The 141,748-nt window shown below is 52.7% G+C and overlaps 1 protein-coding gene across 2 annotated transcripts; it reads right to left on the bottom strand.

The window, feature by feature from the left end:
* Positions 1-37,842: 37,842 nt before the first annotated feature.
* RXRA (retinoid X receptor alpha) lies at positions 37,843-133,213 on the bottom strand. Of its 2 annotated transcripts, XM_026719188.2 has the most exons (11): positions 133,011-133,185; positions 71,456-71,703; positions 64,711-64,861; positions 64,038-64,217; positions 56,919-56,975; positions 53,777-53,946; positions 50,796-50,925; positions 46,600-46,732; positions 46,301-46,392; positions 43,376-43,481; positions 37,843-40,985 (listed from the first exon to the last, which is right to left on the bottom strand). In XM_026719188.2, exons 1-11 carry the CDS (start codon positions 133,036-133,038, stop codon positions 40,838-40,840), a joined length of 1,443 nt encoding a protein of 480 aa, XP_026574973.1. In that variant the 5' UTR covers positions 133,039-133,185; the 3' UTR covers positions 37,843-40,837. The 2 variants fall into 2 exon arrangements, with proteins under 2 accessions (XP_026574973.1, XP_026574974.1); XM_026719189.2 differs by lacking the exon at positions 56,919-56,975 and having other exon boundaries at positions 133,011-133,213.
* Positions 133,214-141,748: the final 8,535 nt, after the last annotated feature.

Here is a 141,748-nt window from a genome sequence, read left to right as displayed (position 1 = left end):
CTGACATATGGCATCCCGGTCTCTTCTTGAAAGCTTCCGGTGATGGAGCTCCCACAACTTCTGAAGGCAACTTCTGTTCCACGGGTGGATGGCTCTCATTGTCAGAGAATTTCTCCTTACTTCCAGGTTGAATCTCTCCTTATTCGGTTTCCATCCATTCTTCCTTGTCTGGCCTTTGGGTGCTTTAGAAAATAGCTTGACCCCCTCCTCCTCTCTGGGGCAGCCCCTCAAATACTGGAAGGCTGCTCTCCTGTCTCCCCTGGTCCTTCTCTTCCCTAGAATAGCTAGGCCCGGTTCCTGCAACCGTTCATCGTATGATACCCACGTTACTCTGTTTTCCTTTCCAGGCAGTTGAATATAATGGGGGAAATTGCGGTTCAATGGCCAAGGACGGAGCTGTCCCTCCAGCAGGCCATCCCAGCAGCAGCAGATGGGGAAAAGACACAGCTGGGCTGCAGTGGCCACTGGCCTTTGGATGAGACCTGAAGTGGCTCTTCTGCATGCAGCCACGAGGGCCTCGGGCGCCGCTCTGCAATGCCAAGTATGTTTCATTTCCCGGAGAGATGTTTTCATCCGGCCCAGGAGGCTTTGATCTTTACACAAGGCCTACCTGCGTCTTCTTCCAATAACTCAACTCTGGGACGGGCCAGGATGCTAATTCAGCAAAGAATCTGCCCTGAGTATCACCCCACTCAGACGCAAAAGCCAGAAGAGGCTCCGCTGCCTTTTGGCATGTCAGGAAATGATTCCAGCTTCAAGACCCAAATGGGGGGAAAGTGGCCGGAGAGCCCAGGCGAGTCCAGGACATGGAATCATTATTATTACCTTTTGTTGTCAGAGTACGACATGTGTACAATGAGACTGGCTGAGCCTCCCTTTCAACACAACTCACAGTGAGGACAGAAGTCCCTAACCCAGTCCCAGTCTTCTTACACTAGGTGACCTTGTTGCACAACGCGCCAGCCCTTCACATCTTTCATACGATGTTGACATGAAGTTATTTTCCGTCCGGGAGTCTGACAGCCCACAGGTAGAAACTGTTCTTCAGCCTGTTGGTGAGGCTGGCTATGTTTCTGTATCTCCTACCTGACGGAAGGAGAGTGAAGAAATGCTGCCCGGGGTGTGAGTCGTCCCTGAGAATTTTCCTCACTCTTCTAAGGCAGTGAGTCCCAGTGAGGTCATCTAGTGGTATCAGGGAACAGCCCACGATGTTTTGTGCTGTGCTCACCACCCTCTGTAGTGTCTTTCTATCCGTGGCTGTCAAGCCAGCGTACCACACCGTCATGCAATATATGAGGACGCTTTCTATTGTGTATGGGTAAAAGGAGACCATCAGCCGTTGTTCCACTTTATTCTTTCGCAAGACCCTGAGGAAATGGAGTCTCTGTTGGGCCCCACCGTTCCTGGCTTCCCTCTGAACGTCCCCAAATCAGCCATCTGCTGGCATTGCTCCTTGACTCCGTCCTCGGGGGAGGAGGTGGGGAGAAGGGCAGACCTAACCCTCAAGGCCCCTTCCCCCAATTGGGGGTGAGGATGAGGAGGGGGTGGGCATCTCAAAACAGAACTGAATCTGAGATTCAAGAGTCTGCACAGAGGAAGAAAATCCCTCCCCGCAGGCCCCACAATGAGTGAACTGGCAGGAAAGAGGAAGGCAGGGAAATCTCGGGCCGCCCACAAAGGTGCCCAGACAGATTGGCTCTTAGTTGTCTGTAACACCATCTGTAACGTGGCTACCTTTTAACAGAAGCTTTTAGCAACATAATTGGAAGGGACCTTGTAGGTCATCTAGTCTGACCCCGTTTCAGAGGCCTAAAGGTGGGGCTGCCGTCCCTCCTTCGGCTACTCCCAGGGACAGGGTGGACCAAAGTGAGTCTGTGGAAGCCAAGGAGGAGCCTGGCCACACCTTTTCCAGCTCACCCGTTTTAGGAAAAAGGTGTCCATTTTCATGAGCTGCCTGTCAACCCTGAAGCTGGCCAGACTGAGGCCATTTTGAGACTGACACCCTGGAGAAGAGTTGATTGCAGAGAGTCCGACTTCAGCAACAGAGCGGTCAATGCCTGGAATGCACTACCTGACTCTGTTGTTACATCCTCTAACCCCCCCCCCTTTACCCTTAAACTATCCACTATTGACCTCACCCCGATTCCAAAGGGGTCTGTAAGGGTGCATAAGAGCACCATCATGCCTACTATTCCTGTCCTATTGTTCCCATTTATTCGTACCTATTTCCTGTATTCTTACTCATGTTTATTCTTATACCTTTTATCTTGTAACAATTGACAAATCAAATCAAATCAATCAATAAATGGAACGGGGTGGGTGGGATAGAGAGAGTTGGGGTGTTGCAGTCAAAACAAAATACTTTTTCTTGGGAACCAAGGACATTCCTTCAGATGCTTGGGAGGAGGAGATTAGAGTCACCTAGCAACTGAACAGTATCCTGACTGGACCATGTGACTGATTGCTTTGAGAAAGAAACTTTCACTTTTAATTAGGTGAAAACCATGGGAATATTCAGAGTCGGTTTTCACCAGCCTGTGCCAATATGACATATCCAATAAACCCCTCTCTCTTTCTCTCCCTCTCTCTCTCTGTCATGTGATAAAACTCCAGTGTGTTTTTGAGACTGCATGAAACCTTTTGAAGTTCAGCAATCTCTCGCTCACTGGAGCTGTCAATCATAAATGGCCACTTTTTGAGGTCTGCAGCAAAACATCCTTGGCTGTCCTGTGAAATTTTTGTGCAAAGTTTGCCCCATTTCCCCTAGGTAGGTTCTTCATTGGCAGAAGAGCGAGTCCCACTGACTACCGATTAACAGAGTGGGAAGGGACCTTGTAGGTCATCTAGTCTAACACACACACCCAGCCAAGCAGGAGCCCCTAATGTGATGACCTGGAGTGTAACATAAACGTAACAAAATCCAAAATGTAAATAAATGTCCTTTTATGCCTCCAACTTGCCCTCACTGTTCAATAATTCTCAGCTGGAGATAAAACTAATTCAAAAATAGTCTTCAAAAGAAAGCAATACAGTCCAAACTTAATGAGCAGAAGAAGGTGAAGTAAAAAAACCAAACAAACTACGATGATGAAATTTCCACAACAGACCAGGATAAGTAATTACCAACTTCAAGGAGATAACAAGGCACAGTCTGTTTGGAAGGATGCCAACCAAGATAACTTCAGCCCAAAATAACATCCGCTTTGCTTCTGGCAAACTATTCTCCCCAGCTGCAACCAATAAGGGGTATCATGGCCGCTTCCTCTCTCATAAGCCAAGTTGTTGCCTTCTCCATTTCTCCCTGCGTGTCCTAGGATGCAGAGGGGATGGGCCTGGTTCTTCCTCTGACTGCCCAGCCAGCCTCCTCCACAACCTCCGAAGCCACACCTCCACTCCCTGTTGGCTGTTCCTCCTCTCCTTGGAGTCAGACTCTAACAAGGGCATGACACCTACCCCACTTCTGACAGATGGGAGGTGACAGTCTCTCCTTGAAATCTTCCAGGGATGAAGCATTGAAGGAAGAGGGGGTGAAAAGGTGCCTGAGCACCTGCCTCCCAGGGTCTGCTAGGGTGTCTTGGTGTCTTGCCAAGCGGGCATCAGGAGTTGTGTGGGCATAACGGCATGATTGTTTCGTTGCTCCTTCCTTGGGAGCAGCTGCTTCAGGTTGGGTGACTGTCTGAATGCAAACACCGACCTGCCCCCCAGGATCAGAGAAAGCCCAGTGTTATCATCCAGCCTGGGTTGTTCCTGGTGAATAATGCAGCAGCTACCCCAGCGAGATCAATAGCCAAATCAATATAGCTGGATCAATTCGCAGGGAAGACTGCAAGGCATGGGCTGTCGCTTAAATGCATTACTAACACGCTACGAGCCATGCAAGATAAATACACAGGAAACCCACAGATGGCCAGAACCCGTCCAGAACACACAAACACACGGAGAGTAATATCTACAGCCAGGGTCTTTGCTACAACCCGTAAAAATTCTGCTCTGAAGAGCATTGGGGCTTCTGAAGTGCGGTGTTGGAGAAGGTCCTGAGAATGCCACAGGCAACTAAGAAAACAAACATGGGGTCAGGGAAGGTGTCCACCCAGAGTTTTCACTTGGGATGCAAATGATCCGGCTCAAGTCATCCCGTGTTGGGCAGGCTTATGCCAAGGAGCCACTCAGGCTCTCGTTATTAATATCATATTAATATAGCAGCGATGGCAAACCTTTTTCTTGCTGTGTGCAAGCACGTGTGCCTGTATCCATAATGCAATGTGTGTGCACCCCACACACACATGCACCGACGCCTCTGTCCATGCACATGCAACCCCCCATGCGCCCCCTGGACATGTGTGCATGCCTCCCATGCGCATGTCTCCCCCCATGCATGCGCAGCAGATACCCAACAATCAGCTGGCTGGCAGGGGGCATGCACGCAGGCGCAGTGGGTCTGTTCCAGGCAACCTCTTGCGTGCCAGCAAAAATGGCTCTGTGTGCCACTTCCAGCACGCATGCCATAGGTTTGCCATCATGGATATACAGCATACCAATTCTCGAATACAGCTCATCTGTCTGGAATCCACATTGCATGTCGGACATTAACACAGTCGTGAGAGTCCAGAGATATTTCATGAGAAGAGTTCTCCACTCCTCTACTTGCAACACAATCCCTTATGCTCCAGACAACTTGAAATTTCATGTTTAGACAACTTAGAACTACGCCGCCTTCAGTCCGACCTAAGCGTAGTACATAAAATCATACATTGCAATGACTTACCTGTCAATGAATACTTCAGCTCCATCCATAACAACACAAGAGCACACAATAGATACAAAGTCAAGGTTAACCACACCAAACTTAATTGCAGGAAATACGACTTCAGCAACAGAGCGGTCAATGTCTGGAATACTCTACCTGACTCTGTGGTTTCTTCCCCAAACCCCCAAAACTTTAACCTTAGACTGTCTACTACTGACCTCACCCCTTTCCTAAGAGGTCTGTAGGGGGCCTGCATAAGCGCACCAACATGCCTACCGTCCCTGTCCTAATGTCTCCCTTTTATTTGTATCCATTTCATGTATTAATAATCATGTTTATACTTACATCTGTTATCTAATACATGCTCGACAAAATAAATAAAATAAATAAATGCTCAGAGGCGGGAGGGAGAAGAGCAGTGAGGTGGATGGATGGATGGGGCTCTGAATGGAAGACGCAAAGAGGGGGGGGGGACAGATGTTAGGGACAGATGTCCATGCAAAGTCTCCACCGCCTGGTTGCTAAGAGCAGGCGGCACACGATCCCTCAGTCCCCCGGCATTTCTCCTCTCCCACTTAACGGAGAGGCCCAACTGACCGATAAGAGCTAAACCAGGCGTGCAGAAAACCAGCATGGCGGCACAAAAAACTCTCAGACCAACGGGGGGGACGGGGGACAAAGGGACAAGTATCCAAAATGGAAATGGTACAGAGTTTCCTGCCGGAGCAGTGGGTTGGACTAGAAGACCTCGAAGGTCCCTTCCAACTCTGTTACTCTTTTAAGAAGGATTATGAGCGCCTCCCAGCCTGGGGTTTGGGCCTCTTTGAAAGATCAGCAGTTTGCTTGGGAAGGCATCGTCCACATTTCCGCTTTGGCTGCGTGGGCAGGAATAGACATTAATAACAGTATTGGTTTTATTTTATTTTATTTTATTTTTTTCTCCGCTTATTTTAACCCTGAAATTCTTCAACTTGGTCCATTTGGATTTCAGGACTGGGTATATTTGACCCAGCTCTTCCTTGCCTCCCTCTTCCTTTGGAACAAACGCCGTCCTTCAGCTGCTGTGTTCCAGCCGTGGGAGTCGTCCCACAAGACGTCTTTTATACCTATTAAGTCATATTTTCCCTTCTCGGCTAATAGCTCAGGCTCATATTGTTTATTCCAGACAGGCTGGTTGTCAGCGAATGAACAATGAAAGCAGTGAACTTTATGAGCCAACCTCCGTCCGTGAACCGTCCAAGCAGCAGCTTTCCCCCATGGCGGCCTTGATCCGGGGGTCCTTCGTTGGGGGTACAATTCCCACTTTCCTCAGGCGGCCATTTCAAGCCCTTCCAACGAAGCCCTCCTTTCCCCAGAGACATTTTTCTCCTCAGGCGGTGGCTCCAGAACCCAAATCTCTCCCACCAGGGTCCCTGGCAGTGCCAGCCAGCCAGACCCCCTTCTTTCTTTCTTTCTTTCTTTCTTTCTTTCTTTCTTTCTTTCTTTCTTTCTTTCTTTCTTTCTTTCTTTCTTTCTTTCTTCCTCACCTCCTCCTGTGGAATGGGGAAATGGGTGAATGAGAAGCCCCTCCAGATGCCTTGAATTCCTCTTTAAAGTCTGGGCTGCGGCTGCCTTTTCTGTATGTCCCCTCACGTTTTGTGTTGCAAACAGTCTGACATCCCTGACAAATGCCACACTTCACACCCCAACAGGCTGAGCTGAATAGGTGGGCTTGGATCCTCCTGTCCTCTTTGAGGGCAGGTTGCATTCTCCCTGCCCCTTTCTGGTCCACAGCCTTTTTCTCTCCAGCAACAGGCAAAGCGTGGTCCACCTGATGGGCCTGAAAACGGGAGCTTCGGCAATGTAGGATGTCTTTATGGGGTCTTCCACATAGCCCAAACATGCCCTACTCGGTGGCTTTAGAGGACGCATCCTGAGGACCCAGCCTTATCAAAGAGCCAGCCTACCTTCATCCTTAGCTGCTCCGTTTCCAGAGTGGCCCCTTCCATCTTCTTCCAAGTGAGAAGGACCGACAGTGCCTCATTCAGGATCCTGGGTGAAATGCCAGTGGAGGACCAACACCCAAGCTTCTCTTGGCCGGCTCAGGCTGCTGCAGACACCTCTCTCTGCTCACCTGGCCCTCCGCACCTGGCCCACCACCACCCTTGGCAGAGCCCTGTTCCGGCACTGCCCAGGTTGGAAGACCAGTGGGCCTCCTGCCCTTCGTGTCCAGCCGCCTTTGCAGCATTTATCCACGGGGGTGGGGGTGGGGCAGGTGTGGTGGCCTTGCCCCCCACCCGTGGAAGCCCAGTGGATCTGCAGCGGATCTTTATCTGGCTAGAAGGACCTGCTGAACCGCCTTGGGGACCACGGCAGCCCGGCCGCTCTCTCGCTGCCCCGGCTCTGCTCTGCCTCACCTGTGCCGAGGCCCCGCCTTCTTTCCACCTCCCTCCCCGCCCACCACACCTGGCCTCGCCGCAGAGCCCGCCGCCTCCCCCGCTTCAGCCCAGCTGGGAAAGGGGGTGGGGTGGGGGGGTGGGGTGGGAGCGCCGAGTCCCCAGATGACCTCATCGTTGCACATCTGGAAGCCTTCAGCCGGGCCTCTTGCACGGGCGCCTTCGGCAGCCCCGCGGCCGCCGGACCGGCCCTCGCCCGCCAAGCCGCGCCTTCTCCTGCGGGGGGCAGAGCGGGCGGCGGGCACCCGGCGCTGCCTCCCTTCCCTCCGGCCGGGCGGACGCTCCTGCCCGCCCAAGGCGTCCGCCGGCAAACGGGCCCCCGGGAGGCGAGCCAGGAGACGGGAAAGGCCTGGAGGCCTCCTGAGCTCCGCCCTGCCCCCTGGCGGCGCCCGGGCGCCCTGCACCCTCCTCCCCGGCGCCGCTGCTGCTCCGGGCTGAGCTTGGAAGGGGCCGAGGGGGGCGGGGGGGAACCTCCGGGACACGTTTCGCCTCCCGAATCATCAGCGGCGCTTTCGGTTCTGGTGGTGGGGATCCCGCCCAGGGTAGGAGCCGCTCCCGGAACCAGGCTGCACGAACCGCCAGGCCTCCTTCTCCCGGACCCCCCCGCCTTCCCCCCTCTCTGTGGGAAGCCTCCCCCACTCCCCCACAAGATGAAATATTTTGGGAAATATTTTAAAAAGGCAGAATATTATATTTCCCCAAAGGGAGACATGGAGACAGATGCTCTTAAAGACAGAAAGCAGGCTCGGCCTTTTCTAACAGCCCACCACCCCCACCCCCAAAAAGCAGGTATTTTGTGCCCCCATTAAGAAAGATTGAGTCAGCCTGTTCACAAGACCTTCAGCTTCAGGGTGATGGGATAAAGGACCAGACACTGAGAAAAATGGAAACAATTCCTGTCCATTAAGAAAGGGCAGGCGGATGGAATTTTTGAAGTGAGGAAATAAGAATATGCAATGAAATTGCAAACCCGACCGGATAAAAATGAATGAATCGATGAATCTGAAGATAGGAGAGTTATTTAAAGTTTAAGGAAATAGGTTAAGAAATGAATTGAAAATTGATAAAATAAGCTGGAGGAAAGTATTTCAGAAAAATGGTAGGAAATATGTAAGGTAATGATAAGATATGAAAAAGAAGAGATGGGGAAATGAAAGGCGGAAATGAACGTAGATATTTCAAAGTTGGATGAAAAAATTGGAACAATCCAGCAATCATTACAGAGAAACGAATCGACAATAAAGGAGGTAGAGAAAAGGACTGAACAAACTGGAAATGGTTGATGAACATCTAAGGAACGTGAGCAAAGAAATGGAAGACTCCCTGGTCTATTTGGAGATGGATAAGGCCGCAGCATCTTTGAGACTCCAGAACGTAGTGGAATCAAAAGAAGAGGATCCGGAACAAGTGATAGCAGAAATACTAGCAGAAGTGTTGGAAAAAGACAAAGATGATATTCTGAAAGATTTGGATGAAGTTTATAGAGTGAGTACAAATTACGCAAGACGCCACAAATGTCCAAAAGAAGTTCACATAAGATTTGCTAGAAGAAAAGTCCAGGATATTATATACAAAATATCCAGAGAAGAAACAATCGCATACAAAGGAAAAGAAATCTTGGTGCTTAAACAAATCCCAAGAAGAGTGAGAGAGCAAAGGCGAGACTATAAATTCTTAGCGGCCCGATTAAATCAAAAAGATATTGTATTTAGATGGCTAATCCCAGAAGGGATGTTAATCTTATGGGAAGAAAGGAAAATTAGAGTAGATTCTGTGGAAAAAGCCCAAGAATTTTATGAATGGCTGGTAGGCCCAAGAGAACTGAGTAGTAAAGATGAACTAGAATCAAATTTGCAAGACGACCAAGATTACCAAAAGAATAGAGACAGGAGTCCCAGTAATCCGAAAAATACACAACAACAACAAGAGAGAAGAACCGAAGACGCGTTATCAACCACAAAGAGAAAGAGGAGTAACTACAACACAAAGAGCAAGAATCAACTAGACAATGGATGAGGAAAAGAAAATATTATCAATTCACATAAAACGGCCTAAATTCCAGGATAAAAAGGAAAAGAATATTAACTAAGCTAATTAAACAAAATGCAGATATAGTATGTTTACAAGAAACCCATATAAGGGAGTCAGATGAAAAATATTTAGAATTTAGAACTATATACGACACCAGCAGACTCTGGGAAAAAGAAAGGGATAGCAGTATATGTGAAAGAGGATATGAAAGCAGACCTCATTTGGACAGATTCCAACGGAAGAATTCTGGTTTTACAAATCTGGATTAACTCAACCCCAATTCTATTAGTAGTGATTTGCGCCCCTAATGAAAACCAAAAAGAATTTTTCGAACATTTGCATGAAAAAATAGTAGGATTGTATCTTAGGGGACTTCAGTGCCATTGTGGACCATCAAAAAGATCACAGTAGTGGGGGAAAGAAGAGGAAAATGAGAGAGTTACCACAAACATGCGAGGAAATGATGACTGAATTGAATTTGATAGATGCGTGGAGAAAATTAAACCCGGAGAAAAAAACAATTTACATTTTACTCAAATCCACACCACTCATGGACACGAATTGATATGGTGTGGATGAACGGTGAAATAGCAAATGAGTTAAAAGAGACTGAAATTTTACCCAACAAATGGGCAGATCATAATCCAATTCAGATATTGTGGAAAGGTAGGAAAAAGCCAAGGAAGAGGTGGACGCTAAATACACAGCTAATTAAAGAAAAAGAATTTATGAATAGACTCAAGGAGGAATTAGATTACTTTTTAAAAGAAAACAATAATGAGGCAACTACGAAGCAGAATATTTGGGATACAATGAAGGCTGTAATAAGGGGCATATTTCGATATCATATACTGCCAGGAGGAATAAAGAAAATTATGCCCAACAAAATAAATTAAAACAAAGAATTAAAGAATTAGAAAGCCAGTTACAAAGTACTCCAAAGGATTGTAGATTGCAAAATCAGATGACAGTAACTAAACACAAATTGAACTTCATTGAACAGGAAGGAATGATTACAAAGCTGAATATAGCTAGACAGATATTCTTTGAACAGGCCAATAAACCAGGGAGATGGCTGTCCTACAAACTCAAAAAAGAAAAAGAAAAAAGATTAATTTATCAATTAATAGATGGAAATGGGGATGCCCAACAGGGAATAGAACAGAAAAAAGAAATTGCATATAAATATTTTGAAGACCTCTATAAAAAGGAGGAGGTAAAGGAGGATATGATAAGAAATTACTTGGGCGCAACAAAAGGCAAAGCAATTGGGGATGAGATGAAAAAAATCCTAATTAAAAATATTACGTGGTCTGAACTGAAAACAGCCATAGAAAATCAAAAAACAACAAAACTCCGGGACCTGATGGGATCCCAGGGGAACTCTACAAGGCAATAGAAGAACAAATAGGACCCCTTATGGTGGAAGTATATAATGAGGTTTTACTTGCAGCTAAAATGCCGAATTCATGGAGGGAGACATTGATTTCGCTGATTCCGAAGGAAGATTCAGCTCCCTGACTCATACAAAACTATAGACCAATTTATTTGTTAAATACTGACTATAAAATATTTGCTACTATTATAGCAAATAGACTAAAAAAGAATCTTGAATGAATATATACATAAAGACCAAAATGGATCCCCCCCCCCCCCAACAGACAAATTAGGAACAATTTAAGAATAGCGTTAAATGTTTTGGAATACTATGAAGCCCACCCGAAAAAACAAATAGCCCTTGTATTCTTGGATGCACAGAAGGCCTTCGACCATTTAAATTGGCCATTTTTAATTCAACAAATTTACAATGTGAATTTAGGCACTAAATTTGAAAACGTCGTAACCACAATTTACACCTCACAAAAGGCGAATATCATGGTTAATGGAGAATATATGCGCTCAATAAAAATAGAGAAATGAGTTAGGCAGGGATGCTGTCCACTATCTCCCCTGCTCTTCATACTATCTTTGGAAACGCTACTTACACAAATTAGGCAGAACCCAGGGGGGTTAAGGGGTTAACGATTAAGGAAGAAGAATATAAATTGCAGTCATTCGCAGATGATACGGTCTTTTTCATAGAAGATCCAATTGAAGTAGGTCAGGAACTGTTGAAAGAGATCAATTTGGGAAAGTCGCAGGACTCAAAATTAACAGGCAAAAAATGAAATTAATAACCAAAAAATTAATAGAAAAACAGAATTGGAAAAGGCAATGGGATTACAGGTGGTAAAGAAAATTAAATACTTAGGAATATGGTTGACGGCTCGTTGTACTCATTTACTGCAACCGGTAAAAAAGGACCTAGAGCTATGGGTCAAATTGCAACTCTCCGTATTAGGGACGATTGCCACTATTAAAATGACTATTTTTCCTAAATTTATTTATTTGTTCCAGACAATACCAATAAAAATACATTAAGAATATTTTGTGGAACTCAATAGGATAATAGCAAAATTTACTTGGCAAGGAAAAAAAATGAGAATAAATTTAAATGCAATGCAAGATATGAAGAGCAGCGGGGGGCGGGGTATGGCACTCCCAAGTTGGGAACTATGTCACAGCGCAGCCTCCTTACTATGGCTGAAAGAATGGGTAAGTTTATCGAATAAAAGGATATTATTCCTAGAAGGCCATGAGTTACAGAGGGGGTGGCATGGGTTCTTATGGGATACTGGAAAAACCAAACAGGATTACTTCCACAGACATGTAATTAAAGACTCTTTATTGGCTAATTGGAATAAAATAAAGAAAAAACACTAAAGATTCCGATTTGGATCTCAGCAATGGAGGCGATGATACATCCGAACAATCTGGATATTAACAAGATGATAAAATATAAAGACCTACTGGATGCACAAGGAATCTTAAAATCTTGGCAAGATCTCCAAGAACAAGGGCTATGAATTGACCGGTGGGCTTACCTCCAAATACAAAATAGATACAGACAGGATAAGAAAGTTTTTGGAATCTACAGTAAGCCACAACAATTAGATAAAATCTTACTAGAATCACCCCACGTGATTCTACCACTGAGTGTGGATTTTCTGACAAAATACTTTACTGGGCCCAACAGCTCTGAAACAAGTGGAACCCAGCATCGTGGCCCAGTTAGGGTTTGGGCCATGGAAAGCTCCAATTGGTGACACCACAACGTAGCATGTGTTGCGTTGCCCAGTTGGTGTCAAGCACCCCCCAAAAAGCAAGGAGGGAAGAGGGGTTCTTGGGAAACCCTGGGATTCCAAAATGTGGGATTTGCTCCAAGATTGGTCATCGCTTGTCACGTGATCAGAAAAGGGAAAAATTGGACAGATTGCTTTGTTTTTCGCTGAAACATTCAAGCATCTTCCCCCCTTCACCCCCTCCCGAGTCTTCTGCTCATTAGTGCCCATGTCTGTTCAACGGAAGCCCTGCCTCTTTTTCACATGCGTCATGCATCAAGACAGCCTTCAGCTGCACAGGCACAACTGCCACTTTGCACAACACTGCTCCCCCTTCACAAAGGAGGGTTTCCGGGGACTACTGCAGTACCTCCATTTCCAACGGCCCTTCCCCATCCAAGCTCTGAGAATGTTCATCAGGTACGGAGGTGGATGAAGCTTGTTTATAAGTTCATGAATTGGAATAGACATGGTAACAGGTCAGCCCATGGGGACTGTTTGTTGACCCAGACAGCTCGGAGCCTAGGCGTGGCTTAGCGTGACTGATTTGTATATAAAAGCTGCTTTGTCCTTGCAATATAGACTCTGTAATATATTGCTTCTATGCTTATATAGCTTCTGTGACTCTGAATTTTGGTGATTCTGATTGCTTCTGCTTCTTGTCCTTGTACTTGCTACCACATTGCTAGAGCTGCATGGGTATTGTATACATGCATCATGTTTTATATTATTGTATATAAAAAAGTTTTTTCTATAAATGAATTGTGCTGAATTAGTTACTTGTGTGCTGGTTGGATTGTTGCAAACTCTTGACAATTTCCTCCAGAAGCAGCAAATGGCAGCTGAACTGCTCTGGAGCTGCCATCCTAGGCTTTCAACTCTAATGGCTGTCCAGTGAGAGGTCAGGACCTGATCCCCTGTAGCTTTCATTCATGGTGTTCAGCACCTGAAGGTGCACACAGCTGGATGGAAGTCATCAGACAGGACCTGAGCTGTGGACCTCTGTGGGGCCATTTGTCACCCTCACTTGAAAGGATTTGGGGTGTCTCCAAGCTTCTGGATAAGGGTTGAGAGAAGCCACCTCAGATAAAATAAAAAATAAAAGAGGACATCAGCCTCCTGGAGCAGGATTTCTGTGCCAAGGGGGAGCTCTGGGGATCCTGCCAAGTCTAGGAATTCAGCTGCACCATTTACTTGAGTGGAAGCCACATTTATTCAGCCAGGAGCATCTCAGCTAAAGATCTACACCTCTGATTCTTTTCTATAACATCCACATGTTAAAAAGCAAACATTTGGTCCCATTTGCTCCCCGTTGATATTTTTTTAAAAAATAGCACACGAACACCAATGCATATTTGGAATTTGCGTGCCCTGTTTTTCCCTCGTACCTGCAGGTTTTTGCAAGCAAGTCTCCTTGCTGTATTTTTTTTTTAATCAGATAACATCTTCACAAGACTTGAAGACATGAGAAAAGCCAATTGAATTGTACTTCGCATATCTAAGTTTAATATAACTTAGAGGGTGCAAAATGCCATAGATAATTTTGTTTGCAAATGTACATCACTTGACTTCCCTTTGCTTCTCCTGCAAATTCCTGGGATCATGGAATACTCTGCAGATATTGCTTAATTCTCCAATGTGCATTTCTTTCACGGTGCCCTCTGGTGCCCCGACACAACCAGCAGTCTGGAACGTCTGAGTGTCGCAGGAGGCAGTGACCAAAATTAGTTTCTATGGAAAACCCTAGAAAACCATCTGGGGAGCTTTGGGCCAAGGAGCCTCCGTGATGAGAAGGTTTGCATCCAAGCGAAATTCGCAGGCTGACCGAATCAGTCGGATGGAGGAACTCTGGGCCTGCCAGATGGCTGCTCGCCACACGAGACGCTCCAAGAAACGTTAGTTGCAGCTGTGGAACATTTGGTGGAAGTCAGGAATTCTGGAGCAAGAGGCAAACGGCCTGTAGAATGCGAGGGAAGCGGGGCAGCTTCCCCCCCTCAAGCCTCCTTCGCAAGCAGTGCTGATGAATCCTTCACCAGCTGTTCTTCCAGATCCCCGTTTTTGCCTAACGTCCAGTGAGCGGCTGAGCTTGCTGAGCTTTCTTGCAGAGCCTCCCCTGGACTTTTGGACCCCTGAAACCTTAAGCCTGCAGGAAGCCTGTGAGTTGGAGAGCTTGACTCAAAAAACGCATTTCCATCCCTCTTGCACTTTTGGGATGGTTGTTTTCATTCATGGAGTTTGTTGTTGACTGACCGTTTGACACGTCCAGCCCAGCTCGGGAGAGCTGGACTGAGAGCCTGCATGGAAGTCAAGGAGAAAGCTGCACAAACAACTTTTGGGAATACTACCTGCAGCCATTCGGAGGCCTTATGGCTTCCTCAGGGCCGCTTGTGGTTTTCATGCCATGCTACAGCCGCCTTTCCCAGCCTGGTATTCTGTGAAATGATCCCCAGTTTAAATCTTGGTCTGTTGAGATGAGAGTACGGGAGGGGAGAGGAGAGGCAATGGGGAGGAGGGGAGGGGAGAAGGAAAAGGGGAGAGGAGAGGAGGAGGAGGGGAGGAGGAGGGGAGAGGGGGAGGGGAGGAGGAAAGGGGAGGAGAGAGGAGGAGGAAAAGAAGAGAGGAGGGGAGGAAGAAGAGGGGAGGGGAAGGAGAAGGAGGGGAGAAGGAAAAAGGAGTGGGGGGAAGGAGAGGAGGGGAGGAGAGGATTATTGATGGGTCTCAGATCTTCCTTAATAAGGGAAGCACCCCTCAGCCTGCTAATAACAATAAATGGTGAAGAACCACAATCCAGAATAAAGACTTAATGAGATCAGATCTTGAGAAAGGCACATCTAAGGCTCTTACATACACTGCTCAAAAAAATAAAGGGAACACTTAAACAACACAATGTAACTCCAAGTCAATCACACTTCTGTGAAATCAAACTGTCCACTTAGGTAGCAACACTGACTGACAATCAATTTCACATGCTATTGTGCAAATGGAATAGACAACAAGTGGAAAGCAGAGGCAGGTAGCAAGACATCCCCAAGAAAGGAGCGGTTCTGCAGGCGGTGACCCAGACCACTTCGCAGGTCCTATGCTTTCTGGCTGATGGTTTGGTCACTTTTGAATGCTGGCGGTGCTTTCATTCTAGTGGTAGCATGAGACGGAGTCTACAACCCACACAAGTGGCTCGGGTAGTGCAGCTCATCCAGGATGGCACATCAATGCGAGCTGTGGCAAGAAGGTTTGCTGTGTCTGTCGGCGTAGTGTCCAGAGCATGGAGGCGCTACCAGGAGACAGGCCAGTACACCAGGAGACGTGGAGGAGGCCGTAGGAGGGCAACAACCCAGCATCAGGACCGCTACCTCTGCCTTTGTGCAAGGAGGGACAGGAGGAGCACTGCCAGAGCTCAGCAAAATGACCTCCAGCAGGCCACAAATGGGCATGTGGCTGCTCAAACGGTCAGAAACAGACTTCATGAGGGGGGTTGTGCTTACAGCCCAACACCATGCAGGATGTTTGGCATTCGCCAGAGAACACCAAGATTGGCACATTCACCACTGGCACCCTGTGATCTTCACAGATGAAAGCAGGTTCACACTGAGCACATGTGACAGACGTGACAGGGTCTGGAGATGCTGTGGAGAACGTTCTGCTGCCTGCAACATCCTCCAGCATGACTGGTTTGGCAGTGGGTCAGTCATGGTGTGGGGTGGCATTTCTTTAGGGGGCCGCACAGTCCTCCATGTGCTCACCAGAAGTAGCCTGACTGCCATTAGGTACTGAGATGAGATCCTCAGACCCCTTGTGAGACCACATGCTGGTGCGGTTGGCCCTGGGTTCCTCCTAATGCAAGACAATGCTAGACCTCATGTGGCTGGAGTGTGTCAGCAGTTCCTGCAAGACGAAGGCATTGATGCTATGGACTGGCCCGCCCGTTTCCCAGACCTGAATCCAATTGAGCACATCTGGGACTTCATATCTCGCTCCATCCAAGGCCACGTTGCACCACAGACTGTCCAGGAGTTGGGGGATGCTTTAGTCCAGGTGTGGGAGGAGATCCCTCAGGAGACCATCCGCCACCTCATCAGGAACATGCCCAGGCCTTGTAGGGAGGTCATACAGGCACGTGGAGGCCACACACACAACTGAGCCTCATTTTGACTTGTTTTAAGGACATTGCATCGAAGTTGGATGAGCCTGTAGTGTTTTTTTCCACTTTAATTTTGAGTGTAACTCCAAATCCAGACCTCCATGGGTTGCTCAATTTGATTTCCATTGATACTTTTTGTGTGATTTTGTTGTCAGCACATTCAATTATGTAATGAACAAAGTCATTAATAAGAATATTCCATTCAGTCAGATCTAGGATGTCTTATTTTTGTGTTCCCTTTATTTTTTTGAGTTTCAGGCAATCTGGAATCATCATCATCATGTATGCTGCCTGACTTTTCAATGACTTTTGACTCTGAGTTCATACTTGTGGTAAACATGTATATGACATTTCCTTCCTTCCAGAGAGGGACCTCGGAGTCCTAATGGAGGATCACTTAAACATGAGCTAGTAGTATGTGGTGGCAACCCAAAAACCCAATTCTTGGTTGTATAAGCAGAGGCATAGGATCAAAATCACTTGAAGTTACTGCTTTATAAATCCTTATTAAGATGACACCTGGAATACTGCATGCAGTTTTGGTCCCCACATTATGAAAAAGACGTTGAGACTTTGGAAAAAGTGCAGAGAAGAGCAGCTAAGATGATGAAAAGCCTGGAGGCTAAAACACGTGAAGAACGGTTGCAGGATTTGGGTCTGGCCAGTTTAGAAGAAAAGAAGGGCTCGGGGGCGGGGGGCATTAGCAATATTCCAGTATTTGAGGGGCTGCCACAAGGAAGAGTTGGGGTAAAAATTATTCTCCAAAGCATCAGAGGGCAGGACAAGAAACAATGGGGGGAAACTAACCAAGGAGAGAAGCAACCTGGAATTGAGGAGAAACTTCCTCACAGTGAGGACAATTAACCAGTGGAACAGCTTGCCACCAGAAAGTGTGGGCACTCCATCATTGGACGTGTTTTTAAGAAGAGGCTGGACAGTCCCTTGTCTGAAATGGTATAGGTTCTTCTGCCTGGGCAGGGGGCTGGGCTAGAAGACCTCCGAGGTCCCTTCCAGCTCGCTTCTATTCATCAAGAGAGCCACTCAATGGGGGGGGTGCGGGATGGAGAGGAATTTCAGCCACAACCTCTGTGGCTCTTTTTCTGACCTTTGGTGTGTTTCTCCTCTGGAACCAAAGGGCTTTCTCTTGAGCTCAGCATGGAAGGTGAAGGGGTTTTGTCCTGGATGGCTGCTGGCACACCTCCCTCCCGTAGGGGGCAAACCAAGACTGCTCCTGAGGCCAGAACAGCCTGTCCGTGGCTAGTTCACTGGTCATGTGAGTCTTTCTTTCATGTTGTGGCCTGTCAGCCACCGGCCCCTCCAGCAGCCGAATCAGAGGAGGAGGAGGAGGAGAAGGAGGTGATGGGGGAGTCAGGGTCAGCATCAAGGCAACCTGAGAGCTCTGAGGCGGAAGAGGGAATGGAGCTGGCAGAGAGAGAGAGAGAGAGAGAGAGAGAGAGAGGCGGAGCCTGGGCCACCCTCAGATGGAGAGCCAACAGCCCCCAGGTCTGGAGGTGGCTGATGAGGATGAGGAGGAACCGCTGGCTCCAGTGCCTGAAGTGCAGATGTGCAGAAGGCAGCGGAGAGGAGAGCCGTGGAAATCTATGGGCCGGTCCTTGGGACGGAAGAGCCACCGCTGCTAGCAAAGCCCCACCCTAGCTCTGGGGATAAACGGCAGAGGGTGGAGATGAAAAGGTGTGGCAGACAACTATTCATCTTCTGGCTGGATGGACTTGCTAGTCTGCCATGTATGTCCGACAGAGACTTTTTGGTGGGGTTGCTGGTGCTCCTAATAAAGGAAACGAGTTTGTCGTTCTTGGGAGCTGGGTCCGAACCCTTGCAGGGTGCGAATTCTCCTCAGAATCCTCCTTGGCAGGTCCGAGGCCTTCTCACCTGCAGCAGCCATGCCTGAAATGCTGCCCAAGGGGGCTTCTGTTCATTCATTTGCCCCGGTTCTTAAACAATCCGTTTATTATTTGTGCTGTTCAATTTTTAAGAAAATGGTACATCTTACGCTGCTGAGAACCGATGGTTGACTTTCACCCTCTTCATGGAAACCATCTAAACTTCCTGAAAAAGATGGTTGTGTGCAAACTTAAAAAGGTACAAAAGAAACCAGCCCTGCAACCGCTGTATTCCTGGGGTAAGTGAGCTGGACAGTTTGTCTGGTTGCAAAGTTTCCTAAAACACCTCCCTTTTTCTCGCAAGTTCTGGTTGTTGTTTCACAGCCTTTCTGAACATCTGCAGCTTGCAAAGGTTGCCTGCAGAGCTGCCAGCTTGGTTTTGCAGTGCCGTTGAACCAAGATCGTGTGGTTGTCAAGCATCCATGTTAGAGGCCGAGCATGGGAGCCAAGCAGCCACACAGAGAGGCCTCCCTCTCTGCCAGATGGCACCGTTCTCCTGGTTCCTTGAAGTTTGCCACGCTTTGTTTTCTTTTAAAAGGGGGGCGGGAATATCTGAGAGAGGCAAGGAATGCAGTCAACCCTGACTTTGCTTCCTGAGATCATTTGGGGAAATGTTCCCACCCAACTCTCTTAGCTCTTTGTGGGAACTTAAAGGGCCGGAGGAAGCTGGCTTGCAGGTGGCAGGGCCCCAGGCCCCTTCTCCTTCCCAGGGTCCCTCCCACACAAGGCTTGGGCACCCAAGGGCGCCCGGGAAACAATTAGATCCTGCTTTGCTCTGAAACAGGGAGGAGAGGAGGCTGAGTCAGCCTGGAGCCTGGGGAGATTCAAACTGCCAAACTGCAGGCAGCCGGCAGGCAGCAGGAGGAGCCTGCAGCCCTGCACTCTGACTGTTAAGTTTGGGAAAAGAGAGGCTGAACCAGAGCATGAGTGCAACAATACTTTATTATAACAATAAAGGGCTGACCGTGCTTGCCACGCCTGGAACTGGCTCGCAGCGATCAGCAACTGGTCGGACCCCGCAGCCTGCTTTTATAGCTGGCTGCTGGGGAGAACCAACCAATGGGTAAAGGGGAGAACGCCCCCGCAAAGTGAACGGACCAAAGTGAGAACTCCTAGAGTCCTCAGGACATAACACCCCTTCCCCCCAGATGCTAACACGCATAGTCTTTGAGGTAGGCAGGAGGTTTATGTTGGCGCCCGGAACGGCGCAGCTCTGGAACGCTGACTGTCCGCTCAGAGTCTGTCTGGGAATGCAGAGCCGGGTGAGTGTCACCAACATGCCTCTCGGTTTGGGCAGGCCCGGGACTCGTAGGGTTGGTCACTGGGGACGTGCTCCCGTAGACTGGATCGGGCTGGTCCACCGTCTGGGCGCCGCTGTCCGTGCTCGGGTTTTCTGGACTGACGGTTGGTGTGTACTGGTCGCCGGGAAGGATGTGGATGTGGGGTTGATGCTGAGACCTCCTGTCGCTTTGTGATTCTGGGTCCCTGTTAGTGTGGGTGCTGAGGCGCCTACGCAGCTGGTCCAGGTGCCTTCTCCAGACCCGGCCGTCCTCCAGTCTGACCCAATACGACCTTGGTCCGGTGATAGCCACGATCTCGCCCGGGATCCACAGGGGGTCACCAGCGAAGTTCCTCGCGAATACTGGCTCCTGTAAGATAAAATGTCTAACCCCGATGTGGAAGCGAGGGAGAGTCAGGGCAGTATTGTGGATGAAGTCTGTCCAATACAGTCCTCAGACGCCTGCCCATCAGGAGCTCATCTGGGGGCTTGTTGGTGACTGAACAAGGAGTTGAATGCTGGCTCATCAGGAAACGCGAGAGTTTGTGGTGCCAGTCATGCTTACTGAACCTAGCCAGGGCTTCTTTAGTGGTCCTGACAGCCCTTTCAGCCAATCCGTTACTGGCAGGATGAAATGGGGCTGTGAAAATGTGGCGGATACCCAGGTTGGCAGCGAAACGGCTGAACTCGGTTGATGCGAACTGCAGGCCATTGTCGGAGACAATGGAGTCGGGTAGCCCGTGCGTAACAAACAGGCGTGTTAGTACGTTGGTGATTGCTTGTGTGGTGGTTGTGGATAGCTGTGCAACGTCAATCCATTTAGAATAGGCGTCCACAACCACTAGGAACATCTTCCCATGCAAGGGGCCGGCCAGGTCGATGTGAATTCTGGACCACGGAGCGCTGGCGCTCTCCCATTTAGTAGGGGTGGCAATAGGAGGAACTGGACGGGATTCCTGGCAGGGGTTGCAGGAGCTTACCCATCTAGCAATGTCCTCGTCGAGGCCCGGCCACCATACGTAGCTGCGTGTTAACGCCTTCATTCTCACGATGCCAGGGTGTCCCTCGTGCAACGCCTCCAGGACTCGGGTACGCAGTAAGGTCGGGATGACCACTCGAGTGCCCCACAGTAGACAGCCCTGCAAACTGGACAGTTCCTGCATGCGGGTCTTGAAGGGTGAGAATTTGTTTTCAACATTGCCACCCGGCCACCCCCTCCTCACCCAGTCGAGCACCTGGGCGAGCGTTTTGTCTGCCTTGGTTTTAGCAGCAATGTCAAGGGCAGTGATGGGGAGGTCCAATTGTGTTACCTCGAAAATAGCGTGGACAGGAGCAGGGTCTTCAGCCGGGGCCGGCAAGGGACAGCGGCTGAGAGCGTCAGCGTGGGACAATGTTTTACCTGGCCGGTGAATGAGTCTGTAGGAGTAGGCTGCTAGGAAGAGGGTCCATCTCGTCATCCTAGGGGAAAGGACTTGAGGGGTCTGTTTGTCCCCAGCTAGTAGACCCAGGAGGGGCTTGTGGTCTGCGACCAGCTCGAAAAAATGGCCAAAAAGAAATTTGTGAAATATTTTCACTGCTGCAACAGCTGCTAGAGCTTCCTTATCGATCTGGCTGTAATTACGCTCTGTTGCGGAGAGCGTTCTGGAGAAAAAGGCAATGGGAGCCTCGGCGCCATTGGGAAGCCTGTGGCTTAATACTGCCCCAATTCCAAAGGGGGATGCGTCTGCTGCCAGCACTAAAGGAAGGTTTGGGTCGAATTGAATAAGTACCGCCTCTGACATGAGTAGTGATTTCACGGCGTGAAAAGCATGGTCTTCTTTGTGCCCCCAGTGCCAAGGTGACTTTTTATCCAGTAATCTGTGTAGGGGTTCAGCTACTGATGCTTTATGGGGCAAGAAAGACGCGTAAAAGTTTAATAGCCCCAAGAAGGCCTGTAGTTCAGTTTTGGAGGTTGGAGTGGGTGCCTCGTGAATTGCCTTGACCTTGGACTCCAGGGGGTGAATGCCTGAGGCGTCAATTTTATAACCCAGAAAGTCCACCTGTCTAGTGGCAATGGCGCATTTTTCTCTTTTCAATTTGAGGCCATGCTGTCTGAACCTCTCTAACACTGCTCGAACTCTCTGGAAGAGTTGGGGTCTGTCCCTGGCCGAGACCAAGATGTCGTCGAAGTAGGGTACTACTCCAGGGAGGCCCTGTAAAATCCGCTCCATGAGGGATTGAAAGATACCTGGGGCAACACTTACGCCAAATTGGAGACGCTTGCATCTGAAAGCACCCCTGTGAGTGACAATGGTCTGGAGTTCCGCTGTTTGGTTGTCAACAGGGAACTGCTGATACGCTTGAGACATGTCCAATTTGGCAAAAATGCTGCCAGGTTCAAAAGTGTGTAATAAATGCTGAATGACGGGCACTGGGTAAGCGCTAACTTGTAGAAACTTATTGATTGTGGTCTTGTAGTCCGAGCAAATTCTCAGGCTACCGTCTTTTTGAGGGGTGTGACAATGGCGTCTCCCATTTGGCAAAATCTGTTGGCTCAATGACCCCTTGTTTTAATAGTTTATCCAATTCAGCATCTAGTTTTGGCGAATAGCGAATGGGACCCTCACGCGGTTTTAGCCTGATTGGGACTGCCTGGGGGTCGACTGAGAACGATATTGGGGTACCGTTATAACACCCCAAGCTCATCGCTGAATACATCTGAGTAATCAGCGAATAAGGAGTCAGTGTCTGAGGTTGAGACAGCATGGACTCCTGTTAGCCCTAGGCCGAGATGGGGAAACCAATCGAGCCCCAATAAGGTAGGGAGATTGCCGTTAACTACCACTAGAGGTAGGTGACCTTTAAAAGCTTTAAAACTGACAAGGAACTTGCCTCTGCCGATTACAGGAATGGTCCTCCCCTGGTAGTCCTTCAGGCTAAACTGGCACTTCTGGAGCCGGCTAGTTGATAGGCTGGGCTGGAGCCTCTTGAGGGTGTTCCATGAGATAATTGAGAGCGCTGACCCTGTGTCAACCTCCATGCGGCACGGTTTACCTTCTAAGTAAACGGAGAGAGAGATTTTACTAACAGTGTGGCAAGTGTGCTTGGCACGGTGATGTGTGCGACAGTTTAATACTTGCCTCTGCGGCCCCGAGTGTGAGACGGGGGGTGCCTTTGTGTTGAGCTTTGAGGGGCTTGGCAGACTCTCGCGATGTGCCCCCTTTATGGCAGTTATTGCAGGTGGCTCCTTTAAACTTGCAGGTGGCCCTCAGATGAGATCCACCACAGGCTAGGCACAGGGTGATGTGCTTGGGTGGACCAATGTTTTCTTGTTTGGCTCCTACCTGCGGCCGTCTGTCGTTGGAGAGGCGATGGACGTCGTTTTCATCACTCAGGGATTCCTCTGCTACCACCTCCTTGGAGTGGACTGGAATTGATGTCAGCTTGACCGTCGGGCCATGGATTTCGGTGGCTGAGTGTGCTGCCAATTCTGCTGCTAAGGCCTCCTCGACTGCTTGTGCGAGATTGAGGTCTTTTTTCGCGAGGAGGCGCCTTTGAAGGTGCAGGTCCTTGACCCCGCAGACTAGTTGATCGAGGAGCATGTCCTCCAGGTAGGTTCCAAACCCACAATGCAATGCTGCTGTTCTGAGAGCTGCCATATACTGGTTAATGGTTTCCTTGTCCGCTTGCTTCCTCACACGGAAGGTGAATCTCCTGGCAATCTGTGAGGGCCTGGGAGAATAGTGGTTAGTGAGGATTTCAAGTAGCTCTGACCACGGAACGTTTTTCAACTCACGTGGAGCCACGAGGGCTGTGGCAGTATCGAAGACGATGGCTCCACAGTAGATCAGGAAATACGATTTTTTCCGATGTTCTCCAGCATCAGCAAGCCCAATTGCATCGATATAATGGTTAAAACGGTTCTTGTATGATTCCCACTTCTCCTCATCCGGTTTGAACGCTGGGAAGACTGGATTGGAGTTCATGGTGATGGGGCCGGTAGAACAACCTGTGGAAAAATCTCTCTGGGGCAACAGAAAATGTTCTAGTGCCTGTGGCAGGCAAGTGATTTCAGCTCTGGAGAGGCTTTTCGCGATCCTCTCTCTCTCTCTGGGTCAACCACGTTTGGCCGTCAGCCGTTGGTGGCGTTTAAATTCGCGCCTGTGTGGGCGTCAGTGACTTGACTACAGCGCTGTGCTGTGCCTTTTAGGTTTGAAATTCAAATGACAGCCGTTTGAATTTCGCGCCTAAACAATGAGCGGCTGCGGCTCGCAGCGCTTCACTTTCCCTGTAGCTGGGCTAACAAGCGGCTACAGACGCTTCTAACTTTCGATCTGACCGCTCTCTCTGGCTGCGGATCAGTGTTCGCTTCTATTGCTTGCTGGCCGCTTTCTCTGTCGGCGGACCAGCGTTCGCTCTTTTTGTTTGCTCTTTTTGCTTGCTGACCGCTCTCTCTGGCTGTGGATCAGCGTTGCTCTTATCGCCAGCCGATCGCTCTCTCTGGCTGCGGATCGGCGGCTAGTGACTCAGCGGTTGCATGGTGCTTCTGGTAGCCATCCCATCCTCGTCGCCAGTGTTAAGTTTGGGAAAAGAGAGGCTGAACCAGAGCATGAGTGCAACAATACTTTATTATAACAATAAAGGGCTGACCGTGCTTGCCACGCCTGGAACTGGCTCGCAGCGATCAGCAACTGGTCGGACCCCGCAGCCTGCTTTTATAGCTGGCTGCTGGGGAGAACCAACCAATGGGTAAAGGGGAGAACGCCCCCGCAAAGTGAACGGACCAAAGTGAGAACTCCTAGAGTCCTCAGGACATAACACTGACCACTGCGCCACCGAGGCTCATAATAAAGACAGCATGCAAATAAATAAAAAAATATTATATAAGGCTTCTAAACCCCTTCACTGTTTTTTGCCTTCCCTACTTTTCCTTCTTGATTACGCTTTTAGATATTTCATTTTTAAAAAATCAAAAGGAGTTCATTTGTTTCCCAGTTCTTTTCTTAAAATCGTATTTGACTACACATTGCCTTTTTTAAAAAAAACTCCCCTCTGCCCTGATCGGTGTGGTTGTGTCGGTGAGCAGAGCCTGGCTGTGTGTTTACACTGTCTGGCAATGGAGGTGCCCACGTGGGTGACATACAATCCGGTCACGTTGCTGCGTTCACCTCCACCCCAACGGGAGCCCTGCGCAGCGACAAGGCAGGGGAGGCTCCCCAGAATCTCATGGGGGGGAATTGTATCCCCTTCTCCAGGACTGCCACCCTGCCCAGGGGCTCTGGCTCCTGGGTCACTGTGGAGGCCCAGCTGTGGCATGCCCAGAGGATCAGCAAGGCTGCTGAGGTGCTGACCATCCACCTGAGAATTTGTAAGAGGTGCTGCCCAGATATTTTGCATTGCTTCAGATCTTGTATAATGTCAGGTGAGGCTCCATTCAAACTCTAAGAAAGGAAACTTTAGACTCCATTGTTTTAGAGAAAAGGACTTTTACTGGAAATTGAAGTGGTAGCAGCAGAAGAAATACAAGATCTGAGGCAACAGGCGCAAAAATCACATAGAGAAAGTTATGCCTATGTTCCCACCCCCAATAGTTCAAACTGCCCATCCAATCTGCGATGTGCATAATGTCAAGTGGGATCTTCAGGTGGCGTTTCAGACACGGGGCATGCCAAGACGGTTGACCTTGGCCTGGGTAGATAAGATGCTGTGGCTGCGCAGTAAACAAGCCTCCAGCACTCCTCTCCCCCACCAAACCCAATTAATCTTCCCTCCCCGTTTCTATGGCAGCCAGAAAGACACGCAGAGGAAGGATTCTTGAAGGCTGACAGACAAAGGCGACCCTGCAATTGTCGGCCGGCCGGTCGGTCTCGTTCCCTTGGCCAGCTCAACTTCCATCTTGGATTTTCACATCCTGGAACGGTACCCTACAAATAAGCCTTTGTTTCCCATTTATGCAAGCCTAAAATGTGGCTCTTTAAAAGCTCCTCGCAGCTGGGATTAAGTGGCTGCAGATTTAACCAGGCCTTTTGGGTTAGCGGGCTGTGCCTTGGCACTGTGCGTGCAGTTCCAGAGCCTATCAGCCACCGGAGGTTGGGCAACTGCTCTTCGGGCAGGAGGGGTCCCCAAGTATTCAAACAGGATCGCCCAGATCCCGTCCAAGCCTCCGTCGCCCCTCCCCCGACAGAGAGCTCTCTTCGAGGCTCTGCTTCCCGGGTGGGTGCTGGGCGCTCAGCCTTTGCTGGCGTGGGCAGGGCAGATGCAGACGCCGAGGGGGGCACTGCCCAGGCGTTGCCCTGCCTCTCTCGGGAGGGTGGGGAGAAGCCCGGCTCCTTCCTGAAGAGAAGCGACTGCATTTGTGGCTCTGAGGCTCCTCAGCTTCGGCAGAGCCGGATGACTCAACCGGAAAACTATGAACAGCAGATTGTCTGAGGGAGGGAAGGGCAGATATTTAAAGGTTGGTTTCTGGCATCCGTGAATCGAGAGGAAAAAGGAATCCAGATGTGGACTTTCTCCCTCAGTTTTCTGACAGTGTCAAGCCAGCATTGAATCGCTGGGGGGGAGGAGGAGGAGGGGGTCCTGCACAGGGAGACGCTGCGTTGCACCGCGCTCTCTCCCAGGGCATTTGGAAGGGCTTGCTCTACTCCCGAGTAACTGGGCCAACAAGAGCAGGCCGGTCTCTGGGCATGCAGCTGGGGAGACTCCCCAGAGCCTCGTTGGGGGGCTGCATCCCCCTCCCCAGGGCTGCCTTTTCCAAGTTGCCCAGCTAGAAAAGAGAAGGCAGCCCACGGCGCATCTTGGCCCCCCCCCAAACGAAGAACATCAGCCCATCCCCCAATAGTAATGATAACATCGAACGTGACACTCCCAGGCGCCCTTCTGGCGCTCCTTCCGCTGACTGTGTGCAGAGTTGCTTGGGGGGGCAGGCACCGCCCACGCCTCCAACTGGAGCCCCCTTTGAGCCAGGATGCTCTCCAGGGGTCCCCCCCAGCTCAAGGGCCTCCTGAGTTCTTATTCCAGCCTGGTGTTCTTGCCCTTTTGATATATAAACGCGGCAAACCTACCTGATACTCCTTCCTCCTCCTCTTTTCCCAACAACGACAACCCTTCATGGCTGCGCGAAGAGAGCGTGACCAGCCTAAAGCTCCCCAGCTGCTTTCACGGCGAGGGCCGCACTAGAACTTACCGGCTGCTGCTGTCTTGCCCAGCACGTCCACCAGGACCCCTGACCGGCTCTTCCTTTAGGCCCACCCTTTTGCATTTCAACCTGGACAGAAGTTCCCGCACAGTCACTTGCCTGAGATGGTAGGGGTTCTCCTGCTTGAGCAGAGGGCTGGACTAGAAGACCTCCAAGGTCCCTTCCAGCTCTACTCCATTCTAAGGATTTCTAAGATATACGAGGAGGCAGAAAAGGTCTTCCAGTGTTGGAACTATACTAATATGGATGGTGCTTAGGTCCAAGAAATCCCAAGAACTGCATTTGCTGAGAACTTCACCTCGTGCAACCTCTCCTTCGCTCATGGTTTGGCTTCTTCTCTGGGTGGACGGACTTTTCCGTTTCCCTTTAAAGCTGCGGCAGAATAAAGGGATATATTTCTTGCTTGCTGGGCCCTCCCCTCCCTGGTTTGTATTCGCTCAATTTGTGGTTTGTGGAGAGTTTCGGCATTTGTTTCTTGGATTTATCAAACATTTTCGTTCCGTCTTTCAGTATTAAGATGCCCCAGAAAGCTCACCAGAAAAAATTGCATATGAAACACAAATAGAAAAGAATTTAATGAAACCTCAGATTAAAATAAGAAACTGAAAACAGACTCAAGCAAAGCGCTGCTTTTATTAGGCGCCTTTCCTGGGCAAATGTTGACCTGGCCACTGGTGACACTCTGCCAGGAACAAATCCCTGCAGCTTCAACTGAATTATATGTTCTTCAAGTTAATCCTTTAAAACAACCTTCCAATTCTGTCCAGCTAGATGAATTTCGCTAGAAGCTCCCACGTCTTGCAAAAGCCCTGCAGCCCTGCAGAGAGCCAACCTTCCCCACGTCAGAAACGTGGAGACCAAAGCAGCTTCCGTGATGCCATCTGGAGCCCACCAGGCCAGCTAGAGGGACGGGAACTGCTCCCACCGCCCTAGATTTGTACCATTGCACATTTGAAGGCATCTCCTTTGCAGTTTAGAGACAGAACTGTGACCACAGTGCAGAAAGACCCACATGACGAACACCAAAGAGGCAGCTACGTGTCACCAAAGGCTGGAGCATACCCAGCCCCAGAAGGAATCACCCACTCGGTTCCGGTGTCCTTCAGCCTGCAGTTGGGCTGGCTACTGCCCAGAGACCAGCAGATGACACCCCTTTCTCTTTGGGGAAGCTGCCCGGTGTGTCCCTAGAGGGCTTTAGCCCACCTCCCCCCTGCATGGATGGATCTGGGGTCCTCCCACAGAGGAACCGGCCCCAGTTGTTTCTTTGTGCCAAGTATGGCACCAATTTTCAGAAATTAGGAAGCTGAAGTCACAGAGAGGAAGGGGTCAAGCTATTCTCCAATGCACCTGAAGGCCAGACAAGGAACAATGGATGGAACCTGATCAAGGAGAAATTCAACCTGGAAATAAGGAGGAATTTCCTGACTGGGAGAACAATCCACCAGTGGAACCGAAGTTGCCTTTGGAAGTTTGTGGGAGCTTCACCACTGGAAGCTTTCAAGAAGAGACTGGGCTGCCATTTGTCAGAAACGGTGTAGGGTCTCCTGCTTGGGCTTGGGGGGTTGGACTGGATGACCTACAAGGTCCCTTCCAACTTTGTTAATATGTAGTCTGAGATACCTGAAATATAAGGACCCCTGAATGGGGGCGTCCCAGTTCCTCCCTCCTTCTTGGTGCAGCCTTCAAAAGGGGGCAGGTTCAGCTTATGTTAAGTGCTGGTGAAGGAGGACAGGGCTTCCTTAGGCAGGGAAGGCCGCCGCTCCAGGGCAGAGGCACAAGCAAACTTGGGAATGGGAGCCAGTGCTGGGCCTAGGAGCGCAGCGTCCTCTTCACACGTGGCAGAAGGGCTCCATCTGCTGCCCTTGCAAGACTGCAACATTCGCACACTTGCCAGAAGTCTGTAGAGCAGGCTTGTCCAACCTTTCACCTTAACCCTGGGCCACATTAGAAGATGAAAATTTGATTTGGGCCGCATATAAAATAAAATAACAGTAACGATACCTGATCATCCAAAAAAACCATAGAAAACATAAGTTAACATATTAAATTTATTTGGAAATGGAGTTAGTGAGATGTTTGACATTGTTTCTCAGCCACCAATGCATCCATATTTGCTTCGATGGAACTTGTTGCAATTCTCAGTGAGTGCTCAAGGTGCTCATCAGATATTTTGGCTCTGACGGCGCCTGCCTTTTCTGTTGCTGCTTGTCGTGGCGCTCGCCTCGCCCCGCCTCGCGCCTACCTCTCCTCCTCCTCCTCCTCGCTGGCTCGTCCTCTTGCACGAAGGTTGGGGTGGACACTGGGCCGCATTACGAGCTGACCTAGGCCGCATGCGGCCCATGGGCCGCGGGTTGGACAAGCCTGCTGTAGAGGTTTTCAGTCATCCACGGCTGTCCCAAAGGTGCTTTTTTAAAGAAACGTCTACAAAAGAAAAGAAAAAACCAGAAAGTCCAGTTGCCTCCAGAAAAAGCATCTTTGGGACAACCATGACATGGATGACGGAGAATCCCTACAGACATTTAGCTATGCAATTTGGGATGAAGACCCTTGGAATGGGAGTGGGAGTAGGACGGGATTTCCAGAGGGAAAAATAGTGCAGACTACAGGAACCATTTGCACCACTCAGGTGACCCTGAGGACACAGAGAAAACCCCAAGCGGCCTCAACAACCCTCTCAAAGGATGCAAATGACCAGCTGTCTGCAAGGAGTATCAATCCTTCCCTTCCCCACCATCTAGTCAGAGCTGAAGAAGCTTCTGGGATGAGAAGCGAAACGTCTTCAAAGGAAAAAAAATAAGAAAGTCCAGTTGCTTCCTGGAAAAAAAAGCACCTTTGGGACATCCTTGCTAAAGTTTATCTTGCAAACAAAGAAGCTGTCAGACCTGCCCCAAAACAATCATTTAGGGAAGCAGACTCTCAACTCCAATTGGTTGAAAAGAACCTTCGCTCTTCAATTCTTACAAACGGAGAAGAAGTGGTAGACGGAGTTGAAACTGCAGGAGCCTTGGGTGAGAGTGACCATGTCATACTAGAATACAACACAAAGACAAGCGATAGAACATAAGGACACCAGAGCCTTGGATTTTAAAAGAGCTGATTTTAATAAACTCAGAGTGTTAAATATGCATGATGCCACATTTCCATGAGCCTATGTTATATGCAAAGTGGAGTCTGATGTAAGACTCCACTTATTGGTTCAGTCCGTGGCGGGAAGAATGAGTTCCCGTCAGTGGCTGAAGTGTCGGACGCCCTGACCGCCTTTGCCTGCTTTTTGAATCTGGTTTGTAAAGAGTTTCTCGCATTCCTGAGTCCAACTCCTTCCTCATCCACACCCATTTAACACAGAAAGAACTTGGGAAAGATTCCATGGATGAAAATCCTAAAGGGGAAAACAACTCAAGAATCTTGGGAAACTCTGAAAAGTACAATCATAGAAGCCCAGACCAGCACAATATCACTGAGGAAGAAAGACTAGAAATCCAAGATGAAACCAGCATGGCTGCACAAAAATCTCTCTGGCAAATTGAAAGAAAAAAAAGGACAAGTACAAAAAATGGAAAGAAGGACATTCAACTAAGGCAGAATATCAGCAGATAGCCTGAATCTGCAAAGACGAAGTCAGGATAGCAAAGGCTCAGAACGAACAAAGACTTGCAACAAAAGTCAAAGATAATAAAAAAAAGTTTCTTCCAACATAAATAACAAGAAAGAAAAAATCAAGGAAACAGTCGGTCCACTAAAGAGAGAAGATGGCAAGGAAGTAACAGGCAACAGAGAGAAAGCAGAATTGCTTAACTCATTCTTTGCATTGGTCTTCACACAAAAAGAAATTATAGTTCAACCCACCAAAAATATAACTGTAAAAAACAGACCAGAAATAAATGTTAAAATAAGCAAAAAAATAATAAGAGAACACCTGTCTGATCTTGATGAACACAAATCACTGGGGCCTAATGGATTACATCCCAGAGTTTTAAAGGAGCTGGCAGAGGTCATCTCAGAACCACTGCACCATATCTTTCAAAAATCCTGGAGCACCGGAGAACAACCAGAGGACTGGAAAAGAGCTGATGTGGTTCCCATCTTCATAAAAGGAAAAAAGAAAAAAAAACAGACCCAGGAAACTATAGACTAATCAGCCTTAACATCAATACCAGGGAAGATACTGGAAAAGATAATAAAAAAACAGATCTGCCAACATCAAGAAACAAGTAAAGTAATAACTAGTAGTCAGCATGGGTTTGTTAAAAACAGATCATGCCAAACCAATCTCATTTAATTCTTCAACATAGTGACTAAACCAGCAAAATACTGTGGACATAATATATTTAGATTTCAGCAAGGCATTTGACAAAGTAGACCACAACCTACTTTTTAGTAAGCTAGAAAAAAGTGGAATAGATAGCACCACCACTAGATGGACTTGCAACTGGCTGGCAAACCGTACTCAACGAGTAGTCCTTAATGGGTCTAAGTCTAGATGGAGGGAAGGAAGCAGTGGGGTGCCACAAGGTTCCGTCTTAGGCCCAGGACTCTTCGATATCTTCATTAACGACTTGGATGAGGGAATAGAAAGGGAACTTACCAAATTTGCAGATGATACTAAGCTGGCAGGAATAGCTAACACCCTAGAAGATAGACTGAAGATCCAGGTGGATCTTGGCAGACTGGAACACTGGGCCCTCTCTGACAAAATGAAATTCAATGGAGAGAAAAGTAAAGTCCTACACTTAGGCAAGAAAAACCCAAAATACACATCTAGACTGGGTGAAACCAGGCTCAATACTGGGAGAGGGATCTTGGAGTCTTAGTGGACAACTAGCTAAATATAAGGCAGCCGTGTGCAGCAACAGCCAAAACGCCAATGCAATCCTAAGTTGCATTACCAGAGAGATACAATCAAGATCAAGGGAGGTACTAATACCACTCTATAAAGCCTTAGTAAGGGCCACACCTAGAGTACTGCATCCAGTTTTGTTCACTACATTATAAAAAAGATGTTGAGACCCTGGAAAGCGTGCAGAGAAGAGCAACCAGGATGATGAGGGGACTGGAGGCTCAAACATGCGATGAACAGTTGTAGGAACCGGGCATGGCTAGTCTGGTGAAGAGAAGGACCAGGGGAGACAGGAGAGCAGCCTTCCAGTATTTGAGGGGCTGCCACAGGGAGGTGGAGGAGGGGGTCAAGCTGTTTTCCATGGCACCCTAAGGCCAGAGAAGGACTAATGGATGGAAACTGAACAAGGAGAGATTCAACCTATAAATAAGGAGAAACTTCCTGACAGTGAGGACAGTCAACCCATGGAACAGAAGTTGCCCTCGGAAGTTGTGGGAGCGCCATCACTTGAGTCTTTCAAGAAGAGATTGGACTGCCATTTGTCAGAAATGGTGTCGGGTCTCCTGCTTGGGTGGGGGTTGGACTGGATGACCTACAAGGTCCCTTCCAACTCTGATTATCTGTTATCTTGCCTTCATCGATCCCAAGGGTGGGAGAGACGGGGGGCTCTCCTCCCTGCTGGAGCCAGAAACCTCTCAGACCTCCAACGATGGAATCCCTGCAGGGCATTCGCCTTCCGGCTGGACAGGAAGAACTTTATAAACCCTAGTTAAGGCCACACCTGGAATGCTGCAACCAGCTTTGATCCCCACATTACAAAAAAGATGTTGAGACTTTGGAAAAGGTGCAGAGAAGAGCAGCTAAGAGGATTAAAGGCCTGGAGACTCAAACGTAGGAAGAAAAGGTGCAGGATTTGGGTCTGGCCGGTCTAGAGAAAAGAAGGAACTGAGGGGGTGACGTGATAGCAGGATTCCAGGATTTGAGGGGCTGCCCCAAAGAAAAGGAAAGTCAAATTATTCTCCAAAGCACCAGAAGGCAGGACAAGAAACAACGGATGGAAACGAATCCAGGAGAGAAGCAACCTGGAATTAAGGAGAAACTTCCTCACAGGGGGGACAATGAACCAGGGGAACTGCCTGCCTTCAGACATTGTGGGCGCTCCATCCCTGGAGGCTCTTAAGAAGAAACTAGACAGATACTTCTCTGAAATAGGTTCTCTCGCTTGAGCAGGGGGCTGGACTAGACGACCTCCAAGGTCTCTCCCAGCTCATTCATTCTATACTTTCAGGGCGCCCCCACCGTGGGGAAAATACCGGGGGGGAGTGGGCGTCGGAGCGATTGGAGACTCAGCTGCCCAAAGCCTGCCCTGGAGGGGGAGCTGCAGGTGCCCCGCCCGGCATCGCTGGGAGAGGACGGGGGGAGAAAGGGGGCGCCGCGGAGGTCTCCCCTCCTCCCCAGGCGGAGCCCCTCCCGCTGCTGCCTCGCCCACAATGACGTCACAGGCGCTCAGCCCCGATTGGCTGCGTGCGGTGGCCCCGCCCTTCCCCTCCCTCCTGCCGGGTGCGGCGCAGGAGCGCCCGTCGGCCGCCCGGGGGCAGCAGAGGGCCGCCCTGGAAGTCGTCCTCCGTCCCCGCCCGCGCGCTGCCTCCCTCGGACCGAGGCGTTGTCCTCGCGGGGTCCCGGCGGGGCTTCTTCCCTTGCCCCCTCCCTCCCCCGAAAGGCCGTCGACCTCATCCCCGGCACGGACGGCTCAGCGCTTGCGACGCGGTCCTTCGCTCGCCCTGCCCGCTGCTCTCGGGCTTCGGCCGGGCCTTAATAGGTTAACAGAGTCGGAAGGGACCTTGAGGGTCATCTAGTCCAGCCCGCCCAACAGGAGACCCTACACCGTTTCTGACCGAGGGCAGCCCGGGCTCTTCTTGAAAGCTTCCAGGGAGGGAGCTGCCACAACTTTTGAAGGCCGGCTGTTGGCCGTCTTCTTCCCTCGCCCCCCACCGCCCCGCAAGGACCCTCACCCGGTTGTGGGGACGACGACGGCCCTCCGGAGCCCGGCTTAAGGGGCTGGAGCTCGCGCGGAGACACCCCCCGGTAGGGTCCAGTTCCCGCGGCCCCTCTTCGGGCTAGCCAAGGGGCAGCCGCGGTTCTGGGGCTCTTGGTGGGTACCCCCAGGACGGGCGGGACGGAGGGAGGGGGCCACGCTGCACCCCTGGGGCTCCCCGCTTTGGGAGACGCGCCCCCGCCGCCGCCGCCCTCCTCCTCTCTAATGTAATAGGGAGGCTGGTGGTGGGTCATTTCAGGGGGGTTGCTGAGAAAAATATGAAGTTATTGCTGCTTACAATGTATTTCCAGGGTTTGGGTGGAAGAAATGGAATTCTGAATTGCATTGCTGAGAACAGCAACGAGTGTCTAAAAGGGTGGCAGCACCTGGGGGCTGGGATGGGAGCCCAAACGGGCCAGCTGCAAGCAGCAGCAACAGCAGCAGCAGGCAGACCCTTAGAGTTGTGGGTTCAGGGTTAGCCCTGCTTAACCCAGCCAGTTTCTGCTCTTAATGCTGGATTGGGCAGCCCCCTGGCACGCCACGAGGCTGCCCTTGCCCAGGGGAGCGTGGCAAGGCTCCCTTGAGCAGCACCCCTTCCCAAAGCTGGCTGGGGAATTCTGGGAGTTGAAGTCTTCCAGGCTTAAAGGGGCCAAGGTTGGAGACCCCTGGTCTAGGGGACATTTTGTGGCGTTGGGGCTTCGTGAAACTGAGTATGTGGTGCAGATGTGTAAAAAGAGGAAAATGCCAGCTCTCGATCCAGGGGATCCTTTGTGCAGAACTTTTAAGGAAACGGCTGCCTCTTTGCTAAATGGCACTTTGAATTCCTTCGTGTTGCCATCTAATGTTTGGGTTCCAGTCCTAGACAAAGTTACCTGGTCATTAAATCCCACTTCTGGGCTCCTGGGCATATATTGTAAAGGCTTCCTAAATCTTCCTTATCATTTTAGAGTGTTTGTTTACACTGTCATGCTGTGAAATAGTATTTAAAAAATTAGGTATTTTAACTCAAGCACGTGGGGTGGAGGGTGGAGCTTGCTTGGGTGGCAGCAAGAATGATCCCTGCTCAGCTATTCTCCTGTGAGGACCAGCAACCTCGAGGTCCAGCAACAGCAAAAGGTGCCCAGCTGGTTCTCTTGCTGCAAGATGCCCAGGTCCTTAGCAGTCTGCTGGGGAGGAGGGGCCCCAATGGAGAAGCTCAGAGGCGGAACATGGCGGTTGCCCTCTCAGTCTAAATGAAAGAGTGAAAGAATGATGAATGGTTGAGGGAACTAGGCATTTTGACCTAGGCTTCCCCCCCCCAACAGCACAAAGCCGACTCGTCCAGCAAAGTCCCGGCTAACAGACTTTCAAGATATTTCACAATTACAGACCTTTATCGGGCTTGGAGAAGGGCCAGGCCGATCTCTTTCAGACGCCACACTGTAGCAACAATGACTTGGCAAGAAGTCAGGAACAGATCTTCACTAATGAATGGAACTAATGGTCTCCTGCAAACCCCACTCCCCTTTCGCTCCTCTTTTATTCCCTATGGGAGGGGCCATTCACCGTCCAGCTGTGTCTTTACTCCTGAGTTGACAGTTGTTCCTCAACTTTTCCCTTCTCCTAGCACCTCTGTGCATGCACACATGGGGAACAGGCTCCAGCTGTTCTTCTGCCTCACTGATGGCTGATTCCGAAGGCAGCTGATAACTGTCAGACGGCCCTGTCCCCATCTCTGCCTCCGATGCAGAACCCACGTCAGAGCCTTCCCTGGACTCCAGGACTGCCCCAGGTTCCTCCCCAACCTCCTCACTGCCCAAGTCTGCTGCCAGCTCCATTGGCCGCTGGCGGGCCACAACACTAGGTATGTCTGGCCTACGGAAAAGAAGGATTGGGGAATGGGACAGGAGGGATGCCTTCCAGTACTTGAGGGTCTGTCACAAACAAGAGGGGGGACAACCTATTCTCCAAAGCCTCTGAAGGCAGGACAAGAAAGATGGAAGGTTATCAAAGAGAGATCCAATCTAGAACTAGATTGGAGAAATTTCCTGACAGTGAGGCCGATCAGTGGAAGGGCTTGCCTTCAGGAATGGTGGCTGCTCCATCACTGGAGGTTTTTAAAAATAGACTGGACAACCATTTGGCTGGGATGGTGCCTTGAGTCGGGGGTTGGTTGGATTAAAGACCTCCGAAGATTCCTCCCAGCCTGAGGACGCCATGTTCTAGGTACACAATCCACTGGTCAAGTGTTGGTGAGAACAAGTGCAGCACCCAATTCTCAGCCTTCCAAGGTTCCCCCTCCATGGTGGGGGCCTCTGAAGTCTGGGCCATAAGATGAGCCCCCTCCCCCAATGCCCCTTCGCTCTAATTGATGTTAAGTGGGCCAAGAAAGGAGCTGGGTTGTTCTTGGCATTCCAGCAGCCTCCGGCAACCTCCGCATTCAGGCAAGCCCCACAGCCTCTGGGCTGACCCTCTCCCTTTCTCTGAAGACAATTCGACTCAGAATAAGAGTTGGAAGGGACCTTGGAGGTCTTCTAGTCCAACCCCCTGATCAACAGGAGACCCTATATACCAGTGATGGTTAACCTTTTTGGCACCGTTCGGTCTTCTGTACCAATGCAGAAAGATAAACTCAACAAAGCATTTATACAAAGTCTTTATTACTGGTTCGTCAGGCATCCTCATAACTCACATTTGTGATGAAGTTCTTCTTCATGTCCAATTCTTTGCATATCTGTCTTGTAGGTAAAAAGATGGTTATCTCCTTATCCCTTTCTTCCCATCTGGTAGAGGTAGAGCAGCTACCACGAGTCCGTGAGTTCAGGCAAGAGTGAAGAAACCTCCCCCAACTCATCGAGGGTCAATTTACTGACCAATCAGGATTACAGATGTGGTCACATGACATGGACTACATTTCCCAGGATACTTTAACTACATTTACCATGATGCATTCCCTTAAGGGGACAGCTCACAATTGCTAACTATCCAATTCCCACACACTGGCAGGAATGTGCATCCCCAAAATGCTATATGCATGTGTGTGTGCACCCTCACATGTGCACACATCCCCTGTGCATACACATGCATTCCCCACACATGCGCCCTGCTCCCGCACATGCATGGCAGAGACCCCAAAACCAGCTGGCCAGTGGGAGGCGTGTGCATGCATGCACAGCAGAGCTCAGCTGGGGCCATGGCTTGCGTGCTCAGAGAGGGTCCTATGTGTGCCATAGGTTCACCATCATGGCTATATGTACCATTTCAGTCAGGTGGCTGTCCAGTCTCTGTTTAAAAGCCTCTCCTTGGAACCAGTACAAATTCATCAAGGCAAGCCCCAAATCAAGAATGGCTGGCATAATAATTTATCGTTTTAACATGAATGGCTGGTACACAAGTGAATGACTTTAAAAACAGGCCCGAACATCAGTACCTGCTTACAGAAAACGCTGTTAATTTGTTATGTTTGTGTGTTGCCAAAATCACAAAGCAGACTCCCATCTAGTTGTATCATTACTAAATATTATAATGGGAATGGGGGAAATATAGGAAAATAAAGGGAAGTAACTCAGCACAGATGCGGCCAGGAGAATGAAAGAGATGAAAAACTGCCAGAGATGCTTCGGCCTCTTTGATGCTGGGGGCCTCGGCTGCCACCCCGAATCTGCGGAATAAGCCATTTGCCCAACAGAGCATTGCGAAGAGGCTGCGAGGTTCCCAGGAGAAAAAGCCGGGGGGGGGGGCAGGTTAGAAGCCATTCTCCCCCCCCATCGATGGAAAGGAGGGACAGCAGGTGCAGCCGCTCGACTGGGGTGCAGCAAGCCGCCTGCTCCCTCCTGCCCAGCAAGAGAAGCAAAAGGAGGAGATTGGAATCTTCCCCATCCTTCAGGCAATTAAGAGGGTTGGAAGGGACCCTGTAGGCCATCTAGTCCAACCCCCGCACCATTTTCAGATCAGCCTTCCTTTTCCCTTTACAAAAACATTCCTGGACTCCACTCTAATAAAAAGTAACCGAAACGTGGCTCCCGAGGGGCAAATTTAAGACAGGGCAGAACGTACAAAAAACAAAAGAGAACTTAGAACACTGTTGCAGTTTAAAATGCTCATATATTTTACCTTTTTTTAAAAAAAAAAAACAAAACCAACCCTAATACATTTCGTCACAATACTGGCATTTCCAGCGAATTTGTTTATCTATTAGCTTTATTTTATTTTTTTAGTGAACAATAATATAGGGTGGTGATTTCACAGTAGAGATAATGCTGCCAGAGGGTCCCGGGAGAGGCGCAACCAGAGGCCGGTTGTGTTTTGTGGGTCTCCGGGTGGGCGGGGTGGGGACCGAACCCCAATTCCTTGAAAAGTGAGTTCTGAGAGTCGGTATGAAGAAATTTCAACACCCAAATAAAGCTTGTCCTTCGTTTTAAAAGAGGCATCTTAAGGCTGAGCGTATTGAGAGATTTAGGACAAATCCTATAAAAGCGGTGTCCCCCCTTTCCCCCCCACCCACCCCCCTCCAAATTATCTAAGCATACGTAATGGGATAAAATTACATTTGTACAAAAATAGATATTTCACTTTATTGACACTTAAGGTATTTTGCTCACCTTCTTCTCGTTTAATTTTTATTTATTTTTTTTGAATCACCTGTTTCAGCTACGAGGTCCGGAGAGCGAAGGCTTTTCCTAAAGCCCCCACCCCACCCCCCCCGCTTCTCCCCGCGCCGGCATCTGAAAATAGATGCGTTTCCCGCCGCTCGGGTTACAAAAGCTCCAGTTTTGTTTGCCATCAGTCCGGGGGGGGGGTGGTGGCGGGGGGGGTCAGAGCACTCGCTTCACAAAGCAAGTAAAACCGGGGGGGGGAAGAGACGAGGCTGGAAAAAGAGCGGAAAATTAACCCCAAAGGCGGAGGTAATATTATGCATATGTGAATGGAGATATTTATACAGCGTCTATTTCTACACTACATACACGTATACACACGCGCTTCGGAGCCCCCACCCCAACTGACCCTGGACCCCGTCCCGGAACCTCCCGGAGGGAAAGGCCGCAGCCCCCCCAGCCCACTCCGACTCGGCCGCTCGCCTGCAGATCGTGCCCGCCCGGGCGACGGGCCCCTTTGCCTCCCGAAGGCGGAGCCGCTGCCTAGTTAGGAGACCCCCCGCTCCCCGTTTCCCCTTCGAGCAAGGGGGGCTCCCGAGTCTGGGCGATCCCGGGTTCCCACCTGGGCAGGTAGCAGACGGGAGGAAAAGCGACAAGCCGGCGCCCGGGCCACTCGCCGAAAGGTCGCTGGGCTGTCCCGGGGGAGGAAGGTGGGGTTGCGAGCCGGCCTTCCTCCATCTCCGCTGCGAAACTGGAAACGGATCCCGGGGGGACCCCCGAGCGGAGTCCGGACCGCTTCTCCCCTCGCCCCCTCGACGGCGCTTCGGGTGCCCCGGCCGGCTTAAGGGAGCCGAGAAGCCCCCCACCCACCCCCCCGCAAGGCAGCCTCGCGTGGGTCCCTCCCAGCGCAGAGCCCGGGCAGCCCCGCGGAGCGGCGGCCCTTTGGGGGCGCCCCAAGAGGGGAGGGTGCGAGGGGGCCGGAGCCGCTGCCAAAGGGCGAGCGGCAGGGCTGCGCGGGGTGGCCCTTCTCCCCCCTCGCCCCCCACCGCTTTTGTTTCTGAACCCGAAATCTGCAAGAGCCCCCCCAGGTGCCCTGCCCAGATGCGCCCTTGAGGCAAAGTCCCCACTCCTCTACCTCCAGACGGGGACCCCCACCCCAGAAGCTCCAGGCTGGACTGGATCTTGGAAAGGAGCTCCAGGGCTAGACTGCTCCTGCCCAGGAGGCTCCACTGAAGCAGCCCGTCAATCAGCAGCCCTGGCCTGAAGAGGGCTGCTGTGCTGGACCTGCCCCCACCCCAAAAAAAGCTCCAATGCTTGTCCCATGCGGGAGATGGAGGACCGGGGCGGAGAGGACTGACAGCGCCCGAGGCACCAAAGGGGGAAAGCGCCCGAAACCTGCCCGGATGAAGCAGTTTTAGTGCTTTTTTGGTAAACTGAAAAGGGGGAGCAGCTTTTTATTCCCAAAATATCCCCCCCACCGCTCCCCGAGTGGGGAATGTGCCTCACTAGCCAGGCCCCTCTTCTAAGCAGAGCAGAGGCCACAGGCCTTCCTCCCCCGATGCAGCCAGTCCCTGCTTGGGCAGATGTGGGGCTTCAGCGAGGGCAGACTCTGCCTGGCGCCCAACCTGAGCCCCCGACCCCCCACTTCTGCCCCACGGCTCTGACACTGGGCAGTCAACCAGGGCATTCTCTCTGCCCCCTGGTGCTGGCACTCACAAAGCGACAGGGCAGGGAAGCCTGATGCCACCCACACCCGGCAAGGCAGCGGCCACCCACCCAAATGGCAGAACTTCCGTGAGCCCCAAATCTCTCTCCCCCACCAACGCCCCACCTCCTCCCCTCCCAATAAAAAAGGGGGGCTTTTGAGTCGCTCTGTGCACGAAGGAGGGCTGGTCTCTTGTCCCAGGCCGTGCGCAGGGTGGCTCGGCCTGCCTTCTGCCAGCAAAGACGCTCTGCCCCCCCTAAGCACACAGGGGCAGCCAAGGGGCAGCGGAGGCCGGCTCGCAGCCCTGCCCACCTCTGGCCTGAGGAGGCAGCCTTGCTCCGGCTCGTGCCCAGGAAGTGCCATCTCTGGAGGCGTACAGGTGCAGCCGGCCACCCCCGGCCTCTCCTTTGCCCACCTGCGACACCTGCCTTGCGTCCCCACGATCCCTTATTCCTAAGGAAAGGCCGCTTTACAGTGTCCTGAGGTCCTTCCGGGCAGTTGGAGTAAATTCACCAGGAGGGGGGTCAGGGTCCCAAGTGCACGCAGGCCGCGGTGGCTGCTGTTCAAGCCATACACACACACACACACACCCCGCCTGCGAAAGCCAGTTGTCCCCAGACGCAAGTTGTTTGCGGAAGCAGCAAACGGGCCAAAAGGCAGCCGGGTGGTGGGGTGGGGGCAGATGGGGCAGGCAGCATCCCTTGCATGGCGAGGGTGGGGGGAGGTGGCAGCAGGACGGGTCTCAGAGCGGAGGTCCGGGGGTAGGGGGTCGGGCAGCCCCCTGGGCGGAGGAAAGCCGCTGGCCTGGCCCAGTGTCCTTTTAAGTCATCTGGTGTGGCGCTTCCAGCATCTCCATCAGGAAGGTGTCGATGGGCGTGTCCCCGATGAGCTTGAAGAAGAAGAGGTGCTCCAGGCACTTCAGGCCGATGGAGCGGAGGGCCGGCAGGCGGAGCAGCAGCTTGGCAAACCTGGAAGAAGAGGAAGGGGCGTCACCCCCAGCTGCCCTTGGGCCCCTCCCGGGCTACCTTTCCTTTCCGTTGGGTTGGCCATCGGGCCAGAGCAGCCCTCCGGCCCGGGTTTCAGCCCGTGGAATGATTCAGGACGCCCGAAAAGCCACAGTGGGGCTGGCTGGATGGTTTGGGCTCCTGTGTGTCCGCAGACCTTCTGCGTGGGAACCTGGTGCCTGGCCGAGCATGCAGCGCACGGGCAGGACACGGGCTCGGCCTCCGGTCTTCTCGGCTGGATTCGGCATTAGCAGAAGGCCCTGGAAGGACCAGGCCCGGCTGGCTGGGCAAAAGACCGTCTCCAGGGCGCCCTTCCCCCCAGCCCTGCCCAAGCGTTTGGCCTCCCGTTTCCAGATCCCGTTGCTGCTTCCTTTGATTCAGGAAATGCCACAACAGACACACAAGCACGCACACACACACACACACGCAGACTCTGGGCTCCAACGGGCTGCCTCTGCTTTTAAGCAGCCCCTCCGTCTCTCCTGCCCTGTTGCTCTCCCCTTCAGGCCCTCCGCGAGGGGTTTGGGGGCTCCTGGCTCGGGGGTGGGAGTCGGGGGGCGGAATGGGGGAGGGCTGCATCCTGACTAGCATTTCTTGCCTGCTGAGCTGGCAAGTCGGGCGGGTGGGCGGGTGGGAGCCCAGCCAGGAAAATCCGAATCAAGCCCTGCCAATCTCTCCCTCCCCCCTGGAGTCCAAGTGCTTCACATTTAAACTAAAACAGATGACAGGCGTGCAGAAACATTTTAACTATGAAATAACCCGCTTTTAAGAATAATTTTGGCTGAAGGATAACAGGAAGAGGGGGGCAGGGAAGGATGTTTCGGGAGGGGGCCGGGGTGGGTGCGCCGATGGTCACGTCTCCACAGGGTTGCCCGGGAAGAGCAGGGCGGAGAGGCCTGGGTAGCTTGGTTGGCTTCCTTTGCCCCCCCCCCCGCCCCCCAGGAGGGGCATCTAGCAAGAAAAGAGGAGCAGCTATCCACACACACACACACGCATCTCTGCAAATGCCTCAGGTCAGTAGTGGGTTCCTACCTTGGTCCCTACCAGTTTGGGGGTGGTGGGGTGATTGCACACAGCGTCCCCCTAAGGCACCAATCAGCTGAGAGGACGAAGAAACTAAAAGGTAGAAGTGACCCCCACACACACACCCCACCTTCCCATGCGCTTGTCGCTTCTTTTATCCTCTTAGCTGATCGTGGGAAGGATTGGTTCAGCTGAGCCGGTGGGTGTTTTTTACTACTGGTTTGGCTGAACCAGTGCGAACTGGTAACAGACCACCACTGCCTCAGGTACCAGGCTCCAGGTTGACTCAGCCTCCCGTCCTTCCAAGGTGGGTCAAATGAGGACCCAGATTGTTGGGGGAAAGAGGCTGACTCTGGAAACCGCTTGGAGGGGGCTGTGAAGCGGAATATAAATCCCATTGTTATTGCTCTGCCCTCTATGTGTCTGTCTGTAAAAGCACAGTGAAGTGGTATTAACCCTAAGTGCTACTGCTATTGTCCTTCCTTCCTTCCTTCCTTCCTTCCTTCCTTCCTTCCTTCCTTCCTTCCTTCCTTCCTTCCTTCCTTCCCTGCCCACTGCCAGGAGTTCGATCCTGACTGTCTCCAGGTTGCCTCAGCCTTCCGTCCTTCTGAGGTGGGTAAAATGAGGACCCAGATTGTTGGGGGCAAGAGGCTGACTCTGGAAATCGCTTAGAGAGGGCTGGAAAGCACTATAAAGTGGGATATAAGTCTAAGGGCTAATGCTCTTTTTCTTAAGGGGAAACTGTCCCCTTCACGGGACCTGGCGCCAGAAGGCCCAGGAGAGAAAACCGACCCTCTGCTGGGGGCATTTCGCCTTCTCTGGCTGTGCCCAGGGGTTTTTCCCTCCCCAGCCCCGAGGTCCGTAGAGAAGCTGGGGCCACAGTCCCGCTCCTTCCATCTGGGGGGCTCAGAATGCCGACCTCTCGGCCCGAGGGAGTCAACCCCACTCTCCACAGCAGCTTCCCACCTTGGGAAGCCGCCAGCCCGGAAAACAGAGATGGGATCTTGGCCCCAGTCCAGCCTCCTTTGCTAATTACCATTAGGTTACTCTGATTTCATCACACAGAGGAAACGGGAGGGGATGAATTCTGCTTAGAAAAAATAAAAGACCACCCACACGAAAGACGAACGTCTTGCAGCATTCAGGAAATTCCCGCGGCCTGCCTGTTGATCCTGGAGGAGGGCCAGGACGCAACCCGAGAGGAATTCGGGGAGCTGATGCCACACCAAGCAAGCGGGGGCTGTCTTGCAGCTCACGAGGTTTCGCACCCGGCTCTCTGCTCGTGAGGACGTCCTGCAAAGGGCACCCTAAGTGAGAAGAGACTCACTCACCTCCCGGGCTGCTCGGGGTACTTATGTTTGCAGTAGGCCTCCAGCGAGGCGTAGACCTTTTCCCGCAGTGCCTCGACCTCAGCCGGGTTGGAAAGGCCCTTGGAGTCTGCAAGAGAAGGAGGGAAGGAGAAGCTTAAAGGCCGTTCAAGGCCTCCTCCAAGGAGGTCGGTGTTGTGGCCCGAGGGCACCCAGCAGAGCTGGCGGCAGACTCGGAGAGTGAGGGGGTTGGGGAGGAACCTGGGCCAGTCCTGGAGTCCGGGGAAGGCTCTGACGTGGGTTCTGCATCAGAGGCAGAGACGGGGCCAGGGCCGTCCAACAGTTATCAGCTGCCTTCGGAGTTGAAGATCAGTGGGGAAGAAGAACAGCTGGAGCCTGTTCCCAGTGTGCACATGCACAGAGCTGCCAGGAGAAGGGAACAGTTAAGGAACAAGGTCGACTGGGGAGTAAGGGCACAGGTGGGCAGTGAATGTCCCCTCCTAGAGGGAATAAAGAGGAGCGAAAGGGGAGTGGGGCTTTTCAGGAGACCATTAGTTCCATTCATTAGTGAAGATCTGTTCCTGACTTCTTGCCACGTCATTGCTGCCACAGTGTGGCGTCTGAAAGAGATCGGCCTGGCCCCTCTCCAAGCCTGATAAAGGTCTGTAATTGGGAACTATCTTGAAAGTCTGTTGGCCGGGACTTTGCTGGAGAGGAAATTCACCGTATATTAAGTAAAAGAGGTTTATCGGGATGAGGAGTCGGCTTCGTGCTGTTGGAGGGAGCCTGGCTCACAGCAGTCTGGGCCACGCAAGGGGAACGCAGGCCGCCTAGCACCGCAGCTGTAAGGAGCAACTCAGCCTCTGAGGCCACCGCAGTCCCGGTAGGCACCCAGGGCCAATTTGATGCTGCCCAAGGGAGCTTTGTGAACTGGAACCGGACCTGGGAGCCAAGCCGGGACTGCACGAGAGGACATCCGAATGATCTGGATGGAATCTGGTTCTGCATCAGCCGTTCCTCTCCACCTTTCTTGGTCAGGGTTGGATAACCTGACAAATCCAGTTACTCTCTCCGGTGCTTTATTTCCGCTCTTTCATTTATCTAACGTGATAACTCTCCTCCCGCGAAAAGCTTCCTTCCCAAACACCACCCAGGAGGACTTGCTCCCCGACAGTTTAACAGCCCAAGGAGCTGAACGTCCAGGCTGCCTCTTCGGCAGCTCTCCTGTCGCAGCGGCCTGGTTCTGGAAACGTCCCCCGGCCTTAATGCGCTGCGACAGCCCCTCTTTGTGGAGCCTGCCGGAGGCCTTCTCCCTCTGAAGCCGAACCCAGGAGAGGCGCTTGAGTGACGGAGGCAAAGGAGAGCTTCGGCCCTCGGCCCTCAGCATGGGATGGGGGCCCTCCCAGCCTCCGTGAGGTGCAGCGCAACCCCCCCTCCCCGTTCCCTGAGCCCCTGAACAGAAGCTGCCTTCAGACCTGGCGGGAGCTTCACCCTGGAAGCTTTCACGAAGAGGCTGGATGTGGCAAGCAACCCCAGAGTCAGCTACTCTAGGGCCACTGGCTGCCCTACAAGGCAGAGCTGGGGGGGGAGATGGGCACTGGGAGGCAGTCCCTTACCTCACAGAGGCTGGGGGAATCATGCCTGGAATGGGGGGGTCTGGAACGACTGGCGATTCTCACTTAACTGTTGTGGTTCACCGGCAGCCGATGCAGACGGCAGTGGAATCAGACAGTGGGGGAAAACAGGGACCAGTCTGGGAGTCTGGAGAGGACTCGGACGAGGGTCCGGTGTCCAATGCAGAGATGGGGCCAGGGCCATCTGGGGTGGGATGTTGACTCCAGAACCTCCAGAGTCTGGCAGCAGTGAGGCAGAGGACGCAGGGGAGCCTGTTCCCAGTGCGCATATGCACAGAGCTGCTAGAAGGCGAGAGCAGCTGAGACAATAGGGGTGACTCAGGAATAAGGCTGGGAGGAGATTGCCCCTCCCATAAGGGATAAAAGTCAGGCCAAGGTGACGAAACCTTTGCAGGAAGCAAAGTAGTTCGATCGGTTCAGAGTCACTCTTGAAGCTCTTTGTACTTCGGTTGGTTTTTCTTATATTTCGGTTGGTTTCTGGTCTAGTTAATTTGATACTTCTGTTTTGGCAGCACTTCACAGAACTGAAAGGTGTCTGCTTATTTTGGGGAACTGTTTAAGATTCGTTCTGGCTGGGAATGAAAACAATTCCCAGCGATGCAATAAAATAGGTTTTGTTTTTAAAACAAGTTTGTGAATAATTACGGTTTACGAAGCCTGGGTCAGAACATTAATGACCATAATGGGGAGTGTTGGGATTGTTGTCATTAGTTGGTGTAGTCAGAGGACGTCTCGCTTTAGGACCACACCAATGTTTCATGACAATGCCCAACTGTGAGTGGTGCGGTGGCTTAGAGGTGGAGCTCTTGCCTCACAATCAGGAGGCTGTGAGTTTGATCCTAGGTAGAGGCAGATATTTCTCTCTCTGGGCACACTGAGAATATATCTGCTGAATATAACTCCGCATCGGTGACAGGACGGGCATCCGGCCAGGAAACACTCAGCTCCCTTCAGATGCCCAGACTCCACCCCAATGCAAGGGATGATGCGGTCATTAAAAGAAGACGACGAATGCCCGCTCCAACTGTGGATTCTTAGTCGAGGACTCCCTGTAGGTGCCTTGAAGACGTGGGGCTACCCAGCTACCTTTGAAAATACCTGCTTCGATCCCCTTGTTCACTAACCCTCTTTTTCCCCCAGCTAAAGAAAACCTGTCTTGCCGACTGAAGACGCCCGGCCAGTTTCAAGGACTCCCCGTGTTCCTCCAGTTCCTTGTTGGATGAAGGGCAGGTTGCCCAAGGGAGGGAGGGGAGGGCCCTTCCTCCCCCCGACCTCCCTTTTTCCCTTCCTTGTGGAGGAGAGGCGGCTCAGTTACCTGGGTTGAAGAGGACGATCGCTCTCAGACACCCCAACTCCGTCTTGTCCATCTGCATGTCCCGCATCTTCGACACAAGTTCGGTCAGTACCCTGTAGGTGCCCAGCCCCGAGAAGAGAGGGACGTTGGCCTTCTTGTTACCCGAGTGGCATTTCCTGCCCCTTTCGTGGAATCTCTGGAATCCCAAGGGCTGGCCGTGGCCTTGCTGGTCACCACAAAGGCCACGGAGCTGGATCCCGGGCACGAGAGGGGAGCGGGCAAGGTCACGCATGCCCCCGCCACCAGCCGCTGCTCCTCACCTGTCAAAGATGGCCCCGACTCCCGCGCTGTGGGCACTGTTCCTGTGGACGTGGAGGCCTGTGGCCAGGAGGATCCCGTCTTTGACGGCAATGGATCGGTGGGAGAAAGAGGCGATGAGCAGCTCGTTCCAACCTGCGGGAAAGCAAGCGGGGGGGGGAGAGGAGTCACCCAAAGCCTTCCAGGGCGGGGGAGGGGGGGTCATTACACCCCCGAGCTTCGTTTTCATCAGGAAATTAATTATCTTGTCTCTGGGCAGAATAAAATTGAATACCAAGCCAGTCTTCTCCCATGAGACCCAGCAGTGGGATAACGAATTTAAAGTAAATACTTCAAAGCGTGAAACGCTCGGAAGATCTGGGAGAGCCACGGACGCCCCGCTAGCCTTTCCCATGGTGGGACCAGGCTCCCATCTGGAAGGGGACCAGCAAACCGGCGTTTCTTCCTGCCCAGCCATCCTGCACCCGAGCAGAGCTCTTTCCCAAGGCCGGCCGGGCGTGTCCACGCAGAGTGAGGGAGCTTCTGGGGAACGGGAGCTTCGGAAGCAGCAGCCAACGGAGGGAGACCTCTTTGCTGCTGCTAGGGCAGAGTCTACACATGCTTGAGGAACCAGAGTTGGAAGGGACCTTGGAGGTCATCTAGTTCAACCCCCCCCCACCCAAAAAGGAGACCCTACACCATTTCTGAGAGGTGGCATTCCAGCCTCTTCTTGAAAGCCTCCAGGGACGAAGCTCCCACAACTTCCGAAGGCAACTTCTGTCCCGTTGTTGATTGCTCTCCCTGTCAGGAAATTCCTCCTTATTTCCAGGTTGAATCTCTCCTTGACCAATTTCCATCCATTATTCCTTGTCTGGCCTTCGGGTGCCTTGGAGAATAGCTTGACCCCCTTCCTCCTCTCTGTGGCAGCCCCTCGAATATTGGAAGGCTGCTCTCCTGTCTCCCCTGGTCCTTCTCTTCCTTAGACTAGCCAGGCCCAGTTCCTGCAACCGTTCATCGTATGTTTTACTCTGCAATCCCCTCATCCTCCTGGTTGCTCTTCTCTGCCCTCTTTCTAGAGTCTCAACCTCTTTTTTATAGTGCGGTGACCAAAACTGGATGCAGTGTTCCAGGTGTGGCCTTACTCAGGCTTCCTAGAGTGGTCGTGATCTTGATTGTCTTTCTCTGGGGGTTTTGGGCTGCCGCTGCACACGGCTATTTCGACTCCAAGATCCCCCTCACTGTTCCTGCTACTGAGCCCGGTTTCACCCAGTCTATATATGTGTCCTTTGGGTTTTTCTTGCCTAAGTGTAGGACTTTACTTGTCACCCCAACTCTGACCTGCAGCTTCCACACGCGGCTGCCCTGTCCCCCACAGCCAGCCCCCCTCCGGCTCTTTGAAACCGGCCACAGCCACTCCCCCCATTTGGAGTCTAAAGGAAGTCACCGGATCGGGGTCCTTCACTCTCTGCCCCACATGTGTGTGCGGAGGAAATAAACGGCCCTTTGAGAGCAATAAACATCTTTCAGGACAAGCTCCTGTGGTTGCAACCCGCAAGTCCTGGAACGCTCCAAATTGTTCCAGAGGTGTGAACTGGGACCCGCTTGCCAAGATGCACCAGAGGAAGCAGAGAGGGAAGCTCAGCCGGCCACTCCTCCGAGCCACTTCAGGGTCCTCGGCCGCTCTATGAGGTGACCTCGAAGGCTGCTCGGGCTTCCCCTGTTCCCCGGCGGAAGGGACCCTGCAGGTAAGAGCTGAAGATCCCCCTCCTCCTCTTTCTCCTCCCCCTCTTCTAGTATTCTTCTTCTCCCTCTCCTCCTCCTCCTTCTCTTCTTCTTCCTTCCTCTCCTCCCTCTCCCTCCCTTCCTCTCCTCCCACCTCCTGTTCTCCTTCTCCTTCCTCCTCCTCCCTCCTTCCTTTTCTTCTTTTCTTCTCCTCCTTCCTCCTCCTCCTCCTTCCTCCTCCTCTCCTCTTCCTCCTCTACTTCCATATCTGTCATCAGATGTTGGCAATCATGTTGCTGATCCTACTTTGATCAACAGCTGCATGAAAAAATTGCTGTTAAGTTTTGTCCAAACTGGTCCCTTCGATTTTGAAGCCCTGATGTTCTTCTTCTGCCTGGACCTCGTTTGCCTTCAATTTTTCCTAGTATTAACTACAATCAAACCATCAATCAGAATAGAGCTGGAAGGGGCCTTGGAGGTCTTCTAGTCCAGCCCCCTGCTCAAGCAGGAGAACCAATCCCATTTCAGACAAATGGCAGTCCAGTCTCTTCATAAAAAGCTCCAGTGATGGAGCAGCCACAACTTCTGGTGGCAAGCAGTTCCACTGGATAATTGTCCTCACTGTTAGGAAGTCTCTCCTTCATTCCAGGTTCCTTCTCTCTTTGATCAGTTTCCACCCATTGCTGCTTGTCCTGCTTCTCTGATGCTTTGGAGAATAATTTGACCCCCAACTCTTCTTTGTGGCAGCCCCTCAACAACTGGAAGGCTGCTATCATGTCACCCCCAGTTCTTCTTTTCTCTGGACTAGCCAGACCCCAAACCTGCAACTGTTTTTCATGTTTTACTCTGCAGGCCCTTAGTTGCTCTTCTCTGCGCTTTTTCCAAAGTCTGAGGATCTTTCAGGTAATGTGGCGACCAACACTGGATGCAGTATTCCAGACATAGCCTTACCAAGCCTTTATAAACCAGTATTAACACTTTATGTGATATTTGATTCTGTGCCTCTGTTTCTACGCCAACCAAGAATTGATTTTTGGCTGCTGCTGCGCACTACTGGCTCGTGTTGAAGTGACCGTCCACTAGGACTCCAAAATCCCTCTCTGGAAAGAAGGAAATGTCATATATATGTTTTCTGCAAGTACGAACAGAGTCAAAAAATCACTGAAAAGTCAGGCAGCATCTCTGGTGAAGAAGAATGGGTCCCTTAGGTGCATCTCTTTCACTGGCTGATGGCTCACCCTATCAGGATGCTCCTCTCACGTCCAACTCCTTTGCTATCGTTTGAACCCCAATTCTGGCCCTGCCCTCTGGGACAAGAGTGAAGGAGACCCCCCTGCTCCTCCGGGTGCCTCTGCAGTTGCTGGAAATGGTGGGCAAAGCAGGGGAAGACGCTCACGGGCCTGCATGCTACGCTGTGGCACCTGGGGAGGACCACCACCTGGGGAGGGAGCAGGAACTGCAGAAGGCCCGAGGTGGGCAGGCAGACAGGCTCCCTCACATCCACCCACGAGAGACAGGCGGCCCCTCTTCCCTCAGACCAGAGAGGTGAAAAGCCCCAGGGCCTCCAGTCCCCCTTCCTTCCTCCTGCCTCTCTTTCTGGAGCGGGGCAGCTCCATGGCTGGTCTAGGGAAGGAAGAGAAGGACCAGGGGAGACAGGAGAGCAGCCTTCCAATATTTGAGGGGCTGCCACAGAGAGGAGGAAGGGGGTCAAGCTATTCTCCAAAACAGCCGAAGGCCAGACAAGGAAGAATGGATGGAAACCGATCAAGGAGAGATTCAACCTGGAAATAAGGAGAAACTTTCTGACAGGGAGAGCAACCAACCCCTGGAACAGCTTCGACTTCAGAAGTTGTGGGAGCTTCGTCCCTGGAAGCTTCCAAGAAGAGACTGTCGGAAATGGTGTAGGGTCTCCTGCTTGGGCGGGGGGTTGGACTAGATGACCTCCAAGGTCCCTTCCAACTCTGTTAATCTGTTAATCTAGGCAAAGTACACTTCTTTGCCATTGAAAAACATGAGGTCCTGTCCTGGCAATTATCACCATCTGAACGGCTCCAAGATGGTGGCTTGAGATGTTCTCCACATGGTCCTCTTTTCTCCAGGCTGAGCCTGCCACGGCATCCAATGCTTCCTCGTTATTATTAGTTTAACCAGGAGTCTTAGTTACAGCCAATTGGACACACTGCTGTTTGCCCATGTCTTCTGTGCTCAGTTGCCGTGAGCCAATGGAACAGAAATTGTGGGAGCTTCATCATCCCTGGAGGCTTTCAAGAAGAGACTGGGCTGTCATCTGTCAGAAATGGTGTGGGGCCTCCTGCTTGAGCAGGGGGTTGGACTAGATGACCTACAAGGTCCCTTCCAACTCCGTTAATCTGTAGAATCTGTCCTAAGAGCCTGAATGCTTCCTCTCCCACAGAGCACCCTCCCCACCTCCAAGTGCCCTGTTGGGCCACTTGGCTCCGCGATCTCTGATGGAGCTCCGGGCTGACTCGCTACTCACCGGCTCGGAGGAGGATCACCTGGTCGTCCAGGGGGAGCTCCGAGAAATGGGGAATCCGCTTGGCCCACTCCACCAGGGTGAACAACTGCTTGTCTGCTGCTTGGCAGATGTTGGTGACCGGGTCATTGGGCTGCCGAGAGAAGAGAGCCCATGTTGGGCATCAGAGGGCCAAGAGCCTGCCTCTCTCACCATCCCCTGCGGGTTCCCTCCTTAAGCCAAAAGCCTGCCCCCCTCCCCAAAAAAACCCGTCTCCTGTCCTGTGTCAGCTTTGGGAGCCCCATTAGCACCAGACGCTTCCACACTGCCACGTTCTTGAGCCTGGGAAAATGGGAGGGGGGAATTTCTTGGAGTGCATGTGGTTAGACAGACTAGCATCCTTCTTCTAAGTCAAGGCCATGTTGTTTCTGCACCTGGGTGAGAGGACGCCTCAAGCTGGGACGGAGGGTGATTGGGGCATGTGATGCCATGAGGGTTGCAGGGGGTGGATTTCTAGTTTTTTACTTATTGCAAGGAAACCTGTCACTTTCAGATTCGGGATTGATGCTGGTCTCCAACCTTGGCTGCTTTAAGGCTTGTGGACTTCAACTCCCAGAATTCCCCAGCCAGCATAGCTTGCTCTCTTGTAATCCCTTCCTCTGCACTCATTTTAGCTGGTAAGATAAAAAGAAACAGACACGGCTGGCTGGGGAATTCTGGGAGTTGAAGTCCCCAAGGCTTAAAGCGGCCGGGGTTGGAGACCCCAGCCCTAGGGGTCTCTGAGGCCAGCATCCCTTGCCTCTTGCTCCAGCCAGATCCACAACTCTGGAGCCACTGGGGAAGAGCCCGCGATGCCCCCAATAAGTCTCGGCGCCAGGACAAGGCGGCTGCTATGGGGAAACGAGTCTTTCTCCTGGGACTGCAAAATCCAGGGCAGCCTGCAAAGGACCCAGCCGTCCCAGATTCCCTGTTCAGCGCACGCACACACGCACACACACACACGCACACACACACACACACACACACCCCTTCCTCAGGCACTGCTTGCCCGGGGAGCATCCCAGGCTGGACCCCATGCCCAGATGCCCACAGGTTGCAGGTGCCACCCCTGTGGCTTTCCCCCCAGCCAGGCAGATGCCCGAACGGGCCAGGGGCTGCTTCCAAGGAGAAGCTGGGCCTTCATCTGGGGCTGCTTCCTCTGCCCCCTGGCCTGGCTCGTCTGGCCAGGGGGAAGCAGCCGCTTTCGGTGCCTTGCCAAGAGTCCTGGCTGGCAAAGGAAAGGCACAGGCAGTGGGCCAGGCTCCCTTGGGCAGGATTGGCAGAGGATCTTTGGATGGCAGAAAGCACTTCCTCCCCTACAGCTCCTTTCTCAGCCCAGAGAAACAATGAGAAGGAGAAATTGGGGGTGTGTGGGAGGAATGGGGTTCCTTTGGGGGTGGGGAGGCCCAAGGCTTTGGGGTGAACAGCCCTTCTAGCCTATCTTGGGGGGTCCCAGTCTTCCTCTGGCCCCTCCACTCGCTCCCTGGCTTCTTGCCCTCCGCCCAGGGCAAACGGCCCCACCTGCAGCGCTACCAATAATGCTCCTGAGATGGAGGTCCTGCCGCAGAAACTCTGCAGGGTCACTCCGGCCCGGAGAAGTCTGGACCAGGCCCCTCCAGGTTGGCTGCCCATGAGGGGGGGCGGGGTCCTGGAGGCCTTGGAGCTCATTCTCAGACTCTGTGGAGATTCTCCGTCCTCCCGGTCATGATTGTCCCAGAGGGCCTTTTTTTCAGGCGGCAACTGGACTTTCTGGTTTTTTTTTTTGAAGACGTTTCGCTTCTCACCCAAGAAGCTTCTTCGGCTCTGACTGGATGGAGGGGAAGGGAAGGACTGATGCTCCTTGCAGGCAGCTGGTCATTGGCATCCTTCTCAAAAGAAAAACAAAAACAGAAAGTCCAGTTGCCTCCTGAAAAAGCACTTTTGGGACATCCAGGACTGAGAATCTCTACAGACTTTTAGCCGTACGATTTGGGAGGAGCCCCCTTGGAATGGTGTGGGGGGAGGCAGGGATTTCCAGAGGAAAAATTGCAGACTAGAGGAACCATTTGCACCGCTCAGGTGACCCTGAGGACACAGGTAAACCTCCCAGTGGCCTCAACGACCCTCTCAAGGGATGCAAATGACCAGCTGTCTGCAAGGAGTATCAATCCCTCCATTCCTCACTATCCAGTCAGAGCTGAAGAAGCTTCCAGGATGAGAAGGGAAACCTCTTCAGAAGAAGAAACAAGAAAGTCCAGTTGCTTCCTGAAAAAAAAAAAGCCCCTCTGGGACCCTCATTCTCTGGGGTGGCCTCTTTTTTCTTCTCTATCTCATCTTGCAAATTGCCCCTCTCATCCATTAATTGGTGTATCAGTCTTTTTTCTTTCGTTTTTTTTTAAGTTTGTGGGCTAACTATCTCCCTGGCTTGTTTGCATGCTCAAAATAGATTTGTTTGGTCATTTTCAGACTTATCTCCAATTTTTCTTGTTCAAGTAGATTCAGTTTGTGTTTAGTTGTTATTAACTGGTTTTGTGTTCTTTGGTTTGGGGGGTTCTTTTGTAGTTGGGTTTCTAAATCTTTAATTTCTTGTTGTAGGTTACTTTTTGGGGTTAGGGTTACACTCATTCTCAAACGTTCTTCTTCTCCGACGGGACTGGAAGAAAATGGCTGAACCAGAGGTGGCCTTCAGCAGGTTCTGACCAGTTCTGGAGAACCGGTAGCAGAAATTTGGAGTAGTCTGGAGAACCGGCCAATCCCGCCTCTGACTGGAGATTTTGCAGTCTCCTTCCCCTGCCACGCCCGCCAAGCCACGCCCTCAGAACCGGTAGTTAAAAAATTTGAATCCCACCCCTGGGCTGAAGCATCCCACCCGAAAAGGGGAAGGAAGAGGAGAGCTACGGCCCTCCCAGGCCTGGTGGAAGGACATATCTGAGCCAAGTGTTCCTGCCTGCGGGCCTTGGAGGGGCCTAGACGGGCCCCTCGCTTACCGAATTAGGAGCCATGCCCATGTTGGCTTCGATGTAGGTCTCTGTCTTGGGCTCCACCGCCAGCTCAGCTTCCAGGATCTTCTCCACCGGCATGTCCTCGTTAGCGCTGCTGGTGGATTCCACCTCGTTCTCATTGCGGTCTTTGCCCCGTTGCCGCTCCTCCTGGACAGCTGGAAGGGTCAAGAAAAAGGGACCGGGGGGAAGAATGTGTGTCAGTCTGCCAGCTTCGGATGCCGAAAGCTTTCACCGCAGCGGGCTCAGAAATGAGGTGGGCCACTTATGGTCTGGGGGTGTGGGCAGCAATGTATGGTACTGGTAGTCCTCATTTAGTGACACAACTGGGACCGGCAACTCCGTCACTAAGCAAAGAAACTGGCCGGTAAAAGCACAGCTGCTTGTGCTTATCTTCCTTTCCTTAATTCAGCTTTACAGATTTGTAAAAGTTTTAAATGGAAGGACTGGTCATGAAATGTATTTATTTTTATCCGTATCGTAACTACAAGCGGTTGCTGAATGAAGCTGTCACTAAACGAGGACTACCTGGTCTTTCTGTTTGGAGGAAAGGTATGAAAAGATATACAAATGATTATCTTGGGGCTTAGGGGGTTGAAGGGAAATTACAGCCTTAAAAAACTTTTGGCAGCCCCAAACTGAGCTAATTTTTCCGGGGTTTTTGTTTGGGGGCGGGGGTTAAGTGGGACCTTAACTCTCTCCTGCCCACCTCACCCAGAAGCTCCCTCCAGACACACCTCGGCTGGGCTGAAAACCCCCCGTGGCCCTCAGGCAGGCCCTCATAAAGAGACAAAACATGGCACACACACACACACCCCAAACCCGAGGGCTGCCCTCCCACGTGGCAGAATGGCACGGAGTCTCCATGGGGCAGGAGCTGCCTTTCCGGGGCGAAGGCCCGCTTGGCCTAGACTTCAGGGAGCCCTGACTTTGTCCAGCATGTGGGACAGGCCCAGCAGGCTGTGGGAACTCCAGGCCTGGGTGCTTTGACCTTGCAAGGGGCTCAGCCCCAGGGCCCCCCCGCGCCCCCCGTGAAAGCAGTTCGAAGCATGGTGAAGCTGTGGTGTGTTTCCATTCGGAAATGAGCGGGGTTTGTTCCTGGTGGTGGTGGGGGAGACGCCCACCCACCCACCCTCCGGAGGTGGTGGAGGCGGAAGCACCCAGTGGGAGGGTTGCCCTGGCTGAGCTCCTGCCTCTGGGCTGTCCGTCTAGCTCCTTAAAATACGCAGTCACAGACCAAACACGCTGAAGCCTCAGCACACTTTGCACAGCAGCCGATAAAACTTATTCAGCCATAGACTAAACACACGGGGGAACGGGGGGAGAACAATTAGCTCCAGAGATTTCTAATTGACACAGCAATGGTGCAAAATGTGGCTTTTGCGCGAGGGGCCTGAGCAGCTTCCTTAGAGGGGCCATTAACCGGGTCCCTTCCGAGCTTGGCCAACAGCTCCCCAAGAGACCAGAGGAGAGCGACTTTCTGCGTCACACAGGGATGCGGCAGAAACGCCGCTGGCTTTCAGGTGGACCCCTTCCTCGTCTCGGTAACCCTAAGGCAAGCCGCCCTCCTTGGCTTTATTGACTAAATTTGGTTCCTTTGTGCCAAGTCACCCTACTGAGGGTTATTTTGGGTAAATTCTTCTTCTGGCATTTGCTGGGCATGGCGAGAACCCAGAACTGGAAGGCTGACAATCCTGGTGACAAACGGGATAGAATTTTCCCTTCCCGGAATTACTCCTTTTCTTCAAAGGGTCAGACATTTATCCTGCTGCAGGGAGGCCCAGGGCAACACCGTAAGATCTGTTCTTTGGCTCCGCTTTTCGTTTGCTGTGCTTGTATTAAAGTATCCATCTCTCTAAAGCAGACTACAAAACCCCCAAATCCAGTTTTCAGGGTGAAAAGACAGCCCTTTCCCCTCTCCTCCTGTTTTCAGCCACCATCCGACAACGGAAAACTGCAGGGCCCGGCACTGAATTGGCCAAGCTTTGCAGCAACTCAGTTTTGCTGCCTGCTCGTGCACTGCAGCCAGTGGCCTGTTTTGGGGCCACCCATTCCTTGGTGGCCCTTCTGCCCCGCCAGCCCTCCTTCTAAGTGGCCCACCATTTCCTCCGTGCGTGACGCTCACTGCTGAGACACAACAAAGGCCCGAAGTCCAGCCCAGAACTTCACACCCGCCCAGGTCTTTGGGGAACGGCTGCCGGGGACGCTGCTGCCAATGGCCGGCCTGCCTGCTACAACCTCCCTTGCCGCACACAGGAAACCCCGTCCACCGGACACCGAGTCAGAAAGGGAGAGGAGGGGACGCTGCCCACCCCCTGTTCCCAGCCCTGCTGTGATGCTGAGCTAGACTGCCTTTGCGCATGAGCCCCACGGAACACCTGCCTGTGGATTCTCAGGCCCACAGCTATCCGGTTAACGGCATGAATGCAGCGATCGCCAATGCGCCCTTTCCCAAATCCTCGGGGCTGCCACAGAACGTTTCACTGTTCACTAAAGGGACCTGTGAAGTTCTGAGTTTGCTGCGGCCCCTCGGACATCGCAAGGCAGAGCTTGGAAACGGCTAAGGGCCGCGCGGACCGAGAACGCCTGCCCGAATCCTCCCGCTTCAGCCGCCTGTTGCATTAGCAGCGCAAGCTCTGGCTTCCAGGATCCTCCAGCCGCCACCCGCCTCGGAAGCAACGGCCAGTCGGGGCTGCAGTAATGCAGATGCTGAGCCCCGGGCACCGGCCTTCCTCAGCCTGCTGCCTTGCGGCGCTATGGTTGTCTCCAGTGCATGGAAAGCTTGCATGGTGCAAGGTGGGACGGGCCCCGCAAGAGAGCCACGTTCCAGCCCACCACAAGCCACAGAAAGCACTTGCTCCCTCGTGGCCCTGCTGCATCCCTTGGTTAGCCTCTTCTTTTACCCTGCTGCTCCTCTGGGATTTGGCCCTCCGTGTCTCTTCGGCAGGTGTGTGTGCGTGCGTGTGTGTGCGTGTGTGTTCCTTTTCTGGCCAGGGAAACCTGCCCCTGCAGAGTGAAAGGGTCTCGGCCGATTCTGGGAGGACTCAGCCTCTCCAGGTCACCCTCTGGGGACACCAAGAGATTTTTTTGCTGCTTAACAGCTGGTCTAGTAAGATTGAAATGGGAGTACCTGGTTGCTCCTGCCTTCCAGGGAGTCTTGTGGGTCGGGATGGATGGTGCTCCATCCCTGCAATAGAGTAGAGATTTGGAAATGAAACATCATTAGAAGAGAGGCAGCAGCCGCGGCTGTGCATGTTTCAGTCATTAAATCGCTGCTGCTCCCCAAAAACACCTGCACATTTCCCCAGGGAGAAAGCCCGGGGGTTGTGGGGGCGTTATTTCTGGCCCAGGTTTTCAAGGTGTTCTCCTCCCTTAGCCCTCTTAGATGAAATCTCTGTGGCCAGAGGGCAACGGGCCCTCCCAGCCCCCCGCTTTTCAGGCTCCCGTCTACAGGCAAGGCCTTTGCTGGGGGTCAGGGGGGATGAGAGGAAGCGGGAGGGGGCTCCTTTTCTCTTCACCTGCTGGAACATCTCCTTTTAATAACCCCGTCATCCCTTGCCTTGGGGTGGAGTCTGGGCAACTGAACGGGGCGGAGTGTTTACTGGCCGGATGCCCTTCCTGTCGCCAATGCGGAGTTTTTGTTCAGCAGATATATATGGAGAGAAATATCTGCCTCTACCTAGGATTGAACTCACAGCCTCCTGAATTGAGGCGGGAGCTCCGCCCCTAGGCCACCACACGACTCTCCTAAGCTGCTAGGACTCAGGGAGGAAAAAGAAGAGAGCAGGCATTACTGGCTACTTCCTCCCATCGAAGCAGGACCAGCGACGCTCACGGCCTCCCCCGGGCTTCTCTGCCTTCCTTTACACAGAGAGTAAGTCTGAACGGGGTCGCACTGGCTAAAGGGCACTGGCTAAAGTCTTTTGGGGGCGCACTGGCTAAAGGGGAGCATTGCAGGTGACTCTGCCCACAGACAGGAGTTCAATCCTGACTGGCTCCAGGTTGACTCAACCTCCCGTCCTTCCCAGGTGGGTCAAATGAGGGACCCGGGTTGTTGGGGGGCCAGAGGCTGACTCCGTCAACTGCTTAGACAGGGCCGGGAAAGCCCTGGGAAGCGGTATAGACGTCTAAGGGCGATGGCTACTTGGTTCCCCGGTGGATCTTTCAGGAAGCCTGCTGGGCTGAAGAGAGGCCGCTAACACATTCAAGGCATGCGGAGCCTTTCTTAGCGTGGGAGGGGGCGAAGGGGCTGAGCGCCTCTGGCCATGGGCCCCTGCCCCTCCCAAGCCGAAAGGAGACGTCCCTGGGGAAACGAGGTGGCCCTCCTGGCACTATGGTGGGGCAGGACAATTCCCAGGGGAATCCCCAATGTGCTGCCCTCGTTTGAGATCAAATAAAACTCGTTTCTCTAGAATAGGGGCCAGCTTGGGCCCAGCCAAAGGGAGGACCCCGGCAGGTGGATGGCCTCGGACTCCGACGTGTGTCCCCCACCCCCACCCCCGGTCCGGTGCCCAGAGTTTATGGCGGGTTGAAAGAGCCACTGCAAAGCAGAGCAGCCGAGCTCGGAGGTGGCATCGGGGAGCCTTCCTGCCTAGCAGGAGAGGTCTGCCCCCCAAGAGGGCAGCGTCTGGCACAAACAGCAGCCGCCCCCCACATCCCATCCCAGGAGGCCCTGGATCAGGTCAAGCTCACTCCCAGAAGAGGAACGTGCCCTTGTTTCTGTGCGCTGGGTGGGTGTCTCTCGGCAGCCTGCCAGCCTGCCTGCTTTTAAAATCAGGCCGTTTCTCGTTCTTTCCGAGTTCTCAGATTGAGTAACGTCTCTCTGTGGATTCTCTGTTTCACAAACATCGACCACATGGAAGCCACAACCATTTCCTGGCCTCGGAAGGCGCATGACTCTCATCTGCAGAGCAAAGCCTACGGCTGCCGTTCACACACACACACACACACACACACACACACACACACACACACACACATTCCAGAGGAGAAAAAAAACAGCGTTCTCAGCTCAGCTCCAGATCGTCGATTAGGTTCTTCTACTGATAAGAATATTTAATGTTTCGGGGTTGTTTCTTCTGAGAAAAGCTCTGTTTGTTTATCAAGATCAGAAATTGTATACTAGGGAAACGAAGAACTTTTTTGCCTGGCTAAAAAAACTATCCTCGCATCGAGGGGGGACTTTTCCCCTGTTATTTTTTTCAGGGCTGCTCAGCCTTTGCTGTATCCAACACAGGTGATCCTCAGCTCACCCCTGCAAATGTATTTCCTGCCCGCAGCTACAAGAGCCTCAAGAACTGATGGTTTGTGGGCCCCTAAAGCACTTCCAGTCATTATAAAGTGCTTGACAAACTCTTCTGATTTACAGCCCAAGTGCCCTGCCGTCAATCGTGTGCTGCCCATTTGCAGTTTTCTCCGCAGGGTTCCCCCGAAAGTCAGTGAGGAAGCCAGCAGGGAAGGTTGCAAGCGGAGGAGAGGTTCCGACGGGAGGTCCGCTCTTGCAGGCCAAGGAAGGATTTCCCTTCTGCTCCGGGCATGCACGCACGCACGCACCCTCCCACGCACTGGGGGAAGGGGCCTCTTTGGAATCTGGTCTCAACGCTGGTAAATGCCACCCTCAGAACGCTGGCATTTTCCCCACCGGGGGGAGGGGGGGCAGGAAAGCTGGCACTCGCTAGCGTTTCCCTCCCTGGGATGGAAAAAGCCAGCAAATGGCAGCCTTCTCCAAGGCTGTGGGCACTCCTTAGCGCTGTTCTCATCAGAGGGGGCAATGCCAGCCAACGCCAGTATTCTGAGCCGTCCAGAACGATGGCATTCGCTCGTGATTTTGCCAGGTTTGAGGGCCTGCCGAGGGATTTGTCACCTCCTTCTGGAGCCCCTCGAGGCCTCTCCACTGAGGGCTGACCATGCTGGGCGCTGGCTTCCTTCTACCCTGGTCACCTCTGGTTTCTTGGCGCAGAAACCAGAGACGGGCCAAGCAGGGATGGCTGCCAAGGAAGGGCAGAAGAAACCCAGTGCCCAGAAGCCACGGCGGTTCTCGGGCACCGCTGAGCAGAGCAGGAGGAACTTCTGAGATACGTGGAGCCCAGAAGGGAAAGAATCGGCGTGTCAGAGACTCCGGGAAGGCAGCCAACCGACAACAGAAAACAAGCAGAAGCCCTCCGCTCCGGGCAGGCAACCTCCTCTGGGGAGAGGATAAGTGGTCCCCTGGGAAGTTAAGAAGGGGGGCAGGGGGAGCAGAAGGAAGAGGATCCCAGCTGGGGCATCTCAGAGACCTGAGCAGGGAGTGTCTCTTGACCTCAAATGAATTCAGATCTCCAGGGTTCAAGGCCGAGAGCAGAACACCCAGGCCGAATTTCTATGCAATTTCTGGAAGCCCCCGGAAGCCTCGTAGAAGGAAGCCCTCCTCCCCAGCCAGCCACAGGACCTGGAGAAGCGCAAACCATCGCTCTGGCCTTGAGCTCTGCTTGAGCTTGGAGAGCAGCAGCAGCAGCAGCCACAGCGAGGATGATGGGACCCGGAACACAAGGAGGGAGTGGCATTCGTCTCACCCGGAGGGAAGGTGACTCAAGGGCAGGTTGCCCAGTGGGGGAGTTGCGCAGGCACAATCATGGCATCGCTACCTCTTCTGTGGAGCCGTGTGGCTTCCGTGGAGAGCTGTCCAAGGGACCGTGTCTTTGGTGATTCTGGCTGATGCCCAGATGGCATGCGAGCAGCCTGGGTGCTACTTCACACAGCTTGGGCTGGACCCATTCCTCCAGAGTCCATCACACAGTCCAACAGTGAAGAAGCTTCTGGAATGCCACCGCCCAGAGGCTAGATCCCTGCCGGGATTGGCTACTTAAGGCCGTTTAAAGGCTTTGCCCACAAACAGAGCAGCATTAATGCTCCCAGCAGCCCTGGTCAGCATTTCCTGCCCTCTTAAAAAAGGCCCCAATTCAACGGGCCCCATCTCCCACAGGCCACTGCACAGAAATCCCCATCCTGAACCTGGACCTAGGCCTGGATATGGCCCAGGTGAGGTCACACCACCCCTGCAGAGTGCCAGGGGGCAGCCTGGGCCTGCAGGATCCTGGACGGGTGCCAAGGGAGCCTTGAGCAGCTTTGGCTGAAAAAACCACCTGGCTCCCACCTGGAGGAGGAAGACCCAGTTTGGGTGACTTGGGCACCAGCCACCCAAAGACCGCAGGGAGCTCGGCCTTCCTGCCCGTATCTGCCTGAGGGGTCTGGCAGGTCCTGTTGGGCCCACAGCTCTCCTTCTCTGGCGACTTCCGCCCTCCCCGGGCAGCAGTGGGGGCTGCTGCTGGTTCGGGATGGTTCTAGCTAACCGGTACGAGCAACCGTCTTTTGCAGCTCGGCTGATTCGCGCAGCACAGTGGATTACCACGCCTCAGCTGTTCTACTTACTGGGGAAGGCTAGAAGGTGAGCTGGAGAGAGGTTCAAATGGGGGTTGATTGAATGCTGCGCATGCGCCCATAGAACCGGTTGTTAAACTGCTTGCAGCTCCACCAACGCTGGGCAGCCTCAGCCTGCAACAAGCTGCCTCTTTGCTAGCCATGGGGAGGATGCTCAGAGGCCAAGCCTCTTAATTACATCACGTGGAAGTGATTTAAAACCCAGACCTTGGCTGTAATTTTACCTCTGATGTTCCAGTTAGGTAGCTGAAGGCACCCTGAGCCATTAAAAGAAGTCGGTGGCTTCCTACGGCTTAAACAATTAAACAAGGGAAGGTCAAGACCTCTTTTCCACCCCCAACCTTAACTGGCAAGGAAAGCTATCAGAGGGCAAGGGCGGCCTGGCTAGAGACCCCGGGAGCAGGGGTCTCCAACCTTGGCTACTTTAAGCCTGGCGGACGTCAACGCCCAGAATCTGGAAGGTGAAGTCCACCAGGCTTAAAGTTGCCAAGGTTGGAGACCCCTGCCCAGGAGGGTGGGCTCCGAGGGAGCTGGCAGCCATGGGTGTGTACTGGGGGGCGGGGGGTGGGCACCCAACGTTGCATGCCTTCCCCGGAAGACGAAGGGCACTGCGTGGCCCCAGGGCTGAGCCCAAGGCAGGAAGCAACGACCTGCTCTCTGAACCAAACCCCACAAGATCCCGAACGGAGGCCGCCATTCCTCTGCACCTCCTTCCAAACAAAGGGGCAGGAAGCAAGGGAGACCCCCAGCCCCCCCACCCCACCCCCCATCTCTTCGTAGGGCCATTATGATCACACACACACACACACACACACACACCCCACACCCACGTTTTGTTTCTGAACAGTTGACTGCCTTTTTATTTACCACGATTCCTACTTCCGGTGAAGGAAATGAAAAATTGCTCCCGAGAACAGCTTGCTGGGCAGACGGTTCTGTTTTACCTGAGCCTGATGCAGGTAAGGAAGGGTGCTGTCCGGAGGGAACCTCCCCTTGCAGAGGCAGACTATCTTGAAGAGGGGTTGCCGGAGAACAGCGGGGGCATTCCTCTCCTCTCCTCTCCTCTCCTGCCTGGGATGTCTCTTGCTTCTGGGGTCTTTGCTCCAGAAGTGAAGCCACCTGCCACCCCAGGTGATTGCCCCACACCTGCAAGGGGGGGACTGCCAGGGCTCGCTGCTGCCCCAAAAGGCAGGCGGGGTTCCCAGAGGAGCCCTCTCGCCCCAATTCCAGTTTTCTCTTGGGGTTCACCCTGTCAGAGTATATTCATGAACAGGAATGGAGAATGGTAACAAGGTCAGACAATGAGTAGGCCTTGCAACTAAGTCAGCCAATGAGGACTGTTTGGAAACTGAAACTGCAAGGAGCCTAGGGGTGGCTCCATATTAAGCTCTGTTGAGCTCTGAGTCTGCCTGTTGAAGATGACGCTGTTTCTCTCCTCTGCTGTGTGTCTTGCTTGCCTGTTGACCTAAAGTGAAACTGAGCTCTCGAGTTGCTGCTGTTCTGCCCTGAACCTGTAACGGGTCTGCTTCTGTTTGAGTTTGCTCCATTTACTTTGTGTGTTTATAAAGAAGTTCAATGAATCTTCTGCCATCTGTGTTTACTTTTCTGGCACTGAAATTACACTGCAAAACTCTGAACACCCCCCCACCCCCCATCTGAATGGTCTCCTATTTCCCACCCCTGCGCCCCAGTCAGAAATTCTGGAAGTGGCCATGGGGAGAGGAGGAATGTCCCATAGGGTGGGGGAAGCGGACAAGGGCTGCAGGAATCGGGACCACCCCAAGCCCAGGAGACAGGCAGGTGCCAGTTGACTTGACTGGCACTAGGCGACAGTGCAACCAGGGCCAGCCAGAGGAGGGGGCTGCTTCCTGGGTAGCTTTCAAGGAGGACGTGAAGAGGAGAAAAGACGGCGCCAAAATTGGAATCCCAAAGTATGAAACCCACTTCATCACAATCTCAGGCAGACTTATATATATATATATAAAACCCCTAAGTGTCTAGTCCTTATGATCACATCGGAGTATTTCAAGGAGAATGGGAGGGACCCCAAAAGGCTACGTCCTCTGGTCATGGGATGGACGCTGGGGCAAAATGAAATCGTGGAGAGAAGTAGAGTTGTGAGGAGTAAAACGAGGGGTGGGAATTGTTTTGCATGAAGCTGGCAATGAACTCTGCTGTTCCTGGCCCCCTTTCCTGAGAAGGCAGGGTCCTTTCCCTCACAGTCCTGGGTCAAGCATGGCAGTTCTGACCTGCACGTGACCAAGAATGGAGTGGCCAGCCTGGACTCCCCTCCATCAAACTGCACCGGGATGAACCAGCCACCAAGGACACCTGGCCCGGGAGCCGAGTGAGAAACTGTACCGAGACCCTGCCAAAATAGCTAAGCGGTTCCCCAAAACCTCTGAGCAGCCTGCTCCTGGATACCAGTGAAAGGGACAAAGGGGGAAGGCCGTGGAAAGGGGAAAAGTGTAACCGTGATGCGGGAATATTCCGGTCTAGCCTGGCTTTCACTGCAACCACTAATCCTCAGCAAAAGAACCTGCCACTTCAAGCAACTGGAGTCGAGGGTCTTTCCTGCCTAGGGATCCTGAGTGGAGCAGGCCTGACAGTTACACCAAGCCACACACAAGCGAAGAACAAGGCAACGCCTGAGCAAAGGGGGTGGTGGGGCTTGACTAGTTCTGCACGGTCGATGGATAAATGTGAAAACCATACAATTGTCCCGTTGAGAGGAAGTTGGTCTAGAGGACCTCCAAATCCCCTTCTAATCTAGCCCTTCCATTCCTTCCCAGTTATGACCGCCCTTCCACGGCCTGAGCTCTCCGGGCCTCACCTTCCCTCTTCATGCCCATCGCCAGGCACTTCTGGTAGCGGCAGTACTGGCACCGGTTCCGCTGGCGCTTGTCGATCAGGCAATCCTTGTTGTCCCGGCAAGTGTAGGTCAGGTCCTTCCGCACCGTCCGCTTGAAGAAGCCCTTGCAGCCCTCGCAGCTGTACACCCCGTAATGCTTGCCTGAAGGGTGCGGGAGAAGACAGGCAGGGCTGGTAGGGGCGGAAGGAGGCCCCGCTTGGCACCAGGGCCCGGTGGGAAGGGAGGCGGGACGGGACGGGCGGGGCGAGTGGAACGGCTGCCTCCAAGAAACGTATTGCTTCAGCCCCTGGCTGGCCCTCTGGTGCAGGGGGGGCAAGTGCCAGCCTGTTCCTTTCTCAGAGGAGCCCTCTTGCCACCCAGGAAGGTTAAGGGGACAGGAGTGACATCCACACAGAGGGAGGGCACCGCCAGCCTCTCTCTCTGCCCCAGAATCTGGGGAGGGGGGGGGAAAGGGAGAGATTCAGCTGCCCATCTTGGCATTCCCCCAGGCAGGAAGAGCTTGGGGCCTTTTGTGACGCCACTTGTGGGAAACGCCCCCCCCCCCTGCCAAGCGGGCAGCCAAGGACCAACTGGGAGCAGAGACCTGGGCAGGGCAGTTAGATGCCGGCTAGCAACAGGGCGAGGTTGGCATTACCTGAGGAGCGGTCTCCGCAGATGGCGCAGATGTGCTTGGTGAAGGCGGGCATGGCGGAGGAAGAGTGCATTGGCACTTTGAGTACCCCATTGAGGCCCAGGGGGGGCTTGATGTCTTCTGTGCTGCTCACGGGGTTCAGCGGGGAGTTGAGCTGGGGGGGGGGGGAAGAAAGGGAGGCTGTGATTAGAAACCCTGAAACCCAAAATCTCCTCGGGGCTCCTGTCCCCGTGCTGGGCAGGGTTGACCCCCACCCCCTTCCCCATTTCAGGAGCCAGCGGGCCAGCCTGAACGGCAGCGCAGAAAAAGCCCACCTCAGAAGGGAGGCAAAAGCTTCACACACACACACAAACACACACACACACACACACACACACACACACGTCCCTGGAGGAGTGACTTCTGAATGGGCTACGGCTGGGGTGGGGCACCCATTTCATTTTGCTCGTGCAAATTGGAGAGGGCGGATGCCTCCTGCCAATTCTGCGCTGGCCCCATTCTTCCTTTTCCTGAGGCCTGTTGGCAGTTGGCAACTTTTCAAGAGCTTTCTTCTAATAGCAATAGCCCTTATACTTATACGCCTCTTCACAGTGCTCTCTAGCCCTCTCTAGCCGCTATTTACAGAGTCAGCCTCTTTCCCCCAACAATCTGGGTCCTCATAATTTTACCCACCCCAGAAGGACGGGAGGCTGAGTCAACCTGGAGCCTGGTGGGATTCGAACTGCCAAACTGCAGGCAGCCGGCAGGCAGCAGGAGGAGCCTGCAGTCCTGCCCTCTGAGCACTGAGCCACCGAGGCTCTAAGGTGTTTCTGCATCGCCACGTTCACCTTTTGCCCAAGGAATTTCCCCAGATCCAACGGGTCTCGTGAGCCTTTTTTCACGGCCCGCTTCTCCCTCGGAAAATGCCGCCCTCAGCAGAACCTGATCTCCTGGCTCCTGTGCCTGTTTGGGAAGTGAGACTCGGTTCCTTCCTTCCTGCCACAGAAGAGGAAGGGAAACGCCTCGGCCTGCCGGGCTAGGCCCCCTCCCCGGCCCCCTCCTGCGCCAGCCCCTCCTCTGCCCGGGCCAAGGGGAGACCTCCTGACTGGGCTGCTCCCCTTCTCCCTCCCCTTCTCCCCATCACATGAAACCAACACCGCCGGCAGATGAAGCTAAAAGAGCTGGCAGACTTCCCCCTTTTGAGTAGGTTTGCATGAAATCTTCTTGACTTCGCTCAGCAACATGGATCCCATTTCTACGAAAACGCAACTTCTGGGTGTTTTATTGGGCTTGTTCCATTTCTCTATCCATTCCCAGGGCAGCTGGCCTGATCGTTCCTCCATAGCTGGCCTGCCTCTCTTGTCCCGCCTGGGCCCACCTCGGGCGACAGGCTGCCCGGAGGGCCCCCCATTAAACCCCAGACCTGGGCTGCGCGCGCGCACGTGCACGTGCACACGCACACACACCCCACTCCCATGGCTGGCAGTGCAGACGGGGAGCTCCTGGCTGGGGGTTCTGGGCTGGGTCCAGAAGCAGCTGCATGGCCCGGTGCCGGGACAGAAAGGCTGCGGTGGGGAGGGGGAGGCACGGCAGTCGCCGTGAGAGTCCGAGTGGACAACCAGCTAAATAGGAGCCGGCAGCGGCAGCCACCGAAGCCAACGCAGTCCTAAGCTGCGTCAACCGAGGGCAACGTGCCTCCCTGGCCGCTGGGTGGCACCAAGGTGGGTGGGGCCCTTGTGGGCAGCCGTTCTTGGGAAGAGCCCATGGCCGCTCTTCCTGAGGCCGCTTCCTCCTGCGAAACTCCCCGCTCGCTCAGCTCCGCTGCCCGAGAGACGGGGGCGTTTGTGCCAGGGCCAAAGCCCAGTTCCTTCCTCCCCTGTCTGGGGATCAGGAGGCTGGCAGGAAGGGGCACCCAGCAGCAGCACATTGTTCCAGCGAGGGGAGTCGGTGTGGATCTTGAAGCCGCCTTTCAGGTCTCAGGAGAGAACCAATAAATCTCAAGACCTTTTAGAAACAATTCAGTATTCTGAGGTATTAGATCCCCATTAAAGCCCAGAGCAACTGTCTTTATTAACCTTCGAACCCCCACCAGGCATTTGTTATGCCTGCAACACAGAACTCCCCCCCTCCACTAAAACCGGGGGGGTGTCTCCTCACCCTCTGCATGCCAGGCCCAGAGAGTCTGTAGGGTGAAGAGCTTCTGGTCTGGGGGAGGAGGGGGAGGATGGGACTCTGGCCAGTGAGGGTATCCCCATTTCTACCCTCCCTGCATCTGTCACCCCACAAAAGTTCCCAGGAAGGAAGGAAGGCCTTTCGGGGAAGGGGCGAAGGGGGCTTGGGGAAATGGTGCACTGGAGGAGACAGAGAAGGACACGGGGGGGGGGGAGGAGCAGCGTTTCTGCCCAACTTGCCTTGGTGCTCCCTGGAGCAGCTGCTGAGTCAGAGCCTCTGGAGGGGACACCCCCACAACCGCAAGGGGTTCCCCTTTTGGCCCAGCCTGGCGCCACTTTGCTTCCTTCCTCCCCGCCCACCAGGCGCCAGCAGCCTTCCTCTCCCACTCGTGCCACGTGCCCAGGGCGAGGACTCAGTGGGGGCCCCTAGCAGCCATCCATCCCACCAGCATGGCCCAGGGCAAGGAACCACTTCTGCCCACCACACAGCTCCATACCGCCAGAAGTTGGGCGTCCAACTCGACTGGAGTGCACACCCAGGGACACCCAGAGGCCCGGAGACCAAGGCCAGGCTCCGGGTGAGCCTCCACTGCCAGCTGCTCTTCGCCCCTGGTGAGGAAGGGGTAAAACCACCCCCACCCCGGTAACCCTCTGCTCTTCCAGCAGGGGACCCAGGCAACAATGGGGAGACCCTTCCTGGGCGGTGGGGATCTTCCACTTGGGAGCCCTGGCTCACTCCAAGGCAACCGAAGGGCCTCCGGAGCAGCCAGGGAAAGTCCTAGGACAGTGTTGGTGAAACCTTTCTGTACCAAGTGCCGAAACGGGAGAGCGCATGTGTGCACGCACATGCACATCAGCGTCCAGTTTCTAGCAAGCATGCACACGCGAAGACCAGCTGCACCAGAAACTGGAAGACCAGGTGACCAACACGCATGTGCATGTAGGAAACTGGAAGATCACCTTACTGGCTGCTCTCCCGGCGCTTCCGCACATGTTAAGACCAGCTGGCCGGTTCGCCAGAACCGGAAGAGCAGCGGGAGACGGCTGGCATTTCCCGAGAGGTGGCTCTGCGTGCCACTTCTGGCACGTGTGGCACAAATTCGCCATCCCAGCTAGGAGGCTGCACTGCAATAGACCCTGCACAGAGACCCCCCACCCACTTCTGGGGAAGACCTTCTCCAGCAGCCTAACGAAGCAGGGAGGGGGCTGGGGGAGCCCCCCTCTCCAGCAGGCATTTCCCTCTCAGGGTGAGGCGGATGCGAGGTGCTCACATGTGGGGTGCGGGGGACAGGCAGCCCACCCTCTAGGGAAGGTGCGGAGGGGACTGGACGCCAGAAAGCCCAGCGTTACGGCTGGCCGAGAGGACCTCCCTAGGATAGACATACTCGGGGTCTCTGGTTTGGCCTCTTCGGGTGCAGCAGCTCCTGAAGGTTCCCCTGCGATGGGCCCTTTCTGACTTGGCCCCCAGCTGACCCTCCTGAGGAAAAAAGCCCCCTCCAGAAAGAAGCCCCGAGGAGAGGCCCTTGCCCACACAGGGGTCTCCAGCCAGAAGGGAGGAAGCAAAGAAGACCCACAGGGAAAGGTGCCCCCCCCACCCCATCCCCCCAGGCCCACGGATGGACGCCTTGCTCAAAGGAACCAACGCTGGAAGGAGCCACGGCAGGCGGAGGCCCAATATCTAGATGCAGCCCTAACATCCACAGGACGACTGTGGACTGGTTTGGGCAGTAAAAGCCACGGACGGGACGCTGAGCTCCACAGGCTGGCATCTCCAAGGCCGGTGCCAGTCAGTCTGGCCGCGCATGACTGGTACCTGAACCCTCCGGGCTCCATCCGGTGTCCCTGAGCCTCCTCAGCGGGGATTATCTGGAACCTCCTTCTGGGTTACGTGTTTGTTTGTTTAAGCGTATCGGCTGCCCGACTCCGGGAGACAATTGGCCAAACAAGTGCGATTGCATGTGGCCCCGTTTCCTTTACTCGCTGCAAAGTTCTTTAGAAAGGAGAGGAAGCCTCTTTCTGGCCAGTAATGGGGGGCTGGGGGGGAAATGGCAGCAAGGGGGCAGGGAGGGAGCAGTGGCGCTGCGTAGACAGGCTGGGAACGGAGCCAGCAGCCTCTGAGGAAAGCAGCCCGGGAGAGAAGAGAGTCCGCTCGCTTAGCAGAACTGGGACGTTATTCTGCAGGACGACGCCCGTTGCAAAGGGAAAAGGTATCGGACAGAGATGTGCACGTGACAGGGGTCTCAACCTTGGCCACTTTAAGCCTGGCGGACTTCAACTCCCAGAATTCCCCATTTGGAGTAGTTTGCAGAACCGGCCAATCCCACCTCTGACTGGAGATTTCGCGGCCTCCTTTCCCCTGCCACGCCCACCAAGCCACGCCCACAGAACCGGTAGTGAAGACATTGGCATCCCACCCCTGGGGGGGGGGACACCCCTGATGGGCAGCGCTCCCCCTCCTGACCTCACAGACTCAAGCTGAACTGGAGCCCCTGGGGAGGGGTGACTTTCTGCCCTCCCCCCCAAATCGGACCCTGGGGAGCAGCTCCTGCCTCCCGCTCAGTTTCTCCTCTAGGGAAGGGAAGGGAAGGGAAAGTCCATGACAAACCGAGAGCCAATCGCTGGGCTTCTCTGGCCCCCAGCCATTGGCTGAACTCCTGTGATGTCACAGCAGGCTCAGAAGCCCCCCAGGCCAGGCACATCCTCCCAATCACACAACAGCACTCCATTAAACGTCTCCCCCCACCCCCGGCCACTTTTTCAGGGGCTTAAGGACATGCCCCCGGCTTCCTCCTTCTTGTGCCACAGTCGCCTTTCAGGGCGGACCAAGGTGGAGGGTGGATTGAATGCAGCAACCCCCAAAAGTCACTCCTGCCCCCACTGCCACGCAGGCCACCTGGGAAAGCCTTCTGTGCATGCTCAGAAGCCACCTGCCCTTCAGAGCCTGTAGGGGCTTCTCCCTCCAGAAGGGCACAGAAAATAGTGGGGGGGGGGTGTGCGATATAGGGCACAACCCCCCATGGCTCTCCAGGCTCCTTGCGGCAAGCGGAGACCCCACTTGCAGGGAGAGGGGCACTCAGCCTGCAGGCCGCCGCTCCCTTGTGCCCCCTGGCCTCCACCCTTGCCAGCCCTCTGGGAATCTGGCTGAGGCCCAGGGCCTGGGCAGCAGCCGGAAGCAGCAGTCCAGGCGGCTGCAGCAACGTTTGGGGGGGGTTGAACCGTGTCCTCCGGGCCTCCCCCGCTGGGTCACCCCCTCCCCTCCTCCCCTGCCTGGGTGGGCAAAGGGGAGCCCAGCTCCAGGACAGGTAACAGGTGGCACCTGGCTCGGCTCGGCTCTCCCTCTTTCTATGCAGCCTCTGCGGGGCAGGGCTTCTGCCCTGGAAGACTCACCCCCAGGTCTGCCTAGCCAGCAGGGCCGGCTCCATCCCAGGGGAGGAAAGCCCCCCCCACACCTGCACCTTCCAGGGTAGCCCACACCCCTTGAGCCCCTCCCTTGCTCAGGGGGAGGCCAAAGGGCTTAGCCTGGGCGTTGGGCACCATTCATCGTCTTTCAACAAGAGCACATTTTCTCTGAAGCAGCACAGCGGACACACACACGCACACACCTGCAGCAAAGCCCCCAGACAAGGCGGTCTCCTCTGCAGTGGGGTGCAGAGGCAGAGAGAGAGAGAGAGAGAGATGGTGCCAGATGGGTCTGGCTATAACCCCACCACCACCACACACACACACAACGCTCCATGTGCCACTTGGGGGGGAAAGCAGCCCCAGGAAGGGCCCCCAGTCCTCCGACGGGCAGCAATGGGGCCTGTTTCTTCTTATTCCCTGCATGTTTGCCCAAGAACCGCCCTGTTACGTGCCCTGCAGTTCTTAATATTTAATACTTTCCTCAGGAAATCTACACCAAAAAGACAGGAAGGGGTCCCCTCCCTTTCCCACCCCAACCGGGGCACGAAGGTGCAGGAGAGGGATGAGGTGGCAGGTGGAACCTGGAGCGAAAGTGGGGTGCTCAGCCCCCCCCACACACAGCCGTCAGAACAGCCCCCTCGGGGCTAAAGGGGAGTTAACTAAACGGCGTCTAAGGTAAAGGGGGGGGGGTACGTCAAATGGGCAATTGGGGAAATCTTTTGAATTGCTTGAACTGGGACGGACGTTTTCAAATGATCATTTAAGAATATGCCACGAAATTGCAAACCTGACAGATAAAAGTATGACGTTTAATGAATAAGGAAGATAAAAGAATTATTTAAAGTTAAAAGAATTAGGTCAAGAAATGAATAGAAAAAATATATATAATAAGTTCGAGAAAAGTATTTGAGACAGAAAATATGCAACGTAATGATAGGATACGAAATTAAATGTGAAAGATGAATATGTAACTAAGGTCACGTTTGTAGGAAAATGTAGAAAAACACCTTTTTTGGTGAACAGCACGATTCCAGGTTGGAATCGTGCTGTTCACCAAAAAAGGTGTTTTTGAAATGTGAAAAAATAAAAAACTTTTTACAAAAAAGAAAAAAAAAAGAACAGCCCCTCGGAAGACCCCCCTCCAAATCCCCCCCTCGGGCCCCCCCCCCACCTGAGCCAGAGGGCCGGGGACTCACCTGCGGGCTGCCAGCTCCGTATCCGAGGCCGGGGGTGGAGGGTCCAGACATGGGGTGAGGCCCCATCGGGGAGCTGATGACGGAGAAGGGGGGCCCCATGCCGTTGATGGGCGAGTGGAGCTGGCTGGGCGACCCCAAGGAGCCTCCGAGGCTGGGTCCCATGGAGGGGTGGAGGGCAGGTGTGCCCATATGGCTTCCCCGGCCGGTGGGAGAACTTAAGGAGGTCGAATTCACCTGGGCGGAAAAATCTGTCAAGCAAAGAAAGGAAGCGAGTTGAGAGAGGGGGCCGTTTCCAGGGCTGCCCCCTCCCGACCCCAAAGGAAGGAAGGGAGAAGAGTCCTTGACCTGTCGGAGAGGCCGGATTTTAGAACTGGGGAGACGCGCTCAGGGCAGCAACTGGCTCCCTAATCAACAATGTCACGAGAACAGAGGTGGGATTCAGTTGGCTCGGATCGGTTCTGGAGAACCGGTAGCAGAACTGTTGAGTAGTTTGGAGAACCGGCCCATCCCACCTCTGACTGGCCCCGCCAGCCCCACCTCTTCTCTGCCTCCCATTGAGTCCCAGCTGATCGGCTGGGTCTCCTTCGGTTGCCCTGCACAGGAGAACGGAGCTGGAAAGCAGGTTAGTAGGGGTAGGCTGGGTCTCCTTCGGTTGCCCTGCCCAGGAGAACGGAGCTGGAAAGCAGGTTAGTAGGGGTAGGCTGGGTCTCCTTCGGTTGCCCTGCACAGGAGAACGGAGCTGGAAAGCAGGTTAGTAGGGGTAGGCTGGGTCTCCTTCGGTTGCCCTGCCCAGGAGAACGGAGCTGGAAAGCAGGTTAGTAGGGGTAGGCTGGGTCTCCTTCGGTTGCCCTGCCCAGGAGAACGGAGCTGGAAAGCAGGTTAGTAGGGGTAGGCTGGGTCTCCTTCGGTTGCCCTGCACAGGAGAACGGAGCTGGAAAGCAGGTTAGTAGGGTAGGCTGGGTCTCCTTCGGTTGCCCTGCACAGAGAACGGAGCTGGAAAGCAGGTTAGTAGGGGTAGGCTGGGTCTCCTTCGGTTGCCCTGCCCAGGAGAACGGAGCTGGAAAGCAGGTTAGTAGGGGTAGGCTGGGTCTCCTTCGGTTGCCCTGCCCAGGAGAACGGAGCTGGAAAGCAGGTTAGTAGGGGGCGAGGGAAGGGGGATTTTGCAGGATCCTTCCCCTGCCACGCCCACCAAGCCACGCCCACAGAAGTGGTAGTAAAAAACATTTAAATCCCACCCCTGCACGAGAAGCTCTTTCACTCCAAGGCAGAGAAACCCTCCGGAGTTTGGTGCCTGTCGTGCACATTTTCCCTGGGAATTTCCACACTTGAGACAATTGGAAAACATCTCCTAAGTTTCAAGCTTTGACCAGCATGGCTCAAAGTGCCAGGTTGCTCAGGACTCTCACTGGGCACTACGTCCTGATGTCTCTCTCCCTGGGAACCCCCTCCCCAATTTCATTTTGAGAGATGCCCAACGCAGGTGAAGTTTCCGCAGCGTTTCCGGTCCCTCGGCCGACCCGGGAAGCCTGAAAATGGCCCCCTGGTCATGGAGTGACCTCCAAAACAGACTCCCAGCCGCCTCTATTCAGAGCCTCCCCAGGCCTCCCTCAGATTCAGGTTAGCCCAGGTTGGGTAGGGAGGGGGCCGATTCCCAAGGCCAGCCCCACCCGTCTCCACCCCGCCCAAATTTCTGGGGGCCTTTCAGGGATTCAAGACATCCAGCCTTAACAGGATGCCCCGTCGCCCCAACAAACGCCCACGGAGAAGGACCGAAGCCTGGGCCTCTGGGGCTTGGGGGGAGAGTCCCCAGGGAGCTGGTTTGGGTTGGTGGTCAGGCTCAGCTGAAGGACCGTGTGGGGCGGAGTGGCCTGTAAGTGCCCCCCCACGCAGACACACAGTGCTGGAGAGCCTGGGATTTTGCCCGCTGAAGATGCTTTTGTGCTGATGGGCCTCCAGTCCTGCAGGCATTGGGGTGTAGGGGTGGGCTGGGGGTAGGTGGGGCTGGGGGCGGGTGGGTGGGTGGGTGAGGCAAGCAGTGACACTCCCCCACCCACCCACCATGGACGCCCACAGGTCAGTCCTGCTGCAGGAGCCTCAGTGAGACGTAGGGGGTGGTGGCTAAAATTGGGAGCATCGGAAGAGCACCTCCCCTCCTAGCAATGGGGGCGGGGGAAGTTGGGGGAACAGCGTGGCCACAATCTGTTGGGTCACCTCGGACCTGATGCCAGAACCTCCCCTGCAGCTGCAGAGCAGGAGATTGAATGGCCTACTTTAGAGCGGGGGGAAGCCCCTTTAACGCAAACCCCGAGACGCATCAAAAATTCTGTGTTTTAAACGCACGGAGGGCAGCAACCCAGCAGATCAGACCTTGTTTGGGAGCTGCCTTACTTTCCGCAGCCAGCCTTGCGCTGTGCCGTGGCTGATATTACCAAATGCACCGTTGCCATCCTGCCTTTCCAAAAGCAACCGCGCCTTGCAAAACACTAAGATCCCATCAACCCCCTCCCTCTGCAAACGTTTCCCTAAACATCCTTGGCTTTTAGGAAAAGTTGGCTTTTTAGGGGGTCAGTCCAAACCAGGGTCCCACATGTCCTGCACCCCGCCCGCATCCTCCCGGGCTGCTCAGGGGAGCCCTCAACGGCACCCAGAGCAGGGCTGCTCCTTGGGAGGCTGCTTGTCACGTCAGCTGCAGCTCCAGAGACGGGACAGTCGGGGCGGGACTCTCGTCCCACCACAGGATCACCTGGATCACCCCACTTACTCGATCAGGTGGTAGGAGGAGGGAGGGGAGGAAAAGTTGTGAAATGCACCCGCCCTGCCAATGCCCTGCGGACTGGACGGCCTGCCTTGCCCTCCTGCCCACCAGCCACATTTAAGGAGGACAAACCCACTGAGGGGAGGGCAGGGGGGAGCGTGACCAAGCGCTGCCCAGACAGTCCTCAGAGAAAACAAGGTCAGGTTGCAAAGCAGCTGAGAATGCCAACCTCCCTGCCAGACCTGGCACTTGGAGGACGCTTCTCGACTGACCGGCTGCCTGTCCACCCTACTAGCCCTGCTGCCTGCCTGGCCAGGGGGAAGGGGTGCTGATCAAGGGGGCCTTGCCATCCTCCCCTGGGCAAGGGCAGCCCTGTGGCGTGCCAGGGGGCTGCCCAATCCAGCATTAAAAGCAGAAACTGGCTGGGTTAAGCAGGGCTAACCCTGAACCCACAACTCTATGGGTCTGCCTGCTGCTGCTGCTGCTGCTGCTGTTTGCAGCTGGCCCGTTTGGGCTCCCATCCCAGCCCTCAGGTGCTGCCACCCTCCAGACCAGGGGTCTCCAGCCTTGGCCCCTTTCAGCCTGGCTGGAGAATTCTGGGAGTTGAAGGGGCCAGGGCGGGAGACCCCTGCTCCAGAGCCCCAGCCCTGGCAGGCTACCCCCTTCATGCCAAGGCCTCCCGCTTCTTCCAGTGAGAAAACCCCCCTGCGAAGGCCAGGCCTTCCTCACACTCGGGGTGTATTCGGTGTGCCTGACCATTTCCAAGTTGAGGAAATCCTGTGGGACCCCTTCTCCGGGAGGATCCCTCCTCTTTTTGAAAAGCAGAAATATTTTTTTTCCAGCTGTGTAAAAGGGCTTCTCTGATTTTAGTAAAGGAAAGTTTAGCAAAATTTTGAAAAACCTACTAATTGGTATGAGCAGGTCAGATCCCGGAGTTTTATGGAAATGAGCTGAAATGAGGAGCAATTTGCATCTCTCATGTTCTGCCCTTGTTCATTTTGCATTTGTGTTCTAGAGCCACGTTCCTGTTTTAACGTTTCTTTGGCATTTTTACAGTTTATGGTTTATTTTTCTGTGTACCACCCAGAGAATTACTTTAAAAATAGCAATTTCTATTATAAGTAAGTGGCATTGGGAGACTTCCAGGGGTTTACCGAGAAGAAGGCTGAGCAACGGGAAAAGCCCGGCTCCCATTCAGCGCTCCAATCTTTTTTCAAAGCCAACTGGGAAGACCTTGGCTGAACTGCCAGCTGTTTGCATCTGCTTGGAACTGTGGAAAGCTGTTGAGGCCAAGCCTCCTGCTCAAGGGAAGTCACCACGCTATCAAAAAGATGTGGAGACTCTAGAAAGAGGGCAGAGAAGAGCAACCAGGATGATCAGGAGACTGGAGGCTCAAACATACCATGAACGGTTGTAGAAACTGGGCCTGGCTAGTCTAGGGAAGAGAGGGACCAGGGGAGACAGGAGAGCAGCCTTCCAGTATTTGAGGGGCTGCCCCAGAGAGGAGGAGGAGGGGGTCAAGCTTTTTTCCAAAGCACCTGAAGGCCAGACAAGGAATAATGGATGGAAACCGAACAAGGAGAGATTCAACCTGGAAGTAAGGAGGAATTTCCTGACAGGGAGAACCATCAACCCATGGAACAGGAGTTGCCTTCGGAAGTTGTGGGAGCTTCATCCCTGGAGGCTTCCAAGAAGAGACTGGACTGTCAGAAATGGGGTAGGGTCTCCTGCTTGGGTGGGGGGTTGGCTGGCTGAGGAACTCTGGGAGTTGAAGTCCACAAGTCTTAAAGCAGCCAAGATTGGAGACCCCTGCACTAAAGGAAGGGCTGCAAGCCTGAGACCTCGGGTTGAGGGGAGCTGGCACAAGGCCAAGAAATGCTCCCTTTAAAAACTCTTTCCTCTTGGTGCCCAAAGAGTCCCACCCTGGAGGGGAGGAATATTCTCTGTCCTGCACAGGTCCCTGCACTGCATTGTCGCTGCCACGGACTGAGTTGTAGCCTCTGCTTGTTTATTTTTGTGGCTTAGTGTGCAAAGTGGGAGAGCATCCAAACTCCTTAAAGGCTCTTAAGCATCCCAGGGAAACCCAACCGTGGGGGTGTTTCTCAGGCATCAGCTGTGCCTGAAATGAATCATAAGGCTTAGGACTCTTGGCTTCTGTGGAAGGGATCCCTGCTTGCCTGTTGCCTCCGGCTGAGGAACTCTGGGAGTTGAAGTCCACAAGTCTTAAAGTGGCCAAGGTTGGAGACCCCCGACTTAGATGACCTTTCTGGTCTCTTCCAACTCTATCATTCATGGCCGGGTGGGGAATTCTGTGGCAAGGTTGAAGTCCACAAGTCTTAAGTCAGTGGCCAAGGTTGGAGACCCCCGACTTAGATGACCTTTCTGGTCTCTTCCAACTCTATCATTCATGGCCGGGTGGGGAATTCTGGGGGTTGAAGTCCACAAGTCTTAAAGTGGCCAAGGTTGGAGACCCCCGACTTAGATGACCCTTCTGGTCTCTTCCAACTCTATCATTCATGGCAGGGTGGGGAATTCTGGGAGTTGAAGTCCACAAGTCTTAAAGTGGCCAAGGTTGGAGACCCCCGACTTAGATGACCCTTCTGGTCTCTTCCAACTCTATCATTCATGGCAGGGTGGGGAATTCTGGGAGTTGAAGTCCACAAATCTTAAAGTGGCCAAGGTTGGAGACCCCTGACTTAATGGCTGTTCAAAGTTACAAATGTCCTCATGCAACCATCACAGAATGGCCCCCAACATGATCAAAATGTGGACATTTGGCCCCCAGCATGTACGGATGACAGTTGGGGGGTGTTCCAGGCACCCTTGATTGCCGCTTGTGACTCCCCAGCCAGCTTCCGACAAGCAAAGCCAGTGAACAAACTGCACGATTCACTTAACAATTGAAGGGAACAACCGTGGCAAAAAAGAGTCATAACATTGGTCGTGACTCACTCAAGAGCCACCATGCTTTGCAATGGAAAACCCGGTTCCAGTTTGATCCTACGTCAAGCAGTCAAAGACTCATCAACACCAGCTAGCAAAGCTCGGCCATCCAACGAAAGGTGGACGTTCCCTTCCTTTGCAAAGAAGGTCTCCCCGACACACGTGTGTTCATCCCATGTGAACACCGGACAGACATGTTGATCGGGGCCAGGAGTTGGGTTGGCTAAAGAGGAGCAGAAGACCAAACGGGACCCCATGCCAACTGTGGGCTTTCTAGGCGCTGCCCGCTCTATCCAGGCGCCCCTTGTCAGCAAACCGGGGCCCCCGAGCCTTGATGCTCCAACCACCCTGGACGAGGAGGCAGTGTCCACCTCTGGCAAAGCCTCAGGTGAGGGGGCTTGCATCCCCAGGGGCTGGGACCCCCAAGGTGCGTCCCGCTGCCCATCATGGGGGGGAGAAAGGGAGCAGCTTCGTTTTCGTTTCTCAAGGGTACAAATTCGTTTGCATCCAGATCTGGCCTGCATGGTTACTCTTCTCAACAGCAGCCTACATCTGGGGTAACTTTATTTCAATTTACGAAATTCTCAAGCTGGAAGGGCCCCTGAGGCCATCCAGTCCAACCTCTTTTCGGTGCAGGGCTCCAAACTGAAGCATCTCCAACTTCTTCTCAGGGTCCCTGGCTTCACTTTCCCCGCCGTGTGACACTATTTTCTAATGTTCGACCGAGTTTACCTTCCTGTGGCCAAATCCTTCTTCCGGTTTCTGCACCTCGGAGCCAGAAAAGCAGATCCTGATCGTAACCGCTCGGTCTATGAGGTTCCTTCGGCCTCTCTCGAGGGCCCTGCAGTCCCTGGGTGACCCTTGCCCAGCCCCCCTCCACGGGCTCCCCAGGAGCTGCCACTCCCCCCCAGAGCCTCTTTGTCTGGAGGGGCACCCAGGCCAGCTTCTCTCTCTCTGGAAAAGGCAGAGTCTGAAGCCCGATCTTGGCTGGCTGGAAGTTTCTCAGCGGGGTCTTCAGAACCAAGCAGGAAGCCCCCACCCCCACCCCCCCGTGAGAAGAAGGAGCTCTGCAGAGCAACAAGCTGGGATGCGTCACAATTCGGGTTTCCTGTCTCACATGAGCCACCCAAATATGCTGATCCCCAAACAGGCATAATTTTCCCGCCCTTGGGGGGCGAAAGCTAATGACGAAATAACAGAAGATAAAATTAAGATATGCCAAGAAATTCAGTTGCGACTCTTTGCAGCTCTTCCCCAAAGTCAACTTTGCAGAAATATCAGCCGTGGCAACCAATAAGGGGAAACGCTGAGCCTCAAATCCCAGGGCTGTTCACAGGGTGACACCCCAGAAATGGCCCGAGACTCCCCTTCCTCCCGGGAAGGCAAGGCTTGCTCTGGACTGACCCTCCGGGAGGGGCCCAGGAGGCAGGTTGCGGCCTCCGAAACAGCACCTGAGTGGAAAGGGCCTAATGGCTGAACTTCGACCCGAGAGGAACCCGGGAAGGGCTGGCCGGGCTGGGAATAAAGTCCAGGGTCTGTTTGCTGAGGCTGGAAATGGGGCAGGAGAGCGAGCCTTTCTGGGGAGGCTTTGAGACGTTGGTGGGAGAGCGAGGACCTTCCTGAAGAGGTGCCAGCCCCCCCCCCCAAAAAAGAGGGCCCTGCACTCTCTCCCCTTCAGCCCTGTCCTCCTTCTGTGCAGCCCCAGATAGTTGGAGCAGCCCAGCAGGACAGAGCTCTTTTTCTTTCTTGTCTCTCCTTTTTCCTTTTGCTAGCAATGCTTGGGACATAGAAGCCCCCCACCACCACCAGGTTAAGGGGAGCCCTTAAGCCCAGCTTATCTGGGTGCTTCTTCTCAAGCAAGGTAGGGCCCTGTCTAAGAAAATGAAATTCAAGGTACAGAAAAATGAAGTCCTACATTTAGGCAAGAAAACCCAAAAGGACCCATACAGACTGGGTGAAACCAGGCTCAATAGCAGGAACTGGGATCTTGGACTCTTAGTGGACAACCAGCTAAATAGGAGCCAACAGTGTGCAGCAGCCACCCAAAAAGCCAATGCAATCCTAAATTGCATAAACAGAAGGATGCAATCGAGATCAAGGGAGGTACTGATACCACTCTACAAAGCCTGAGTAAGGCCACACCTAAAGTCCTGCATCCACTTTTGGTCACCACACTATTAAAAAAAGATGCTGAGACTCTAAAAAGAGGGCAGAGAAGAGCAACCAGGATGATGAGGGGACTGGAGGCTGAACGATGAAGGGTTGCAGGAACTGGGCCTGGCTGGTCCAGGGAAGAGAAGGACCAGGGGAGACAGGAGAGCAGCCTTCCAGTATCACCAGGACACAGACTGAGCCCAGCCTTCACCTGCTCCTCTTGCAGACCCCCCACCTCTGAATCCCCCTTCCTGCAAAACTCCACCCCATCACACAAAAAACCTGCTAACCTGAAGCACGGGGGCCAGGGTGGGACCAAAGGGTAGAAACTCGCCCCTTTTTATCCCACCCACTCAAGCTGCTCGAGTCTTAGCGCCTGCAGTCGCAAGCAACCAATCAGGAACGTTTCACCGCGGATTCCTTGGCGGGATCCCAACAAGCGGCTTGATCCGAGCTTCCCGTTTAGAGTATTGAGGGAGCCGTCAACGAAACCACCTCAATCACCAAGCGGATCCTGGATCACAGATCGGTCCTCCCTCTTGAGATCCTAGAGAGGGCACATAAAGGCATGGGGGAGTGGGGACATCTTGCACAGGGCCAGGTGCTTCAGGCAGACCGAGAAGGAAGGATGAGAAGCTGAAGTTTAGAAGACCAGCAACGGGACAAGGAGTAACAGCTGCTCCCCCCACCCCACCTTGAAAACGGAGGGATACAATCAAGATCAAGGGAGGTAATACCACTCTATAAACCAGGGGTCCCCAAACCTGGCCCGTTTAAGACTTGCGGACTTCAACTCCCAGAATTCCTCCTCCAGTCATGTTCGCTCAGGATTCAGTTCTAGGAATTGAAGTCCACAAGTCTTAAACTTGCCAAGTTTGGAGACCCTTGCATAAAGCCTTAGTAAGGCCACACCTAGAATACTGCATGCAGTTTTTGGTCACCACACTATAAAAAAAGAAGTTGAGACTCTAGAAAAAGCGCAGAGAAGAGCAGCCAGGATGATGAGGGGACTGGAGACTAAAACGCACGATGAACGGTTTCAGGAACCAGGCCAGGCGAGTCTGGTGAAGAGAAGGACCAGGGGAGACAGGATAGCCATGTTCCAATATTTGAGGGGCTGACCCAGAGGGGAGGGGGCCAGACAAGGAACAATGGATGGAAACTGAACAAGGAGAGATTCAACCTGGAAACGGTGAAGTCCTGCTTGGGCGGAGGGTTGAAGTAGATGACCCACAAGGTCCCTTCCAACTCTGTTAATCTGTATCTAACAGAACCAACGGCTTCACCTCCAACCTCTGAGACACACACAAGCCACTTGGCAGGCAGAAACAGGCACCCGAGCCAGGTCAGTGGTTACCCTTCCAATCCATCAGCCGTGGACAGCCGCCCAGAGGCCTGGATCAGAGCCCCGTCAGAAAGGTGGAATGGGCATTTCAAGAGCTGACTGGGAGCCCGAAAAGCTCCCTGAAAAGCTTAATCTATGCAGTCCTATTCTTGAAGGACGCAAGATACCGAAGACACCGGACATTTTTGGCCTCTTCATTTCTTGCGCTCATGATCTACTCTACGTGAAGATGACCGAAACCCCTTCGCCATCACCAGAGAAACCTGGCAGCTTCTTTGTTGCCGGAGAGTTCCCACTAGAACAGGGGTCTCAAACCCGATTTCATTGAGGGCCACATCAGGGTTTAACCTTGGAGGGCCAGAGTGTGTGGCCACAGTGGGCGTGGCCAGCTTGATGTCATTCGTGTCGGGGGGCACCTGTGGTAGCCAAGGGTCAAGGCAGGACTTCCCTGAGACCCTCCCTCACTCTCATTATAATCTCTGTGATGATCGGTGGCGTGGCACAAAGGCAACACAGTCACATAAGTAAGAAAAGTCCCTTTAATACCTCCAACTTTGCCCCCAATGTTCAATTACCTTCAGCTGGAGAAAAAACTCTCCCAAGAACAGTCTTTAAACACAAACTGTAACTAAAAATCCACACAAACCACGCTGCAGTAATTAAGTGGACAGGGCAGGAGAAGGAATTGCAGACTTCAAAGGCCAACAAAACACACAGAGTTGGGAAGACGCCAGGAACCCAGATAAACCTTGACAAAACAAGATAATACATAATTTGCTTCCAACAAGTTGCTGTGCACAAAACTCCCTTTTTAAACACTCTGTTCCCAGCTGCAGCTAATGAAGGGAATCAGGGCCCTTTCCTCCCCCATAAGCCAAGCAATTCACGTTGCTCCCTTCTCCGTTCCTCCCTGCGTGCCCTAGGATGAAGAGGGGGTGGGCCTGGGTCTTCCTCCAAATTCCCTCTCCCTTGTTCTACCTCTTCCCAGCTCTGCCCAGCCGGACTTTGCCCTTCCCCAGTTTCCTCCACAGCCAATGGAGCCACACTCCCACTCCCTGTCAGCTGCTCGGCCTCCCCCTTGGAATCAGATTCCGACAGAGCCATGACAATCTCCTTCCTTGCTTCCTTTTCTTCTTTTTCCTTCCCTCTTCCATCCCCTCTTTCCTTCCTTTCCCTTCCTTGCTCTCTTCCCGTCTTCCCGTCTTTTTTTCTTCTTTGTCTTTCCTCTTTCCCTTTCTCCTTTCCTGTCCCTCCTTGCATGCTCAAATGCACAAGGGGAAACATTTCTCCTTTTGTTTTGTTTTCATTTTAGTTTGTTTTGATAGCCTTCTGCCGGTGAAAACAGAGCCCGTGGCAGAGGCACCAATCCTTTGCTGTTTCCAGGCTGGCCCCGGGGCCCAGTTTTAAGCACCCCACGGGCCAGATCTGGCTTGTGAGCCTTGAGTTTGACACCCCTGCACTAGAACTGTATCCCAGGTGGGGACCAATCTGACCATACAAATAACGTATTTCTCCTCTGACTCTACCCCAACTGCGCCACGTGAGAAAAAGGAGGTCTTGTTTTCTTCCCAGCTGTTTGGACATTTCCACCCCTCCTTCCATTTTTCTGCAAGGAAGCCAGCTGGGAACGGGTTGGACCGGCCACTTCTGACCCCAAAGGATGTTCCGTTTCCATCCCCCTCACTTCCCCTCTGGGCTCCCAGCCTAATTAGGAAGGGGCACGTCCTCTAATCAGGGCAGCGAGGTTGGTGGTCTCGGGCAATGACCAGGCAGCGAGCAGAAACGGAGCAGATTCCCTGACCTGGATTTTCCTCCCGTGGGAACCGGCAGGCCAACGTCCGCTCTCTGCCAGCTGCCGAAATTCTTGCCACACTTAAGTCACGCGCTTTGCCTTTGCTCCAGAGTCCGGCAGCCTTTCCCAGCCAGGAGGCTTTCGGTCTGGGAAGAGACCAGGGCAGGCAGAGCCACGGTGGCCAGAGCGAAGCGCCCTTCACCCCAGGACCAGGAATGCGAGCACTCAGGTGGACAGCATGGACCAGGAGCAAGTTAAGGAGGCAGCAGGGGAATTCCCACAAGGCTTCGCCCTCAAAGAGGGCAGGAAGGCTCCCTAGTGCGATGTGTGGGAGGCAGCCTGCCACTCTCCCCAATTGGAAAAAGGTCGGCTCCTTTTCCCAATAGCAACAGCCCTTATACTGCCTCCCAGCGCCTTCCCAGCCCTCTCTGAGCAATTTACAGAGTCAGCTTCTTGCCCCAAACAATCCGGGTCCTCGTTTTACCCACCTCGGAAAGATGGGAGGCCGAATCAACCTTGAGCTGGTGAGATTCGAACTGCCAAACTGCTTGCAGGCAGCAGCAGAAGGAGCCTGCAGTCCTGCGTTCTAACCACTGTGCATCATGGAAGGAAGGGAGGGAGGGAGGGAGGGAGGGAGGGAGGAAGGAAGGAAGGAAGGAAGGAAGGAAGGAAGGAAGGAAGGAAGGAAGGAAGGAAGGAGGAGGAAGGGAGGGAGGAAGGAAGGGGGGGAGGGAGGGAGGGAGGAATAGCAATAGCCCTTAGACTTATATACCGCTTCACGGTGCTTTACAGCCCTCTCTGAGCAGTTTACAGAGTCAGCCTCTTGCCCCCAACACCCCGGGTCCCTCATTTGACCCACCTCAAAAGAATAGAAAGGTCAACTCAACATTGAGCCCCAAAGGGCGAACTGCCGGCTGTGGGCAGACTTTAGTCTGCAATGCTGCATTCTAATCATTGTACAGGAAGGAAGGGAGGGAGGGACTTAGACATATACCGCTTCACAGTGCTTTCCAGCCCCCTCTAAGAGGTTTCCAGAGCCAGCCTCTTTCCCCAATAATCTGGGTCCTCATTTTACCCACCTCGGAAGGACGGAAGGCTGAGTCAACCTTGAACTGGTGAGATTTGAACTGCCAAATTGCAGGCAACTGGCAGACAGCAGAAGGACTGCACTCTAACCACTACACATCAAGGGAGGGAGGGAGGGAGGCAAGGAAGGAAGGAAGGAAGGAAGGAAGCCTTACATTTATAAACTGCTTCACAATGCTTTCCAGCCTCCTCTAAGCAGTTTACAGATTGCTCCCAATAATCTGGGTCCTCATTTTACCCACCTCAGAAGGACGGAAGGCTGAGTCCACCTGGAGCCTGGTGAGATTCGAACTGCCAAAATGCCGGCAGTTGACAGTCAGCAGAAGGAGCCTGCAGTCCTGCACTCGGACCACCGGGCCACTCTAACCACCTGCCAATCCAGGTGAGCAGAAATTCTCCCAGGAGAGTTGTGGGGCCCCCTTCCAAACTCTGCCCCTGACCTGCAGGAAGCAAGTCCCAAATTCCCATGACGTCCGGGTGAGGAGGATGTGGTCACACGAGGTTTGGTCGGGGTGGGGGGTGGGGGGGGCATCCCTGTTTTACTCCTTGAACGTACACCCAGTCAACTCCACACATGCTTGTTACAGCCTACGATGAAAGCGGAATCGCCCGGAGGTGGCTTGGCAGCAAAAAATCCTTGTCACAAGTTCTACCATGCTCAGTATCTTCACAGTGACGTTAGACCCCCCTGGGCAGTGCACAGCAAGCAAGTGGCATTCTGACATAAATAAATCATGACGCCCGTCCCTCCCTCCCTTTGGCAGTCAGGCCACACTTTGCTAATATGAAGGAGATTAATGGGGTGGGGGGGGAGTTCTTTCCCTGGCCAGGGGCAGGTTGGGCAAGGGGAACAGACCCCAAGTATTCTGGGTGGGTGGGTCCTCAGCGTCCCCACCCCCGGGGATGGGGGACTGCAGCCTCAGGAAAAACACGGAGCCCGGAAGATCAAGGCCACAGGCATCAGGCCTGCTCAGACGCCAGAGCCCCCAGGGTTCAAATCCCCCCCAGTCCAGAAGAGGAGAGGCAGGGGCAAGTGGCAGCGCCAGGCAGAAACGGCTGCCCTGTCCTCCGCCTGGGAGGGGGACACACTCGCCCCTCGGCCAGCCAGGTGGGAAACGTCTGCCCTGCACAGAAACCTTGCCTTCAGGTCAGGGGTCTCTGGATTGGCATAAAAGAACTAATACAATGAAATACATTGAACACATAAATGAATAGAAAACTATAATGGAATATAAAGAGGATTAATGTTAAAATGAAATAAGATGGTTAAAAAAAAATAGATAACTTGATCATTATTCCTTTTACTGGATGTAAAAGGAAGACATTTGAATATAAAGATTGGTATGCAGATAAGATACTGAAATATTGAAAATCAAATAATGAGAATTTTGGAAATAACAAATTTAGGTAGGAATATTAGAAATACATAAGATTATTAAAAGTAAGTATATTAAGTATTATTTTAATTGTATTAAAATGTAAAACACACAGGTGCCATATTGTTCACGTATTGATATGTATGTAAAAATAAAAATAAAAAACCTCTTTATTTAAAAAACAAAGGATCAGGGGTCTCCAAACTTGGCAACTTTAAGCCTGGAGGACTTCAACTCCCAGAATTCCCCAAGGCTTAAACTTGCCAAGGTTGGAGAGCTCTGCTTTAGACTGCGCTCACGGCTTTGCGCATCAGCCACAAACCTCCAGTTGGCAAAAAGAAAATGAACACAAAATACGAACGTTACAGTGATTCACTTAAAAGATGCCGCCTCTAGCGGAAATGGCAGCCACTAATTACAGCTGATTTTGCAAAGGCATCAGCTCAAAAGCCAACCCCTCCCTCCAGCCTGGCAGAAGTCCTGGTGCCCGCCGGCCTGGCCCGCCTCCGGCAGCGGCCAGAGAGAGGGCAGAACCGGAAACCTGGACAGCTCAGGAGCAGCCAGTCGAGCTGCACAGGGGAGATTCACTCAGCCTTCAGCTCTTGCCTGGAAACCACCGCCTGTGGTCCAAGGGGGCTTCCAGCTGCTGGGGGAGGGGGGGCTCCTGGGCCATCCTGCTTTGGGGAGGGGGCACAGCCGGAAGCCAGCAGGAGGGAGTTGTTTTGCTGCCCCCGGCCCAAGTGGTGGCTGCTGCTTTCCTTCTCTCTTCCAGCACTGCCCCACCTCTCCCTTGACCGAAAGGGACAGCTCGCCACGGCCAACTTGCAGTTGGACAATTCAACAATTCCATTTAATTATTTAAAGCAATTTTTTTAAATGCCAATTTGTATCCCTCGTATTTCATTTTGTCCCTTCTGGGGCCTCCTTTCTTTAATGATTCTATTCCGCCCTTTCCTGGGGTAACCCTTGTCCTAGCCCAGGGGTCTCCAACCTTGGCAACTTTAAGCCTGGAGGACTTCAAGTCCCAGCTGTGCTGGCTGGGGAATGCTGGTAGTTGAAGTCCACCCGGCCTAAAGTGGCCAAGGTTGGAGACCCCTTCCTCTCTGCACACTAATGGGGCGCATCCTTTGAACACGGCAATTCTGGGAGGATCTTTCAGAGCACTGAGGGTTCTTGGCTTCGCACACCTAGAAACATGCAAACAGGTTGTCAAGAATTTGGGGATTCGGAAATTTAGGGAGTTTCTCTCTGGGAGGACTTTGCTCTGACTGCATCCTGGCTAGTCTAGGGAAGAGAAGGACCAGGGGAGGCGGGAGAGCATCTTCCAATATTTGAGGGGCTGCCCCAGAGAGGAGGAGGAAGGGGTCGAGCTGTTTTCCAAAGCACCCAAAGGTCAGACAAGGAATAATAATGGATGGAAACTGACCAAGGAGAGATTCAACCTGGAAATAAGGAGAAACTTTCTGACAGTGAGAACAATCAGCCCATGGAAGAGAAGTTGCCCTCAGAAGTTGTGGGGGCTTCATCCCTGGAGGCTTTCAAGAGGAGACTGGACTGTCATTGGTCAGAAATGGGTGTAGGGTCTCCTGCTTGGGCAGGGGGGTTGGGCTAGATGACCTAGAAGGTCCCTTCCAACTCTGATTATCTGTTACCTGTTATCCCATTCTGTCACTTATGGTTTTACAGCCACTTGCAAGGGGGCAAACGTGTCAAGCAGAGGTGGGGGCGGAAGTGCCAAGGCCAGCCTGTCCCCCCCCCCACAGGGATGCCTCCCCCCAGCAAACCAAAACGCCTCTCGCCAATCCCTCCCACCCTTTCCTGGGCCTGACTTTCCTCCGGGAACCCACCCACCCCTTCGCAGCACTCCTCAACGTGTTCTTATCGTCCCCTTACCGTCCCCACCACCACGACCGTCCCAAAAGTTAGGCCTGAGCTGTGCTCACCTCCCAACGACCCCTCCGCGCCCTCGATGACCAGGGCAGAGTTCCGGGACAGAGCCCTGAGCCTCCCTGCCTCTTCTGCAAAACCCAGAACCAGAAAGGCAGGAGGCTCTTGCCCCCTTCCGGGACCCCTCCCGCCCCTGAAGGCTCCGCTTCTCAGAGGGTGGGTATTTTCAGCAAGGGGGGGCAGGGGCAGGGTGCTTTCTTTGCACCGCTGCCTCCCAGTGCCATTCCCCCCCCCGCAGCCCAAAGGAGCTTTCTCTGAGCTTGCAAGACCCCCACAACAGAGCCCCCGCCTTGAAGACCCCAAGCAGGCTGGGTGGATGGGTGGGCAGGTGGGCGGAGGCGGCCTGAAGGGGGGGGCTGTGGGACATCAGGAAAAGGGAGAGAACGAGGCTGTCCCGGCAAGGGACGACCTGCATCCGGTCCCCCCGCCCTGCCCGGTGCCCAGCCGGGAGTGGCTGAAGGTTCTCTGGCGCTCCAGGCTGCATCTGGAGGCTCCCCCGGGCTAAGGACCCAGAACCGCCTTCTTCTCTGTGCCCCCTCGGTCTCAGCTGAGGGTCTCCCCCAGGCCTCCTGCTAATGAGCCCCCTCCCCACACACACACCCCCGTGGGAAGCCTTTCAGCCGCCCTGGGTGAAAAAGGCCCTGAGAGCAAAGCGAAAGGGGGAAGGCAGCTCTACACCGGCTCCCTCGCTGCTGCCATCCGCTCTGGCTCAAAACCAGGGACTCCGAGGTCAAGAAACTCCGCCCCGAAGAGAAAGTCCCACTCCTGGTTCCACTTCAGTGCCGGAGAGGGAGCGAAGTTTGCCTCCGTTCGGCCACTTCCCTTTCCCTTTCCGGCCAGCGGCATTTCTCCTTTCAGCCCCTTTTGGGAGATAAGAGGATGTGGGCAGCCAAGCACTGTGCGTGGTGCGGTTGTCTATGTGTGTGTGTGCGCGTTTATTTGCCTGTGGGAACATCCTCCCTTCCTCTCAAAATAACCTAAACAGGAACCCCGACTCTTTATGGCTTCGTTAAGGCTTCCTCGTGCCTCTTCCCAAGAGGGAGGCAGTTGAGGCACCCCCAGCCTCCACCCCGCAACCCCCTCAATAGGGCAGGCTGAGCTATTCCGCCAGTTGCCAGAAAACGGGGGGGGGGGGTAAGGCTCCCACTTTGCTCCACTGCACCTCCTGCAAAGGCCACACAGGTGGAGTTTGGTCATGAAGAACGCCGTCCAGGCGCAAGTCCAACGGTCTTCCCAAGTGCTGCGATCCAGGCAACCGAAACCCCCCCCTCACCCCGCCATTCCCTTCAAACCTCCCCACCCCCACGGGCTGTGAAGGTGTGGGGAGAAACGGTCTGGCTTTGCTGGAAGGCGCAGGGGTGGAAGCATGCTGGGGGATCCAGTTGTGACCAGCCTGGGCCGCATCCCTGGGTAAGAGAAGTGAGGAATCTTCGGAAGGTGGGACATCCTGCACATCCCCCCAGTGCTGGCTCAAACCTCAAACTTTGCCGCTTGGCAAAGGCTGCCCGTGTCCTCCACATGGTCCCTTATGTGCATACTTGGCTGGGGAAGTGGGGGGTGGGGGCAGCTAATTTGCATCTGAATGAAATCTGTGACTTTGAGCCAGAACTGGGTTGATGTGCCAGGATGTGCCACAACCCGGCTCAGTCCTCAGGTTCTGCCCTCGGTTGGAGAGAGCCAAGCACGCAGGGTTGGGCCTTGGGGTGTCATTCCCATCTGATGCTGGAAGCATCCAAGAAGCTGTAAGGCGCACACAAACACACACAGTCCTTGCCCACTAACAAGTGCAGGTATTCCTCGACTAGCAACGACAACCGAGCCCCAAATTTATGTTAAGCGAGACACTTAAGTGAGCTTTGCCCCGTTTTACGACTTCCCCATAGTTGTTAAGCAATGGTTAAGTTAGTGACATGGTTGTCAGAAAGTTACCAAAGGTGATCACTGCAACCGTCCTAAATATGGGTCAGTTGTCAAGTATCTGAATTTTGATCGTGTAACCATGAGAAAGCTGCAAGGGGTCATAAGTGTGAAAAGGGGTCATAAGTTACTTTTTTCAGTACTTTTTTCAGTTTCAGGTGTAACTTTGAACAGTCACTCAACAAACTGTTGTACTACCTGTATCCCAGGTAAGTCTACCCTAGAGGAAGAAATCCGTTTCCCACTGGAAGTCAGAAATGCAGCTGGACAGGTGAACAGGGGAAGGGAGGAAGGGGCTCCTGTTTAAGAAGGTTGGTGTGGATGGCCTCAAGGGATCCTTCCAGCTCAAAGGCTTTCGTTATCCTCAGCAAGTTTTGAGTGGATCTTTAGGGGCAGGAAAGGGGGAGGGGAATCTTTGCCGGGAGGGGGGCTGCCTGAGCCCCTTCCGGGAGTCCATGGCTGAACTTGGAATTGATCCGTTTGATCAGGAATAAAACTAAACATTTTTATAAAAACAGCGGGAGGCCCTGGACGCACTTTTCGTTGAAAACAAGGTGAGGGAAAATAAGTTGGTGACTTTTAGATTTATAGATTAAAAAGAAGGGGTTGAATCTGGCACGGAGGGCAACTGTGTCGTGTCAGAGCGAACTCCTGGGTTTGCTTGCAACGGCCGCAAAGAAGAACGGAAGTCACTCCTTTCTTATCTCTGTGGTCTTTCTGTCTTCCTTTTCTGTTCGGCTTTTTTCTTTTTCTTCCTTATTGTTTCTTTATGTAAGTTTCCATGTTTGTTTTTATTCTTGTAAAAACCTTCAATAAAAATTACATGGGAGAGAGAGAGGATGCAGGCACACACACACACACACAACTCGGGGCCCTTCCTTTGTCCCCCTTCCCCCCAGCAGAGCCCCCTCCCCACATGCCCCTCCCCCCTCCTCCTCCAAGGGCAGAGAGACTATCAGGCAGCTCCCCGGCCATCGCCTAGAAATCCCTCTGCACCAAAATGCCTCTTCTCTCTTGGGAGGTGGGGAATCTGTAAAATCACAGAGAGAGAGAGAGAGAGAGAGAGAGAGAAATGGGGGAGAGAGAGAGAAAGGAGAGAAAGGAAGGAGAAAGAAAGGAGAGAGAGAAAGGAGAAAGGGGGAGAGGGAGAAAGGAGAGAAAAGGAAAGAGAAAAAGGAGAGAAAGGAGAAAGAAAAAGAAAGGAGAAAAGGGGAGAGAGAAAGAGAAAGGAAAGGGGAGAGAGAAAAGAGAGAGAGAGAAAGAGAAAGAGAAGAAAGAGAGAGAGAGAGAGAGAGATGGGGGAGAGAGAGAGAGGAGAGAGAGCGAAAGGAGAGAAAGGGGGAGAAAGAAAGAGAGAGAGAAAGGAGAAAGGGGGAAGAGGAGAAAGGAGAGAGGAAGGGTGAGAGAGAGAAAAAGGAGAGAGAGAAAGGAGAGAAAGGAGAGAGAGAAAGGGGGAGAGGGAAAGGAGAGAAAGAAAGGAGAGAGAAAGGAGGAGAGAGAAAGGAGAGAAAAAAAGGAGAAAGGGGGAGAGAGAAAAGAGAGAAAGGAAAGGGGGAGAGAGAAAAAAGAGAAGAGAGAAAGAGAAGAGAGAAAGAGAGAGATGAGAGAGAGAAAGGAGAGAAGGAGGAGAAAGGAGAGAGAGAAAGGAGAAAGGGGAGAGGGAGAGGAGAAAAGGAGAGAAAAGGAAGGGAGAGAGAGAAAGGGAGAGGGAAAGGAAAGAAAGAAAGAGAGAGAAGGAGAGAAGGGAGAAAAAGGAGAAAGGGGAGAGAGAAAGAGAAAGAAAGAAAGGAGAGAGAAAGAGAAAAGAGAGAGAGAGAGAAAGGAGAAAGAAGAGAAAGGAGAAAGAGAAAGGAGAGAGAAGAGAGAGAGAAAAGGAGAGAGAGAAGGAGAGAAAGGGAGAGGGAAAGGATGGAAAGAAAGGAGAGAGAAAGGAAGAGAGAGAAACGAGAGAAAGAAAGGAGAAAGGGGGAGAGAGAGAAAGGAGAGGAGAGAGAAAAAAGAGAAAAGAGAGAGAGACCAGTGCCTGCTTAGGGATCCCTCCTGGGGTGCCTGGAAGCTCTTACCTCAGAAGGGGAGGCCGGCTTTTGCCACTGACGATTCACTTTCCAGAAAGCGCCTCCCTTTCTTCACAGGGCACTCCCACCCACCCACCCCCACTTCACACACATACACACACACACACTTATCCCTGCAGCAGCACCACCGAAGGAGTTGGTGACCAGACTTGTTCTGGGATGTTTTTTCCCCCTTCTTTCTTTCCTTCCTTCCTTCCCCAGAGATCCTGGCAAGCTTTGACAAGGACGCCTCCCACGGAATTGTGCAAGCGGCTGCCCTTGCGCCACCCCACGTCCCACGGGCACAGCGGGAGGGGTGGGAGAGGGCCCACAAGTGGGGGGCCCAACCCAGGAGCACCATTCCCCCCTTCCAGGCGGGGCAGAGGGGGGAGGAAGGCTGGTTCTAGCCGAGCTCACATGCAGGCGCTGAGCCCGGCCAGCCCAGAGAGCGTCCAAAGGGCTTCCTGGCCATCTCGGCCTTTGCTCTGCCGGCCGTTCCCTCCCGTAGGAGCATTTGCAAGGCGGGCCCAGGATGCCGACCCTGCCAGCCCCCAGCTTTTCCGGTCCCTTATAAATGAAGGTATCGATCGGAACTCGCAACTGAGGCACCTTGCTTAATGAAGACAAAAGGCCTCGGGAAGGTGCAGGGGCCACTCTGTGGGGCAGTTGTCCTCCAACTGCCCCGAGACTGGGGCTCCTGGAAGAAGGAGGAGGTTGGACCCACACATCCCATGGGCTGCCCAGAGATGGAGACCTTGTGAGGGCAGGAAAGGACGGGCAACACCATAAGTCTGTCGACCTGCTCAGTCCTCCAAGTCCTGGTTGTCCCAAAGGTGCTTTTTCAGGAGGCAACTGGACTTCCCGCTTTTTTTCTTTTGAAGACATTTCACTTCTCATCCCAGAAGCTTCTTCAGCTCTGACAGGATGGTGAGCAATGGAAGGGTTTATATTCCTTGCGGACAGTTGGTCATTTGCATCCTTTGAGAGGGTCGTTGAGGCCGCTTGGAGGTTTAACTGTGTCCTCTCAGGGTCACCTCGGCGGTGCAAATGGGTCCTGTAGTCTGCCATTTTTCCCCTGGAAATCCGTTCCAACTCCCACCCCATTCCAAGGCGGTTCATCCCAAACTGTACAGCTAAACGCCTGTAGAGTCTGCATCCTGTCAGAGCTGAAGAAGCTTCTGGGATGAGAAAGGAAATGTCTTCAAACGAAAAAACAAGGAAGTCCAGGTGCCTCCTGGGAAAAAACAAAAAAAGGCACCTTTGGGCAACACCGTCTGGCGAGTTCGTCCAAGGAGGGGCTGCAATCTTGGGAGCAAAGGAGGCATTTCCCAGCTTGGATGCAACCCCCAATCAGTCTGGGGTGAAAGAGACAGGATGTGCAGAGAGACAGGCAGGGCTGGTCATCCCAACTGCCCCGACTGGAGGACTGGCTGTCCGGCTGTCCCTTCTCTGGAGCAGCTCCAAGGAGCGGGTGGAACTGCTTTCCCCGGTAAATGAAGCCTGAGGCTGCTTGGCCCTCAGGCTCAGCCAACCATCAACCTCTCTGCTCTAATCTTGCTCCAAGTCCCACTGCCAACCCAGCTACATTATCTCCGTCCTGCCTGCATCTATGTTATTTTCTTACAGTATTTATTCTGTTCCTTCCGGCCCATTTCCCTAATTTGCCAACAAACACAGCCACCACTAAGTTTCTTCTGTAAGGAGCCTTGTGCAAGATGCGGAAAAGGTGAGCCCTCGATATCTGCCTCCTTCTGGCACCCTCTGATGACGAGAGCTGCACCCTTGAGTCACACGCATCACCCCTGCCAATTTGGGGCCGGAAAGAGAAGGAAGGAAGGGTCTTTGCTTGGTCGCTATGATGTAAAAGAGATGCCGAGACTCTAGAAAGAGGGCAGAGAAGAGCAACCAAGAGGATTAGGGGACTGGAGGCTCAAACATACGATGGACGGTTGCAGGAACCGGGCCTGGCTAGTTCAATGAAAAGAAGGACCGGGGGAGACAGGAGAGCATCTTCCAATATTTGAGGGGCTGCCAGAGAGCAGGAAGGGGGTCAAGCTATTCTCCAAGGCACCCAAAGGCCAGACAAGGAACAATGGATGAAAACTGAACAAGGAAAGAGTCAACCTGGAAATAAGGAGAAATTTCCTGACAGTTGCAACACTTAACCAGTGGAGCAGCTTCCCTCCAGAAGTCGTAAATGTTCCAGCACTGGAAGTTTTCAAGAAGAGATTGGCTCACTAGTTGTCGGAAATGGTACAGGGTTTCCTGCCTAAGCAGGGGGTTGGACTAGAAGACCTCCAAGGTCCCTTCCAACTCTGTGGTTCTTCAATATGGAGTGTCTTTGAAGCCTCCCGTTGTCCAGGCTGATTCCTGTATTCAAGACCAGCCGTCGAGAGACACCTGGATAGAACCGAGTTTGGAACAGAAAAGGGCCGGGGGGGGGCGCGGGGGGGGGGCCCTAGTTGAGCGCACCAGGCACCTGCAGCAAAATGGCCCATCCGGCCCCATATTGTACCAGTCAAGTTAGCAGAGCCAGAAGGAGCCAGTGCGCCTTGAGCTCCGGAGCCGATCCATGCGCCAGCTAACTTCCTTTAGGTGAGCTGTTTGCAACCGTAGACCGGAGCAACTGGAAAGTTGAGCCACTCTAAGCGCTCTTTCAAGAAGGAGCCCGTAAATATTCCTGCCTGTGATCGTCAGAAACATCGTCCTCTCCCTCTTGCACGTTTTGCTCCAAAATAAATGACATTCAGAGGAAGCCTGAATGCGCCAACCCATTTCTCCTGCCATTGCCCTCACCTGCCGCCGTCTAAATCACCTCCCGCAACTGCCCCACGGGGGCATTTCAGGCCAAGGGCTGGGGTGCAGCCCTTCTGACCGAAGCAACTCACTGGCCTAACTCTGCCAGGAGCTCCGAAAGAGCAGCACAGCTACGCTCCCCGAGAGGAAGGAAGAGAGGGGGCTGGGCTAGGCTGGGCATCCTGCCACGATCGAGGGGGGGCAGGGGAGGCAAAGGCTGGGGCAGGGGCCCCAGTGAAGGAGCAGAATCTCCAACCCCCCCAGACAAGGGACGGCGGCTTGTCCCAAGAGACGCATTTTGGCATTCGGTGGGGTTAAGCCTTGCGCAACACCGCATGATGTGCCATAAAACTGGCAACGTTTCAGGAGTGCCAAGGAGCCACCTGATCAGTTCGCCTTCCTGGAAATGGGTGACCTTTGACTGGCCCCACCTTTCCCACCCGCCTGACACGGTGACGGTGCCTCCAGAACACCCTTCGAAAGTCCAGTCTCTAAAACGACAGGGAATCCAGGTTTACGGGTTTCAAAAATGTCTTTCAGAAATGCTTGAAAAACATTAGACAGACAGACAGACACACACACACACAAAAGGATTTTAGGCAACCGTTTCTTGTCACCGAATCGCCCAATGCCATCCATGCTTGTAAAAGTGGTGGGAAGAGCCCAGTGGCGGGATTCAATCTTTTTTACTACCGGTTCTGTGGGCGTGGCTTGGTGGGCGTGGCTTGGTGGGCGTGGCTTGGTGGGCGTGGCAGGGGAAGGTTATGGCCTCTGCAGCTCAAAGGACAAGAGTTCGTGGCCAGAGCTGCCACTGCCTACAGCCCCACCACCACCGGGGGAGGCAGAGGTGATTATTCAACCGGTTCTAACCGGTTCTGGAGAACCGGTAGCGGAAATGTTGAGTAGTTCGGAGAACCGGCCAATCCCGCCTCTGATTGGCCCCTCCAACCCCACCTCTTCTCCGCCTCCCGTTGAGTCCCACCTGATCATCTTTGGTTGCCCTGCACAGGAGAACGGAGCTGGAAAGCAGGTTAGTGGGGGGGAAGGAAGGGGGATTTTGCAGTATATCCTTCCCCTGCCACGCCCACCAAGCCACGCCCACAGTGAAAAAAAATTGAATCCCGCCGCTGGCGGGAGGGGCATACGGAGCAAATCCAAGCGGTGGAAGTTGCCCCCGGGGGCGATGGAGGCAGGGATAGGAGGGCTGGGGAGAAGCCCTTCCCCCGCAGCGTGGAATCATTTGAGGGGGAGGCACAAAATTGGCGGGGGAGGGAAAGGAAGGAGGGGCTTTTTTAACAGCCGGCAGGAAGCAGCAGCCAGCCTCCGCCCCCTGAGCCCACCCAACGGCTCTGAACCCTTTCCGGCCTCCAATTCCTGAAATCTATAATACATGGAAGAACTGCCTAAGATGGCATCTTCTTACAAAACAGAGAATAAAGTCCAGTTTCCCAGTTTTTGCATTACGAAAGGAGGTTTGGGGACGTGTGGGAAATTGTTTCTGAAGCCTCCGATGCCAAGGAGGGGCCTCTTCCCCCCCCCACCCCCCTTGAAGAACAGAACCAGATTCAAGCATCAGAGGGGAAAAACAGCACAACCACCGCACACTCGTTTCTTGGCACACCATCTGGATTCCTTAGCACCGGAAAAATCTCGCTTTCTTTCCTTTTTTGCTAGCTCTGGCTTTCCCGACGGTCGTTTTGGTGCTGGAGGAAAGAAAATACTCAATTGTGCCCTGGCTGTGGGCATTTCTCCCCTGCCGTTCAATCTGCCCACTTCTTCGTTTTGTGTTTCTTCTGCTGCATGTTTCATGCGCGCGTGTGCGAGCGCTCTTTTTGGCTTTAAAATCTATTTCATGAACTGCCACGAGCGATTGCTGAATGGGCACCACAGGATACGCAAACTCATATAAATATTGAATGGTCCGAGGCCATTTTCCACAATGCTAAGATCTTTCCTGATTTTCTCCTAAAGTAAAACCTTTGCTGCCAAATTCACGAAAAACTTTACCGGGAAACCAGCCTGAAGTTCTCAAACACCAAGGAAACGAAGTTGCTGGCCCCAGGGTGGGCCCAGGGAGGAGAAGGGGGCCAGTCCCAACCGCTCCTTCCCCCTGCCCGAAAGGAAGAGGCCTTACGGAAGAGGTGCTCGGGGTCGTCCCCAGCCAAAACAGACCCCAGACCCCAGCCCTCCATTCCAGGAAGGGTCTGCTGCACCCCCCCCTTCTCCCCCTCATGCTCCCATGCCCCTGGCGCCATGCTTGTTGACTTTGCCGAAGGATGCTCGGGTCAAAAGCGGCCTGTTTGTTTGTCCTCCTAATGCTCGCCAGGAGACAGGAGAAATCCTCAACCATTTCAAGAAAGCAGCCGAGCCCCCGCCTTCTCTGCGAGGCTTCTCCGTAGCAGCTGAACTCGGGGGGGCGATTTGGATTCCCCCCAGACCAGTCTTTTACGCTGCTCGGTGAACCTGCTCCTCACACACTCGGCTTAATTGTGCAGCCGGGACTCCACCATCCTGAGCAAACCTGGCAGGCTCCAGAGCCAGCGGCAAACACCTGGTCATCCCCCAGGTGCCTGCAGAGGTCCCAAAGTGCCAGTGCTGGCCTTCCGTTCGGATCCCAAAGAGGCTGGGGGAGCCCATGCACTTTGAGGGAGGGAGGGAGGGGGCTTCACCCAGATTCACTCCACCCCAAAGGGGGAGGGGGTCGACCAGGAGCTCAAGGGGGCCTCTGCAGAGGAGGCAGGAAAGCGGGGAGAGGAGAAGGGTCAGGCTGCAGCCTCCTCCATCTCTTGGAGGTCTCAACCTTGAGAAAGCAAGCAGGCCAAAGGCTCCTCGGCCAGAGCGGAAAACCCAGAATCACCAGCACGAAACCACTTGAGGAAGCCGGAAGAAACGTCGCTTTCTCTCTCCAACCTGGCCGGCCAAGGAAGGGCCAGCTGCTCCCCCGGGAAGCTGCAGCAAACTCTGGAGAAGCTCAACCTGGCCAGGCAGGCGCTCATCAGCTGTGCCCTCCCTGCAGAAGGGAGAGGCGGGCCACGTGCCGGGAGGAGCAGGATGCAGCCCGCCTCTCCTCTCCTGGGTTGGAGGAGAGTCCGAAGGGACATCGCTCTCCCCCCCCCACCCCCCACCCGCCATTCCCAAAGCCTGGACGCCAAGGGTAGCAAGTAGCACTGGCTTTACGTTGTGCATGAACCTTCTTCACGCAGGTCAGCATTAAAGTAATAAACACAAAAGGAAAAGAAAAACGTTGTTCTGCTCTCTGACAAACTCTGGACCAGGGAAGATGGCAGAGCAAACCCTCTGTGCAACTTCACTGCATCTAAAGTCTTCCACTCTTAAATATCCACGTTCACAGACGCCTGCAAGGCCTCCCTGGAGCACGAGTCCAAAGGAGACAACACACACACACACCCACACACACACCCCCACACACACACACCCCAGTCCCATCCCAGACCAGTCTGCTTGGCCAGCCTCTCGGGGATACTTTGAGGAGCAGGGATTGCCAAGGTCATCCACAGACGGGATTGGCACAGCCGCTAAAGAGAGCCTGTCAGGCTAAACCACGATCATTCCCTTCCCCAACCCATGTTGCACCCACAAAATAAGTAACCAACACCAACACGCCACTGTTTGCACCTCTAGTTCACACTCTGCGCATTTGTGACTTGAAAAAAAAAGCAAAACTTGTGGTTGCTAAGAAGGGATTGCAACGCGATCATCTTCCTCCCATCATTTGAAGCAGCTCCTCTGCCTGGGACGTAAAAGGAGGACCTACAGCCTAACCAGGAGCTTTCCCGGAGGAATGTGTGCATAGCTGCAATCTTTGGTGCGGGGTGGGGGTGGGTGGCACCACTGAGACGGAAGGGAGGGGGCAAAAGTTCCCATCCAAGGGAAACACCCCTCCAGTCTGCAGATCAAGGGTTGCAGCCCCCCTGCTAAGAAAGACCCACACCCACACACACACACACACACACACACACCAGTCCAAATTCAGCTCCCAGAAGCTCCAGTGAGCCGGAAAAAAACATACCCTAAAAAAAGCCCCCTCTTAAAATCAGCTCCTTGATGATTGGGCCGTTGGTGATCTCTAGCTAGGGATGACCAAGTTTACCTTGGAGTTCTTCTATTTAAAGTATTATTTGTCTTAGGAATTATTATTCCTAAGCAATTATTATTCCGGGTGCTTCCTTTCTGGGGTGGAAAATAAGGCGACCCGGGGTGGCAGGGTATGAGCCCCCACCCGCCCGCCCTGGCCACAACCCGAGCAGCCCAGGAGAATATTAGGCAGAGGGGCAGCTGCAGACCCCCCCAGGGCAGCTCTCCCGGTTGCTCTCTTTTTCCCTCTCCTTGCCCAGTTCCCGGAGATGCCGGCAGCTTCCGCTTTCCCGAAGGAAGAGGAAGAGGGAGATTTTCATCCTTTCTGAACGGAGAAGGGAGCATTTGGGTCAGGGGGCGAGAGGGCTCGGGGCATCCCCGCGGGGCCCTCCCCTCACGCCCCATCCAGATGTGCGGAGTGTAAGGAGGGCCGGATTCTGCTCCGCCGGACAGGACAAGCCGGCTGCTTTCCCAGATGGAGGGGTGCAGGAATGGGGCACGGGCATTCATCCCACTGAAGAGCAACCCAGTTCATGGCCAGCCCTGAAAAGCCACCCCCCCCACCCGCTCTGGCTCCCCCAAACACAGGATAGCCTTTCCCATTTTCCCGCTTGAGTGAGGGGGTTACAAAACGTGGCCCTCGTGGCACAAGTTTCAACCATGCTGTGCAGCTCCTTGGGGGGAAAAGGGGGGAATCTGGGCACAGCACAGACCCTTAATTGCCCCCCTTGGTCTGGGAGGGGCCTCGGGGGGTCTCTGCCTGGTGGCATTAAAAGGGGGGGCAGTAGAATATCCAAGCTGTCTCCGGCAGGGGAGAAGGGGGGGGGGCTGGAGAAAAACCCAGCTGGTCATGCAAACAGCCCCAAGGAGGGTGGGGGTCATATGGCAAAGAGCCCCTCCCTCCAACCCCGCACAGCCACGAGAAGGTGGCCGTTTCATCCCCCAAGAACCGCATGGGAGTGGCCGGCCAAGGGTGCCCAGCCCGACTGCACAACTGCACCATTCCTTCTCAGGCCGCAGGTCAGACTGGACGTTGCCCCAAAGGCAAAACTGGGAGCACTATTTATTTATTTATTTTTATATACAATTAAATCCATTCCGTTTCAACCGTGTCTCGATTAGGTACCTATTTCATGTGCTTACAGTGTATGATTAATAATCTCCTTATCAATATAACAATCACATTTTCAGATAAGCAATATCCAATATATCTATTTTTAACGATATTCTCTTTTTGCTTTATATATTCGTCTGATCTATTTTAATTTGTTCTGTTTTCTAACCATTGATCAAATAAACTCAATATTGTGCAGTATTTGAGCACGGAGCCACCTATGGCAGGAGGAAGCTGGGGGTGGCCCAGCGGGGCTGAATCGGGGCTCCTGCCTCTAACTCACCCACAAGGGCATTTGAGGGGGCAGAGAGTTGGGAACCCCGAATCCTCCTGTGCCAAGTCCCCAGGGAAAGAGCGGGGCCGAAAGACAGAGAGCACCCGGGGCAGCCGATCCGCACAACCGGCTGCCAGCTCCTCCTCTGGCATGAAAGGCAAAACTTCCCTGGCACAGATGCAGGGAGATCGGGAAGCGGCTCCCGCGGCCAGTTTCAACCCCCTCTGCCCCAGGACCCTGAGGAAGCCCACTTGGCCCATACAACCGGGGCCCCTTCGCTAGCCCCAGACTAGATCATGGCCTGGAAATGGGCCCAACCTGCAGCCTTTCTCATGGCCTCTGCAACATTGGGGTCAGGAGCACCAGCAGCAGCTGCAGCGGCAGCAACTGACCAGCCAAGCAGGCCAGGCTTGAAGGGGGTCCAGCCACGCGGCCTCTGCCTCTTGTGCCCAGAAGCCCCCCCACCCCCACGGCCGGCCGAAGGAAGGGGAGACCCCGCCCTCCAGCCTTCCGGAGGGGCCCCCATCCGGCTCCCGTGGCCTTGCAGGCCCACACAGCCCAGCCACAGTTGTGGGGACAGGGAATGTCCAGGAGCCACACACGCACGCACGCACGCACACACACACACTGCACGCGCAGGGCTTACAGAAGAGCCCCCCGCTCTGCCCGCAGAACCCAGGGGCGCCAGGAGGGGGAGGCACAAGCCAAGGCCGCCCCTGGCAGTAACCATTTCCAGATGCCGGGCAGGAGAAGGGAAGCTGGGCCGGAAATGGTTCCAGGGAGGGAAGGGGCGCTCCTGAAGGGGAGGGGAGGGCAGCTCTCGGTTAGGTCAAGCCAGCCCCCTCCCTCTCCCCACTCCCGGCCCTCTTCCCTGCAGGGAAGGCACTCCAGCCCAAAGCACGGGGGAGCCTTCCCAGGGCTAAGGGGGGGAGGGGTTGGGATCCGGATGTGATTGGAAGGAGCCCCTTTGCCGTGGTGGTCCCAGGCCCCTGGCAGAGCTACCCTCCCCGGGCTCAGCCTTGGAACGGCTGCCCACCCCCTCCAGCCTGCCCACAAGGGGGTCTCCTTGGCAACAGCCCCACCCTCCATAGAGTGCCCTTTCCCCCAAGAAAGATGACTCCCCTGCCCTGCATTGCTCTGGGAAATCCCTCCGAGCAGCCACGGGGAAGGAGGGGACCTGCTGGGGAGGCACACCTGGATCAGGCAGCCTGCTTCCCCTTCCCCGGGGCCATCGGGGCAAAAGCCGTTCCTGCGGGGGGGGCTCCCCCCTTTGCATCTCTCCACGGGGGTCTTCCTCCTTGCCCAGAAAGAAGGCCTCCTGGCAGGAAAGCACCTGCCTTTGCAAGGCTGTGCACAGGAAAACCCCATCCCCACTTCGGCTAAGCCAGCAGGTGGGGTGAGCAAAGGGCCATGTGGGGGGGGGTGCAGGAAACCATGCAGCCCTCCCCCCACTAGAATTCCTCACCTGCCGGTTGCCCCCACGGAGACAACCGCACACAAACCCCTCGCCAGCACTGGCAGGGAGAGCGACTATTATAGGAGCGGGGAGCAAACTCCCCGCTCACCAGCACTGATGACGCTGCCTAGTCGGGTCACGAAACGTCTGCAAGCAAAGCAGCCAGGAGGCCGAGATGCTCTTCGCTTTCAGCCACATTTCAGGCAGCCGAAGCAGAGAAGAGCCTTCCCCAAACCAGCCCATTCAGAGGCCCCTCCAGTCCCACATTCCCAGCTCCTCTGGCAGCCTCCTGCACAAGGAAGCCTCTGCAGGCCGAGCAAGGAGACCCCCCCCCGCCAGCAAAACAGCCTCTCTCCGGCCCCTTCTGAAGGCCGGAAGGGATGCCTTCGTGGTCCCCACTCCCATCCCCTGCTGAAGGATCTCTGACAAATGGCCCCCGGCCTCTGCTGGGCTTCTGAGTCCTGGGGGCCCCTCGGAATATCCCACAGGATTTCCTGGAAGCCAGGGGCCCCCTCCAGGCAGGAGCCTGGCCCTTCATGCTACGGCAAAGCTGCCGGGGAACCCCAAAGCCGGAGAAGCTGTTGCTTCTGCCCTCCCTCCCTCCCTTCCTTCCTTCCTTCCACTGACCCCACCTTCAGGCTGTCTGGTGCCCAGCCAGACTCACCACTCTGGCAGCGGCCAAGAGGTTGTGTGGAGCCACAACATCCCCAAGAAAGGTGTGGCTTTCCTGGCCGGGTGGGGCTTTGACTACAGGGTGGATGGTTTAAATTTCCTAGGACATCCAGAGTCCCCTGTGTGTGAGTTTGGAGCTAAACAAACAAACAAACAGTTTAATAACTACACAAATCCTGTCACCTTTGAGAGGTTCCCTGCGTCCCAAGGCGCCCTTCCCACGGCCACCCAGGGCTGGCCCTGCTTAGCTTCAGAGAGAGCCGCTGAGGTCAGTTCAGGGCTGCATCTGCATTTGAGCCAGAAGCACCCGGAAGAACTGGAAAAGCCTCTCTCTCTCTCTCTCTCTCTCTCCTCCCTGATTGTCAACACTGAGATTGCAAGAACGGGGTGGGGTTTTTCCTTCTCTCCCTCCTCCTCCTCCTCCCCCCCCCTTTTTTGTGTGAGCAAGGCGTTCTGCAGCAGTCAGGGGGGCATTTGCTGGCTCCTTTTACGGACCTTCACTACGACAGACACACACACACACACCCTCGTGCATAACACAGAGGCGCTTCAGAGCGCTTGCAATCCAAGTTCAGAGAGGAGAGACAGATCAAAGCCGCCCCAAATGAAAGGGAGGAAAAAGCCAGGAAAGCGGCTGCTGACCCAGAAAAGGCCCGTGTGGGCCGGACAGCAAGGGCCCCATCGTGCTCCCTGATTTGGGGCTATTAATATTTCCAGACAAAACAGGGGCCCGTGTGAGTGACCCAGGCAGGAGAAACCGCTTCCAGCCGCAGGCCGGCTTGGCCTGCAATACGTTTGAGGGATCGGGAAGCAAAGAGGAGGGCAGAGGGAACACCCAAGCAGCTCCCAAGGGCACCCTGGGCACCCCTGCCCCGCAACCATCCTCCCAAAGGGTTGCCCAGATTGCCAGAAGCGCTGCTGGTGGCAACGCGGCCAGGTTGCCCAAGCCAGTTATTGGGTCAGAATCGGGAAACGCAGCACAAGCAGCCGCTGGACACAGCCAGGGGTCTTTCTGGCTCCCCGATGACCCTCCTTGAAAAGGCCACTGCGGGCAAGAGGCTCCTGGGAGGCTGCCGAGAGCTGCCCAGGCAGGAAGGGATCCCTGGCTCCACCCCGGCAGAAGGGCTCGACTGACCGTACCTGTTGCTATTTTCGAAAAGAGGCTGCTTATAAATATATCTCCTGCAAGCTCTGAGACAGGAATAGCTGCCAGGAAACCTGGCCGAGAGAGCAGCGGCCCAGGCTCTGAGGCGGCCCAAAGCTGCTTTCCTCCCGCCGAAAGTGGGGCTGGCAGTGACCCCCCTGGAAGGAAAGGGGGCGGCCTCCTTCCTCCCCAGGGGAACCCCCCGAGGCACCTCTGGAGGAGTCTAATCTGGAGGACGACGCAGGCACAGCGCCCTCAGACAAAGCAGGGAGGGCAAAGAGAGGCTGGGAGCTGGCCCAGAGAGGGTGGCATCTCTGAAGGAAGCAGCAGCTGGGGTGCAGCCCTCAGATTCTGTGGGTACTCAGGGCCGGATTGGGAAACTGGGCTCCCCTTCTGCACGAAGGCTGGATGTGCCTTTCCAGCAGATGCTTCTCTTGGGTGGGGGTTGCGCGCATGCATGTGCGTGCATGTCCGTGTGTGTGTGTGTGTGTGTGTGTGCAAGCTGGGGGCGGGTTTTCTGCATATCTCTGTGGCATTTGACATTTGCACTACTCTAAAGGCTTCCCTTGCGCTCAGCATCAGAAGCGGGCGAGTGCCCGGCACCTGGCCGGAGAGGCAGGGCATAGGAGGCCGGGACTGGCAGAGGAGTAAATCTGGTCTCGCTCATCAGCTGGCCGGATTCCTTGGCACCGATTGTGTCAGCATGCCCAGCCCAGGGGGAACGAGGGCTGGAAAGTGGCTTCTTTTAATCAAACACGGACTCAGAGACCCACATTGCCAGAGTTCACATCCCACTTTGACCAGGTGTGTCAGATGCCACTTTCTTGATCCATATAGCAACAGCCCTTAGACTTATATACCGCTTCACAGCCCTCTCTAAGCAGTTTACAGAGTCAGCCTATTTTCCCCAACTATCTGGGGCCTCCTTTTACCCACTTCGGAAGGACGGGAGGCTGAGTCAACCTGAAGCCTGGTGAGATTTGAACTGCTGGCAGTCAACAAAGTCAGTCTGCAATACTGCATTCTAAGCACTGCGCCATCACAGCAGGCAGGCAGGCAGATAGCAGTAGCCCTAGACTTATATGCCGCTTCACAGTGCTTTCCAGCCCTCTCTAGCCACTATTTACAGAGCCAGCCTCTTTTCCCCAACAATCTGGGTCCTCATAATTTTACCCACCTCAGAAGGACGGGAGGCTGAGTCAACCTGGAACCTGGTGAGACTCGAATTGCCAAATTGCAGGAAGCCAGCAGGCAACAGAAGGAGCCTTCGTGCTCCTTCTGAGCCCTACATTGACAGGTTTGGGGCAGCCCTCTAGGACGGGGGGGTGTGTCTGTCTGGGTGGGCCAAAGGCCAGAACGGGAGCCTCCTTCTCCCAGACAGGCCTGGTCCTCTGGTCTCACACACACACACACACACACACAAGAGCATCCCATGTGCCCAAGGAGTCTCAGCCACAAGTGCCTGGAGGAAGGGGGGGGGGTCTTGGGGGCCGCAGTGCCTGCCCACCTGCCTCAAGGAGACCCTCTAGAGGGCAGGCAGCATGGCCCCGGGCCCCCCTCCTCCTGACGGGCCCCCTCAGCCAGAGGATGGAGTCGAGAACTCCGAGAACTGTCACCCTCTGTCTTCCAAGCAGCCCCTTTGGAAGCTTTGGCCAAGGGCCCCCGCCCAACCCTTCCAAGGCCCAGAGCAGGTAACCACGGCTCTTTCCCAAAAGTACCGGCACCGCAAAAGTAGGACAGCAGCAGGAAAAAAAAATCTTCCAGAGAAACTGAGGAAAACAACACACACACACACACACACACACACCAGCGAGTTTCTGCAATTCACCCCATTTTGATAAGGCCTGATGCTCAAATTGAGAGGAAGGGGACAGAGAGGAGCCCCTTGCACAGCACACCCCCCCATGGCGACCTCAGGTCTCCTGCAGGCCAGGGAGGGGAGGCCAGCAAAGGGGCCACAGCCACCCCCCTCCACCCCCTGCCTGGAGGTTGGGGGGCAGGGGGCTTTCTGCAAACAGGGCCATTTTGTTAAAAACGCAAGCGAGGCGTCGCCTTTATTCAATCCTCTCTGGAACTTCACGTCAAGATCCCTGCCCGCCAATGCAGCCCCTCGGCGAGCTGCCGCTTCCTCATTTGGGTGGTTAAAAATTCATTTAATGAGGGCAGGTCGGTATTGTGCTGTTGCCTTAATTAAAGAGAGACACGGAACAGCATCTTAAATAGCAGTGTCGTTTTTCTAATCGACACAGCTGCAGGATAAAAGGAAAAAAAAAAACATATTTAAGCAGAACTTGAAACCGAGCCGCCGTCCATCCGTTCCCCTCCGCAGTGAGGCTCGTTTGAGTTTAAATATTTAATACTCTCATGCAATATTGACGGCCGGGAGAAAAAGAGATGATGCTTCTCAAATAGCCGGATCCTCCCTGAACTCTCGGAAGGAGATCACCCAAAACAGGGGTCTCCAACCCTGGCAACTTTAAGCCTGGTGGACTTCAACTCCCAGAATTCCACAGCCAGCTGGCTGGGGAATTCTGGGAGTTGAAGTCCGCCAGGCTTAAAGTTTCAGAATTCCGGCAGTTACCCCAATTAAATCATGAGTCTCGAGCCAAACTTCCAAAACTCCATTAAAGGATTTATTGGGAGTTAAAAGGTCTGGCATTGCTGGGGTATAGCCGACTCTGAGACACGTAATTCACTGTCACCCTTGACCCTGGTTTTCCCCTCCATCCCCTGAGTGTATCGTAATTCATATTCTCCAATGGGACACCTCCATAGCCCAGAGTCATCAATCAGGCTCTCCAGTTAGAATTTTGCACAGCAGAAACTTCAGTCACCTAGTTACCATCTTTGAAAACATTTATGGAATGCACTTTCCGTTTGCAAGCTGCCGCACTGCTCCCCCCTCCCTTTCTGTTCATAACTCTAAAAGACTATATACATATTTTATGAGTTGACATAAAGTTGCCAAGGTTGGGATCCCTAATCCAAAATGCTATTGCGCAGCAGACAGCCTCCCAAGGGACTGGGCTGGGGGCTCCGGCCTCTGCAGTGCACGTCCAGCATTTCCGTCCTGCTCAGAAGAGAGGTGCAGCTGCCCAGGGCCTCCTGGGCACCACTTCTGCGCCCAGCCATAACCAGGCTCCTGAGAAGTCCCCGGAAGTGCGCCTGCTCTTTCCCAAAGGGGAGGCCTGCCCTCCTCCCAAGAGGAAGAGGCTTCCCAAAGTACCAGCTGGCCTCGTGACTAAAGCCCGGCTGGGAGTCCCGGCTCCCGGCCCAGCACTGTAACCACTAGGCCCTCCGGCTCTCTTCTGCACTCTGCTGAGACCACAGTCAGGAAGGATGCACCGCCGGAGCAAGCAATAGTCTCCGAGTTTAATTTACTTTGCTGTACTTCATCCTTGCACTTCGTACAACGAAACCAAACACCGTCTTCAGTGCACATCATGACCATGAAAATAAACACGAACACACATCCTTCACCCTCCACACATTGAAGCGAAAACCCCTGACACCGCACCAACATGCACATTACAGTAGAATTCAAAGGAGCTCCTGCCCTGGGATAGAAGCTGTTTTTCAGCCTATTTGTCCTTGTTTTTATTATCCTGTACCGTCTACCAGATGGTCATAGTTCAAAAAAAGGGTGCCCAGGATGAGATGGATCTCCGAGAATGTTTTGAACTTTCTTAAGGCAGCGGGAGCTATAAGGCTCTTCCAAAGAGGGGAGAGGGCAACCAGTGATCCTCTGGGCAATGACGTTCACCCTCTGGAGTGCTGTCCTATCTGCCCCTGTGCAATTGGCAAACCATACAGAGGTGCAGTGAGTTAAGATGTCTCTCTGGTGCAGCCTAGAAGGTCACCAGCAGTTTTCCATTCAGTTGTTGTTTCCTGAGAAGCCTCAGGTCGTCTAATCTCTGCTGGGCCCTTTTGACCAGGGCTGCAATGTGGGCATCCCAGGTCAGGTCCTCTCAAGTCAGCCTTGACTCTGAGCAGCTGCCTGGACCAATCCTGCCATTTTCTTGGCTTTGGTGGGTTGCCCTTGCCTGCTTCTTCATGGGCTGAGAGGGTCCCAGCTGGCTTCGTGCCAGGGAAGGACTGGGACTCCCCAATCTCTGGCCTGGGACCATAACCGCTGGGCCAAAGTGGCTCTCTAAATGCATGCCTTCCTCATACCCAGAATGAATTTCCGGTCCGAAGACTGTGGGGGTTCCCCTTTGGCAAGGGCCACGCATGTCTGTGATCCTTTTGGGAGCTGGGAAAGAGGCCAGAGGGGGGTTGGGGGGGAGGGGCTTAAGATGCAAGTCCTCCCTAGGGAGGAGGAGGAGGAGGAAATTCCCCCGGCCCAGCTCCTCCTCGCCACCCTTACCAGCTGCAGCAACGGCCCTCCTGGCTACCCTGGGCCTGGCCCATCCTGCACCTGGCATTTAGCCTCCCGCCAAAACCAAACCCCTTTTCGGTTCTCCGGCCGCCTTGTTCTTAAACTGCGGCGGCGGCGGCTGTCAGTCTTTATAGATCGGGGTCCTCAAACGTGGCAACTTTAAGACTTGTGAATTTCAACTCCCAGAATTTTCCAGCCAGCAAGTCTTAAAGTTGCCAAGTTTGGAGACCTCTGGTCTAAGCCTTGGCAAGGATCCGAGGCAGCCCAGAGCCTTCCTGGGTTCTGCTGGACTACAATCCCCATCACACCAAGCCAGGAGGATGGCAACTACAGAAGGCAGAGGTCTCCAAACTTGGCAACTTTTAAGACTTGCTGGCTGGAGAATTCTGGGAGCTGAAATCTACAAGTTGCCAAGTTTGGAGACCTCTGCTGCATTTCGTAACCGTTCGGATTGCAAAGAAAGAGTCGGAGAGAAGTGGTCCTCGCACACCAGCCAGTTGTGGATGAATAGCCAGAGAGGGTCATCCAGGGGCTGGACAGGGACTTCCCTGGCTCATCCCAGAAGGTGGGGGAAGCCTGTTTGTCAAAAACAGGGGGAACTACACAGGCGCCCTTCCCTGCCTTTGGTCCCCCACCTGGAAAAGCTTTTCCTGCCATATTCAGCTGGCAATTTACGCCATGATTCATCTATTTGGTATGAATAATTCCGACCCTATTTGGAAAGCTTATGTGCAGATCCCTGTTTTTGCAAAACATCCCATAGAAGTTACTGACGTTGAACTTTCAACTGCATAGCTTGGCAAATAAAGCTGTGCGGCTGGTAAGCCTGGTATAACCAATGAAATGATTGTTATTGTTATTATTTTTACAAACACATTCACCCCCTTGCATCCACCATGGAGACCCGCTACTGATCGACAAATCCCATCCCTGAAATACTGGGGCCCCCAAACTTGGCAACTTGAAGACTTGTGGACTTCAACTCCCAGAATTCTCTAGTCTTAAAGGTGCCAAGTTTGGGGACCTCAAATGCTTGTAAGAGTTCCACGGTTTCCTTCAATCGCTCAGATCCTAGTATTTCATAAAAACAGTAAGCCCGCACAATATTTTTATCCAATCTCCACATAATTCCGTTAGCTGGCCTAATTAAGAATGCATTTCATTTTTCTTCTCCTGTTTTCTAATGACATGTCGTTACTTTTTCGCCTCATTGTCGCTTTTCCCGAGTTTCCTTGCTGCTTCGTGGAATTGCACCATTGCCCACCACCCTCCCTGGAGTCGCTGGTGGGGGGGTGGGATTATCTGCAATGCCCCCTCCTCCCCCTCCTTCCCTGAAGCAACCCCTCACCCATTTCTCAAGTTTCCAGACCCTGACATGGGGGAGCTTTCTCGGGGTGGGGGTGCAGATGGTTAGGTCCCCAAATCTGTTTGCCTTGTGGAAACTTCCCTGCCCCCCCGCCCCCTCCATTTCCTCCAAGGCCTCCGGAGAGCGGCTGGGGCAGTTGTCCCACAACCCCGGCTCCCTCTCGGTTCAAGGGTTTCTCCACCCCAGGCCTTCCTTGGAGGAAGAGACCGAGGGGAAGGTGCACAGTGCAGGTAAGCAGGTAACACGATATCTGGCTAAGGAGTGCCCTGCTGGCCCCACCGGTTGTTACTTGTTCCCAAAAGTCTGTTTTCTGCCTGGGCCTCCAGGGAACGTGGAGAAGTTGAGGCTTGTATGGGAGAACCTGCCTGCCTGCCTGCCTGCGTGAAGCCCAGAACAGGCACATCCGTCACCTGGATGGGAAAGGCAACTTTGGGAAGCTTCCAAGAATTGGGAGAGGCTCGGGCGCAAATAGAATTTATCCCCCCATCCCACCCACCACCCACCCACCCACCCCAATAAATCCGTGTCTCATAAATCACACCAAGCCATCAAACGTTCTGCCTCCTTCAGCAGCCAGCAAGGGAAAACAAGTCCCGGCAAACAGGATGGTGCACTTTTTGCAGAGGTGTGGGGACACCGCAGCTCCTATTTTCCCTTTAAAACGTAAGATAATCCCCCGTTTGTGTTCTTAAAGCAAACATGCCCGGCCCATCTGCCCCCGAGTGGGATGCGAGGAAGACGGAGCTGGGGGGAGTGCGGTTAAGAAGGCAAACAGATCGGATTCAACGTCTTCCTGGGAACAGCCTAAAGTTCATCTCCCCCGCCCCCCCGGCCAAGATTCCTCCCACCTAGAGAGTCTTTCCTTGTCCTTTTTTTCTCACCTGAGTGCCAAGTGTGGCTGAAATGGGGTTTGCACACTTTGTGTGTGTGTGCAGCTGCCGGGCCTTTCGCTCCCTCTCCATTAAGTGACTAATGAGCCAGAGAGAAACTTTCCCTTGTTAAAGGCGCCTGGCAATGACCCTGGTGGGCCAACCACACCCACCCTCGGGGTCAACGGAAGGGACAGGAGCCAGCAGGGGAGGCTAGGATGGGGGTCCCTCCTCGTGTTTTGGGAACCAGCCCTCCTCCGAGCTAGCGACCCCCGGGGGGGGTCTTTCTTCTGTCTGGGAATCAGGTGACCTGGGCTTCGGCTGGGGGAAGAAGGAGCAGGCCACCTGTGCAGGGATGTCGTTGTCCTGTTCTTTGGAGAGCCTGCAGCGCTGACCACCCAAGCCGCCTGCCTGCTCGCTCGCTGGAGCTGAGGGGTACAGGGGGGCCCCAGGAAGAGCTGCCAGGGCAAGGAAAACACTGCCACCTCCGGAGGCTTTCCCGGTTGCCCTCCTTAACCAAATGCCACTGATTATTACGCCAGAGCCCACCCTGGGCACACCCGTCCTGGCCCCACCTCAGTAAGGTGAGGGGCTGCCTCCCACCCCTGCCCCTCCAGCTGCCTTTCCCTCCCCATGCCAGGCCTTCTCCCTCCCAAGCGTGCCGCCAATGGCACGTGCCACTGCGGGGAGGATGCAAGCAGCCTCGGAAAGAAGCGCTGCCTCATGGGGGGGGGAGGGCTAAGCCGGGGAGGAGAGGGCCCTCATCAGCTGCGGGAGGAAGGCCACAGGAGGCTGGGCTTTGTGGTGTGGCCTTGGGCTGGCCAGCTGTGGCGGGGGACTTGACGTGGCACTTCCTGAGGTGGCAGTGTTGGCACATGGGCTTAGAGCCCGGGGGGACGGGACGGCTGAGCTTGCTGAAGACCCCAGATCTCCAGTCCAGATCCACTGCCACTCTACCCCGCCCCCACCAGGAGGGCCCTCTGCAAAGGGTAGAGACCGGGGGGAGGGAGATAGGCAGGAGGGGCAGCTGAAACACTCCTGCAGCCCTAAGTGTGGAGAATCTGCCAAGCACCTGGACTTTGATGGTGCGACCTCAGGGACCAGGCATGGGCACCACCAGTGCCCTGCTGTAACTTCAGATGGTCACAGAAGTCTGGAACGGTCGCAACTCCAGATCTACCTGTACAGCCCCCAGAAGGGAGTGGATTGGAGCCCTCCTTGTAACTTGGTGGCAAGCCAACTTCATGTCTGTCAGAGACGGAACCACCACCATTTCTTGGATGGGTCGTGGGGCTTTGTTGCACACTTCAGGCAGGCAGCAACAGGAAGCGTGTCAGAGACCACAGGCGTCTTTCGAACAAATCTGTGGCATCACAGGCAAAGTCCTGAGTATCGGGGGCAGAGTATTGGCTGCACTGCATTTGCAAGGGAGTCAGAGAGCACCTAGACCAGGGGTGTCAAACTCAAGGCCCAAGGTGTTGTGGTCCGGCAGCGGCCTGCAGAGCTAGCGGCAGAGTCAGACAGTGAGGAGGAACATGGGCCGGTCCGGGAGTCTGGGGAGGGCTTGGATGCGGGTCCTGCATTCGATACAGAGATGTGGCCAGGGCCATCTGAGAGTTATGTGCTGACTCCAGAGCCTCCAGAATCTGACAGCAACGAGGCAGAGGAACAGGGGGAGCCTGTTCCCAGTGAGCGCTTGCGCAGAGCTGGCAGAAGGCAAGAACTGTTAAGACAAAAAAAGGCAACCCGGGAGTAAGGCTTGGAGGTGATTGGCCCCTCCCATAAGACATAAAGGAGGAGCCAAGGGACATGAGCCTTTGCAGGAAGCAACTTTGTTCCTTCTGGACAGTTTAAACTCTGAAGCTCCGTTTGGCCTTGTACAGCTAATTGGCAATTTAGTCGTTGGCAACATTTCAAGGGAGATAAAGGTGGGTGCCCATCAGCCTTATCCCGAAAGACTGTGGCAGACTTCTGTTGGACTGTTTGGGACTCATTATGGGCTGTGAATGCATATAATTCACATCTGTTGAAATTAAAAAAAAGGTTTTTGGGAACAGCGTGTGATTGTTACTGTCTCAGGAAACCTTGGTCAGAACACAGGGGCCGGATCCAGCCCATGGGATGCTTAGATCTGGCCCAGTGGGCTGCCCTGGAAAAGCGCAGTGCCTCTGCCAGCAAAAATGGAGCTCAAGTGGAGCTCCTGGGCTCCGTTTTCAGCCATGATGGAGTTCCATTTTCGCTGGCAGAGGGTTGCAGGAGGCCATTGCAGACGAAAACAGAGTTCGGGAGCCCATTTTCACTGGCAGAGCACTTGGGCCATCACAGATGCCTCCCAACACAGACGTTATGTTGGCCAAGCCCATCCTGGCTCCCCGAGGTCAAACATAACCCTGGTGTGGCCCTCAATGAAATTGAGTTTGGCCTAATTATAAAATATAACCATGGAAGAGAAAAAAATGATTACAATTAATATAAAAGAAGGAAAACCTTTCATAAATTGGAGAAATTAAAATTTGATATAATTTGTCTACAAGAAGTACATATTAAAAAACAATATGAACAATTGTTGGTACAGCCAAAATTAGGGAAAATATTTACTTCCTTGACCCAATGTAAGAAAAGAGGAGTGGTTTTATATATCAAAGAGACCACCCCAGCAAAATTGATTTATACTGATGATGATGGAAGAATACTAATGGTGGAAATAATGGACAATAATATGAAAACACTCCTGATTGCAATATATGCCCCGAATGACAAACAAGAAGAATTCTATAAAAAACTACATATGAAAATAATTGAATTGGACTATGCTAATATAGTTATGATGGGAGATTTTAATGGGATTGTAGACAACAAATTGGATTATACAGCACAGAAAACAACAAAGCAAAATAGAAAGACTCTCCCTAAATCCTTCTTTAAAATGGTAGATGAAATAAACTTAAAAGATATATGGAGAGAAAGAAATGCTAAAACTAAACAATATACTTTCTATTCAAATAGACATTTATCATGGTCCAGAATAGATATGATATGGATGTCAACAGAATTGTTAAGTAATATTCAAGAAATAAATATTGAAACAAGTACTTGGGTAGATCACAATCCATTGACAATTAAATGGAAAGGACAAAAAAGATCTAGGTGGATGTTAAATAATACTATTTTAAAGGAAAAAGACTTTACACAGTGGATGGAGAAAGAATTGGCCTTTTTCTTTAGAGAAAATAAAAAAGAAGATATATCATTTCAGAATGTATGGGACACAATGAAGGCATATGCTAGAGGCTTGATAATAGTCTATACAAGGAAAAGGAATGCTAGGAAAAGGCTAGCCTCTAAGGCCCTAGAGGATGAGCATACAAGACTTCAAAAAGAGCTACAGAAAATGCCACAGAAAAAGGACATCAAGTTAAAAATGGATATAATTAAACACAAAATGGGTCAAATAGAAAAAGAAGAATTAGCACAGAAAATTAGAGGTGCTAAACAGAACTACTTTGAAGACGCAAATAAACCAGGTAGATGGTTAGCATATAAATTGAGAAAGGAGAAAGAATCAAGGAAAATATTGCAATTAATAGATGACCAAGGCCAAGTTTGCCATGGTAGCAAAGAGAAGAAGGAAATCATTCAAGACTTCTATGGGAAATTATATATGCAAGAGAATATTGATGAAGAGAGAGTTAAGCTTACAGAATGCTAATTTACCTCAGATACCTAAAGAGACTGAAAAAATGCTAGAAAGCAACATAACGATGATGGAGTTAACTGAAGCACTCAAGAAGCAAAATAATGGAAAGGCACCAGGCCCAGATGGACTTCTGGCAGAATTTTATAAAACATTACAAGAATCGTTGAATCTTCCATTGCTAGAAGTTATAAATGAAGTTATGTTAAAGAAGATACCTAAATCATGGTCAGAAGCATATATTACACTTATTCTTAAAGAGGAGGCTGACCCATTACAAATTAAGAACTATAGACCCAGTCCTTTACTAAATGCAGATTACAAAATCTTTGCTTCAATATCGGCAGAAAGACTTAAAAATATTTCAATAATTTTATCCATCCTGATCAAAATGGATTTCTGCCAAAGAGACAAATTAAAGACAATATGAGAGTAATCTTGGACACCTTGGAATACGAGGCACATCCTGAAAAACAAATGGCCTTGATATTTTTAGACGCACAGAAGGCATTTGACAATGTGAATTGGCGATTCATGTTATTACTGTTGGAACAGATGGGTGAAAATTCATCCAAGCAATAGAAGCTATATATCATAAGCAGACGGCAAAGGTAATGATAGAGGGAGAGCTGACAGACTCTATTAATATAAGAAAAGGAACAAGACAAGGGTGCCCACTATCACCTTTGTTGTTTGTGTTAACTTTGGAAGTGTTAAACAGAAATATTAGAGATGAAAAGAATTAAAAAGGAATGAAAATCAAAAAGGAAGAATTTAAGTTGCAAGCATTTGCGGATGATCTTGTTTTCATCTTAGAAGACCCTTTAGAAACAGCATCAAAACTGATAGAAAAGATAGAGACATATGGAAAGGTGGCTGGTTTGAAAATAAATAAAGATAAGACAAAGATTTTGACAAAGAATATGCTGTCAAGACAAAAGGAAGAACTGGAAGACCTATTGAAAATTCAAGTCACGAATAAGATCAAGTATTTGGGGATATATTTGACAGCAAGATGTGGTACATTAAAAGAGAATAATTATATTAAACTTAAACAGCAGATAGCATAGATTTGGCGAAATGGGAAAACTTACAACTTTCACTAATAGGGAGAATCTCAACAATCAAGACGGATATATTACCCAGAATTTTATATCTGTTTCAAACAATTCCAATTAGGCTTGGAAAAGATTAATTTGAAGATTTAAATAAAATTGTGTTGAAATATATATGGCAAGGTAAGAAAGCGAGAATAAAGTTAAAACTTCTGCAAGATGCTAGAATTAGAGGAGGATTTGGTTTGCCTAACTGGGAATTGTACTACCAAGCTACAAATCTGATGTGGGTTAAGGAATGGATAACACTAAGAAATGCTAGATTGTTGACATTAGAGGGAAATGACCTGTTGTTGGGGTGGCATGCATTTTTATGGTACAAAGGAACTAAAACACAGGGGTATTTTAGAAGACATTATATACGGGAGTCTCTGTGGTTAAACTGGAAGAAGGTTAAAAGACAATGTTATTTGAAAATTCCAGTCTGGTTATCGACTATTGAAGCATTTTCGTATCCTATAATATATAAAAAGGAACAAACAGTTAGATATGGTGAAATACTGAATGAAAAGGGTGAACTTAAATCTATGCAAAAACTAGAGGAACAAGGTATGAAGATGAATTGGTTTTCATATGCGCAAATACATTCAAGGTATGATAAAGATTTTAAAACAGAAGGTTTCTATGATAAATTGACTGACTTAGATAAGATTTTGACAGGTACTGATGAAAAGGTGATTAAAAAATTGTATGGATATTTATTAGAAATTAAACTAGAAGAACAAGTTAAAGAAACTATGATTGCTTGGGGGAAGAATTTTGGATATGGGATCGATTTAGAGAAATGGTAAAATTGTGGTCTCAAAATTATAAAATGACAATGTCAACAGCATACAAAGAAAATTTGTATAAGATGTTTTACAGGTGGCATTTCCCCCCGACAATAGCAAGAATGTTCAAGAATAAATCCGAAAAATGTTGGAAATGTCATCAGATACCTGGCTCATTTTACCATATGTGGTGGACTTGTGCGGATGCCAAAAAATACTGGACTAAAATCCACATGTGGTTGGAGAAAATGACGAAAAAACATATAGACTTGAAACCAGAGATATTTTTATTGGGAATTTTACCTGAAATATATAGCAAAGACTTGAAATACCTGATTATAAATGTATTAACAGCGGCTAGGATTGTATTTGCTAAAAACTGGAAAAATGAGAAAACACCATCACAGGAGGAAATCATTAAGAAAATATTGGAATGTGCTGAAATGAGTAGATTGACATTTGAGATTAGAGAACAAGAGGATAAACAATTTTATAAAATTTGGGATCTTTTCTATCAATGGTTAGATAACAAAGTACAGTAATGGAATATGTAGATTTTTAGAAATTAATAAATATATAAAGATGTACTTTTTATTATAATTACAAAATGATTTTAGGATAGATTTGGGATGATAATATGAACTGTTATACAATAAATTAAGTAAATTATGGTTATCTTGTAAAACATGAATGAATAAAAGTATAGTCAAATGATTGATTAATAATGACACTAAGGTATTTAATTTTTGATTGACAATATGAGATTATATGTAATGTAATTGTAATTGAAGACTACGAAATGGAAGCACAAAACAATTTGTAAACCAACCAGCACACTGTATGTACACCTATGGAAGATAGCTTGATGTTTTTATGTTTTGTTTGTTTATGTTTGTTTTTAAAAACCAATAAAAAATTTTAAAAAAAGAAATCGAGTTTGGCACCCCTGAGCTAGGCCCAGGCACAAGTCCAAATTTTCCAAGTGCCCGGCTAATCACCTGGGTGCATCCAACCAAAGCAAACTTTAAAACAAGATTATTGCTATCATCAGAGAAATACAGTATTCAGAAAGCCGGTGAGGATGGACTGGGGACAACTTCTGAATTCGGTTCATTAACACAAACTGGCTGCTGGCCTTGTCTGAGCTGCTGGTCTCAGTCCCCACTTGGGGCATTTTCTGTGTGAGGAGCCTGTTCAGACATGCTCTCCAGTCTTCACTGGGGTGGTGGAAAGGACAGAGGAGGCCTCCACTGAAGACCTTTTCTACCATGGTCTGGAGGGAGGGGGGGCAACAGAGCCATGGGGTTGCTCCCTGGATGAAGGGGCTGATTTCTCCTCTTCGAGAGACCAAATGTAAGGAGCTGCTTCAACTACCTTCCCAAAAGACTCTTGAAACGATTTACATTTCAAAAGGAACTATTACTGAGAGAGAAGTCAGGCGAAGTCCAAAATTCAGGCACGAAGCGTTAGGCTAAGTGTCCACACTTGGAATACTGCAGCCAGTTTCTGTTACCATGATATAAAAAAAGACTCTAGAAAGAGGGCAGAGAAGAGCAACCAGGATGATTAGGGGACTGGAGGCTAAAACATACGAGGAACGGTTGCAGGAACTGGGCTTGGCTAGTCTAGGGAAGAGAAGGGCCAGGGGAGGCAGGAGAGCATCTTCCAATATTGGAGGTCATCAAGCTATTCTCCAAAGCACAAAAGAGGAGGACAAGAAGCAATGGATGGAAACTGATCAAGGAGAGATTCAACCTGGAACTAAGGAGGAATTTCCTGACTGTGAGAACAATTAACCAGTGGAACAGAAGTTGCCTTCAAAAGTTGTGGGTGCTTAAAAACTGAAGGCTTTTAAGAGGTTGGACAGTCATTTGTCCAGTATGGTCTAGGTCTGTCATGGCACACATGCCAGAGGTGGCACACAGCCCTCTCTGTGGGCAAACGAGCCATCGTCCAGATGGAAACTGAACAAGGAGAGATTCCACCTAGAAATAAAAAGGAATTTCCTGACAGGGAGAACCATCAACCCATGGAACAGAAGTTGCCTTCAGAAGTTGTGGGAGCTTCATCACTGGAAGCTTTCAAGAAGAGACTGGGATGCAGCTGTCAGAAATGGTGTAGGGTCTCCTGCTGGGGGTGGGAGATTGACCTACAAGGTCCCTTCCAACTCTGTTCATCTGTATCTGTAAACGCACTTTGCAATTTTGCTCAAATCAAGGTTCGCAAATTAAACTCAGGCTTGATCAAAACTGGCTTATTGGGGAGGGGGTCTTTGTCAATGCAGAACAGGATTCCAGCCATTCGCCCTTATCAGGTCATGGTTGGGTCTCCAGGGAACTCAATCCTCTGCCTCCCTGTGGGCATCAACTCCAATCCTGACGTGATGGATCATTTTCCAGAGCAAACTGCAAACAGACCGGAGTTTGTCTCCACTGCTTCCACTCGGTTTAGAGTTCAACCTGCAACGAAGGGCTTCTTGAAGGGCAACGCTGCCAAGGCAAGGGGGCAACAGATCTGAGCTAACATCAAGGCACAGAAGTGGCTCTCGCTGCTGCTGCTGCTTATCACTCTAGCCAGGTGGAGGGCAGGTGCCCTGCAGTACCCAACATAAATGTTTAAGAATTGAGTTTGTAATGAGAGCCCATCACAGTTGACTTATTACATTGGTTGTAGAAACAGCATTTTTTCTGTTAGGGTAGAGGTGTCAAACTGGATTTCTTGGAGGGCCAGATCAGTGTTGTAATTCTCCTCTGTGGGCCAGCTGTGGGGGGGGGAGGCAGGGGGAGGAGACGGGACAGGTGCCTTCCTGCAGCACCCTGCTGGACAAAATTTATGCCCTGTTTTGGCCGACAGTGCTGCAGGAGGCTGTCCAGGCCCAAAACGGGGCACACAAGGGTCGCCTATGGCCCCATGCCCCATTTTGGCCAGCAGGGTGCTGCAGCAGGACACCCAGGCAAAACACGGGGTGCGTTTTTGCTAGCAGAGGCCCTGCAGACCAGTCCTTTGCTATCTCCAGGCCGGCTCTGTGGGCTAGAGCTAAGCCCTCTGTGGGCCAGATCCATCCCGGGGGCCTTGAGTTGACACCCCTGTGTTAGCGCATCCTCTGCCCAGCAACGGTCAGCAAAATCTTGCCACTTCTTCCTCCTCTGGAGGCCCTGGCGCTCTCCCTCCCTCCCCCCTCCCTCTCTGCCCCGCTGCTCCTGAGGTGGCAGGAGGCACACGGCTTTCCTCGGAGGTGCCTGGCCTGCAGCTTCCCCTGGCTGCACCGCTGTTGACTCAGGATGACCCCCGCCAGGGAGGCAGTTCTGGCGAGAGAGCCAAGAGGCGGTGGCGGCAGGCGGCCTGTGCCTCACGCTGCTCTCCCACCCGGACCAAAGGTTAACCGCCCTGTCACAAGATCTCTCCTCTACTCCCTTGAGCCCCCCCCAAAAAAACCCAGAATGTTGCAATTGAATGGACTACAGAGAGGATGCGGATAGATCACCTTCCAATCCCTGGACAAACAGGCTGCGTCTCCATGGTCTTGAGTTACGCAGCTCCTCCAGAAGGCTGCTTGGAGGCTGGCCGAGGCGAAAGGGCTGGAGGAAACAGCCAGGAAGGAGGGAGGGAGCTGCCTTTTGCAGCCCAAATGTCTTTCCAAAGTGGAGGCCCTGAAGATCACAGCCCCGAGGGAGCGATCATAAACAATGCCAATTAATTAGTGCTTGCTCTCCAAGCACTTCGCCAAGGAACTAATTAGTCCCCTGAAAACTTAAGTAAGCTGATCTTGCTGGCGTGACTTTGTGCATGGGAGTGAGCGCCTTCGCTGGTTTAAAGGACCCCTGTCCACCACGGCCTTGTAGCCAAATCGGTTTGGTGGGGAACCTGCTCAATTTGTGACCCCAGGTGAGATGCCAAGGAGCAAGAGAGCCTAAGAGCTGAACACATCTCTACGAAGGAAGGATCATTTCCCACAAGACCTGGGGCTCAAAATCCAAAGTAACACCTTTTGTCAAGGCTCACAACATCCTAGTTCATGCTGAAAAAGGGCCACCTGCAACACTTGCGTGCCACGCTAACACACACACAGTACCAGATGCAAAAATAGAACAAAATAGCCCCTGGCCCCCAGACTTCCAAGTTGTTTATTTAATGCACCTTTAAATCAGTTTTTAACTCTTGGCAACAGCCTGGACTGGTCCCTGCAGTTTTCTCGGGGGTTGCGAGTTCTTTTTTTCTCAGGGTCAGGAGAGGGGACCGTCCCCAGGTCACCTAGCTGGCTTTGTGCCTAAGGTGGGACCGGATGGCTCTTCCTGTATATCTACAAAGCCCTCTGCTGGTTCCAGATGCCCTTGTCTTACAGCAAGGGTCTTCACACTTGGCAAGTTTAAGACTTGTGGACTTCAATTCCTAGAATTGAATCCTGAGCTAACATGACTGGAGGAGGAATTCTGGGAGTTGAAGTCCACAAGCCTTAAAGCTGTCAAGATCCCTGTGTTACAGCATGAAGCAGGAAGGCTCCACTGGCCAGAGAGAGGTTACCTGGATGGAAACTCAACCTGGAATTCCCGCTTCTAAGAAACCTAGGTTAGATGCCACCAGGAGAGCTGCCCAGAACCCCCAGTCTGGCTGGGCGGGAACAAAAGCCAAAGGCAAGCAAGACAGCTGGTTCTCCTGGCAGAAAACGAGGGCAGAAGAGCAGCTGTTTTAACACATTGGCAAAACACAAGTCCTCTTGCTTCACAGAAGCCCAGGAGTTTCCCCTCTGACCAGACCTCTGCCATCCCCGCTGGGGTCCCTGGCACGGAGGAAGGAACCTCCGTCACAGATGGAGGCTGTTAAGAAGAGACTGGAAAGCCATTTATCTGGAATGGTAAAGGGTCTCTTTTTAAGCAGGGGGCTGGACTAGAAGACCTCCAAGGTTCCTCCCAGCTCTATTCTAGTCAAGATGCACTTGAATTGACTGGACACGTTGCTGAGAACTGGGGTTTCCGGTCTGAATGGCAGGGAGACTGAAGACCTAAAGTGCATTTGCAATAAAAGGTTCCATTTGAGTTGCATGAATGGCTCCGTGCAGGTTTCATGGGCACGTTGGCTCTGCCTCACCTTCAAGACGGCACCAGCTGCACTAAGAACCAGGATAGCTCACTTAGCATTCTCTGCTGGAAGTCGGAAGGCAAGCCTTAATCCCTGCCTCTCTTAAAAGCAGGCCGAGTACTTCTCACGCAAAGTCTAAATAAGGCCACTCAAAACACCGGGGATTATCCTGGAGGTGCCCATCCTCTTTCCTCTTCCGCAGCCTCCTCGGGCGGGCGCTCCTGCTCGGATCTGCCCTGCCCACCACCTTCCTTGCTGCACGCAAGGAACACATCAACGGCTGTGACAGATGTGCCTGTTTGCACCCAGCCTGGGAGCCCAACGCAGCGCATCAGCGTCTTGGAATGCTGCCGCGTCCTTTTGCAGACAAACATCTGATCCGGTGCCTAAAACAGGTCCCCGAACATCTCTGCGAGGCAGCTGGGAATGTCCTGGGTGGGGCACGGCAACAAGGCAACTTTTGGCACACCAAGGTCACCCATCGGCAGCAGCTGAGACGAGGACACAGCGGCCCAGGCGACGAACGTGGGAACAAACACGGGGAGGAGTGAAACTGGCCGCTCAAAGGGCACCGGAGCACTTCCAGCAGCCCAGCCTGGAATACCCTACGGAGCCCTTTCCTGCCGCAGGCAAACCTGCCGTTCGAAACCGAGCCTGAAACCCACCTTCCAAATGTGGGCTCGACGGCCCTCTGACGGGCAAGGCCATCGGAGGAAGGCCTCTCTCCGCCCAGAGACAGCCAGAGCTAGCCGCGACAGTGGCAGAATGACAATGCCAAAAGTGTCAATCAATCCTCCTGCAGTGCCAAAATCCCGTACTTGCATCAGGTATTTGCAGAGGTGGCATCACAGTTTGCCCTTTACCTCCAGTAAAAATCTCAGAGGTGGAAAAACAGCCGCCTGCACAAACGGCTATAAAGCCTCTCACCCCAATTACTGAGTCTGGACGAGAAACCCAGGGGTGCAGACTGGGCCTGGGAGGCCAGGGAGAAGTGGGCAGAGCGGGGCTCGATGAGCCGTGGCAGAGCTGCACTTGCAGGGTGGGAAGGGGCTTTAAAGCCTGAAGCCCACCATCTACTAGCTTTGCTCACAACAGAGCCCTTTCCCGATGCTGCCATCCGCAGGAGCCACACTGGGATCTTGCTACTCAGAGCTGATCCTCTTCAAAGCGCCCCATTCAGTTCCTCAGCCAGGCTTGGAAAGCCGGGTGACCTTCTCCGGGCTACTCTGATTGGGCTTCTCTCCATTTGGCCCTCAACATCTGGCGGGGCTTCCTACGCAACGGAACCCATAGACGATGTCCTTACAAACGTTGCACAAGCTACTCTTTGCATCTCCCTCAAACTTGCCAGTGTCTTATGATTCAGGATCTTGACAAGATGGGACACGAACCAGTAAAAGGAATTTTACTGGGGACCTACCCGGTTTCCCCCAAAATACAACCTACCCTGAAAGTAAGTCCTAGCTTGATTTTTACACATGTGCCCAATATAAGCCCTACCCCCAAAATAAGCCCTAATTAAGATCCCGCCCACTCTAGAGTTCATGGGTAAAAAATAAGCAAGAATGGGGATGGGGGGGGTGGAGCTGCCCTACTACTTACCTTTGGACAGGTGTAGCCAGGCTTCGCACGCCCCGACACCTGCCTTGATGGCCCATTTCTTCTGCAGCCGGCAAGGCTGGCAAGGCTTTCCTGAAGACCTCTGTAGTAGCTGATAACAAAGCTCTGGATCGATCCAGAACTCTGTTATCGGCTGCAGAGACCTTCAGGAAAGCCTTATTGGCCGCAGTTCTTTTTTTAAAATAATTTTTATTGGTTTTTAAGACAAACATAAACAAACAAAACATAAAAACATCAAATCATCTTCCATATATGTACATACAGTGTGCCGGTTGGTTTACAAATTGTTTTGTGCTTCCATTTCATAGTCTTCAATTATAATTACATTGTATATAATCTCATATTTTCAATCAATATATTAAATACAATATCATTATTAATCAATCATTTGACTTATTGGCCGCAGTTCTTGAAGACCTCTGACAGCGAAAAGGAGGCTGTGGGCAACACACGCAGGTAAGTTTAGTCAGATTAAAGCCCCCAGAAATAAGACCTGGTGCGCCTTTTCTGGTGGCAAAAAAATATAAGACAGGGTCTTATTTTCAGGGTAACAAGTATCAAAGGCAAACTGGTGTGGGTAGAAAACAAAGACAGGCATAAGATGGGGGTAAATCCTACTGGATTTGGTACCATGGGAAGAATCCCACCCCTCTGGCTGGGTATTTTGGTGAATATGAGGCAGCGGCAGAAACACCCAATGCAAATTTTAGGATACATCAACAGAACTACTATGTTGACGACTAGAGAATTTCTTGTTTCTATTCTACTCAGCTCACTGCTAGAAAGCTGCATCTGGTTCTGGGCATCAGATTTTAGGAAGGAAAGAAATGATCAAGAACTTTTGAGGAACAGCTGGGTGTGTTTAGCCTGGAGAAGGAATTGATAAGGGCAGGGGTCTCCAACCTTAGCAACTATAAGCCTGACATACTTCAACTCCCAGAATTCTCCAGCCAGCTTTGCAATTCTGGGAGTTGAAGTCCTCCAGACTTAAAGTTGCCAAGGTTGGAGTCCCCTGCTTTAGGGTTTGAAGGGCTGCCATGATGGAAATAGGGCAGAATTATTCATAGTTCTTCCAAAAACAAGACAAGAAATGACGGGTTTCTATTCCTATTTCTATTACAAGGATGGAGATGGTGGTTGAGGTAACAGTTGGACATCAGGAAATGTTTAAAGGAATCAGTTTGGCGCAGCCATTCAGTTCTGAGTCTTGCCTTGGCCTCAGAGCCAACAAGGTGAGTGGCTCCCCTCAGCCCTACCAAGAATTAGCAGGGCCCCCTCTTTGCTTTGCAGAAAGAAAGTCTCCTACCCACCCCCAAGGAAAACCCCAGACCAGTCTCTAAAACGCCTGCCCACCTGGCACTGCTGCTCTCCTGCTGCAGCCATCGCCCCACAAAGCTGCTTGGGACCCAAGAATGCAGGGCTGGCCGCCTGGCCTGGGTAACCCAAGAGAAGCTCCTAGACTGGGGCTCCTAGACTGGGGCCAGCTTGGAGGCCCCTGAGTCCACCCCCACCCCCCACGCGAATAGGAAAGCCAGAGGTAACCAGGGCCTCCAGGCGCACACAGGGGGGATCCTGCCCTCCGTGTCTTTCACGTGGGAAGAGGAAATGATCTGTTTATGGCTTGAATTCATAGCTTATTGAAGGACTCCCCACAAGATGCCATCTTGGGTGCCACCTATGGAAAAAGAGGCTACGGGGTGTTTGATGGGATCCGGAGGCGGATCCTTCCATCCGGTTTCAACCGCGCTCCAGGAAATATCCTGGAGCTGGTGCAAATGTATTGGGGGTGTAGCCCGCTCCCTTTCTAGGGCACCTTTGCCCTTTGTTGACTTCCAGAATTGGAGGAGAACGGTCCCACAGTAGACATGGACTTCTGGGCTGAGGGAGGGTTTGAGGCCTTTGAACTGATCCGGAATGCCCACTTGGACCGGACCACGTTCTTCATTTAGGCCAATGATCCAGCGTGCTTTGCCTGTTTGGAAGCGCCAATCCACCCTGTTCCTATGGGGGGGAGGGTTGTCCTCATACAAGGAGGAAAAAGGGGTCTCCCCTTGAAGCGAGGGAGAGGGGGCGCTTCCAAAGGATGCCTTCATCCCCCTTCCCCCCCTCCAAACCTTTCCTTTCCCAGAGGGCCCAGAGGCCATTCCACCCCCAATGAGGGCGGACGATAAGGGCTCGTGAGCAGAGCTGCCCAGCAGCAGGTGGCCTGGCCCAGGGTTCAAAGCAGGGCAGAGAAGGGCTTCCATTCTACACTCAATGGGACTCCCGGAAGAGGCTTTTCCGGGTTCTAGTCAGAGCGAGATAAGAGCCCAAGGAACCCTCGACTCTCCACCTCTTCCTGGCCACACGACGCTCCTGCCTGGCTTCATTGGCCAGCAAGGCTCTCCTTTTAGGAAGGGGACTTGTCTCTTCCCAGGAGGTTTGGCCAAAGGAGGTCACCCAGAGGACTGGAAAAGCCGCAGAGCAGGAAATTCAGCTTTTGAGAACTACTTCATGCTGTCCTTGTTGTTGAAAAGAGAAGACATGCTTCTGGCCCTCAAGGAGAAGCTTGGCAGCAGCCAGCAAGAGAACCTGGTGCTGATGACCTCCTGGGGACACCGGAAGCTAAAGCCGCTGGACCTACAGTACCCTTGTGCTCCATCGCCTGCAAGCTCAGTTCGGGTCACCAATAGCGCCAGGCACTCGTGTTGTCGTGGGCCTTGGGGGGGGGGGGGTGTCTTTCCGCTGGAAACCCCTTCAGGTTGGCTTATCTCCAGAACCTTTCACCTCTCCAAAACCTCCGTTCTGCCCAGTTGAGGAAAAACAGGGTGGGGCTATTCGAGTTCTGACACCCCCTCCCCAGCTTTCCAAGGGTGGCGCAAGGGTGTTTCAGCCCAGTGGGCGAAAGGCCCCAACCTCCCTCCTCCCTCACAAAGGCAGGGAAAGACACACACACACGCACACACACACACACACACACACCCCCCTCGAGACCCAATAAGCCTTCTCCAAAATGGGTGGGGGGAGGGGGCTAGGAAAGGCAACAGCCGGTAGGTCTCCTGGCCCAGGTGGAGGGAAGGGAAAGAGATCCACTCCGGGCATCTACAAGGGAATAATGGCCTCCCCATCACCTGAAGACTTCTGCCACGGACTGCCCGCCAAGCCACACCAAGCTGCAATGCTTGAAAGTTGAAAAGGCCCTAATTATTCTACGGAAAGGGCTGGCAACGATGGTCCCGTGGAGCCTTACATGCTCAGCCCCCTCCTTTGCAGAGGTACAAGAGACTAGTCCTCCTGGCCACCCGGAAAAGTCTGAAAACAGAGAGAGAAATCTGTAAATCTGACCATCGCCTCACAGCACCCACCAAGTTTCACTGCCACTCCCACCTGCCACTTCTTCCTGGTGGGAGACAAGTGTGACCCACTGAAGAGGGCGGCATAAAATAAAATATTAGTATCTGGCTGTTTTGAAACAAGGGACCCTCCTCTGCCAACAACCTGCCCAAACGCCCAACTCCCGCACATCAGGCTCACACCCCAAGGAAGCAGGGGGCACCTCTGCACCTGGGGCACAGGGGAGGAAAGTCTGGGGGCATCTCAGCTGCTGCTTCTGCCAGATGTGCCTGGCACCACAATGCGGGAGGTGGGGAGGGGGCAGACTTGCAAAGGACGGCCACGTCTCTTGTGGCATCACACAACCTTCAAGCACCTGGAGCAAAACTGGAGCCAGCAAGGAGGCAGGAAAGTCCTGGGACCCTCCTCCTTCCCCACGCCAGATTTTATCAACTGCAATTCCATTTTTATGCAGGATTGCAGGGAGGAGAGGAAGAAAATACTGGCACAGACCCACTTTTTCCCTCTGCAGCACAAAGGAGGGGGGCGGTGGCCGTGTGTGTGTGTGTGTTTCCTACCAAACCGAGCCCATCGTTTTTAGCAGCGTTCCCACAGGAGAATAGCTGCTTTTTAGCTTCTGGGAGCAGCTGGCATCAGAGAGGCCGGAGCCCCTATCCAGAGCCCCAGACGGAATAAAAGATAACTTTATTACAGTCTTAGATCAGCAATAGGCATCACGATATACAGTACATAAAAAAATAGTACTGACACATTATGATACATTAATAGTGGATAAAAACAACCTTGTTAAGAAGATCCATGTTCTCAAACAATTAGGGCCACTCCCTGGTTTATATGAGTGGAGAGCCAATATATGTATGTAAATATCATTTTCGAAAGATTGTTCTGTCTCCAAAAAGTGGCACAAATTGACAACTATAATTCTGTAACCAATTTTTTTTCTTGTGGACACTGCAGCAACACCAGAGCACCAGACAAGCCTCCATAGTTTCTGTCCCCCAACAGATTCCTCTCTCTCTGGACAAAGCTGAGGTGTCTTTTAAAAGCACCCCGTTTAAACCACCAAGGACACAACATGGAGGGACAAGGTGAACAGAAACAGTGGAGAAAGGAATTAATGGGACACGGCCGGAAGCAAAGGGTTTCCTAACTACAGGACAGACGGGCGGAAAGGGTCCTTCTACAGCTAGAGAGATTTAAAGGGTTCAAAAGAAGCAGGAAGAATAGAATGGAAGGCAATAGGAATACGCAACAGAATGTAGAACAGGAAAGAAGCTGGGAGGGACCTTAGAGGTCTTCTAGTCCAGCCCCCTGCTCAAGCAAGAGAACCTACACTATTTCAGATAAGTATCTGTCCAGTCTCTTCTTAAAAGCCTCCAGGGATGGGGTGACTACAATTTCTGGTGGCAAGCAGTTCCACTGGTTAATTGCCCTCCCTGTTTGGAAGTTTCTCCTTAATTCCAGGTCGCTTCTCTCCTGGATTAGTTTCCATCTGTCGTTTCTTGTCCTGCCCTCCGATGCTTTGGAGAATAATTTGACCCCCTCTTCTTCCTGGCAGCCCCTCAAATCCTGCTATCATGTCTCCCCTGGTCCTTCTTTTCTCTACATTGGCCCAATCCAACTCCTGCAGCCGTCCCTCCTATGTTTTAGTCTCCCTTTAGGCCTTTGATCCTCTTAGCTGCTCTTCTCTGAACCTTTTCCAAAGTCTCAACATCTTTTTTGTAGTATGGTGACCAAAACTGGTTGCAGTATTCCAGGTGTGGCCTTACTGGGGTTTTATAAAGTGGTACTTCACGTGATCTAACAAAAGAGGAGGTGGAATTACATTATATGTATTAAATAGTTATACCTCTATAGACATGCAAAAGAAAAAGAATGAAAACTTTCTTGAATGCATTTGGGGTAATATAAAAGGAGAAAGAAATGACATTGCCATAGGTGTATGCTACAGATCGCCCAGCCAAACAAAGGAAATAGATGAACATTTTGCTAATCATTTAGCTGAGGTGTGCAGGAAGCAATGCAATAGTAATGGGGAACTTTAACTGCCCTGAAATCAACTGGAAGATAAACTGTGCACCCAGGGGAAGATCAGATTCCTGCTAAACCTAGCAGACAACTCTTGTCAACCAAAAAGTAAAGGAGGAAACTACAGGGCCAGCTATACTGGACTTAATTCTTACCAACGGAGATGAAATGATACAGGGGGTTTAAGGTATGGGAGCTTTGGGGGACAGTGACCATATAATATTCAACATAATGCAGGTCCACGCAATAGAACAAAGTAAAACTAGTGCCTTAAACTTTAAGAGAACTGATTTCAACAAATTTAGAGACAGCTCAGAAAGGATTCCATGGATGAAGATCTTAAAGGAAAAAACAACCTAAGAAACTTGGGACACTGAAAAATGAGACTATAAAACCACTGAAAAGGTAAAATAAGAGACCCCAGAAGAAACCAGCATGGCTACATAAAGAACTCTGATAAACTGCGTAAGCATTAAAATTTGAAAGAGGACACATAACTAAGGCAGAATACCAACAAATAGCCCAAATCTACAAAGATGAAGTCAGGAAAGCTCAGAATGAAATGAGACTTGCAACAAATGCCTATAATAATAACAATAATGAAAGTTTCTTTCAATATGTAAAAACAAGGGAAAATCAGTCTACTAAGGGAGAAGATGGCAAGGAGCTGATTGTCAGCAGTGAGAAAGTACTTGATTTGTTTTTTTGCATCTGTCTTTACACAAAAGGAAAAAAATAGTTCAACCTAACAAAATCAGTACCGTACATGACAGATCAGGAATATAAATCAAAATAGGCAAGAAAGTGGTAAGACAACCTCTGTCCGTTCTAGACAAGAGTTCAATCACCAGGACCAGATGAATTATATCCCAGGGTACTGAGGGAGCTGACAGATGTGATCTCGGAACTGCTGAACAAATTTCCTAGAGCACCCAAGAACTTCCACAGGGCTGGAAAACAGCTGGCAGATCCAATCTTTAAAAGTGGGGTGGGGATAGACCAAAAAGATAATCAAGCAATGGATCTCTGAACCCCTAGAAACAACCAAAGCCATTACTAGAAATCAGCCTGGGTTTGTCAAAGACAGACCGTGCCAAACAAATCTTATTTCATTCTTTGACAAAGTGATTAAATTAGTGGACCAGTGAAATGCTGTGAACATAGTATACATGGACCTCAGAAAAGCATTTGACAAAGTAGACCACAATCTACTACTCGGTAAGACAGAAAAATGTAGGATACACGGTATCACCGCCAGATGGATTCGCAACTGGCTGACCAACCATATTCAATGGATGGTCCTCAATGGAACTACATTTACACGGAGGGAAGCAAGCAGTGAGATACCTCGGGGTTCTGTCTTAGGCCCAGTGTTCTTCAATAGCTTCATAAATGATTTGGACAAGGAGATAGAAGGGGAACTCATCAAATTTGCAAACAACGCTAAGCTGAGGGGAATAGCCAAACACTTTTGAAGACAGACTCAAGATATAGAACAGGGCTCTTCAAACTTGACAGCTTTAAGACTTGTGGACTTCAACTCCCAGAATTCCTCCTCCAGTCATGTGAGCTCAGGAATTCTGGGAGTTGAAGTCCACAAGTCTTAAAGCTGTCAAGTTTGAAGAGCCCTTGATATACAGTAGAAGGATCTTGACAGACTTCAACACTGGGCCGTTCCTAACAAAATGAAATTCAATGGTGAGAAGTGTAAAGCAAGAAAAACCAAATACACAAGTACAGAATAGGTGCTACCTGGCTCAACCCTTGAGACTGTGAGAGGGATCTGGGAATCTTAGTGGACAATCACTTAACTATGACCCAACAACTGCCCAAAAGGCCAATTAACAGAGGGATAGAATCAAGGTCACACCAAGTGTGACATCTCACAGCCTACAGGTCTGATCCGAAATCCAAAGTCACAAAAACTGTGAGGATTTAGGAAGGGCGGGGGTCAGAGTGTTCTCCCTTTCACCAGGAAGAAAAGGATTCTGCTCCACACTTGGCCACAAAGCCGCCTGCTTCTGTCTCCTCCGCTGAAGCGAGCAGATTCGCTATGAAGATACTGTGCGCTCTTAGTATAATTTGATGTGACTGCAGCCCACTAAGTCTTTTGATTACAGTGGGTGGAAATTGGACAAATAAACACAACAAGTGAGGTCTGGAAGCAAGAACAGAATGACAAGTCTAACAAAAGAGAAAGACGGGCAGCTTTTCTTATAGCTACCTCCTTCACGTTCCTTGTAGGAGTTAGAATAATACAGTATAGAAAACGTTAGCAAACGCACAAATAAAAGTTCTGAGTAATTCCACGTAGCATCGCAAGGAAAGCTATTTATCTCTCATTTCAAAAGACAAAATTCATACCACCCAGGTAGGCTAAGCAGCCGCAGTATAGAAAGAGCCGAGACTGCCATTTGGAGAGGAGCTGCTCTTAAAAGGAGAACTAAAAAGTGCCCCCTCTTACCAAGATGGGTAACATACAAATCAAATCATATCATAGTTACAGGTTGTTAGTTCGTTGGTTAGTTTTAGTTAGATAGTTTTAGTCAGAGTTAGTTAGTTTTGGTGACACTCTCTGAGTTGTCCTATGGAGAGCAGGCAGAAGGCCAGAGACAAATCCAGGCTGGGCCTGGACTCCTTGAAGCCTGCTTGGCCTTAATTGGCCTTTTCGCTCAAACTTTATGAAATGTTCTGAAAGGGGAGAATGAGGAGAAGCCGCTGACTTCCTCGCTTGGGGAGAGACCCCATGAGGCCTCTGAAACTGCTAAGTGAGGAGGGGAAGGAGTCACCCCCTCCTCCAGACCCTTGCAGCCGCCGCTCTTTCCTCATCCTTTGGTGGTCCTCAGAAGTGAAGGGCCGGTGAAGTAAAGCTGGAGGGAGGCACCCGCACACCTGAGCTTATTCCCCGGCTGGATTCACACACTCCCAAGGATCCCGTGTTTTCCCAAGGCAGGAAACGGCCGAAGCTCCCGCCCTGGCTCATTCCCTGCATGCCACCCGCCCAGAAGCCGCCAGTTCCTGCACCGGACCCCAGCAGATACACCCCCCATTCACACCGTATCATCCTGAACCCGAGCTGACCAAACAGGCCGGATCTGCGCAAGAAGCCCAGCCGCTCAAAATAACCTTCCAGGCTGAAAGCGACCCAGTTCCGCCTCTGGTCGGCGGCCGCCACAAATAGCCCGCCCCGCCCGCCCGCAGCCCGGCTCCTCCTCGGAGGCTCCCCGGCCTCGTCTTCGCCGCCGGACCCGGCGCTGCTGCCCGAGGGCGCCGCGGAGGACGCGCTTTCGGGGCCGACCAGCCGCCGGGCGGCCTGCGGAGGCCACGTCAGCCGCCGGGGGCGCCGCGGACCCTCCGCTTCCCTTCCCCGCCCCGCCCCGCCCCCTTCCTGGCCTTCTGGGGAAGCCGCGGACGGCGCGTCGCAGCGGAGCCAGAGAGAACTGCGCGGGTCCACCGCTGGACTCCCCCCTCCCGCAATGGAGGATGGCCCCGCCCAGCCCCCCCCCCGCCCCAATGGCCGATAGTTCACTCCAGTGCGCACACACGCGCGCGCGCGCACGCACACACACACACACCCTTTGCCCTGCTCAAGTTTCTGGCTCCCGGAGAGGCGCTTGGAAGCGGCCACAATCACTGCCGGCCCGCTGGGGCTTGGATGGCAGCCCAGCCAGGCATGGCACACTGGTTGTGTGAAGCCAGGCCTCGGAAGAACCCACTCCAACCCGAGTCACAGGAGATGATTTGTCTCCCTTCCCTCCGGCTGGAACACAAGCATCTGCCTGAAGTCCAGCCTCCATTTAGACGGGCACCTGCCGAAGTGCTTTCCCTACAGGACCAGGCTGGACTCCCCCCCCATGACTCTCCCATGGGACTCAGCTCAACGTCTAGCCTTTGATAATAAGCTGAATAGCCTCCTCACAACTGCCAGTTGACTGGACCAGATGTCTTAATGCAGGGAGTTGAAGTCTTAAAGTGGCCAAGTGTGGAGGCCCCTGTCTTGATGGGATGATGACAGGGGCCACCCCTGCACCAAGACAATGGCCAGGTTCTGCCAACAGGTCAACTCTGCCTTGGCACAAGAGGGAGGGAGGGAGCAGAGCCTTGGCACACTGTGTGCAAAGAAGCCAACTTGGCTGGGAGGCTGGACTCTCCTTGGGAAAGGACCACAGCTGGCTGGAGTACAAGACAAACAGACCCACAAAAGTTTAACCAGCACCAATTTCTGTTTAAAAAAGAAAAATCGACAGACGAATCAACATTTCAGTCATTTATTGCGTAACCAGAGCACTGACCCTGGACATCCAACTGTCCAGCAGGGAGGGACTGGAGGCAAACCACTCCCCGCTCTGAAGCCTCCAGCCCAGCCCAGTTGCCTCCAACACAATCCCAGAGACCTCAGTGAGGAAAATATTGGTCCTCCTTGCAAAGGCTGCAAAATGCTCCCTGAAGAGTCCCCCCCCCCACACACACACACAGGCTAATGTGAGCAGCAGAGCCAAGCACCACCAGATAGGCAAATGCTCCCTACCCAGCATCCTTTGGGTCAGCCAGAGAGGAGCTTCTCACAGTGGCCACAGCAACAGTGGCTGCAAGGGACATGATCCACCACGGCAGGGAGGCCAATCTCACTCAAACTGTGGCAGGGCAGCCGCAGTGGGGGGAAAAGTCAAAATCACTTAATTAGAATTATGTTAATGAAAGCTAAATACAATCACCATGTTCTGCCCAACGGTGATACAAAATATCATCCAGTGGCCATTCTGGAGCATTCTGGACGCTGGCCTTGGGCACCTGCATAGGAGAAATTCTGCAGCCGAGCAGGCAAATTCCTGTTTGCATTACCTGGATCAGAAATGCACACTTGTGGGATGGTCTCTGGTCTCCAGTGACAGTTGGGTGCTGGGGACCCGGAGTGGGTGGAGAGATTGTGAGTCAGAGGTTGCAAAGACAAGGCACCTCGCTGGCGGTCAATGAGCGCCCTAAATCAGGGGTCTCGGCCACTTTAAGACTTGTGGACTGAGGAATTCTAGGAGTTGAAGCCCACAAGTCTTAAAGTGGCCAAGTTTAGAAACACCTGCCCTAAATGGCACCGCTCGGGGCCCAGGTGTGGGGCACCTGCCTCAGATGCTTTCCAGGCTCAATCGCTTTTTCTCCCCCAGCCAATTCTCCGGGCTGCTTCGGTGCCAGCCTGAATCCTGCTTTAATCGCACCATTTGTGATTAGCCGATTAGCTCTTGACAAACGACGACAACAAACACAGCCGCCGCTCTCTGTGCGGCTTCAGAGAGAGAATCGCGGGCTTTCACGATAAAACCCGGGAATCCCTTCTTGCTTTCAAGGCAGGAAAAGGGCCAACAAAGCCGCAGCGGCGGACGGGATTTCGACCTAATGAGTTGTTTACATCCCCGCTGAGCCCCAACCGCCCCCCCCGCCTCCCGCCTCACACCCACAACAGAAATAACACGCCCGCCGATGCTCGCAGTTGTCAACAACACCTCCAGCCGCCTCCGGGCCTTCCGTGGCTCCGGCCTTCCTGCCCCGGGTTTTGGGGACAGAGTTCGCGGAGGAGCGGGAAGCGCAGCGCAGGCCAGCCCCACCGCCCAGCTCTGGCATATCGCTGCCCGCTTCCAGGCGGGCTCGACTGGGTCTCCCTCCCCCAGCGCCCCTCTCAACGCCGGCCCTGAGCGACAGGCCGGCCCGCTGCTCCGCGGAGGAAGGGCCGCTCAAGCCCCGAGGGCGCGCTTGGAGGCGGCGCCGAACCCCGCGGGGCCTCGAGACGCCCGGCCGGCTTCGGGGAAAAAGGGGCTCCGCCAAAGTTCCACGCGGCCCCGGGAACAGGGCGGGGAGGCGAGGCCGGAGCGCGGCAAGTTTGACGCGGGGGCGGCGGCGGGAGGCTCTCCCGAAGGTCCCGGCGGCGCCTCTCGAACCTCCCGGGAAGACCCTCGGCCGGACCGGATTGGAAGGTCGCCTCCTCCGGCCGAGCACCGGAGAGCGGGGGGGGCCTCTGGGAAGCTCCGGCTCTTCGGGCCACTTCGGCCTCCTCCCCCGGCCCCGCCTTGCCCGGCCGCCCGGCGGGAGTTGCACACCCCGGCGACTTGTCCCCACTCCCGGGAACTCGCACTCAGCCCGCCCGGCGGCGAGGAGGCCTGGCGCCCGGCCGAAGCTTCCAGCCGCGCAGAGAAACGCTCCGGGCCGCGCAACTGGCCGAGGCGGCCGCTGCCCCGCCGCCGCCCCGGACCCGAGCCTGCGAGGGGCCAGAAGGCAGCCGCTCCCTTCGCCCGGTGGCCGCCCCCAGCGCGCGGGGCTCCCGTTTGTTCCAAGCCCGCCCCCCATTCCCGGAGAGAAAGAAGCGCTTAGCAGCAGCAGCGGCGGCGGCAGCAACTCACCCAGCGGGAGGAAATGTTTGGTGTCCATGTCCGCGATCTAACTCATGCCCAGCGGCGCGGCGTGGCGATCGGCGGCGGGAAAGAGTGGAGGAGGCGGCGGCGGGGGGCCCGCTGCGGAGCCCGCCGGGAGGGTCGCCCGCCGAGCCAGAGGCGCAGGGAGGCGGATCCCGGGGCGGCCGGCTGGAAGGGCCCTTCCGCGTCTCTCCGCGTCGCGCTGGCGGATGGGGGGCCGGGGCTCTCCTCCCCCCTCCCGCCGCCGCGGCTCCGGAGCCTCGCTCCCTGCCTCGCCGCCGCCGCCTCCTCGCAGGCTGGAGCGCGTTTCCAAACGGCGCCCGAGGCAGAGCCGAGAGGACCCCAGCCAGTCCCGCCGGGGGTGCGCAACGCCGCGGCCGAGGGAGTTGGGAAAACTCGCCCAACAATGTAACTAAAGTCCAGGACTTGGGTCGGTGGCTGCGCGCGCCCGCAGCTCGCGGCCCGGGAGCGAGCCAGCGCGCGCCCCCGCCTCGCGCGCCCTCCTCGCGCTCTCTCTCTCTCTCTCCCGGCCGGGAGCCGCAAAGGGGCCCGGCGAAGGGGGAGCCCGACGGCCGACCGGCCACGGCGACGGGGCGGTGCGCTGAGCCGTTCCCGGGGCGGGGACTCTCGGCGGCTTTCGGGTCCCAGCCGGAGAAGGGGGCGCTCGTGGGGCAGGGAAAGCGGCGTGGAAGCCGCCGGGGTCCCGGACCCTGCCCGCCCGCCATCGGCTGGACGAGGGGCGGGGAGGCGGGAGGCGGAGGCGGCGGAGGCGGGTCCCGCGCGGAAGGAAGCCGACTTGCCGGACAGCCGGAGCCCTGCGGGCGCTGCGGGGGGCGAGCGCTGCCCGCTCTCGGCACTGCTCCGGCCAACCGCCCGAGCCACGGGGCGTCCCTGAAAAGGGGAGCCGAGCTGGGATTGTCGGCTGCCGCCCGGCGCAACCCCCGCGCAGCCCCGGGCCAGGAGGGCGCCAGAGCTGGGCTGACCTTGGCGTCGCCTCCGCAAACACGGCAGGGGCGGGCGGGCGCGCACAGCTCTCCCACCCCACTCCCCGGCCAGCCGGACGGGCGCCCGACCCCGGCCGGCCATTGACTAGTCGCCCGGCAGGACGGACCGAAGCCTGGAGCCCCGTCTCCCCCCTCCCGCCGCTTATTCCGAGCGGGGAGGGGGCGCCTCTCCCCCGGCCCTCCAATCCCGGCGAGAGGGCGGGCCCAGCCGCGCGCGCGTTTTGGGGTTCGTGGAGGGGACGCGCGCGGCCGAAGCCCCCGGAGGCGCCCAGGGACGGAGCTGGCAAGCCGGGAACGGGGCTCGATCCACAGGCCGCCTGCAGAGAGAGGAGGCGGCACATTTATACGGAGGTCTGGGAGAGACTTAGGGATCCCCCATCGTGAGGGCCGCCCTCCCACCGGACACCCAGGTCAAGTGGGGACAGCCTGGTCAAGCGGGGGGGCACCCTTTTCCCATTCGACCAGCCAGGCCTTTATAGCTCATAGCCAGCCGAGATCACTTTGGATTGGACCAAAAACCGCAGCAGAACCTCTGAAGGATGACTTTAGGATGCAAAACGGCAGCAGCTTGTGCAATGGCTCGGGCTGCTCCACCCAGAGGCCGGGGCAGCAGTCTAACCATGCAGCATTGAGGACGTGCATCACCGTCACCAGATACCCTGGTCCGAAAACAACACAACAAGGTGCTTAAGTGGGTATTATTGGGACAGTGACAGAACCTCACTCCAAACCGTCGGCCGATCCCTTGGAGCGATTTGTGTAGGTGTTAAAGAACACAGGGGAGGCTACCCCATGTTAGAGCCACAAGGAGCCCCGACTGATGCGCCCTAGAATTGCCCACTATACTCATAAAGGGACACCGCCAGCCTTTGTAAGACTGGGACCCTGAATACCCAGGACATCATGGTTGGTGGTCCTGAAAATACAGAGATTCACACTCCAGTGTCTTCTCCAAAATCCACTGCCTGAACAAGTTGGAGATTAGAACATGGAATAATACGGCTGGAAGAGATCTTGGAGGAACGGTTGCAGGAACTGGGCCTGGCTAGTCTAGGGAAGAGAAGGACCAGGGGAGACAGGAGAGCAGCCTTCCAATACTTGAGGGGCTGCCCCAGAGAGAGAGGGGGTGAAGCTGTTTTCCAAAGCACCCAAAGGCTGACAAGGAAACTGGTCAAGGAGAGATTCAACCTGGAAATAAGGAGGAATTTCCTGACAGGGAGAACAACCCGTGGAACAGAAGTTGCCTTTCAGAAGTTGTGGGAGCTTCATCACTGGAGGCTTCCAAGAAGAGACTGGACTGCCATCTGTCAGAAATGGTGTAGGGTCTCCTGCTTGGGTGGGGGGTTTCTCTTTGAGAGCCCTAGGAAGGTGGCCATGGCAAATCACTTCTGGAAAACTTCACCAAGAAAACTGCAGAGGCTGGCCCAGGCAGTTGTCAGAATCAGCAATGACTTGAAGGCACCAATAAACAAATAATGTTGAAAGGCTCAAGTGACACATTTTTTTTAAAAAAAGCAGATTTTTAAATCTGAAATGTAAATGATGTGTAATGTAATCTTTCCTAAGGTTAAAGAATCAGTGTTAAATTTCTGTCCCAATATTTTATACATAGATATCTTGTGGTATTAAGTTCAGTTATTGAAACTGATCCCAGAACAAATGGATGTTGTGCTTGTCCAATATTTGCTAAGGTTTTCATTGGAGATGAAATGTTGAAGAAGCAGGATAGGATAGGATTGTTCAAAAAGTTCCAAAACTTTTGTGGAGAAGGCTCCTGAGAATACCACGGAGAACCAAGGAAACTTACTGATGGATCATCAAACACATCAACGTTTTCCAGTCCAGCCCCCAGCTCCAGCAGGGGCCCTATACCATTTCAGACAAATGGTGGGTCAGTCTCCTCTTAAAAACCTTCACCCACAACTTCTGGAGACAAGCCAATCCATGATTAATTGTTCTAACTGTTAGGAAATTTCTCCTTAGTTCTAAGTTGGTTCTCTCTTTGATCAGTTTCCATCCATTGCTTCTTGTTCTGCTTTCAGGTGCTTTGGAGAATAGGTTGGTTAGATATTGGAACCATTCTATCCTATCACCCCTAGTCCTTCTTTTCATCAAACTAGACATCCCAATTCCAGCAACCATTCTTCATGTGTTTTAGCCTCCAGGCCTCTTACCGTATTATGGTTGCTCTTCTCTGCACTCTTTCCAGAGCCGCCTCAACATCTTTTTTGTATTGTGGTTACCAAAACTGGCTGCAGTATTCCAAGTATGGCCTTATCAAGACCTCATAACTGATACTAACTCTTCACATGGTCTTGATTCTATCCCTCTGTTGATGTAGCCTAAGACTTTGGTGGCTGCCACACACTGCTGGCTCATATTTGAGTGATTCTCCACTAGGACTCCAAGATCTCTCTCGCCGTTATTGCTATTGATCCAGGGCTCTGGGGAAGGTTTTGATACTGGGAAAGGTGGAAAGAGAGAGAAGGAGAGAAACAGTAAGGTGGATGGGCTCACTCACAGGGAGGATGAGAGTAGAATTGGGACACCTGAAAGACCAGGCTGAGAACAGATCATCAATCTAGCTATGTGGTTGCTAAGAATCAACAACGACTTGATGACACACAATCATTAAACGACCAAGCTACTGGATAACTAACTAGACAATAGCTTTCACACTGAGACCAAAGAGAATTCTAAAGTTCCTAATTTACTAATTTCAACCAATATCAAAGTTTTAATATCCTTGATGATATTCTTGAAAGTTTGGAAAATTAAATCCACTTTTCCCAAGAGGTGACAGTAATTTATCTATTGGAACTCTTGAGGGATACCCTGCCATATAAAGTTATTGTATATACTATAAAGTTATTTCAAATATTATGAAAGCAAAAAGCCAAGAAGACCTCCAAAATATAAGTCAATATAGCTAAATCTTATTAGCCATATTCATTTTCCCCAGATGAATATGAGATCCTAGGGCATCTGTAAAACAACTTCCTTCTTCATCTGAATCAAGGATAAAGTTCAGAATTACCCACTGAGAAAACTTTCTAGGAATCTCTGAATCAAAAGACACAAGGAAGCATAACTTCCAACCCAAAATCATATAATTGTCAACGCCAAGTACTTAAATCCTATCAGAATGGAATTGCACCACTCAAACCTGGGAATAGTATGCCTTTGATCTTGGGTAGATTGGCACTTCCCCAATCAAGGGGTGCGTGTGTGCTATTTGGGGGTCATTCTGTAATTGCAGCTCCTTGTTGAACATGTGTTGACTGTGGCCAAGAAGACCTTCGCATGGGTAGGCCAGTTGCCGTCTTCCCCAGATCGGCCCTTCAGATACCCTTGTCATGGACTACAGTAGCATCCTCCCCTTTGGGCTGCTCTCAAAAACCTATTGAAGTTTCAACTTCAGTAGTCCAGAATGTAGTGGTGTAAGAATTTATCTCCTTTGTGAGCTGCACTGGTTGCCAATTTGCTTCTGGGTGTGATTCGAGGGTGCTACTGAGAAAGCCTTATATGGTGGAGGTCCTGCGTAGCTGAAGGACCACCAAAGCATCTGCCCAACTGACCTGATCTGGTAGAGTTGGCACTCCCTTGTTCCTTCAATTAAATGGCGCCTCCCTTGGGACACGGGAGGGACATCTTCTCCATAGCAGCTCCTCTTCTCTGGCATGGGGCTCCTCCCTATTTTCGAAGGTGCCCCACCCTGCTGGTGTTCTGAAGGGGCCTGAAGACGTGGCTCTTCACTTGGCCTTGGATGGGAGCGGGGGGGTATAATTGAAGCTCCTTTCTTTTCTTTCTTCCCATCTGAGTTTGTTATTCTGCCATTTCTACTTTTTTCAGTTTCATTGCCTTGTTTTTATTTTTTAAATCCTTTGTAAACTACCCAAAGTTGATGGGAGTTGGAAAGCAGTTGGATTAAGTTAAATTAAGTTTTAAAACCCAACGGCATCCAGTTGGTTTTCTTCAATTATGCTATCAACAGACCGGTTATCAGAATGGGATTAGGAACGGGAGTTTTTGGCTGAGGTACAAAATGTGTGGACTACTCCCTTGCGCTTGGGCGGCTTCTGCTGGGATCTCTTTCAAAGCCCCCAGGGCTTCTAAAAGAACAAGGAAGAAACTCTTAAGGCCAGATGGGAAATATAAATGTTTCGCTGCATCCTTAATCCAATATGATGATGATGATGCACTAAAAAATTTACATGATTTAGGGAATAAGTGAAAAAGCACAGAGAAAAACTGGCAGGCCAGCCACATAACTGTGAAGAAATCATGTTTATATCAACACCTGCCTCAGAAACCTCCAGGTAACCAGGGCAGAAGCTGCCTAAATAAATCAGAGCTACTGAATTCTGTTGAGGCAACTCCACTATTTGAATGTTATCAGAGTCTTAATGGCCTTGTATAAATCCATGTGGAGCTGGTCCTACCATAACCAGAAGAAGAACCTGAGAGATACTGGCCCAGACTTTAACCGAGACTGGCTGAAATATTAAGACTGCACAGATATCAAAGAAACGTGTTGGGAACAGATAACAGGATCTTTATCTTGTTCAAGAATGACATAAATAATACTTACTTCATAGAGGTCAGGGTTCTTTTCCATTAAAAAAACAGACATGACAACAATATATAGTTTGATATCAATCCGATGGAGCAAAGTGATCTGGGCTGTTTTCTCAGGTTTGCACATTGAACTATAATCATAATCTGTGATTACAAAAGTTTTCACTTAGTATAGAGACGTCCATAATCTGTTGGGTTTATGATAGACACAGTAGTCTCATCTGCAAAAAATATTCTGTTGATGTAAAATTTTAAAAACTGATAAGTAACTGGTTTGGATTTCATATGGATTTCTAAAGACCCAGTTGTGTTGCCCATTCAATTCATAATTCTTGCTGGCACCCTAGTACTTGTAAAATTCAGATTGAGAAGAAATCAAAAGCCAGGATAAAGGTCAGGATTCACACGGTGAATGGGATATATAAAGAATGAACAAAATGAACAGTTGCTTAACCTTACTAGGCCATCTAACAAATGCCCTTTGAAAATTAGTTACAGTTAATGCAAAAACTATTGTTATTATTATCTCCTGTTCAACATCTGTCTGAAAAGTGGGGTGAGAGAATACCACTGCTCTCATAGCGACATGGTCTGATTAAATGAGGATTTCGTTTGGGAAGGAGGACTTCTGCGAGAGAAATGGGAGCAGTCTCTCCACTCAGAAGGGCTGAGACCCTCTCAAGGCAGCCACAGCTTCTGGCTCCATGGGAATTGGTTGGGAAGGCTGCTTTCTCGGCCGGGGTCATTTGTTCCTGGCTCTAAATCTCTTCCTGCTTGGCTCAGGAACACATCCTTAATTAATACGGAGAAGGAGAAGCAACACCCAGAAATGGCTGGTGTGACTGACCCAAAGGGCCACAGCACCAACTCCAAAACCTCCCAGAGGTCCTTCCTCCCAGGACATGTGGCTGAAATATATACAGATAACCCGCAGCGTATATAAAGGTGAACATAAATATATTTTTGTGCTGAGAAACATGGTAAAGCCGCCACTGACCGAATCTCTCTGATCCAGTTCCGCCTCCATCTTTTCCAGTCCTCCTCCTTTCTCCCCTTTTCCAAAAATCAGGCAGGGCCTTTGAAGGATCCCATGGATCCTCCATGCACGAAACCTGGTAGGAGAAAGTTGACATTTCTGGAACAGTCTTTGCAACTACAACTTTTCAGCTACAACTCTAGGAGAGACATGACAGCAGTGTTCCTGTATTTGAGGGGCTGCCACAGAGAGGAGGGGGTCAAAGCTCTCAAGGCTGCTTCCCCCCCGCCCCCCCCCAGAATGGCAAACCCAAGGTTTGACACAAGCTATTTTCCAAGGCACCCAAAGGCCAGACAAAGAATAATGGATGGAAACTGAACAAAGAGAGAGTCAACCTGGAAATAAGGAGGAATTTCCTGACAGTGAGAACCATCAACCAGTGGAACAGAAGTTGCCTTCAGAAGTTGTGGGAGCTTCATCATCACTGGAGGCTTTCAAGAAGAGATTGGACTGCCATCTGTCAGAAATGGTGTAGGGTCTCCTGCTTGGGTGGGAGGTTTGACTAGATGGCCTACAAGGCCCCTTCCAACTCTTAATCTGTATCTTTGGATCAGGAGTGATGAAAGAATCTGGCAAAGAGACATCAATGCCAGAGGAGGCTCCCCAGGGCCCTTCACCTAGTAAATGGTGGCTGCTGAGTCTTCCTTCTTCCGTGCTTCCACAAGGGGTCCTGGCAGAAGGTCTCATGAGTAGCAGCCATTTCCTCACTTTATCTTCTGTCAGGACATAACAAATGGGGTTTCTCTAACAGAGGAAAAGCGTAAGTGATTGGTTCCTACCACACACACAGCTGAACAGCCATAATTTCTAGGAAAATTGAGTCACCAAGAGTGGAGAGTCTTCTACGAATTAATCGTCAGCTCTTTGAACTGAGTGGCCTTCAGTTCACCTTCCACCAACCATCTTTACTCTCCATCTGCCTGGCCTTTTTCCGCATCTTCTCCAACATTTTTATATTCCTTTTTTACACCAAAGAAATGAAATCTGAATAGCTCCATTGCAGGAGGCCTGTTTTCATGCGAGGCTTTGATAATTCAGTGTTTTCATTCCATGACCTCTGGGAGGGATGTTGTGTCTTTCATAGAAGCCCCAGCATTTGCAAGGGCCACCTCAAATATCTCTGGTCAGTCAAGCCAGCTCAGGCTCCCTCAGTGGATATTTGAAGACACTCAATCCAAACCAACTGTAAGACTTTGCTTAGTCAGACTGGAATTTATTCATTTCTCATTGATCTGACTGAAGTTTGTCCCATCTCATTTCTGCATCCATTTGGGTTTTTTCAGTCAAAGTTGTGAGCCTTTATTTACTTTTCTCCAAACACAGTACTTTTCTAAGAAAACCATGCAAAATCTGGGAGGTATGAATATATTACAAAAGGCAAGTCCTTTTATCTTAGCTTTAAGGAGTGGAAACTAAATTTCCACGAAAACGCAATGACTTTTTTTGTCTTGCTACGGATCAACCACAGAAATGTGAACACAATGACTCACGGTGGTCAAATTTAAATGAAAGCTGCCTTTTAAAAGAAAGGTGAAAACCCCTTCCGGCTTTGGGGTGGGAGTGGGGAAATCCCACTGCAATCTTTCTGAAGTGAGGATGAGGATGAGGGCGGCTCATCTGAGGCAGAGGAAGGTGTTAAGCAGAAGCACAAATCCCCAACTCCCCTTCTGGGCTCCGTCCGTGGAGCATCCAACACATTCCCCAAGGCAGAACCCCAAATACGGGTGAAGCTGAGCTGCCAACGCAGAGGAGCCCTTTTCATTCTGCCCCTGGTTCCTTCTCCATCCAGGCAGGGCCTTTTGGCACCTGCTGCAGCGCCTCTTCCACCCTTTTCCACGGAAAGCCTCCTTGCCAGAGAAACGAACGGGATGGAATTCCTGAGAGTTCAGGAGGCTTTTCCACCTTGCAACTTTGGTCTGATTGGCTGGAGGAATGGTCTCCAACCTTGGCAACTTTAAGACTTGTGGACTTCAACTTCCAGCCAGCTGGCTGAGGAACTCTGGGAGTTGAAGTCCGTAAGTCTTAAAGTTGCCAAGGTTGGAGACCCCTGGGGATATCTGGGGACAGTTTCAGCTGCCTTTCCTCCATCCGTTGTTTCTCCTCCAGAT

The sequence above is a fragment of the Pseudonaja textilis genome, chromosome 17 (assembly GCF_049901715.1).
Source record: "Pseudonaja textilis isolate UNSWEBS1 chromosome 17, rPseTex1.2, whole genome shotgun sequence".
NCBI lineage: Eukaryota > Metazoa > Chordata > Lepidosauria > Squamata > Elapidae > Pseudonaja > Pseudonaja textilis.
The sequence above is the reverse complement of the archived record's forward strand: the minus strand, read 5'-3'. Positions and strand labels throughout refer to the sequence as shown.

Coding starts and splice junctions, on each gene's coding strand:
- RXRA (XM_026719188.2), bottom strand. CDS start 133,038: ATGGACACCAAACATTTCCTCCCGCTGG. Junction 64,218..64,710: donor CTGCGGAGACCGCTCCTCAG/GTAATGCCAACC, acceptor CGCACCCTTCAG/GCAAGCATTACGGGGTGTAC. Junction 43,482..46,300: donor GATCGTCCTCTTCAACCCAG/GTAACTGAGCCG, acceptor CTTCTCTTGCAG/ACTCCAAGGGCCTTTCCAAC.